Source organism: Bos indicus x Bos taurus, chromosome 17, assembly GCF_003369695.1.
Source record: "Bos indicus x Bos taurus breed Angus x Brahman F1 hybrid chromosome 17, Bos_hybrid_MaternalHap_v2.0, whole genome shotgun sequence".
In the NCBI taxonomy this organism is placed as follows: Eukaryota; Metazoa; Chordata; class Mammalia; order Artiodactyla; family Bovidae; genus Bos; species Bos indicus x Bos taurus.
This window is the reverse complement of record NC_040092.1, coordinates 29,072,435-29,198,250: the sequence shown is the minus strand read 5'-3', so window position 1 is coordinate 29,198,250 and position 125,816 is coordinate 29,072,435. Positions and strand designations below refer to the sequence as shown.

General features: G+C 41.2%; 1 protein-coding gene across 9 annotated transcripts; it reads right to left on the bottom strand.

Moving 5' to 3' along the window:
- Positions 1-17,747: 17,747 nt before the first annotated feature.
- GUCY1A1 (guanylate cyclase 1 soluble subunit alpha 1) lies at positions 17,748-89,975 on the bottom strand. 9 transcript variants are annotated; one of them, XM_027567198.1, is made up of 10 exons: positions 89,694-89,953; positions 62,540-62,683; positions 58,472-58,863; positions 51,762-51,823; positions 47,182-47,240; positions 45,142-45,851; positions 42,635-43,120; positions 38,809-38,952; positions 32,515-32,669; positions 23,775-25,658 (listed from the first exon to the last, which is right to left on the bottom strand). In XM_027567198.1, exons 3-10 carry the CDS (start codon positions 58,727-58,729, stop codon positions 25,457-25,459), a joined length of 2,076 nt encoding a protein of 691 aa, XP_027422999.1. In that variant the 5' UTR covers positions 58,730-58,863; positions 62,540-62,683; positions 89,694-89,953; the 3' UTR covers positions 23,775-25,456. The 9 variants fall into 9 exon arrangements, with proteins under 9 accessions (XP_027423006.1, XP_027422999.1, XP_027422998.1 ...); XM_027567197.1 differs by lacking the exon at positions 89,694-89,953 and adding an exon at positions 89,260-89,616; XM_027567206.1 differs by lacking the exon at positions 89,694-89,953 and adding an exon at positions 89,260-89,381 and having other exon boundaries at positions 58,472-58,822.
- Between the last annotated feature and the right edge of the window lie 35,841 nt (positions 89,976-125,816).

Genomic DNA, 125,816 nt, shown 5'->3' with positions numbered 1-125,816 from the left:
AGAAGCCCTGGAAGATATAAAATTCTCATGAAGCCAGAGCTAAATATACTTTCCTCTCTTACCCACCCAGAGATGGTTGAAATCTAGTGCTTAAGTTCAATGTGTCTGTTTCTAAATAGCATTTAGAAGCCTCTTGATTCTGTGCTGAAGTTTCTAGTCTGTTTGGTTAGATACTGAATATTAATGATACAAAAGGAAATAGGGGAGAATGAGAGTCGCAGATTCAATTGTTTGAATACCACACTTTTTATCTTTTCTTAATTGAAAAAGCAAAGAACAAAGTCAGCTATGGGAACAGTATAGTGTATTGTACCATTAGTTGTACCAATTCTTTAGTCAGATTCCCATTTCTCACCCTTTAGTAGAGGAGTGACATTGAACAGGCCACTTAATTTTTTGAGCTACAGTTTTCTCACTAATCAAATGGGGAAAATACAGATAAATACACTCCAGTGCTACAAAGACAAAAATATCACCTGCCTCGCAGGTTTATCGTGAACAGCAAATGGCTTAACCCAAGTCTGATGCTTCGGGCAGTGAAAGCCTCTAAAGTGACAAAACTTTTAGTGTCCACCTTACAGAAATGCAGTGTGTCCACTGGCAGCAAATGCGCAGTGAAAAGAATTGAAACCTGGCAGTCTGACGATTGAATCAACCTTGGCGGTTTTCTGCTTGGTAAGTAACCTGGGGTTTCCAATACCCCACTTTATAATCATGACAACAGTGCCTGGCCCACTTTCTTCAGCTAACGTGCCAGGGGAATCAAAGGAGACCTATTTGAAAGCATCTCACAAACTTTAAAGACCTGTCCACCTTTGCTCTTTACTGTTTGGGGTCAGTGAGTGAATAAGCTCGGGACACCATGTGGGAAGCTCTGAATGGCAAGTGACAATCTGATCATCATTTGCTGTGTCTACCTTTCACCTTTCAAATTCTATTATTTTCTCATTTGCTAAAAATAATATCCAAACCTAACTAAAAGATACAATAATATATGAATTTTCTAACAAATATGAGTTTAAAATAATGAAAATGAAGCAAATTATCCATTTATATGGAGCATATGCTTTTTTTCCTGAATGAGTGTTTTATTAGAAACAAAAAAAGTTGAAATTATCCTATGCTGATGTGATAAAATCTTTCTCATTCTCATTCAGTTCGGTCAGACCCTCAGTTGTGTCTGATGGTTGTCAAAAGACAGGGATATAGGGGAAGGATGGACTGAGAGTTTGGGGTTAGCAGATGCAAGCTGTTATATATAGAATGAATAAGCGAGATCCTACTGTAGAGCACAGTTAAGTTCAGTCAATCAATCATGTCTGACTCTTTGTGACTCCATGGCGTGCAGCACACCAGGCTTCCCTGTCCATCACCAACTTCCAGAGCTTGCTCAAATTCAAGTCCATCAAGTTGGTGATGCCATCCAACCATCTCATCCTCTGTTGTCCCCTTCTCTTCTTGCCTTCAATCTTTCCAAGCATCAGGTCTTTTCCAATAAGTCAGTTCTTTGCATCAGATGGCCAAAGTATTGGAGCTTCAGCTTTAGCATCAGTCCTTCCACTGAATATTCAGGACTGATTTCCTTTAGGATTGACTGGTTTCATCTCCTTGCTGTCCAAGGAACTCTCAACACCAACAGTTCAACACCACAGTTCAAAAGCATCAATTGTTCATTACTCAGCTTTCTTTATAGTCCAGCTCTCACATCCATACATGACTACTGGAAAAACCATAGCTTTGGCTTTTATTTAAACTTTTTGTTTTATATTAGAGTATAGGCAATGAACAATGTTGTGATAGTTTCAGGTGGACAGCAAAGGGACTCAGCCATACATATACGTGTATTCTTTCTCCCCTAAAACTTCCTTCCAATCCAGGCTGCCTTGTAACATTGAGCAGAGTTCCCTGGGCTATGTAGGTCCTTATTGGTTATCCATTTTAGATATAACAGTGTGTACATGTCCATCCCAAACCCTCTAATTATCCCTTCCTCCATCCTTCCCCCATAATTTTTATTAACTTTTGAAGCAAAATAATTGCATTGAATGTACTCTGTAGTATGTCCCTCAAACATATATATTTATTAAAATGACATTTAGAATGCATTTTGAAGGATCCTTCCTCCACATGATAAAAAATATCAAGCCAAAATGCAGAAACAAAAAGCCCTAAACTGGTTTAACCAGATTCAAAGGGCCCTTAATGGTGCTTCACTTGAGAAGCATCAATACCCTATTGAAAAGACTGGAGTGTGAAACAATATTTGTTCCACTGAAATGAGTCTAATGCTCTTTAGTTTAAAAAAAAAAAAGCTTTACTTTTAAATAGCCTTTGCAGTTGACCAAGTACTTTCATGCACATTACTTCCTGTTCTTGATCTCGTGATCTGTAAGGTTTTGGTTTGCTCATTTTGGATGTGAGAACCTGAGGCCTGAGGAGAGAGGGGCTCACAAGCTGATGAGGGGCAACCCTTGACCCCTTGACCACAGCCCATTCCTTATGATGTAGCTCTTTTCCATCATGTGTCTAAAGAACTAGCAGGTGGTGTTTGTTTGCTTATTATATTATCTGATAGAGTAGATAATATACTCCAAATATACTCTTTGATGTCACCTGTAGCATCTGCTGCACTGTGGGGAACAGACCACTGCCTGCCCCACCTCCCCCCACAATGTGATAGTGTGTGGTGGTGGTGGTGGTGGTGGTGGTTTAGTCGCTAAGTCGTGTCTGACTCTTGTAACCCCATGAACTGTAGCCCACCAGGCTCCTCTATCCATGGGATTCTCCAGGCAAAACACCAGACTGGGTTGGCATTCCCTTCTCCATGATAGCTGTGTACATTGAGGCAATTCACACCATTTTCCTTCTTTTTTCTTGTCTGTAAAATGAAGACCTTATAAATAGTAATTCTATATTAATACCTTCTGTAAGATTTTGATCCAGATGTTCAAGCTGGTTTTAGAAAAGGCAGAGGAACCAGAGATCAAACTGCCAACATCCGCTAGATCATCGAAAAAGCAAGAGAGTTCCAGAAAAACATCTATTTCTGCTTTATTGACTATGCCAAAGCCTTTGACTGTGTGGATCATAATAAACTGTGGAAAATTCTGAAAGAGATGGGACTACCAGACCACCTGACATGCCTCTTGAGAAACCTTTATGAAGGTCAGGAAGCAACAGTTAGAACTGGACATGGAACAACAGACTGGTTCCAAATAGGACAAGGAGTTTGTCAAGGCTGTATATTGTCACCCTGCTTATTTAACTTCTATGCAGAGTACATCATGAGAAATGCTGGGCTGGATGAAGCACAAGCTGGAATCAAGATTGCCAGGAGAAATATCAATAACTTCAGATAGGCAGATGACACCACCCTTATGTCAGAAAGTGAAGAACTAAAGAACCTCTTGATAAAAGTAAAAGAGGAGAGTGAAAAAGTTGGCTTAAAAATCAACATTCAGAAAACTAACATCATGACATCCAGTCCCATCACTTCATGGCAAATAGTTGGGGAAACAATGGAAACAGTGGCTGACTTTATTTTGGGGGGGCTCCAAAATCACTGCAGATGATGATTACAGCCATGAAATTAAAAGACGTTTACTCCTTGGAAGGAAAGTTATGACCAACCTAGACAGCATATTAAAAAGCAGAGACATTACTTTGCCAACAAAGGTCCATCTAGTCAAAGCTATGGTTTTTCCAGTAGTCATGTATGGATGTGAGAGTTGAACTATAAAGAAAGCTGAGTGCTGAAGAATTGATGCTTTTGAACTGTGGTGTTGAAGAAGACTCTTGAGAGTCCCTTGGACTGCAAGGAGATCCAACCAGTCCATCTTAAGGGAAGTCAGTCCTGAATATTCATTGGAAGGACTGATATTGTAGCTGGAACTCCAATACTCTGGCCACCTGATGTGAAGAACTGACTCATGTGAACTGACTCATTTGAAAAGACCCTGATGCTGGGAATGATTGAAGGCGGGAGAAGGGGACGACAGAGGATGAGATGGTTGGATGGCATCACTGACTCAGTGGACATGAGTTTGAGTGAACTCCGGGATTTGGTGATGGACAGGGAGGCCTGGTGTCCACTGGGTTGCAAAGAGTCAGACATGACTGAGTGACTGAACTGAACTGTACTGAACTGAAGATTTTGATAAAGATTGAATGAGTCAACATATATGCATGTATTTTAGATATCAGATCAGATCAGATCAGTTGCTCAGTCATGTCCAACTCTTTGCGACCCCATGAATCACAGCACGCCAGGCCTCCCTGTCCATCACCAACTCCCGGAGTTCACTCAGACTCACGTCCATCGAGTCAGTGATGCCTTCCAGCCATCTCATCCTCTGTCGTCCCCTTCTCCTCCTGCCCTCAATCCCTCCCAGCATCAGAGTCTTTTCCAATGAGTCAACTCTTCGCATGAGGTGGCCAAAGTACGGGAGTTTCAGCTTTAGCATCATTCCTTCCAAAGAAATCCCAGGGCTGATCTCCTTCAGAATGGACTGGTTGGATCTCCTTGCAGTCCAAGGGACTCTCAAGAGTCTTCTCCGACACCACAGTTCAAAAGCATCAATTCTTCAGCGCTCAGCCTTCTTCACAGTCCAACTCTCACATCCATACATGACCACAGGAAAAACCATAGCCTTGACTAGACGGACCTTTGTTGGCAAAGTAATGTCTCTGCTTTTGAATATGCTATCTAGGTTGGACATAACTTTCCTTCCAAGGAGTAAGCGTCTTTTAATTTCATGGCTGCAGTCACCATCTGCAGTGATTTTGGAGCCCAGAAAAATAAAGTCTGACACTGTTTCCACTGTTTCCCCATCTATTTCCCATGAAGTGGTGGGACTGGATGCCATGATCTTTGTTTTCTGAATGTTGAGCTTTAAGCCAACTTTTTCACTCTCCACTTTCACTTTCGTCAAGAGGCTTTTGAGTTCCTCTTCACTTTCTGCCATAAGGGTGGTGTCATCTACATATCTGAGGTGACTGATATTTGTCCCCGCAATCTTGATTCCAGCTTGTGTTTCTTCCAGTCCAGCGTTTCTCATGATGTACTCTTCATGTAAGTTAGATAAACAGGGTAACAATATACAGCCTTGAGAAACTCCTTTTCCTATTTTAGATATAGTACAATTTAATTACACATTGGAATTGCTGTCTTTATTACATGATTCTGTGACAGGCTGGGACCTGGGACCCGGGACCCTTCACTGCAGTGCTTGCACCTGGACAAATATCTCCTAGAAAAACAAAATACAAAGAAACATTAAGGGAGTAAAAATAACTGCCTGCATGCAGCAGTTGGGGCAAATTATGGACAAAAGATACATTAAGACCAAAACCAAACTTTCACTTCTGAAGAGCAAGGAGCAAATGCAGGGTGCTGTGCATGCCCTCTGCACTCAATATCACAAACGAGGTGGGGAAACCACTAAGCCACCCCGCCAGCCCCACCCATGAACACACTCCTACTCTCACCCCATATAAGGAACCAGCTCCAGGAGTAAGCAAAGGAACCTGTTACTTGTTCTCACTCCCTCCTGCTGCAACATGGGCCCCGTAAAGCCTTGCCTGAATTTCTTGTCTGACCCTTGATCAATTTCTAGTGATTAAAAAAGCCAGGTGGCGCTAATGGTAAAGAACACGCCTGCCAATGCAGGAGACATAAGAGACATAGGTTCAATCCCTAGGTCAGGAATATCCCCTGGAGGAGGGCATGGCAACCACTTCAGTATTCTTGCCTGGGAAATCCCATAGACAGAGGAGCCTGATGGGCTACCATGCATAGGGTCGAAGAGTCGAACACAACTGAAGCAACTTAGCACGCATGCAAGGAAGCTAAGAACTTTGGTCAGTACCAATTTTCTGTCCGAATTACATGAATTTTGAACATTCTTCTTGTAAGAAGATGCGATGAAGGGGACGAGAGAATGGGATTCATAGAGCTTCTGGCCTTTGGTCTTACTGTGGACAGCTTACTACACCTGTCAAAGTCAGTCAGTCATGGAGAGGAAATGTATAATATATGTAAAGACATATTTTGGTGCTTGACACATGTAAATACTCACCGAATGTGAACTTCATGATCAATTTAAGGAATGTGTTTCTACATATGTAATGTAAACACTCCATGTCCACATGTGCTGTATTCGAGATAAAGCTTACATCCCACGCTGGCATTGTAGAAAACTGGCATTATAGAAAAAACCATGGTTTCCGCATCCTTCCCCTTATTGTCAATCCAGCCCCGCAGATAGGAGCCAACATAAGCAGAATGAAGCAGCTCTAGCCTGATGCCAATCTATTATCCTAAGTGAATGAAATTCAAGCCACCCTGGGGTATGTTTTTATGTTCTATCCACCAAAATAATGGGCATTCACTTTATCAAGCTGCTTTGTTTCTTTCTTCTTGGACTTTGTTGCTTTCGTTTTCATCCCTGCCAAAAAACCAATAAAAAGACCACAAACAATTGGCCATACTCTCCAAGGCTGTTCAATCTACATTTTTGGCTTGCTACAGAAGTCTGTGGTTTTTCCAATCTAATCTAGCTAAAGATGATTTTAGAGAAACCAAGAGTTTTCTCACATGAAAAAAAAAAATGGCACAGTAGTGTGGCCTGTGAGGTGGGGAGTCCTGGGTTATGATGCGGACCTTCCTGCATCTGCAGCATCTGCTGTGCTGCAGAGGAAAGACCACTGCCTCCCCATCTCCCCCCACTCGAAGGCATCTGTGTCCTCATCCCCAGAGCCTGGGAATATGTCATCTTACCTGACCACAGGGGCTTCGCACACTAAGTCAAGAATACTGATACGAGGAGAGGACCCCAGATTTTCTGAGTGGGTCCAGTGTCTTCTAAGCAGAGGCAGGGAAGCTGGGAGAGCAGAAGCAGAGGTCAAAGGTGTTGATGGCAGTCCTGTCACCTGGTATATCTGTCTCTTTCCTCCTGTTGGCTGTGCTCTGTGTGATTCACACACACCCCACTGAGGTACCTGATATATGATATAGGACCCCCACTTCAGTGGACAACCACAGCCTTCTCTGAAGGAAGGGTGTTTCCCCAGGATTATAATGGATCTTGGTCTGTGCATCTCAAAAAGCTGCACTGCAAGCCCTTGCACTGCAAGTTATGCTGACTTAAAAGGAAAAGAAACATAGGAATATTGGATAACTCACAGAATCACGAGGAAGACCATGAAAATGGCGGAGGAGATGCAATTTATGTGTGAGTGAGTGAGTGAAAGTCACTCAGTCGTGTCCAACTATTTGTGACTCCATGGACTTTTGCCCAACAGGCTCTCCTCTGTTCATGAGATTCTCCAGGCAAGAATACTGGAGTGGATTACCATTCCCTTCTCCAGGGGAATTTATGTTTAATTCTACTCATTTCCTCCAAGAAAAGTGACCCAAAAGAGTTAGTTGTGTTGCATCAGTTACATAAGTATGTGAATTTGGTGGGGGGAGGGGGTGACTTCTTTCAAGACATAACCTTATTTAATATTGGGGTCTCTTTGTGTTGCTGAGTATATTACAGAATCTACAGTATTTTCCTGCCTGTCTTTCCACAGTTACAAACCCTCCTTCCACCACCATCAAAATCCTTGTCTGTTTCCCAACACTAATTTTTTTTCTTTTTTTCCCATCACATTTGAACATCAGGAATATGTAAAGGGAGGTGGTTCATCCCAGGAGTTGAGAATGTGGTCTGAGAATGAGCCAGCGGTGAAGCTCGGAGGCTGGGAAAAAAGAAAAGGAGACTCAGATGAAACTCTTCATCTTAGAGGCAGAGAAAAAACCCAAAGGAAATGAGTCACATTTCAGAGATGAGCCTGGGAATACAAATCAAAACTGTGATTTATCACGGATTGTGCTGAAGATACTGATTGTACAACTGAGCACAAATGCAGGAAAACCCCTGTGGGCCCATGGGCTGGCATTTCTAGACTCTGATTCTACTTTTTCATTTTTGGTCTGTGGCTTAGTGGCCTCTCTATGGCACAGATTCTTAGTGACTGTCATTTTCTCTTCCTGTTGGTGCATGGTCCGCTATGGACAATCTGTTTCATTTGCTCTAGACTCAGGGGGCTGGAGCAGGAATATCAACTCTCTAAGCTATCTAGCCTAGGAGATGGGCCCAGGAAGCTTGAGGTTCCTCTCACTTCTGTGGGTGTGGCTGTGGTCCAAGAAGTAAGGAGCTGTGGGTTGCAACACTTACCTAGCAATCCACATGTCTGTAGCAGTGTCTGCAGTTAGCAGACTCTGCCATCCAGTGGGTAAACATTAACAGAGTTACCCAGCCCTTTGAAGGGGACTAGAGTAGGCTCCTGGAATTGAAAACTCTGATGAAAACCTCTTGAGGCATTTGTTTACAGTGCAGCTTTCTGGGCCCTGAGCCTATCATTCGAATTGATGAGTCTGTGGTTGTTTGCAGGAATCTGCAACTTTAACAAGCACCCCCTTCCTCCACTGATTCTACAAAAGGTGGTCCACATTCAGACACCCCTGTCCAGTCCCCAGGGTAAGTCACATGCTCAGCACTCCTGGCTCCCCTTCCTTGATGTCCAGGTTGGAAAATGAACAACAGGAACTCCAGGTGGAAAACTTCAAGAGGTTCTCAAGCAGATTGCAGTAGCTACAAGGAAGTTCTGCACAGATGACGTCCAGCCCTGGCAGTAACGAGCTTCTGTTAGCAGTCCCTTGGCAGTGTTCTTAGTGCACTTAGTCCCTGCTCTTAGTGCAAAACCCATCTGGGAAGAAGCCGCTTTCAATGTGCAGCTGGCAGGTGGGAAGCCCCCAGCATGCAAGCCCTGGTTGTTCAGAGCATCTGGTTACAAGAGACCGCACCCCTCCGGGGTCCCTTTACAACCTGTACTGCAGCAGATGGACGTGACTGTACACAGCCTGTCCGTGAGAGATGTTTCCTGCCTTTGCAAGGTGATGACAAGCTCTTTGTTTAGTTATGTCCTCCCGGGGGTGCCCTACCCCCAAACTGGGAACCGCCAGGCTTATAATAGATGTGTTTCATCTCTCCCTAGAGAGTTCTGGGCTCTGGTCCAGTAGGTTCCAGAGATGATGGACACAGTCCAGAGAGCACCATCCGTGGTCGTCCTAACTTGGAAGAGGGAAAGGGACATCCGACTCCCTTTGGGGAGGATCTGGTGGGTTTTGCCACATCATGATTCTCCCCCACTGTCACCTGCTCTCCAGGTTACACTGCCTCTGGCAGCATGGATGATGAGCCTGATCTGGGCAAATCACTCGATTTCCTGTTTCTTTGGAACTTCCAGATACCATGTAGCGCAGGGTGTGGACAGGTACTGGCTGGTACCCTGTGAGGCCACAGTGAATGCTTGTGCCAGAGCTCGCGCTGATTACCCAAGGACCCCGTTTCTTCCTAATGTCTCTTGCAGTGAGGTTGGACACGTCCTGGAGTTCCAGCCCCAGAAGAGATGTGCTCACCTCCCAGCCTGGACATAATCCACCTCACAGACTTTCCCATTTTCTTTCCCATCTCACTGTTGGGAGGAAGGGACCCTCTCCTCAGGGCACATCATGGAGGATACAGCTTCATCTGTCAGCCTCTGAAGGACTGGTTATGTGAGAAATAAATTGCTCGTGTGGGCACCAAAACTCAGGGTCTGTTTGAGGATTAGCCTACGTTAACACGGACCGGCTGGCAGCCTTGCAGATGGCTCACCCTAGTGATGCCACTATTTTCTGTGCCATATACAGCCTTCCCAGGGCAGGAAACTGAAGAAACTATTTTCCCTATACCCTGTCCATCCAAACTGGGTGGACCTGGGCCTTGCCCTCCTGTTAGGAATCCAGATTACAAACAAGATGGCTTCTCCTTCTGTAAACAGAAAGCAAAGGTGTGAGTTGGAACTTTGGTCTTACAGTCATCAGGTAGTTTACTCACAATAATCGAGCTGTTGATACAAGTACCTGAGGACTGAACCCAGGGCTGTTAAAGCCTGTACTTCAGCTAGTTTCAGGATGCAAACTGACCACCACCGTGTCATCTCTGAGAGAGATACACACAGTTATCTCCGACCAGTATTATAGCAGAATTGTATCAAAGAAAACCTCACTTTATAGAACCTGTGAGTTGTCAAGACCATGAATCAAGTCACATTTAGGTGTAACAAGGGAAGAAATTTAATGCAAAAGTCCTATAGTTCATGGTAGGATTGCATGACATTTCATTGTCTTCAGAACTGAGTGTAGTTGTCAAGAACACAGGTTCTGTAAAGTGAGGTTTGCTTTGATACAATTCTGCCATAGTACTGGCCAGAGATAGTTGTGTGTGTCTCTCTTGCAGATGTAAGAGATGTGAGATCCCCTGGAGTAGGAAATGGCAACCCACTTCAGTATTCTTGCCTGGAAAATTCCATGGACAGAGGAGCCTGGTGGGCTATAGTCCATGGGGTCACAAAGAGTTGAACATGACTAAGTGACTGAGCACACACACACACACAATATGGGAGTCTCTAGAGGAAGACTCTTGACACAGCAAACAATCATTTTATCATAATTTTCATAGAGCAGTTTTGCTATACTAAAGAGGTATTCAAGAATCACAGCTCTAAAACCCACAGAGCTGCAAGGGATGTGAAGTGATGAGGCAGTTTGGGTAGGTTTGTTACCCAATCTAAGCTCATACTGTCGGCCACATGACAGGCCAATAAATCAAGAGACAAGTTGTTGGGGTGAGGAATAGTGACCTTATTTGGAAAGCCAGCAAACCCAAGGAGGTGGTGGACTCATGTCCCAAAGAAACATCTTAACCTAAGTTAGAATTCAGGCTTCTTTTATACTAAAACGTTAGGGGGTGTGGTTGCTTGTTGCAGACTTCTTGGTATGGGAATCCCTTGTTGTTGCAGCTGTTCCCTCTAGGTCAGATCACAGTGCTTCTGTAAACCTCCAACAATACAAATGCTATTCTTTGTTCTGCAACATTTAAAATAAAAGGGAGTGTTAGGAAATGCAGTGGACTGGTGAAGATTTATCAGCCCAAATGCTGCAGTTGTTACACAGGGACAGACATTCCTTGATGGGACAGTGATGCCAAATGTACTGAAATTCCCTAGTGATAGCTTTGATCTAGATTATTATGCAAAATAGAAATAAAATAGTCTGATTTTTAAAAGTTAGCATCCTATGCTAACCACATCCACCTTGCAAACCAACAAGTTAGCCTGCTGCCATCTCAAGAACACTGATGGAAGACATGAGACTCCTGGGATAGTGGTGAAGACCACGGGTTCCTCACATCAACAGCAGTAGCCAGAGTGGCCAGTTTCCCAACTCTCAGTTCTCACAGGGGGATACCAAGAGGGCCACAGATTAGTAGTAGGCTGACGTACGGGCAAGAGTCCTGGACTTAAGGAGCTGAATCCTTTCTGCTAGATGGTCGGCATGCCTCACTTTGCTTCAGAGGGAGGTGCTATCTCTATTTCTAAGGCAGCCAACCATGTTCACATCCCTGGAAAGACAGTGTGGACCAAAGGCAGTCAGAGCCTCTGGTCGTGAGATGGGCACAAATATGAGGGGACATAGAGAATTGTCTCCCAACAAAATCTACCCCTAGTTCTACACCATCCTGGCATTTGGTTTATTTTACAAATGTAGCACTTGGATTAATCTGATTGAAAACTGTGCCCTAATCTTTTCAATTTGGCTTAAGTCTCAAGTTCATCTCAGTCATGTCCAACTCTTTGTGCCCCCATGGACTGTAGCCCACCAGTATCCTCTGTCCATGGGATTTCTCAGGCAAGAATATTGAAGTGGGTTGCCCTTTCCTCCTCGAGGGGATCTTCCCAACCCAGGGATCAAACCACGGTCTCCTGCCTTGGTAGGCAGATTCTTTACCATCTGACTCCAAGTGGCAGTGAAACCGCTCTGCAGGATTAACCCTAACCACGCCTGACCCCCAGGACTGTGGACCCAGCCAGCATTACAAGTCCATCAACCACCAGGCCTGTCTTACAGAGCCAGCCCTCTCCAACTGGTCCTCTTAGTGATGGCTCAGCCTCCACCATGACCTCAAGGAGAAAATCCAGGCAATTTTATCATCATTCCTAAGGTCCCTGACAGTGAGCTGAGTCTGAGTGCAGTGTCTTCAGGACCTGGGTGGTGTCTCTGACTTCAGCAGCCAAAGGCATCCACTCTGCACAAAAAAAAGGCCAAGGAGCCATTACAGGAGAGAGTGGGAAGGCAGGCAGTTGTGCAGGAGTTGCAGGAGCTGGAGCCAGGCCCTGCGGTGCTGATGGAATCAGTCAGTTTAAGGGAAACAGTGATTAGATCACAGTCAGGGTTGTCTGGCAGGAAATGGCAGGCCTAGGAATCAATACAATTTAAGGCATTTAAAACAGTTTGGAGAGCTGCACACACAGGGCCTGTTTCTTCATGAGAAAGGCTCCGGGCAGCTCTGGAGGACAAAGACCAAGAATATTCTTCCTCTGCTGATCTGTGGTCAAGGTGGCCCCTCCCTAGGTACCAGGATCATGGCCCCCTTCTACCATCGTGAACCTATGACCTGTTTCAATAGCTATGACTTCAGCCTTTTCCCAGTTCTAATTTAGCCCATACCATTCATCTGGAAAACTCAGGTACAGGAAAGACAAGGGTATGTTTTTTAACAAAACTTAGAGACATGAGTTCTATTCCCCACTCAGGCCCGGGTGAGCCACTGAGCGGGGAATGGACCAGAAGATGCTCCACCAAAAGCTCTTCTTCCCTGTGATCTGGAACCTGTCACTCTGGCACGGGGACCCAGGCAGCTGAACCAAAGCTAAAACTGAACTTTCTAGGTCTTCTTGTTAATATCTGGGCTGCCAACAGATTGAAGTACAGTAGATTTACAATGCCGTGTTAGTTTCAGCATTGCTTGTGTACAGCACAGTGATTCAGATACACACACACACACATTCCTTTTTCAGATTGTTTTCCCTTGTAGTTTACTATGGAATACTGAGTATAGTTCCCTGTGCTATGCAGTAGGTCTTTGTTATTTATCTATTTACATACAGTAGTGTGTATCTGCTAATCCCAAACTCCTAATTTATCCTCCCCCAACCCCCTTTCCCCTTTGGTAACCACAGATCTGTTCTCTATGTCTGTGAGTCAGTTTCTGTTTCATAGGTAAGTTCATTTGAGTCATATTTTAGAATCCACATATAAGTAATATTCCATTGTATAAATGTGGCACCTATTCTTTATCCATTCATTTGTCTATGGACATTTAGGTGGCTTCCATGTCTTGGCTATTGTAAACCATGCTGCTGTGAACATTGGGATGCATGTATATTTTTGGAGTATGGTCTTCTCCAGATATATGCCCAGGACTGGGATTATATGGTCGCTCTACTTTTAGTTATTCTTTTTATCCTGTTCATTACCCAGGAAGCATCCCAGAGGAGGTGATTACTTTCGTCAACCAACTGAAGTCAGTAACATCTTTATTAAGGTGTGTAAATCAGGAGAGGTGATGGGAGTGGAGCCAATAGAAATTTTAGTCTATTTTTGAGAAGGCTGCTCTCATGGTCTGCAGTCCTAGGTGCTTGTGGGTGACAGGAAGCATGGAAAGTCAGCTGAATAACTTGACCATTAGCACAATTCTGCAATAAAACTACACCATTGTTAGGTTATAAATGTTCCCCAAACCTGAAAACAGTGTACAGCTTCTTTTCAAGGGCTATAATAACGTGACTTCAGTGAGCTGATCTGCTTCAGCATCATGACCTAAAAAGGTGTCAACACTGGTGGTGTCAAAGTCTGATGTGGCCTGTCTGCCAGGACTGGGGGAGGGGTGATGCTCCAAGCCAGTAGGCAGTCTCACCAGGAGACAGGTGGGTCTACCTTTGGCAGGAGTCCCAAGCCTAGCAGGTGGGGGGAATCTCTGAATCTGAGCTATGCTGGGGCCTGACCTACAATAGTGACTATGTCATGTTCGGTACAATGACACATCCAAGTGGTAATGGTGGGAATCTGAGTGATCCAGACTCATTCATCCCCAGGAGTCCTATCACTGTCCTTGGAGAGCAGATCCTTAGTGTAGGCATTTACACGAACATCAACACTTGTGATTCATTTCCACAGTCAGGACCCCAAATAAAGGAGCCTTTAGCCTGTGGGTGTATAGTTTTTGAAGGACGTAGGACATTAGTATAACCCAAGAATAAGCAAAAATAGAGTAGGACCCTGGGTTTCAGCTCAGCCAATCTGTCAGCAAACCAGGCCCAGACAAGTTAGAGGTCTCTGTGTACCAAGGGCTCCACTGAGCCAGTAGCTTTGGGGAGAATAATGATGCCCCCCAATTCTACAGCTGCTGCCTTTTCCTATGAAGCTGAGATGCTGCAGGGTTAGGCTACTGCATTCTTAAACAAACCATTTCCACTTACTGAGTGAGGCTGTGGGAGCTTCCCACCTTGTTAATCATTGAGACTGAGTCAAGCTGTCCCCAGATGGAAGAGCAGGCCGGAGAGACCAGCACAGTCCTTCTGGTCAGGCATTTGGTTTTGACCAAAGCCTCAGAGCAGCCAGTTAGGCTAGATGGTGGCGGGGTGGTGGGGGCAGAAGGAGGTTTTCATCGCTGTGAGGGAGGTGACAGGTCTAAACCCCCAGAGGGACCTCTGGTGAAGGCTGATTCCCTCTGCAAGGGGCTCTAGTCACCAAAATGATCAGACCAGAGTCCCGCAGGCTGATGACTTCAGCTCCTCGGGTCGTGGGCACTTGTTTGGTCAGGAGCATCTCCTCAGACACCAGGAATCAAGGAAGCAGGAAAACAGAAAGGTCACTTCCAAGTGGACACTCAGAGCTGTAACAACAGTAGTGGATTAGCCCAAAAGGTCCCAAACATGCTGCTTCCCTTGTCCAGTATGTACATGTGTGTGCTAAATCGCTGTCGTGTCCAACTCTTTTCGACCCTAAGGGCTGTAGCCCATCAGGCTCCTCTGGCCATGGGATTCTCCAGGCAAGAACAATGGAGTGGGTTGCCAGGCCCTCCTCCAGGGGATCTTCCCGACCCAGGGATCAAACCTATGTCTCCCATATCTCCTGCATTGGCAGGTGGATTCTTTACCACTAGCGCCACCTAGCCTAAATCCCATTAATGTAATTCACATGCCCCATGTCACCAGGGAATGAGCTAGGACGTGACTTGTAAACATAAGTCATAACATTTCAGTTCCCTCCTCCCTTCCCACTCCTCCTACCCAATATTCAGGTGAGTGCTCATGACCTGTGATCCCATCCCAGGGCAGAAAGACCTTGACCTCATCCCTGTCTTTCTCCTTAAAGCCGCTGAGGCCTGAGTAGGAGAGGTCAGGGAATGCAGGGTTGGGGGCAGGTGGGAGATGGCTCCCACCGGCTAAGTGAGGAGCCTTCACATTTAATTTGGAGGCAGCTCATGGTTCAGCAAAGTGAAGGTCCAGTGTTGGGGCCCAACACCCTGGAGCAGAAGTTGGGGTCCTTGGGCTCACACCATCCATCTCAGCCTGGGGACCGTGGGGTCGGCAGCCTTTGCAACACTGAATTCCAGCTGGGGGTGTGGAACTCACTCACTCCAGCTGATGAGAGCTCCACTTACAAGGCAGCAACTTCTTTTTAAGGAGATTACTTTAATCTGGGGCATGTGTTGCCCTGTTTTCAAGAAAATATCCTTAAATTCTTTCCCAGCTGACAAGTGAGGCCTAGGGTGTCTTCCAGGGTGTGGGTGTCCCTTCCATCACTTGTCGGTGTCAGTCTCTCCAGTCACATTAATCAGCACTTTAACCCAATTGAGGGCCCAAAAGGTTCAAATACACGACCAAGCCTACATGAGTTTTCTGGGGCTGCTGCTGAAACAAGTATCCAGGTGCTTAACAGCAGAAATTTACTGTCTCCCAGCCCAGGAGATGAGAAGGCCAAGACCAAGGTGTCAGCAGCTTGGTTCCTGCTGACAGCTGTGAGAACTACCTGTTCGGTGCCTCTCACATAGCCTCTGGTGATTCTGGCAATAATTTGTATTCTTTGACTTGTAAAAGCATCACTTCGATCTCTGCTTTCATACTCATATGGGTTCTCCTAGTGTCTCTCTGTCCAGATTTCTCCTTTCTCTAAGAACACCAGTCATGTTGGATTAGGGGTCTAGTCTATCTGCCCCATGTGACCTCATCACAACGAATTACACCTACTCTGACCCTATTCCCAAATAGGGACCAGGGACTTCAACATATGGATTTTGGGGGGACACAGTTCACCCCACAGCAATGCCTTCTCGGTGGTTTCCATGCGAGTTTGTGTGGTTTCCATGAGATTTCTCAGGGCAATCTCCCTCAAAGAACCAAGCTCACTTATGGCAGCCAGGACTACTGAAAATTTTCATCGATCCCTGACTGTCATTTCTGCAAAGATCTGAGGTTCGCATGAAAGTCTGTCAGGAGAGCTAAGCCTAAGAGTTCCCAGGAGTTGCATTCTTCCCTAACAGGCACGATGCTTCCAACGTAGCACACGCACCTCACAAGTGAACTAGCCAGTGTTTCAGTGATTCATCTGGTTTCAGCTCACAGGGCATGTGGATGGTCTTCCTTTGTATTAAGTGTGAACGTCCATTTCCGCGAATGTGGTCTGAAGAGTCTGGAACCTTGCTCCAGTCCAGGACTGTTCTTAGTACTGGTTATGGTGACAATGTGGATTTGAGCTGGCAGCCTGACTGGGGAGAAAGTTCTCACCCAGAGGAGTGTTGCAACAACCAAGTCACTCTTGAGACAACTGAACTGGAACCTCCTGCCTGGTACTTGACATGAAACTCCCCATGAGCCTTCCTCACTAGCTGACAAAACAGACAAACACTTACCACTCTGTGGGACATACAACTTGGTCACCATCATTGCTCCCACATCGCATGGACTCTCCCTTCAAGTCCCATTGATCAGCCCACAAGACCCTCACCTACCCTCTTCCAGGAAGCCACATTTTCCATCAGCTTCCCATCCTCACTGCCAAACTGTCAAGACTACAAAGAGTGAGATTTTACTCTACTTGTGAGTTAACAGGTTAAACTGTCATGGTTTCATGAATTCTGGAAGAAGACACACGCATTCTCTGGGTGAGGGACAGAAGACTTCGTGGCTCACAGTGATGCCAGCAGACAAAGAGAATCAGAGTGTCTTGTACTGGCTTCCTGCCCCCAACCCCATTTCCACAAGACAATGTGATCTCTGCATACAGTGGTTTCAGTTATAGGACAGAAACCCCCAGCTTAGGAACACAAACGTTTTATAATGGGTAGTAACTGTGCCTGCCTTTTGCTCTGCAGGAAGGCATTATTGCTATTTTCTAAGGGCGCTTGTGCAAACATCCTTGAAAAGATCATGTAGAACGAAGGCAGTCAGTCCTCCTATTTCTCTACAAAATGCAAAAGAGTGATGGAAAAACATGTAGCAGCATGCGACCAGGACAAACTGACCCAGAGCTGGTGCTACTACCCATTACATTGCACTCGGATAAGCTGAGCACAGTTCTAGTCTTAAATTTAAGGTTTTTCTCTTTTAAAAAAAGATTTTATTTGTGATTTGAAAAACTTGAATATGAGTTTTGTCAGAAATAGGAGTTTTACATACCTAAAGAAATATATTTCAGTCATACTAGTAGTATGGGGGTTTCCTCTGTCTGAAACGGCAAGACCCACAAGAAAACAAAATATTCAATGTTGTTTTTGCTTAAGTCAACAGTTCCTTTTCTTTTTAAACAGAACTCATTTAACATTTTAAGATTTTTATTTAACACTTGTATTACAATATTTATGTGGCAGCAATATTTAACAAGCTTCTGAGACACAGGATAAATTTCTGATAGATTTTGCAACTCTGCCAGAAGTAGAACTCAAAATAAATGTGTTATTTAAAACAACTGTTAAAGTAATAATAAAAGAAGTGTTGTTAGTATTAAGGAGGTTTTCAGTGCAAGGCTCAGTGGCTCTCCTATTTCACATAGAGGAACAATGAAAAGAAATACTTAAACCAGAAAAAAATTACTAGATACTTAGAGCAATGCACAGTTACCAAAAGCTTGAGAAAATACACTGAGAGATATGTTTAATATTTGCTAAAAAGAAAACTTTAGTTGCTCATATGTGAAGCCCCATGAATCATTCCACAGAACCAGGAGTGAAAGAACTTACTCCCTTTGTGCTTCAAAAATCAACTGGTCATATCTAAGCCAAAATTCACAGACTTCTTCTGGTTCTTCATTCTCCTTTCATTCCAAATAGGACTTGCTATTTTCTCCCTTCTAGATAACAAGTTCTTGGTTTGAGGGTCTCTGCTACCCCACTGGGGTGGCCCAGGAGTAGATTCCAAGGAATCCCCAAACCTCTGGAAATTCATATCAGTCTTGGGGTATAAGAGCATGCCCACATGCTTGGGAAGGTGATGGTCTTATCTGTTATCTTTTATCCAGTTCTCAAAGTGATTTGTGACTCAATCAAAGTGGAGGCCCACCAGCCTGTTGTAACAGTTTCCAGAGTAAAATATAAAGACAATTCACTAGGGTAAGTGAAGAAAATACTATAATTTCTATTTATTTTCATGCTCTCTTAAAGATAAGCTTCTTACTATATTGTAATATATCAGATTGAGAACAGCATATTATATTAATCATAAATATTACTAATACATATATGATAATATGTATTTTTATGGATTCATAATATATTGTCAGTTTACTAAAAATTTTATTAATACTAATGGTGTGCAGAATCCAAAAGGTTGGAGAACGCTGCTTGAAATTAGTGATTATCAAGCTGTGTCATAGGATTCTGCAGGGCATCTTTAACTTACATGTGGGAGGAGGTGAAGGAACAGAACATTCTCAAATACTAATATATTTTTATCCACTTCCATTTTCCAAGATACAATTTATTTGAGGAAGCAGGCAGCTCACTGTGATTGAACAACTTCACTGGCCACCAGTGCTTCCAAAGGCACAGAATTTCCTGAGCCTCGTCTCTGTGATTTCCCAAAAGCCCTCAGCTTTACCTTCTTCTTGGGTATGTAATGTGTTGGAGTGTCCAACTTCTACAACAGCATCTTTGTTTTGCTTTGCTTTGTTTTAGTTTCCCCCGAGACTACCTCATTGCTCTTTCTTCAGTACAGATGGGTTTGGCAACATTTCAGACTAAACAAACATCTTAGCTTACAGTTTAAGATCTGGGCATTATGCAAAGTCCTTTTCTGCCAAGTGATTTTCTTCTCAATCTATAAGGTTTAGTTGCAATTTAATGTTTTGACGTGAAATACTTGGAAAAACTGAAAGGCAGCAGACCTTTATTGCAAATCTTCTACCAAAATTTCTGAGATTAAGTCCTAGACCTGCAACTTATATGTCATCCCAATTTCTACCCCATCTTCCTGACACTAAATTTATTATGATGAAAAAGAATTTGCATTGATAATAAAAGAAGCCTGGCTTTTAGGATATCATTTTTTTTTATCTTTTGGTTAGGTTTTTTTTCTAATTTTGGAATCTATGCATTTATGAAACCTATTTTTTTTTGCAGGCACTGAATGCAGGAAGAATATTAATAGTTTTAGAGGTAAAAGTGTGTGGATTGTGTGAGCTGGTCAAAACAGATGCATGTGTGACAGGTCAAGGGCAAAGCTGCTTCAGGAGAAATATAGGTGGCACTAAAGTGTAGAATGTTCCAAGAGTGCACGTCACCAAGTCAGTGCACATCACCAACACCACAAAAGAAGCATTTAAAGGGAGCCACACTTCGCCTACAATCTGGAACCAAACACGCAAAGAGCAGAAGGAAACTGAAGGCAACCGGACTGCAAAGGGCTAATCACTTCCAGAAGCTCCCCACCTCTCACACTGGGAGGGATCCTCCCCCTCAGGAGAGAACAGTTTTCCCAGGATTGGAGCTGAATTCCAACAAAGACTGTACACTGCGACACTATAAAGTCTGCTGAATAAAGCAAGCTGTCCCTGCTTTTAGCCTGTGTTTAGACCCAGGGGATTGCACTTCCCTAGCATCTCTGCAGCAGTCTCTGCAGGTTCGGTTTTGCAGATGATAAGTCCTTCTTGACAGGCTTTGCAAGGCCTCTGGCCAGACTCCCCCCATCCACCGCCCTCCCCCTTCACGTGTGCCACATCTGTCATCCTTTACTCTGCGAACCCTCCTTTACCTAACTGTCCCCGAGGGAAACGCACCCAGGCCCACAATCAGGCACAGACAAGCTCCTTATTCCATGGTTCAGGGAAGGGCAGCGCCCTATGATGCCACCCTGACAAATACCCATGAGAGAGTCCTTTCCTCTGAGGAATAATGACTTCTCCAGGTAAAACCCATGCACTTATAGCCAGGATAATCCACTAACCCATTCTCTTTGGGACAACTACCTGTCACTTTAGCAGAGATGTGAGCGTGTCTTTCCAGCATTACACAGCCTAGACAGCATTCGGGCTTTGCTCTAGTGCTCTCAGGGTGGGATGGGGGCGTGCGTGCCCCCCAGTCACTCCTCCCTTCACTCCCCCTTACCTTGCCCAGCAGCCTGCTGTGTCCACAACTGCTCCTCACCTCACCATAGCTGCCCCGGAAGGTCTGGCCAAGTCACAGACGGGTAATTTGGAGAAAAGGTTAGTAGTAAAAACAAACAAACAAGCTACTGTAGCAACCATTCCTTCTTTCCCACCAAAGGGTGTGAAGGACAAGTGAGAGTGACCTGAAATTTCCAGGCCAGGCACCCCAGCTTTGTGTCCATACTTATGGTCCTGCATCATTTTCTTCTGAGATACAGATGGATGCTCATTTAGTCATCTGCGCAGGTAAATTCCATCCTCATCCATGCTGCTCATGGCATGCTTGCACAGACTCACATCTCAGCATCACATTCCTTCCTTTTGTGCTTGAAGTGGTTTGAAAACTGTTGGGGAGAGAGGCAGAAGCCAATGGTCTGCTTGTTTTGCTTCTTTCTTTCCTTTATAAGCCATTTTGAACAAAGGGCTCCATGGACATGAATAATAATAATAACAATGATTAACAATCATAAGTCACTCTGACAAATGGACTTTCTGTCCTTTTTCTCCTCCCCCAACCACTGCTCATTCCAGGCACCTGAGGATGCAGAGTGTACCCTGCACCCCAAGCCTGTGTGTCCGTGTGCACACGTGCACTTGCCTGGCAGTCCTTCCCCTTGGCCTGATGAGCTACTTCCTCGAAGACTAAGACCCTTCTGCAGGCACTGAGTCTCCTCCTTTGGGTTCCATGGCATTTTGTGATTATTTTTCTTATGTGCACCTTCCAATTTTCTTTCTTGATAAAAGAGGCCTTACTTGGAATTCCAAAAACAGCATTATATGTTTCTGGCACATAGTAGTCATTCAGTAAAAGATGAACAAATACATGAAATGAGTTTCTTCAGTGCTAGGTTCAAAAACTTTGTGTTTTCTTACGAAGTCCAGATGGAAGTAGAAAGAGAAGGGAAAATGGGAACAGATCTTTGAACTCTGTATTTCACTTTGCAGATATCTCTGGGAGACTTCAAGGGAACTCTATGCTCACTTGAGAACGATATGTGACAAGCAAATTTATTCTGTGTACTGGACACAAAATAATGGGACAAGAAGTCATGGAAACAACAGAACAGAAGAACAGCTCATGGAATTCTCAGGAGGAATAGGCATCTGGGGACTCAAATTGTATTATAGAACAGTTGACTTGGCGGTAAGATTCGGCCCTCAACCCTGTCAGAGACCCTCTGTGTCCACTCTTTATCCATTCTCAACTCCACGCCAATCTCAAGCCTCTGTCTTGGTCCTTCACTTTCCTTGTGAACTCACCCTCAGGCTCTGTCCCTAGGCACCTTCAGTGATCCGGACTTGAATGTGTCTCTGACAAGTACATCCTCTAGAATTGATAAGGCAGAGATGAGAAAGGGATTCCTCCAAGTTTTTAGCATCCAAGTTGCAGATTTTGAGTGCATTCCATCACAGAAATGTTGTGTGTCCATCTGGCTATGTAGCGTCCCACAGTTAAGGAGCCTTTGCACACTGGGCTAGGTAATCCATAACAGGTGACTGAATATTTTTAAGAAAACACATTTTAGTAACTTTTTCTTTGGATAAAATATCAAACTTATGGAAAGATTGCAGGAATAGTACAAGGAATTCCCATGTAGCTTTGACTCAGATTGCTTACATTTCCCTCAGATTGTTTTCAACAGAGTCTGGTCAACAGAACATGCTGGTCATAGCAAATACCATCGTCCAACAACACAAGAGACAACTCTACACTAGACATCACCAGATGGTCAATACTGAAATCAGATTGAGTATATTCTTTGCAGCCAAAGATGGAGAAGCTCTATAACAGTCAGCAAAGACAACAAAGACCTTGGGCTGACTGTGGCTCAGATCATGAGCTCCATATTGCAAAATTCAATCTTAAACTGAAGAAAGTAGGGAAAACCACTAAGACATTCAGGTATGACCTAAATCAAATCCTTTATGATGATACAGTGGAGGTGATGAATAGATTTAAGAGATTAGACCTGGTAGACAGAGTGCCAAAAGAACTGTGGATGGAAGTTCATAACGTTGTAGAGGAGGCAGTGACCAAAATCATCCCAAAGAAAAGGAAATGCAAGCAGACAAAGTGGTTGTCTGAGGATTCTTTACAAAAATAGCTGAGGAAACAAGAGAAGCAAATAGCAAGGGAGAAAGGGAAAGATATACCCAACTGAATGCAGAGTTTCAGAGAATAGCAAGGAGAGATAAGAAGGCCTATCTAAATGAACAATGCAAAGAAATAGAGGAAAACAATAGAGTAGGAAAGACTAGAGATCTCTTCAAGAAAATTAGAGATATCAAGGAAACATTTCATGCAAGGATGGGCACAATAAAAGACAGAAACAGTAAGGACCTAACAGAAGCATAAGAGATTAAGAAGATGAGGCAAAAATACACAGGAAAACTATTTAAAAAAAAAAAAAAAGATCATCTTAATGACTCAGATAACCATGATGGTGTGGTCACTCACCCAGTGTCAGACATCGTGGACTGTGAAGTCAAGTGGGACTTAGGAAGTAATAGTATGAACAAAGCTGGTAGAGGTGATGGAATTCCAGCTGAACGATTTCAAATCCTAAAAGATGATGCTGTGAAAATGCTGTGCTCAATATGTCAGTAAATTTGGAAAACTCAGCAGTAGCCACAGGACTGGAAAAGGTCAGTTCTCATTTCCAATCCCAAAGAAAGGCAATGCCAAAGAATGTTCAAAGCTATGATGCTGAAGCTGAAACTGAAGCTCCAATACTTTGGCCACCTGATACAATAAGCCAACTCATTGGAAAAGACCCTAATGCTGGGAAAGTCTGAAGGCGAAAGGAGAAGAGGGCAGCAGAGGATGAGATGATTGGAGAGCATCACTGACTCAATCAACATGAATTTGAGCAAATTCCAGGAGATAGTGGAGGACAGAGGAACGTGGCATGTTGCAGTCCATGGGGCTGTAAAGAGTTGGACATGACTTAGCGACTGAACAACAGATTGTTTATATTTTCCTTCACTGGTTCTGTGTGTGTACATGTGTTTATACACACAGAGAGAGAATATTTTTTGAATTCCAATTAACTTACAACTTTTGGAAAGTAAATTATTAGCAAATTTGTGTCTGCTTAAACAAGTGATAACACATTTTATGCTTTTTAATTTTCCTTAATTTCTAATATTTTCCTTGTAATAAGGGCTCAGTTCCAGAAAGAAAAATATATTTAAGTCTTGATTTTACTTTTAAATTCTTTTATTAACTTCATATGCTTGTAAGATTATAACTATATTTTTCCAAGTCCTGTGGTAGTCCCCAGTAATAGGATTGGCATTTAATGAGCCACATCAGTGCTTCAAGACACAGGATCATTATTGAGTAAATAATAATTATTGTAATATATATAATAATACACAGGGATGCTAAGAGACCTATCAGAAATTACTGGTATTCCTGAGGTCACCATGGACTAGCCTGGGGACCAATGGAGATAATTTTTAAATTTTTAAGCTGAATTACTTCTCAGATCCACAAATAAGAGTTTGCTGTATCTATAGCTCTGCTAATAGTGACCTAAACACTTTTATGTTCCTCTTTCTCTAGCTTTGAAGCTGTATTCATTTAAAAATCAGATCTTATCTCCAACCAAACTCTATGTTATTTAGTTCAGCAGAGATCTTAGACTAACATCACTAAAAATAAAAGTTTATGTTCCAGAAAAATGTTTTGAAAGTTCCAGAATAAAATCACAGCATCATTTTCTTCATCAACATTAACATTCCCTTTAAAAATATCATTGAGTTATTTCACTAGAATAAAATATTCACAGATGTGTACTTAAGACAAAAGCTTGATTCTGAGGACATATATACACACCAAAGTGCTCAACACAAATACTTAAAAGTAAGCTATCAGCAAAAAGAACAAGTCTTATTTCCGACTTCTGAACTTAGATTTTCCTCATGCAACTTTCTGTGGCTCAGCCTGGCAATGGAGGGTGTCTGCTGAAATAGGTCAAAATTACTTCGGTGTGTGTAAGTACTTTGCTTCTGACTTTATGGCTCGCTCCCTGAATGCTGCCTTTACTCCATGTTGCTTCAATTAAAGTAAATCATAATGATATTATTGCATTTTAATATAGGCCATAACCCTCTTTTACCCTGAAGATGACATAAAAATGAATTAATAGAAATGAAATTGCTATTATGAATTAAAATAGCCTTTACCATGTATAGACTTTTACAAATGTCAAAAAAGGAAATACTTATTTTTATGACATATTATGTTGTAGAGAATATTTTTATAAAATCATCTTGATATTTACAGGAGAACTACTTTAGATTCATATTGCATCTAACCCATAATGGCTTATTTTCTTTAAGAAAAGGAAAAAGAAAAAAGTGCAACAGGAAAAAAAAAACTCAGTCTATCTTATTATATATGCTAACTGTTAAATGAGGAAATGTAACAAAATGTACAGTTGAAAGGTTCAAAGAGCTTATGGTATCAAGACTATTGTTTCTATTCAACAAGCATCTTTAAGGCAACCAACACTACCACAAGCACTTTGATAACCAGGGCTTTCGGCCAGGGCAGGACACGCAGACAGCTCACCAGGTGGTACAGGTCACTACATTACCTGATGTATATACAAGGTGCTGAGTTTTGAGTACAGGTAATAAGTATATTACATCCCCTCAAAGTCACTTTTTGAGGTTTCTTTGTTTTTCACTGAAAAATTGAATATTGAAGTGAATACATTTTTGTCATGTTAAGTGGAAGGAAAAGTAGATGGTGACTTGGCTCCTGAAATGTTAATACTGCTCCTCAGCTCACCACCATGCCAGTGTGCTCTCAGAGGGTCCACTCACGTTCCAAGGAGTCAAACCCCAAAGGCTAACAATCAGGTGTGTGTTTGGTTAATCTATTCCTGATGCTTTGCCTAAAAAATTGGCATTGGCTTCCTCAACATCTTTTTTCTGGAACCATGGCTTTGAAGTTGTTCCTTGTTGATACGCTTCCAGAAAATGACAGATCCCAGGAATGTCACTAGGAAAGTTTGGTGGAAGTTCTTCCCTTGATCGAGGTGTAAACACAAAACCAGGACAGTCCTTGAGTAATCTGGAAAGATTAAAAGGCAGATATTGATCATAAAACAACATTGACATAACTGTCTAGTCAAGAAAAGGCAACACAACTAAGGGAACATTCCTGAGAATGTTGATAAACCCACCATCTTCAGTGTGATTGACAGAAAAATCCTACTGATGTTTACAAACACATTATTCACAATAACAGAAAGTTCCACCAGATAATGGATTTCACTCATATTAGGAAAAATAACTATAAAATATTTTTGTAAAGATATCATCCATAATCTATACAACAGTGAAATTCATAATAGTGGGAAAAACCCAAATGATACAAAGTCTAATAATATAAGAAAATAGTATTATAGAACTGAAGGAGTTGAAAGATATAAGACACTATATCCATTCATTTTGTAAATATTACTGAGAAATAATCATGGGCAAGAACTTTGGAAAGAAAAGTTCTACATAATATATACACACACACATATATGTGAAAGTCGCTCAGTCGTGTCCACCTCTTTGTGATACCATGAACTATACAGTCCATGGAATTTTCCAAGCCAGAATACTGGAGCAAGTAGCTGTTCCCTTCTCCAGGGGATCTTCTCAACCCACGAATCGAACCAGGATCTCCTGCATTGCAGGCAGATTCTTTACCAGCTTAGCTACCAGGGAAGCCATATATATATACATACACAGACAGACAGACAGACACATATAATGTGAGAATGGGGCTTTCTCAGTGACTCAGTGGTAAAGAATCTGCCTGCAATGCAGGAGATGCAGGTTCAGTCCTTGGACTGGGAAGATTCCTTGAAGGAGGGTATGGCAACCCACTCCAGTATTCCTGCCAGGAAAATTCCATGGGGAGAGGAGCCTGGTGGGCTACGGTCCACGGAGTCACAAAGAGTCAGGCACAACCAAAGCCACTGAGTGAACACACAAAATGGGGAAATAACTTTGGGATCTCTTTGGATAAAGTTTTTATGAATTCTAGGTTAGTGGGACTAAAGTGAGGTTTAGTTGTATATATGTATACTCTACTTACTATCTGATATTTGCAATATGTTTTCTTCTTAAATTCTTAAGAATTAAATTTCCTCTTAAATTCAGATGTTCTACCAGCTTTTATTATTTGCTTCATTGGTCCATGAGGATAAACTCATTTTAAATTCTAATCACACTGATTAAGTTACTGGCTCCTCTTCCCATTTGCTTCCCGAGGTCTCTGTCAAATGCAAACTTAATAAGCATCTCTCTGATCTATTATTCAGGCCATGGATGAGAACAAGCTCTAAACCAGCTTCTACAGAAAATTACTCATATTGTCCCTTCCACTCCCCTGCAATGGGCATCTAAATGATGTGATGATATTATGCTAAAGTTCAGAACTGTGATGTTCTATATGTACTGAGGAAACTGCTATATAGACATGAAGGTCTCAAGGATTACAGACCTCAGACAGAATACACAAGAGTGTTCAATTAACTAATTTTATAAGCGCATCAATAAATAGTCTGCAAAAGAATATAACAAGTGAAATGATGTTTTAGTCATGGATTTGTAAATATTTCAAGTACCTATTATTTATAAGGCATCAGATCAGATCAGATCAGTCACTCAGTCGTGTCCGACTCTTTGCGACCCCATGAATCGCAGCATGCCAGGCCTCCCTGTCCATCACCAACTCCCGGAGTTCACTCAGACTCACGTCCATCGAGTCAGTGATGCCTTCCAGCCATCTCATCCTCTGTCGTCCCCTTCTCCTCTTGCCCCCAATCCCTCCCAGCATCAGAGTCCTTTCCAATGAGTCAACTCTTCGCATGAGGTGGCCAAAGTACGGGAGTTTCAGCTTTAGCATCATTCCTTCCAAAGAAATCCCAGGGCTGATCTCCTTCAGAATGGACTGGTTGGATCTCCTTGCAGTCCAAGGGACTCTCAAGAGTCTTCTCCAACACCACAGTTCAAAAGCATCAATTCTTCGGCGCTCAGCCTTCTTCACAGTCCAACTCTCACATCCATACATGACCACAGGAAAAACCATAGCCAAGGCATAGTAGTTGGTAATATATAGTGAAAAATTACAGAATTCCACAGTATTAAAGTGTAAGCTTCAAAGTGTGGTAGATCTAAGTTTGAATAAGAGCAAAGATGTCAGATTTCTAGCCTTTAAAAGGAAACTATAATACACAGGGCTTCCCTCATGGCTCAAATAGTAAAGAATTTGCCTGCAATGCAGGAGACCTGGGTTCGATCCCTGGGTTGAGAAGATCCCCTGGAGATGGAACCCCATCTCTAGCTTCCTTTCTTCCATCCTTTGGAGAAGGGCATGGCAACCCACTCCAGTATTCTTGCCTGGATAATTCTATGGACAGAAGAGCCTGGCAGGCTACCATCCATGGGGTCGCAAAGAGTCAAACACGACTGAGCGACTAACACTTTCACTTTCATAATAATACAGGTCTCTTAGGACAGTTATGAAGATTAAATAAATTGTTTAAATAAGATTCATTAATCATCAATTGGATGTCACATAACACCTGCCATATTGGTAACAATAAGTTTGATAATATCAGGCATTGGGAAATAGAAACCTTCAGACACAATGGAACACAGATGGGTTTGGACAGCTGAGTGATGCTGAGTAAAACTGAAACTGAGTAATGAAGTTCACGATCTGGGAATGTCATTCATAGGTATGTTATCTAGAGACATGTATATAAGTATATTTATCAAATCAGTTTGCATAATAATGAAAAACTGGCTATCCTGAAATTAACCATGGACAGAAGACAGAGTGGCTTACTTATATCCTAGAATACATATTACATCATAGGCACATCTGGCGACATGTTAGATTTATCTCTGACCTGCCTGGGAGAACCAACTGTTAAATACTCAGGAATCTGCAAGCCAATTAAACCATGGATAGGCTGAAACCAGCCACAGTGTAGTGTTTACACTTTAGAAATGGTAAATGCTAGAAGTCAGGGAGTATCTACTTCACTCCCCAAGCTGGTTGACCAGCTTACCACTGCATTTGGAATACTTTAACTAAATGAACTAGATTTATATGAACTGGATTTACATTTTATCAAGAAAAAAATCTCAAAAACATAATATTGAATGGATTCAAGGCAAGCTGCAAAAGAATATGGACAGGTTGAGTGGGAGTCTATTTTTCTCTGGTTTTATTTTTGTATCTGGTGCATTTAGAAGTGGCTTTAAAGCAAATCATTAGAATGTATTAAGAGCTTTTCTTAAGATCACACAGCTGGTAAGCCCTGTACTGGGGACCCATAAGACATGTCTTCTGACTACAAATCCCATGCTTTTTAAAGAAACTTACAGATAAACACAGTGTCATGGAATTAGAAGTGTTCATTAAATCTTTTTTAAAATCCAAATTTATAAGAAAAACAGGTTGGAAATATAAAACCATTTAGATGAAAGCTTGAGGAAAGAAAGATCTGAGATTAGCAGCAACAGTCCCAGGGTGGATGTTCACACACGGAAGGCGGTTTTCTTACTCCCCCGGACTGGACACCATGTCCTCCAAGCGGCTGCATCAGCTCTCCTAATTCTGTCATCTGCCCTTTACGCTCCTTGTTCCCTCACAGAATCCAAGTCCTGCTTCTGTGTCACCTCAGGAGTTCCTAGGTCAACCTTCCCACCCACAGGGGTGGCTCCATTATGCTCCATTATGCCCCAGTTTTGTCTTTAATGATCTTGGGATCATCACACACCCTTCTCCTCAATCCACTGATCCAAAACTCAAACGATACCAAACCTAGTCTCTGTGAGTTCTCTGCAGTTCAGTAAAAACAAATAAAAATGCAGAAAATTGTCCCCGAGAATAAAACTCCTCATGACATTTAAAAGAAAGGAATGTATAACTGCTATTACATTGCTACTTTCTAAATTACTGATTAGAATTTGGAAACAGAAGTTTGAAGGTAGTGGATATTTTTGGGTGTGGGGATGTAGTCTGTGTCCTAAATGTACAGGTTTCATAAATATATCAAGGAAGGTAAGCTTCCTAATATTATTTTGTTGAGAAATACCATTCCAGGATTTAACGTTCTATCATTAAAGCTCTGCAAAGAAACAATCACCTTTTATATCTGCATGAATTCTCATAAAATCTACCCTTGTCCCGAACTTAACCATTTCAGGCACAGGGATGAGCTGAGATGACCACGTGAGGGTGTATCCAGTGCAGATGAGGAATGTGTCCCTGAAGAGATGACATCTGACTTAAGGTCAGATCACAAGAAGGAGGAAAACAGGAGATGACCCAGGAGAGAAAGGGAAAGCAGATTCAGGAATCAGTTTAGCAAGTCTGATGAATAAAAACGAGGCTGGGGTTGCAGGAGATCCATGAAATAAGGAGAAAGTGGAAGAAAATGAGGTGGTAAGAGCTGATGTGACTATGACCAGAGACACCACTTGAGTCTGTGGTTACAAGTCTGATTTTATTCTGGTTGCAGTGGAGGCCACCGGAGGGCTTGTAGGGCAGGGATGACAGATCTGTTTATGGTTTAGGAAGAGAACTTGGCTCTCGTGTGGAGGATGAGCCAAGGAGGAGGCACATGAGATACAAGAGTGAGGGTGATGCTGGGCTGGGGTGGTGGCATTGGAGGAGGTGAGAAGGCTATGTGCAGGACACACATGTGGAGGCAGGGGCGGGGCACGATGGGGAGAAGGGAGAGATCACTCTGAGGTCCCTGAGGTAGACACTGCTGCTCTTTAAAGAGACTGATGGAGTTTCGCTGGGTGGGAAGTAGATTTTATCCACGTGGGGGTGGGGAATTGGAAATCAGTTGTTCTAACATGATCACATTAGCCATCTAATAGGTCAGTTAGTCATCCAAGTAGAAATACAGGACAGAATTATATGAATCTACTGAATCTACATGATCAGTAGAGAATCATGGGTCAGGCTAGAGATAAAAGTGGTAAATCATAACATTTCAGAAACATGAGAACACAGACGTGGCTCTGGGCAGGACAATTTTCCAAAGTTTAGTGGTTTTGAGACAGCCTGGGACCTGGGGATCCTTTGCTGCAATGCTTGCACCTGGACAAACTTCCCCTCCAGCAACAAAATACAAAGAAACTGTGGGAGTCAAAATAACTATGTGCATATGCAGCTGCAGCAAATTTTGGACCAAAAAATACAAAAAGACCAAAAACCCAACTGCCACTTCTGAGGAGCAAAAGCAGGGGATTGGAAGCAAAAGTAGGGTACTTCACATGCCCCCTGCACTCAACACCACCAGAGGGATGGGGAATCCACCTAAGCCACCCCTTCAGCCAGACCCCGGGACACACCCTACCCTCACCCCATAAAAGCAACTAGCTTATCCTCCACTCCAGGAGCAAGCAAGGGAAACTTGTTACTTGTTCTCATTCCCTCCTGTTGCAGCAGCTGCTGCTGCTGCTAAGTCGCTTCAGTCGTGTCCGACTCTGTGCGACCCCAGAGGTGGCAGCCCACCAGGCTCCCCCGTCCCTGGGATTCTCCAGGCAAGAACACGAGTGGGTTGCCATTTCCTTCTCCAATGCACGAAAGTGAAAAGCGAAAGTGAAGTCGCTCAGTCGTGTCCGACTCTTCGCGACCCCATGGACTGCAGCCCACCAGGCTCCTCCGTCCATGGGATTTTCCAGGCAGCAGGGGCCCCAGTAAAGCCTTGCCTAAATTTTCTATCTGGCCTCTATTCAGTTTCTACTGATTAAGGATTGCAATAACCTGGTGGGGAACGGTTTTGTGGAGACAGCAGCAACCAAGACAAGGAGAAGGCGCAGCCACAAGGGAACCTGGTGAATCCGTTGTCACAAAAGCCTGAAGAATAAGATATTCAAAACATCCTGAGATGGTTAGGAAGATAAGGAGAGAGAACTGACCCTGAGTTTAGCAAGGGGAGCCATTGGAGTGGCCTGTGAGGGACAAACACTGACCAGAGTGAGCTGAAGAGCAAGGGGAGGCCCTGAGCACAGACGACCTGTGTGCAGAGTTTTTCTGGAAAAGGAGCAGGAACACAAGGAGACAGCAGAGACAGTCTTGGAAACAAAACAAAGATGTTACCTTTAAAGAGGTAAGTAAACAGATATGGCTGTATTTTGATGGGAAGAATCATTTCATTGGAGGAACTGATCATAGACAAGGCTGATATTTTCCAAAGAAAATGTTTGAAAGGACAGCAAATCCAGAGCAGGGCTGTTGGTCCCCAGGACAGGAACCACACACAGTCAAGAGTGCCAGGGAGCCAGGTGCACTGGATCTGAGCATGAAGCTGGAGCGGGTCTTAGCAGGTTTCAGCCTTTCTTGGGCAAAACAAAGCAAGGTTTTCAACTTAGAATCAGGGCTGAAAAGGAAAGTTGTTTGGAGTAGAAAGAAGATGCTATGAAACCATCATAGCAGTTCATTTGCTTAGATCTGGAAAATCTTTTTGTTCTTCGAGGATTTCCATTATAATTTGATTTTTCAAAGCAGATAAACTGTATATACACCTGGCACATGAATTAAGGACATTCTTTTCAGGGACCATGCCCATCAACTTGTGTGGTCTCTGTAACTCTGGTCAGTGTTAGAATACCTCCCAAGCCCGTGAGAAGGAATACATTATTACCCTTTGCTTAAAGGGTAATAATGGGGGAGATAGGATATACATTGAGGATGACAGCCAGGCTACAGGTATCTCAGGAGGGTCATTCCCATAGACTAACAAGTAGTTTAAAAACAGTTAAAATGAGGATGACTCAATTATGACTTTTCTCTAATATTATCTAAGCAAGAAAATGTTATGAAGAATGAGACAAATCAATGAACAAAAATGACAACTGCATATAAAAGAGTACATTGCAGGCGCTCAGTGGGGTCATACCTGTAAGTGGTTGGGCTGACGTTGATTTTCCGGGGAACACTGCACGATTCAAATTTGTTAGCCAGGGTGACATTGTTTCCAAAAAGGCAGTAACGAGGCATTTTAACTCCAACAACTCCAGCAAAAACTGACCCAGAATGCAGCCCAATGCGCATCTGAAAGCGAAAAGTCAGTCAGTGTTCTGGAAAAACACTCCTGCTTGTCAGTGCTGTTTGTGGACCTGTTGAAATTATTATACTCTTCACTCTTCCCACACCTCCTCCTTCCTCCAAACCTCCAGCCCATGTTCCTCTACTCCTCCCTTCCAAGGAAGAACCACTAGCGGGGCATCAGTCACCCCTCTTCACTTCTCATGGATGCACTTGGGTTTATCACACAACGTGTATTTCACTCGTCTTTCCTATCTGAATCAAAGCCCCCCACGAACCTACCACAGTCGCCATGGTGACCAGACGAAGTCTCTGCAGGCTATGTGAACATGCTCTGTCCATTGGGTGAGAGAGACAGGACTTCTGGAGCCCAGAAGCTGTTTCCCAAAACACGGTCACTTCTCAGGATATGAAGTGTGGGTGTTTAGGTATTTTGCTCGCAAGAACTTTATGCCAGACACTACCTCACTATTCAAATGACCAACCCGGGGAGAAAAAGAATTGCAATATTGAAGCAGAAAATGATGGAGGAAGCAGAAAGCTGGCATTGCTGAGCCTGGATCGCAGCGACTATAAACACTTCAGTCAACATCTGGATCCATGGAAAACAAGAGTTGTGCCATATCTGGGTATAGGAGGCAGTCAGAATACACTGAGGTGAATGTTTAGGAATTCTGAAAGCAATTGATAATTTGGAGAGCAGTTAAGGCAATGTTTTGGAGAAGGCAATGGCACCCCACTCCAGTACTCCTGCCTGGAAAATCCCATGGGATAGTGGAGCCTGGAAGGCTGCAGTCCATGGGGTTGCTGAGGGTCAGACACGACTGAGCAACTTCACTTTAAGGCAATGTTTTAAACTGGGATCTTTTAGACTGAAAACTGGCTGATCTTAGAGGAGGCACAGATTTTTAAATCACTGCTACAACGAAGCAAGTGAGAGTAAGGATGTTTAAGATGACAATCAGACACCACGTTTGCTATTTTCAAAGTCTATGTTCAGTTGACCATTTAAAACAAGTTCCATCAGATTCCTGTATTGTACACAGAGGCTAAGGACTTAGTCACCTAGATGTAATTTAGAATACAGGAGACCCCACACTTCCCAAGTTTTATGGCTAATTTCAGACCTCTTCTAGAAACTTCTGAGAATCATTTGTTAAACCATGAATTCTGCAACATTTTTAAACAAAAGCACTACATCATGAATCAAGGGATTTGTATTAGAAACCAAAATTCTGCTAATAGCTGGCAGTCTGACTTTTTTAATCGAAGTATACTTGACTTACGATATTATTTTCAGACATACAATTGTTCAATATTTTACAGATCATGCCCTACACAAAGTTATTATAGAATATTAGCTCTTTTTCTTGCACTGTACATTACATCCTATAACTTACTTATTTCATACCTAGTGGTCTGTATCTCTGACCCCCACTCCCTGCCCTCTCCCTCTACCTGCTTCTCACTGGTGACCACTGGCTTGTTCTCTGCGTCTGATTGTCTGACTTTCTCTAAATCTCCATATTTCCCTTGTACTCTTTCCTCACCTAAAAAATTCAGGATTGGATTACTTTTAAAGCCTCTTCTTCATCAGTTTTACTTTAAGCACAAAAACATAAGATTTCTATTGCATCCAGCTTTTTCTTCCTTAGGAGAATAGGGTTCTATACATAAACAATTAACAAAGAACAATTTAAACAAACCAAGAAAAGGTGACAAAAGGCTATCTTCTGCTTATAAATACCAGGCATACTTTCATAAGTTTTTATTTTCTTTGGGCATTCTTCTCATTAAACCAGTTTCTCCCTCGTACCTAGTTATTCTAGCTTTTAACAGGACAAGTTCATCATAGTGTTTTAATGTTTCTATTGCATAATTAATATAGAAATGCATCCTCCTTGTAAACATCCAAACAACACAGACAAGGTCAAGGTCCTTTGCTTTCTCCCCTCCCTCCCTCCCCCGGCCCTGAACTGCACTCTTGACTCCAAAGCTATATCAGAGATCTTTGTAAATTTACAAGCACAAAAATGGTCCAAAGTTTGAGGTGCCCATCATGCCCCAAGTGGAAATCTGTTGGGGAATCTCCCAATCAGGGCCACTTTAGACATAGCCCTTCCACACACTGGCTGCTGGGCTGGGAGGGAGGCTCCCAGAGCATGCACTCTGCACTTCCTGACTCCCGCTGAGCTTCTCAGCCTGGTCAAAGTTTCCATCCTAAGACAGAATTCACCTGCGGTCTTCCAAGCCTCAGTGGGTGGGTGTTGGTAAGGAAATTGGTAGAATAACCAGTAGACAGTTAGTACACATGACACATTGGAGAAAGACATAGAGTTTGAAAACAAAAATATTTCCTATTCTTTCACTGTGATTCCATTTCATGGGGAAGGAGGGTAAGAATGCGTAAAAGCCTGGGTTTTGCACCCAGAAACACACAGCTTCAAATCCAGTAGAGTCTTGATTGCCCTTGTCCATCACTGAATTGTGGATTCCTCTACAATGTGGCTCAATTATATTATACATTAAATATACTACATATATACTAAGTAAAATGATGTTTAAGTCACAACTGCTCCCGTGACACACATTAGTGTTTTTTTCTCACTACTAAAAATAGTCTGCACTTTTGGTAATTCATGAGTAACCCCTAAGGCCATAAGAAATTTCCTAGGTCAGTACAAATAAAAAGGCATGTTTAAACCTGAATTTATAGGTCAGTAAAACTTGCCTGGAGAATCCCAGGGACGTAGGAGCCTGATGGGCTACTGTCTATGGGGTCGCTCAGAGTCTGACATGACTGAAGTGACTTAGCAGCAGCAGCAAAGCTAAATTATCACCTGGGTAACCATCTTTGAAATTAGCTATAAATAATTCTTGCAATTGCAAAACTATAAAAGTACATTTCTACAAATGTCAAAAATCATGGCACTAACCCCCTTCCCCAAACACACACATCTTAATTATAGAATCCATTTAAGTGGAGATCACTGGGTTTATTATTATCCGTATATTTTATGTATTCACTTTGATGCTATGAGATTCCTCATCAAAAACCAAAACAAAATATAATTATCTTCTAAAAAATTATAGAAATTAACCATCTGGAAAAGTCAGACACTGTGATGCTTTTAAAACACAGTGGAGAATTGTTTCACACTCTTCCTATTGTGACCTGGCATCTATGTCTTCTCCCTTCTGGGCAGGCTTAAGGTTGCTTTGACCAATACAATGGACGTGTCACCATGTATCTCCTAAGGCCAAGGTGTAAAAGGCCATGCAGCAGATACCAACTTTGTTCAGTGGACACCCACCCCCAGGTAAGAAGTGTGACTATCCCAAGGCTGCCCAGCTGGAGCAGGACATGTAAGCACTGGGCTGACAGTCCCAACTGGGTCCACCCTCTGCCATGCCCAGCCACAACCAGGCAGGTGAGATAGGCGGCATCTTGAAATGGTCCTCTGGTTCAAGTGATGTAATCCCAGCTACTCTGCATGCCCTCAACCACTGAGAATTCCCAGTGGAGGTACCAGATACTGTGAGAAATGACAAGGTACTCGTGCCTCATCCAAATTCCACCGCCCAGAATCAATGCATCACAAAAGCTCTGTGTGTCAGAATGGCTGCTATCCAAAAGTCTACAAATAATAAATGCTGGAGAGGGTGTGGAGAAAAGGGAACCCTCTTACACTGTTGGTGGGAATGCAAACTAGTACAGCCACTATGGAGAACAGTGTGGAGATTCCTTAAAAAACTGGAAATAGAACTGCCTTATGATCCAGCAATCCCACTGCTGGGCATACACACTGAGGAAACCAGAATTGAAAGAGACATGTGTACCCCAATGTTCATCGCAGCACTGTTTATAAGAGCCAGGACATGGAAGCAACCTAGATGTCCATCAGCAGATGAATGGATAAGAAAGCTGTGGTACATATACACAATGGAGTATTACTCAGCCATTAAAAAGAATACATTTGAATCAGTTCTAATGAGGTGGATGAAACTGGAGCCTATTATACAGAGTGAAGTAAGCCAGAAGGAAAAACACCAATACAGTATACTAACACATATATATGGAATTTAGAAAGATGGTAACAATAACCCGGTGTACGAGACAGCAAAAGAGACACTGATGTGTAGAACAGTCTTATGGACTCTGTGGGAGAGGGAGAGGGTGGGAAGATTTGGGAGAATGGCATTGAAACATGTAAAATATCATGTAAGAAATGAGTTGCCAGTCCAGGTTCGATGCACGATACTGGATGCTTGGGGCTAGTGCACTGGGACGACCCAGAGGGATGGTATGGGGAGGGAGGAGGGAGGAGGGTTCAGGATGGGGAACACATGTATACCTGTGGTGGATTCATTTTGATATTTGGCAAAACTAATACAATTATGTAAAGTTTAAAAATAAAATAAAATTAGAAAAAAAATAAAACAAAATAAAAATGCTTAAAAAAAAAAAGCTCTGTGGTTTTACACCACTAACTTTAGGGAAGCATGTCACACATCAGCATATAACTGGGACGACCATTCTCTTAAGAAATAGTTGTGAAGGCTTACACATACAGCTTCTATTGATAGTAACATTGGAGAGAAAAAGAAAGTGAAAGTTAATGGCTCAGTCATGTCTGACTCTTTGTGACCCCATGGACTGTAGCCTGCCAGGCTCCTCTGTCCATAGCATTCTCCAGGCACGATGCTGGAGTGGGTAGCTGTTCCCTTCTCCAGAGGATCTTCCCAACCGAGGGACTGAACCTGGGTCTCCTGAATTGCAGGCAGGTTCTTTACGGTATAAGCCAGAGCTCTGGCTAAACTTCTTTTTCCTCCTTCTCTCTGTATTTTATATCATGCCAGATAGGATTCCATATTATTTCAAAGGCTCATTTCTGAAGGTCATCAATTGAGGACTGTTCTATAAAAGTTAAGTGGCAGACTCACTTCAAGTAGGACAAATAAAGATAACTGTTCATGTGTTATCTATTAAATCTATGCCAGGCACGTTAATTTTATCGTCTGCAATAAGACATTCTTATTCTGGGATCTGGCTTATTTAGAAATTTTGGAATTTTATGTGTCCTGGAAAATATTACTAGATTACCCAGTCCACATTCATTCTAGTTAAATTCCTCCCCTGCAGGGCTCAAAAAACCCAAAACTACATTTTTCAAACTCCCTCGAAGTTTCTAGATGTACTGAGGTTTTGGTGAATCAGACGCCCTTGCATAAGCTCTGGGAATCTGGATTTCTGCCTATAGCTTCCCTTGTGAGCACAGCAGAAGACTGCGTGCTCCGTCTCCCAGGCTTAGCAGGGAGCCCGGTTTCTAGTCATTCAATTTGTGAGTCATGATGCAGGATTTCCACGTTGCTGATGCAATTACAGTGGGTGCAACTCTGCTGTGCAGCCAGTAGTGGAGACAGCTACTTTCTGAGCACAATGGTTTGCTGCCTGGCTGTGGCTGTGTGGTTCTAGAACCAGCTTCCATATCACAGAGGAAGCCATGGTTCTGAAGCATGGCTTTAGGATCCACTCTCTGAGAGCTCAAGTCATGGATGGCTTCCTTGGTCCTAGTGATCTGTAAGCCACTTACAGATTTTCTGATGCTTCAATGAGCTGGAGATCTACTCTATGCAACTAAACCCTGATGGATGCACCATTCTACTGATAACTAACTGTAGGGAAAAGGCTAATTAGCCAAGCAGGTACTGGTCAGGCTCTCTCACCCCATGGCCTCTCACTCTGGCCCCACGTGTTGTAAATACATGGTTATGTAACAGCTGAGCTAACTTATAGCACTGTGCATGCATGTCACAATGTACCCACTTGGGCACGGGCCACTTCTGTTCTGTAAACATATAGAAGATCCACCTGAAAAGCCCTTGAGGCTGCGTTATGGCCACGGTTATGGCTGTGTCCGCTGGGTCAACCATGAGAAAATACAGCTTGTCTGCTGCTATGGCTGCTGTGCCAGTCAGGAAAGAATAAACATGTCTGCAGTTCCTACAGCTCCTTGACTTTTCTTCCAGCTTCCCCGCTGGCACCTTGCCTACCCACGGTTCAGAGAACAGTGAGATACAGCAAGACTAACTACCCAGCATTTACTCTCGTGACATCTCCTGAACAACACGTGAGCAGGCTCACCTTGATGGGTTCTCCGTGGGGAGACACGACTTCATGAGAGAGTTCCATCATCTTGAGGGCCATCAGCGCGATCTGAACAGCGTGGGTGTCACTCTCTTTATGTAAGCCCCCAGCCACACAGTACGCATCGCCAATCGTCTCCACCTATGCACAAGAGATTCTCCACATTACAAAAAAAAAAAACAACAAAAACCCAGGAAGCATCACAGTGTACATCATACAGCAGAAATTACATCATGAAGCAGAAATCTCAGCTTCATGGGCCAATGGAACATCAGAGTCAATCACAGACTCTTGGAAAAGGTTTTTCTTTCCAGGAAACTCACAAGGTTTCTAAGCTGAAAGGCAGCACCCTGCTGTGAATACAGTGTCAGGAGGGGTGTCTGCTCCCAAACTTGCCACTGATTCCCCCATATCCCTGCACCTCTTTCTTCCCACACCATGTAAAATGGACTTTGTAGAAGCAAATGACTTACTTTGAATCTATTATAATATGTTTGAGATATTGGGTGATAATATCCTCTCAGCATAAAATACAGTGCTTTGAACAAAGTCACTACTGAATCAAGGTCCTATGAATATAGTTAAGGTTAAAACTGACATTGCAACTTTTCAAAGAACTTTTGGTGCCGTCATAGCAATGATAAACTGTCTACATGAATATTAATCATAAAGTACAGAGACTAAGATGTCAAAGGGGAGGCAGAGACAATGGTGATTGGAAAGCTATCGGAAATCAATCTCTTCTGTGAATTTCATGTATTGATCAGTTATTATCATTGTCATTATTGCTGTTGTTACGAGTGATTTTCAGTTGTCATGCTGAATATAGAAAACTAACAGTTCATTTAAATTCACAAATTAGCTACCAAATTGTAATAGGTGCATTTTTCTCCTCCAAATTCTTATTGTAACCTAGATCATATCACTGTTCTGATCCAAAGCTGGCAATCTGGAGGGGTGAAGGTGAGAGAGAAGAGAAAGGGGGACAGCATCAGCAATTTCTTATTTCACTCAGAATAAATGCCAGAGCCCTTAAGCTGCCCCCAAAGTTCCTGTCCTGCCTTTCTACTGCCCCTGATCCTGATCCTTCTCCTTATTCTCTTTCTTGCTCACTTTGTCCCAAGCTGCTGGCCTCCTGTTTTCCCTCAAACATTGCAAATGTTTGTTATTCCTTTGTCTAGATCAGTATTCCTGCAGGTGACCACTAGGCACGTCCTTGGTTTCCTCAGGCTCTGCTAAAACTCACCTTGCAAGGAAGGTGATTCCGGCCACTTCCGTGAAATCCCTGGCTCCCCTGCACCTGCTCTATTTCCTTCCAGAGAGAGCACACCAACTGGCGTGCTGTGAATTCACGCCTTTGTTGTCTGTTTTCCTGGTGGAAAGCGAGCTCTCTGAGTCTGCTGTCTCATCAACTCCTCCACCACTGGGGCCCAGGATATTCACCAGTGAGCGAGCCTGGCATCTGACAGTATCACCTTGGCCACACACACGGAGATGCACTCAGCCTAGGCGCTAACCTGTCACAGGGCTCAAAGAGCTACTCAGTAGGGGGAGAGGCCCCCTCAGCCCTGCTGGAGCCCCTGCGCTGGCAAGCGTGGCATGACGTCCCCAGCGTCACAGGGAATCTATCCTGTCCTCTATCTGTGTGTCCCTCCCTGGCTCCCTCCCTGCTCTGGGGCTCTTATCACAGGGACTGGACTCCGCCCCCCACCACGCTGGCAAACTCTGGAGGACCAGTAAGGATATTCTAAACCACTAGATAAATAATCAAACAAGCAGGAAAATGACCAAAAGAATGAAAGAAAGAAAATGAAACTGAACGGAGTCCTGGTCCAATTCGGGGCTGGGATAAACAAGCCAGCCAGGCACAGGTGAGCCGGTGATGGGAACACACTCTGTATCCTAAGTGTATTCTGAGGGGAGGCCCCCTCCCCATTTATTCACAGCATCTCCAGTGTTTCCACACAGCGTTGACGTGAACAGCAGGTGAAGCGAGGACACAGACTCACCGGCTGGGACATCAGCTGGGTCCCCAGGGGACTCTGCGCCCCATCCTCACCATGAGGAGTAAGGCTCTGAACGCTAGAGAGGAGTGACAACAGTTTTAAACATTTCAGCAGGGAGCACCGTGCAGCAGTGGGCGGCTTCTGTGAGCAGCTGGACAGTTTGCAGAGGAGAGCGAGACCTCCTCACAGTTCTGAGAGGAGACCTTCTCAAGACATCAGCTGTCTACAAATAAATACAGTGAATTCCACAAGAGGCCATCCAGCTTAACCTAACTGAAGCCAATTATTTTATCTGTAATTATACATGGACCACTTTTTTCCCAAGGGAAACACAGCTCTGTCTGGAATTTCCTGTTAGAAATGTTTTAAAGAGAAAGTTTCACCGTGAGCATCTAGACTGGAACCAAGCAGGGCTTACATTGTCCCATAAATAATTTTTGTTTCCTCTTTAATCATTTATTTTTTTCATGTTAGGTTAAGCTCTGAAATGTCAATTTTTTATGTGGCATATTAAAACATGATTCAAGCCACATAAATGAGAAGCACGCTTTATTCTTCAAGCCAATGCTGAGAAATATGTAAGAAACATTAAATCAGTAAGAAAATGTTTTACTTCTAAAGAAACAGTCAGAATCTCTTCATTGGTTCTCTTATTAATAATGCGTGCTAAGTCATTTCAGTCGAGTCCAACTCTGTGCGACCCCATGGACTATAGCCTGCCAGGTTCCTCTGTCTATGGGATTCTCCAGGCAAGAATACTAGAGTGTGTTGCCATTTCCTCCTCCAGAGGATCTTCCCAATCCAGGGATCAAACCCACATCTCTTATGTCTCCTGCATTGGCAAGTAGGTTCTTTACCACTAGTGCCATCTGGGAAGCCCCTTATTAACAATAGTTACATTAAAAATAGTTTATTATGTTTCCGGGACAATCTCTTTACATCCCCAGAGCCTAGAATGATGCCTGGTACCCTGCAGGCACTCAGTCAACCCTGCTGGCTGATGAATAACAGATATTTTTTTTACCGTAATCTTTATCAGAGCTCCGTTCATGAAGATTACAGGACATAAAGCATGTTATTCGTGCATATTAACTCTGTGAATGGATATTATATCCTCTGTTTCAGAAATGGGAAAGGTTGTTTAACTTTCTCTGCTTACAAAGCAAACAAGGCAGAAAACGAGATTTGAAGACAGGCCGTCTCCTGCCCTTGGTCACCAGACAAGCAGGTGATTTGAGTTTCTGTTCCCTGGCTGTTAAAAGCATCCTGTTACTCTATACTGAATGAATGTGTTGGAAGACAATTGATGTAATCCTCCTGCTTCTTTACTTTTGCAGATGGAAAGGCTACATCCTCCCTCTTTGAAATATCTCAGGCTTAACAGTCCGTCTTGGTATTTCCCTGGTGGTCCAGTGGCTATAACTCCAAGCTCCCAATCCAGGGGGCCCAGGTTCAATCCCTGATCAGGGAACTAAATCCCACATTCTGCAAATAAGACCCAGAGCAGCCAAAAAAAAAAAAATCAATACTTAAAAAAAACCAGAAAACAAAACCAAACCAATTCATCTCAGTTTTCACAGTCCAAGTGTCAGGCTCACTGACTTTAAAACGTCACCTTTCTGAGGGTCTGGCAGCCCACTCTCTTGCTGTCACCCTGCATTCTGTGAAAAGACACAGTGGCTGTCCTTTCTGGAATAATCATCTCTGAGCAGATTCAGAGCCAGAAGACACCCATACAACGAAGGCAGGATGTCTGCTCCCAGGACAGGCTCCTGGCCCAATGCCCAACTCTCCCCGTCCAGGGCCTGGCCCCCTACCTTGTAGACATCCAGCTCTCCACACTGCCGGTCAAAGCGGGTGTAGAGTGCGTTGAGCATGGTGATGACCTGCAGCGGGGAGCACTGGGAACAGATGGCCGTGAACCCCACGATGTCCGAGAAGAGCATGGTGACATTGCCGAAGCGCTTGGCCTGCACAGCGTGGCCCTGCCACAGCTGCCGCGCCACCTCACTGGGGAAGATGGAACACAGCAGGTCCACCGTCTTCCGCTTCTCCTCCTCCAGGGCCTGGTGGGCCTGCTCCAGCGTGGCCTTCAGCTTGCCCAGCCTCTTCTTCAGGCCATCCTGGGCCCTGGCCTGCTCCCCAATCAGCACCACATCCCGCAGCGCGTTGTGGATGGGGATGTCGGAGAGGTACAGCCCTCGGCCTGTGAAGTCTTCCAGTCTGTCCACGCAGGGTGAGCCCAGGAACAGGATGGAGCTGGACTCCACCATGTAGATCATCTGGCCTTTGAGGTCCATCACCTGTGTAAAAGGAGGACCAAGCTTTGTGGCTTATTCACGTTCCCAACAGACAAAAAGTGAGGAAACAGGAACAGTGATAATCCCTTCTTTTTTTTTTTGAATAAGTCACACACCTTGCAGGATCTTAGTCCCCCCACCCCACCTTTGTTTTTAAACTTGAGCTTTTTCTACTTGTTGACAAAAACAATAGGCTCTCTTACGGTTTCAATTTACTATGAGCTCTAAAATGCATGCATACATCTGGAGAATATACTGGAGAATTGTTGCTGTTCAGTTGCTAAGTCATGTCCAACTCTTTGTGACCCCATGAACTGCAGCACACCAGGCTTCCTTGTCCTCTACTGTCTCCTAGAGTTTGCTCAAACTCATGTCTACTGAGTTGGTGATGCCTTCCAACCATCTCATCCTCTGTTGCCCCCTTTTCCTCCTGCCCTCAATCTTTCCCAGTATCACAGATTACACAGAAAATATGATTTTTCAATCAACAATACCCCAAATTCTTGCTTCAAGGCTTTCTCACTGCGTGCTACACTGATGCTTCTGCTCCAACATTCTCTCAGCAGCAGCCATCAGCAGAAGGGTGCACAGGACCCCTGGGGGAGGGGGCTTCACGTTTTCATTCTGGGTCACAAGCTCACATGTGTGAAGGAGACAGATGTGTACATACGTGTTAACGAAACAGAGCCACAAAAGCAGCCTGGACGTCCTTCAACAGTGAATGGTTAACCAAAGTTCAGGACGACCACACAATGGGATACGACATGGCCTATCCCATCGTGAAAGAGAGCGGTGTCTAATGACATGGAAGAATACACACAGATATCATTTACTGATTAAAAAAGAACTGTAAAAAGTGGCTTTTTTGTTTTAAACAAAAATGTACATAATGTTTTTGATTTTGCAATGGACATCTTAAAAGTAGTACCTATTTTTAAACATTTAGTTGTACTGTGTTTATGACAAAAAGTAATAAAGCTGTTTCCATCTGGGAGGACAGATGGTTTGTCTTCTGGGTTAACTTGTCCAGAAGAGAGGTGCGTTGTGAGCCTTTCTATGAGCTCAGTTATACTACTGACTGTGGTTTCCAAACTTCTTTTCTAAATCACGCATGGTTCTCTACTATGAGATGAGAGCAGAACACTTTCTCCCACATTTTCTAACAGTTAATCAAACAAGTTATTGATTTTTTCCATGTCTATTAAATATTGACTTAAGAATCCATTTAGTTGCCTCCTCTAAGAAACAAGTCATTTTTGTTTCTTTGTTGTAGAACTCCTCTTATTATCCAAATTAAGTCAGCTATTTTGTGATGATCGAAGCCATATTTTTACAGAAGTATTTTTGTAATTCAGCTATAAAATACTCCATAAATATTTTCCAGGTGATGCTAGTGGTAAAAAACCAACCTGCCAATACAGGAGATGTAAGAGACATGGGTTCCATCCCTGGGCCGGGAAGATCCCGTTGGAGGAGGGCACGGCAACCCACTCCAATACTCTCGCTTGGAGAATCCCATGGAGAGAGGAATCTGGCAGGCTACAGTCTATAGGGTTGCAAAGAGTCGGACACCACTGAAATGACTTAGCACAGCACAGCACACAAAGATTTTAAAAGGTAGACTGCGTTCAAAAAATATTTGTGAAGTAATGCCTTAAGTAAGCAAGCAAATGAATGCACAAAGAATCTTGTTTTAAGCCTTCAAAGTATTTTAGAATTATTTTAAACAGAAATATTTTATTAAAAATTCTGGCGACTTCCCTGGCAGTCCAGTGGTTAAGACTCTGCAAATTTGACCCCTGGTCAGGGAACTAAGATCCCACATTCCCTTCACCCAAAAAGCCAAAAAACAAAAAGTAGAAGCAACACTGTAACAAATTCAATAAAGACTTTAAAAATGGTCCACATTAAAAAATGTTTAAAATATTGTGAAGTGATATGGTATATTTTTACATTTTTCACACCCAGTCTTTAAAAGTGAAATCATTGAATCCATATCACAACAGGACAACTTTTCTTCTTACCCTGGAAGATTTCTTCATGGAGTTGTCCCACCTCCTCACTCGCACCAGGAACTGCATGTTCAGCATGGTCATAATGCCGCTGAACGTCTGGCTGATTTTGGGGGTCAGGATCTCAAAGTACTCATCAAAATGAGGCTTCCCTTGCACGTCTCTCCTGCTCATCAGCCGCCTGATGCCGTGGCCGAGCTGCAGGATGCTCATATCTCTGTCAAGCATGAAGTGGAAAGGGAAGGTCTTGCAGAAGAGCGAGGCGGGGATGACCAGCGAGGACACGGGTTTCCCAGGGGGCGGGTGCGGCCGGGCGCTCCTGATGTGGACGGAGTAGAGCTCGCAGGGCTGGTCCACGAACTCACGGCAGTCCTGGTGGAAGCGAGAAGGCGTCGAAGAAACCTCCACTTCCGTCTCATACAGTATGCGAGCAGCTGCCTTAATGATGCCGGGGAGAATCAGGGAAGTGATCCTCTTGGGGAAGAAATAGTAAACATATAAGACATCGGGATCTTTATCCAGGCATAGGATGGATGCGTCCTCAAACCTGCCCTTCTTTTCTGCTTCTTGACAGTGGCTGCTCTGTTTCAGGAGGGTGCTGAAGCTATTTAAAAAATCTTTCAGGGTTCCTCCAACCACACCTAGGATGTATTCATCTTCTTCATAACATATTTTAAAAAGCTCCTCACCAAGAGATTCTTTGATGATCTCCACTGGAACTCCTGAAAGCATAGAACACATTTTTCTGCCATATCATATGCATCATCTTGGCAGAGCTGTATTTTTACTACTATTTTTAATACCACCTTATCTGACAATTTAGCTTGCTTTATATCTGCTATAAGAGTTTCAACCAAAATTAATCATTTTTGTTAAAATTATCTGCATAAATTCATTTCTAAAATTCAAGTAACTCCAAATATACACCCGAATTGGTTAATTATGAAATAATGATCAATTGAGTATATGACTTTTTATCACCCTGAAACTTAACTATAAAAGAGCAATTGGAATCACAGGGTTAAGTCTCTTTCAAAAGAAGTTTTCCCACCTTGTTAACATCAGAAACAGTGGCACATGTTGTGAAGGGGTACTAGCTAGCCCCCTTGGAATATAAGCATCAGATATAGAATTAATTTATATCACTGGTGGTGAAATTCAATTTTGTCATTTTTCTTGAGATGATATAAAGTAATATATTATAATAGTAGTAAATATTATTATTATTATTTTTGAGCAAAATAGCATTCTTGTTGTTTAATGTTACCTGAATGAAAATGTGTTGGGAATATATCATTTACTTTCCACAACTTTTCCTTCACTAGTCTCCTTTATTCTTTAAACTCTTTGTACCACACTCTTCTCATCTATAACGTAGGGGAAACATGGATGCCCTGTTCACAGCACTGCTGTGGTGTTTGTGGGCCATGTTAGAATTGTGCCTGACCCAGAGAGAGGGTTCAGTGCAAGTCAGTCATCATCAGCAGCAGCAGAAGCAAATTCTTCAAATCTACTTCAAAAAAAACCTCACCAGTTGGTCCACATACTCGAACTTTGAAAAGGACAGTATGACAAAGTCACTCATCTGCTTGATTCTGCCAAACTAAGTATTAATATGTAAGCACTGCTCACATATTTCTCATAATTGCTTCCAACCTTTAAAAACTTACTTATATTACTATGCTGAGTAGAACTTTTCATGCATAAATGAAGGACACTTAGTTACCAAGTTCAAGACCAAAGCATATGAATGTCTATAAATCAGCCTGCCAGGCAGCTTTATCTACTTCTCAGCAAATAAACATTGTAAGAAGAGGAAACGTTTGAGGTCAAACAAAGGTATAAGTACGAAAAAGAGTAATTCTTTACATTAACACAAAACATGATATTTAACATTTCACATTGGATGTTACCAACAAATAAACATGAATATTTTAAAGAAAATATTAGTTCTCCAGGTAAATATTTTCTAGGAATAGAAAATTTTACTTTACAGGTGAAATAGTTCTATAAGCAAATTATTTTCTAATTTCATATATTTAATTCTATTACCTGCTGCAATTGCTTGGTCCACAACTATTTTTTCAAAGTCTTCTCTTTCCAAAGATTTCCTGAAATTATTTCAATATCTTAAATTATAAACTGACAAATGAATGCTAAAATTTCAGATTATAACATACAGAAATGCTGACAGAAAATAATTTAAATTACCTTCTTTGTAGAGGCAAATCTTGACTGTCGAGTTTAAAGGATAGGAGCAGTGACATGTACAAACCAAATCAACGTTGGAAAACCCCCAAATATACATGACCTAGACTATTTCATCACTTTTCATAAAGCATATCTACCCTTGAGACTAACTTCATATAAGCTAATAGTACAAAGGTTTGTGCTGGCAGAAAACCCAATGGTACAAATGGCCAAGGATGATAATAAATCAGGATGGGCTTTTCTGATAAAACAACCAAGAAGAAAAATCTACCTACTGATGGATTTCACTTCTAAGTAAGTCCTTATTTATTTTTTAAAGCAAATACACAGTACATGCTACTTTTAGGTTTTAGGTTCTATATATTTAACTATCAGGCATCATCACATTAAATGATCTAATTGATCTAATATAAAATTAGTAACTAAATAAATTTATTCCTTATTAAATTACTGAACTGCTTTAAGGAACACATGTTTATAATATACTTATATATTAATAATAATCAATATAATTTAATATATATGATTAATGATATATAATAGCATACATTTTGACTGATAGGATTTTGTAATTTCAACTGGACAACTTGTTGATTCATGTTTGCTTAATTGTTTTTTTGATGAGTTCTGATAGTGATAACTGATTAAAATCAAATTCACAAAACTACTAAAGCATATTAAAAGATACCCAAGTTATTTTGTGGTTCAGTTTGCTATTAGACAAGCCAAGATCACATATAGGCATAAGTTGAAAATACTATATCAAACAGATTTCAATAAAGCATGATACATGTAGAGAAACTTCAAAAGAAAAAATTCTTGACAAGGAAAATCATCCCACTGGCTACTTGATCACATAAAGGTATACTGCTTATAACATGGGACAATAGACTGTTCAAAATTGGGAAACAAGTATGTCAAGGCTGTATGTTGTCACCCTGCTTATTTAACTTATGTGTAGAGTACAACATGTGAAATGCTGGGCTGGATGAATCACAAGCTGGAATCAAGACTGCTGGGAGAAATATCAACAACCTCCAATATGCAAATGATACCACTCTATGGCAGAAAGTAAAGAGGAACTAAAGAGCCTCTTGATTAGGGTGAAAGAGGAGAGTGAAAAATCTGGCTTAAAACTCAACATTCAAAAAACTAAGATCATAGCATCACTTCATGGCAAATAGATGGGGGAAAAGTGAAAACAATGGCAAATTTTATTTTCTTGGGCTCCAAAATCACTGCAGACAGTGATTGCAGCCATGAAATTAAAGGATGCTTGCTCCTTGAAAGAAAAGTTATGACAAACCTAGACAACATGCTAAAAAGCAGAGACATCACTCTGCGGACAAAGATCCATCTGGTCAAAGCTATGGTTTTTCCAGTAGTCATGTTTGGATATGAGAGTTTCACCATAAAGAAGGCTGAGCACCAAAGAATTGATGCATTCAAATTGTGATGCTGGAGAAGATTCTTGAGAGTCCCTTGGACTACAAGGAGATCAAACCAGTCAATCCTAAAGGAAATCAACCTTGGACATTCATTGGAAGGACTGATGCTGAAGCTCCAATACTCTTTGCCACCTGATGCAAAGAGCCAACTCATTGGAATAAGACCCTGATGCCAGGAAAGACTGAGGGCAGGAGGAGAAGGTGGGCAACAAAGGATGAGATGGTTGCATGGCATCACCGACTCAATGGACATGAGTTTGAGCAAAGTCTGGGAGATAGGGAGAGAGAAGTGCTTCAGTCTGAAGCACTGGAGTGCTTCGGTCCATGGGGTCACAGAGAGTTGGACATGACTTAGCAACTGAACAACAACAGTCAGAAATATATTCTTATCTAAATAACTTGGGGATCAGGCTATGATATTACATCTAGTTTGAATTAGATACCCCCAACCCCTTGTTATATACTATATTAGTCAGTCTCCAGATTTGTTCCTTCTTCTCATTTAAGCAACTTCTTTTTTTTTTTTTTGAAGAATTAGCCTAAAGCTGCTCAGAGGACTCTTCTGCCAATTCCCAGCAAAGCTTAGCTAAGTCAAACATCACACTGCTGCTGCTGCTAAGTCACTTCAGTCGTGTCTGACTCTGTGCGACCCCATAGACGGCAACCCACCAGGCTCCTCCGTCCCTGGGATTCTCCAGGCAAGAATTCTGGAGTGGGTTGCCATTTCCTCCTCCAATGCATGAAAGTGAAAAGTGAAAGGGAAGTCGCTCAGTCATGTCCAACTCTTAGCGACCCCATGGACATCATACAGTGCCATTCAAAATAAGTTCCTTAACTTTACCTTCAAAAAATTTAAAAATAAGGTGTATGTCTGCATGTACACCAGCAAATGTAAGTATGTTATACACACAGGCACACATACACCAGCCATGAATTCACACATGATGTGATCAAAAGGTCCTAGGAAAAGATAAAAGCAAAAGCTCAAAACCAACCCAAAAGGGTATCATAATGACTGAATAAAACTCATTCACTTAAAAATGGTGGTGGGTGTGCTGTATGACTCAGGGAACTCAAATCAGGGCTCTGTAACAACTTAAAGGGGTGGGAGAGGGAGGAAGATGGGAGGGAGGTTCAAGACGGAGGGGACGTATATATACCTATGGCTGATACATAGTGATGTTTGGCAGAAACCAACACAATTCTGTAAAGCAGTTATCCTTCAATTTAAAGATAAATAAATTTAAAATTTTAAAAATGGTGGTGGGTGGGAAAGTGAAGTTCCCCTCAGCAGTCAGCACAGTGCCCTCAGTAGAAATGGCAGCCAACCTGTCAGAAAGATGGGGAAAAAGGCCCCACATAGCCAAGAACTAAAGAAACAAAGCAGAGAGAAGCCATTTGGCATTATCAGCAGGCAGTCTCATAAGAGAAAAAGTCCCTCTTCTTATTTCAACAGTGGTATAATCATTAGGACACTTTAACAGTATGATAATGCTTTAAGAAGTCAAAGAAGAGGTAAAAAGATTTTTCAAAATTTCAAATAAAATCATTTTTTTAAGTTTTGAGGTGTTTTGTTTTTTTTTTTAAAGAGCTCCATCTCTGGGAACACATCCTAATTGAATATCAGCATCGAGCTTAGGCACATTTCAGGACACCAAGCCCTGGGAATAAATTCTGAGTCAACTGGCTGCCAAGGCCTCAGGCAGACAGACAGAGTAGCACAGCTCCAGGACTTGCTGGCTATCTTATCAGCCGGACTGAGAATTAAGGTCAGAGGCTTCTGGAATGCTGTCCATATCACTCTGCAAACACAGCTTCTGTCAGACACATAGATTCACACTCTCTTTGGATCTGTCTCTGACCCCTTCTTGGCTTGCCTGCTGCCTGAAGCCTGGGACCAGTTAGTCAGCGAGTGAAATTAAGCCCAGAAAACGCACAGAGCAGATGATCCCCTCCTGAGCAGCAGATGGATAAATGTATAAAATATTCCTGATAAAGGTACTGGTTTGCAAAAGTTGCAAATTCAATTCTGAAATTTGAATGCAAGTGTTTATTGTAGTATTTACACAGCAAATAATCCTTCAATTTCTGGGAAACCAAAACAAAGCCAAATCAAGTTTTCCACCAACAGTAAATGTGCCAAGATGTATTTGTAAAATGAACTCTAAAAATCAGGGTTTGCTTGTTTGTTTTTAATTCACCTTATATATGAAACTGCTACAGAAAGCTTTCTTAAAGAAAGTTTCAAAGACAAAGTAGAAGAAAAAGTACAAATGGAATAGGTATTTGAATATCAGTATAATCAGTATAACCAAGCTAGTTAGGAAAATACCAAAACACCTCCCTAAGGACTGATCCAGCTGCTGCCCCACTCCTGAGTTGCCCACCTCTTACTCCCACATCCTTCCCTGCTGATGTGGGAGCTAAAAATTTAACCTGTGCAATATTGTAAAATAATCAGCCTCCAATTAAAATAAATTAATTATTTTTAAAAAATTGTGGCTTAGGCTGGGGCAAAGGGACAGGCAGGCTGCACTGGGACCTAGCCCCAGATTCTTAGCACTGTTCTTCAAGCAGGAGTCTGCTCTGATCTATGCCTTAACTTTGTTAAATATTTTAGAAATTACACCCTAGCAGAAAAGAATAGGCCTTTTGGGAGTTTACTAAGTGGAGAAGCACAGGGTAACATGGTTAAAATCACGGGCTCTGAAAAACCCAGGCTTGAAACTCCATTCTGCCATTTCCTAAACAGCTATAAAATTCTAGACATTTTATAGAAACCTGAGCTTAGTGACATATGAACTGTGAAAAATGAACACACTTCCTTTCAGATTAGTGGCAGCTCAAACGCTTAGCCCAGTTCCTACATACCAAAGTGATTCATATATGCGAGACACCACTAAGTGCTGGTTATTAGAAGCTGTGACAGTGATTGTAACAGGAGATTCATGCAACTGAAATGATTCAATTTACCTGTTTTCCTTTATTTTGTGTTTTGCCAATGTTCTCTGAAGGGCAAGGTTCAGACGCTCAAACTGAAAATTGAAAAGAAAAGTTTTAAACACTCCCTTAAATAATCATTTTCTTGAAGACACGTATTTCACAAAAATTTCTTCTGAGAGCTTGTCAGGAAGAAGCAGAAGCATTGCTACTTTAAAGACAAGTGTAGTTGAACTACCCCTGTGGAAAAGAGGACTGATTTTCAACAGCTCTCACATTTGGGAAGAAGCCAACCACTCAGACTGACTTGAATCTGGATGTGAGCTGTGTCCCTGGTGGGTGGCTCCAACAGCCACCGAGCTGGAATCACACAAGAGACTCAGTTTGGTGAAGTCAGGCACACCTTCCTCCAGGCCAGGAAATCCCTTGGACGTGCAGCCAGGACTTCAGTCTCAACGGGGCTCAAGCCAGGAGACCCTCTTTCCTTCCACAGACCCATAGCAGCCCCCTTCCCTATGCTGAGATCCTCCACCCTCCCACAATCTCACATTCTGCTCATGTATCATTCCTGTCTCTTCCTTCTCTAGAAACTCCAAGCATCTGTCTCTTCCCTTTCTTTTATCCCTTAAATCCAATCTGTCACCGAGTTCAGTTGATTACTGACTGAAACAAATCTTGGATTTCCCCAAACTTGTACTCATTTCTTTTCCTTGAACAAACAATCTTCACAAAATACTTAACAGTGTTCTTCTCTTTTACTGATTTCTGAGTATCTCATGAATCTTCCTAGATTGCAAAATACTTGTATGTAAGCCTGCATAGTTTTAAATACTGGTTGATAATTAATATCTCTTAGCAGCTTGCTCTCCCTAACCAGTTAATAAGTGGAAAGTAAATCATTGGTAACTTCTTTACATTCCATAAAAAAAAAAAAAGTTCTATGTATCTGCATGTGTATACAGCCACCTTCTGTAGTTTATCCAGAGGACAGTGGAGAATTCTCTGGCTCTGTGCCAAGTTGTGAAATTCCTTTTTCCTTAAGAACTATTTATATCCCTCTTGTAAGACAGTAAAGTCAAGCAAAATCGACCAAGATTCTGTTTTAATGAAATTATGAAAAGAACTTTTGGTTTCTAAAGAGCATATATTAGTAGAACTTAAATGTGAAATTTCTTGAAAGACAATATAAGTGCTGAAAAGAAATAAAATAGAACTTAAATTTACCCATATAACAATTTTTCTGATGGTTTAGATAAGGAGCGAGAGACAGAAGGGCTGGAGGGTGCTGGGCCAGCAGGCAGATTCTGAGCAAGGGCCCAGCACCCTGTGGCAAAGGGTGATTGCCTGGCAGGCAGAGAGCAGGTCTGGGAAAGGAAGGAAGAAGGAAACATTAGACTTGAGACCCTAAAGGAAGCAGAAGCAGACAGCCTAGGCTGCTTAAGACGGCTTTAATATTTCAAGGGCATTTTTTTTGCTGTTTTTTTCTTATTCTTATGTATTGCTTTTTATTTCTGTAGGTTATATTCTTTTAAGTGGAATCCTTAAAATCTATGGATTTCCAGTAGCTCTTTCCAGATCAATTTCATAAGAGTTTGTAGCCATTGTCACTCCATCAGTTATATATAAGACTGCCAGTGTCAGCTTCACCCCATCAAGGGTCTTTGACTTCATAGAGAGTGACTCTGGAATCACGAACACCAGCAAGTCTTTGTGGATGAAAGCCCATGAAACTCTGGGTTGCTGGGAGTTTTGCCCTTCTCTAAAACCTAATCAGACAGAAAGTGTGTGCGTGCGTGCATGCTCAGTCACATCTGACTCTTTGCGACCTGACAGACTGTAGCCTGGCAGATTCCTCTGTCCATGAGATTTCCCAAGAAAGAATACTGGAGTGGGTTGCCGTTTCCTCCTCCAGGGGATCTTCCCCACCCAGGGACAGAAGCTGCGTCTCCCACAACTCTCATGTTGGCAGGCAGATTTCTTTACAACTGAGCCATCTGGAAGAGGGGTCATCAGTGACATGATGGTCACTGCCTGCACAGAAGATCTTGGTTGTCCTTCAAGCATTTGCAACCTGACATTTTTTTTTTCTTATTTTCTGTCTTCTCCACTAGAATAGAGACTCCAAAAGGACAGGGAAGATCTGTTCAGCTCACCACCGCATGTTGGGCACCTAGAAAGTACCTGGTCACAGGAGATGCTACCTACATACTGATGGAATGAAGGAAGAAAGGAATGAATGCACATCATCTCCCCTGTCAGCCATTCCAAGTCCTGAAGGCTTAGTCTGTAACATGTGTATCAGTGAAGCAATATAACTCAGTACAGAGATGTTACCATTGCAGCTTGCTCAAAAACACAATTTATATTATTTCAAGTTAAAATAACTTTAATTACATTTACTTATACATGATTTATTGCTCTGACCAGGAACTTGGGATGGGCAACAAAGAAAGAAAATCCATCCATTTCTGCCCCTGAAGACTTTCTCCTTCCTCACCTCAAGTACTAGTGGAAATATCACCATCCTCTCTCCTCTTGACCTTTTGGTTAAACACTAGGACACGTTTTTACCATTCTCAGTCTGTATTCTTCCTGGTCTTTCATTTCCTTCCCACTGCCACCAGAAACTTCTTTTTCTTGTCCTTTCCTCCTAATATATATGCTGTCATTGTAAGAAAGGACAAATGGTCCCTCTCTCATTGCTGGACTTCCTAGAACAGGTGTCTTCCTGACTTTCTATGCTGAATCAGAACTTAGGACCCACTGTATAGCTTAGGGCCCTCTACTCAATATTCTGTAATAGCCTATAAGAGGAAAGAACCTGAAAAAAGAATGAATATAAGTATATGTATAATTGACTCACTTTTCTGTACACCTGAAACTAGCACAACATTGTAAGTCAACTCTACTCCAATAAAACTTTTTTTTAAAAAAGAATTTGCTTTTTTTAAGTAAAAAGTTCTGAAGTCCTAGCCAAGCTGTAGCCGCATACGTTAGTGATATTACAGCTTAACAGGCTTTGGTGTCTGCTTTCATCATACACCATTGCTCCTCTGGAAACTGTTATAAATTCAAGATAAGACAAAACAAAACCCACAAGTTTTTCAGACAAAACATTTATTGGTAAAGGCTGCTGGTGCCTAGAGCTTCCTACCTTGGTGCTAAGGCTTCTCGAACACATCCTGAGCCTACACCCTGAGATGATGTAGATCACAAGAATGTCAGGAGCAGGACTCAACTTCCCTGAGATCTCACGCCTTAGGATACAGAATCAACGACTGTAGGATGGCCCTGGAGGATACCAGTATATTAACACTTCAGGTACAACTGCCATTTCATCCAGTATTGCTGGGAACACTCTGAATGGAATTTCATAGGTCTGGTTTATGGATTAGTGGCTACTTCAGATGATTTTTAACTTTTCTGCATTTTTTCTTTTTGCCTAGAGACTACACTAAGAAAGCTTATTTTTATGTAAGAGCGAAGAAAAGCCATTGAAAGGTTTTGAGTATGGCAGGACCTGGGATGGAATGTTTTCTATAGTTCTTCATGTTCTTCTAGACCAAGGAAATTTTAGCTCATAAGCATAACGGAATACTACTTCTTTTTTTCTTCTTGCAACCCAATATTCCACAACACCTTCAGAGACTTCAGGAGTTCCTTCAAGCCCCCTTCATCTCACAAGGTGTGTGATTTGGGATAATATCCTTCACAGAAGCGTGTGCTGCTGTGTGCTGTGCTGTCGCTTCAGCCCCGTGTCTGACTCTTTGCGACCCTAGGAACTGTAGCCCATCAGGCTCCTCTGTCCATGGGATATTCCAGGCAAGAACACTGGAGTGGGTTAGCCATGTTCTCCTCCAGGGGATCTTCCCAACCCAGGGACCGAACCCGCATCTCTTATGTCTCCTGCACTGGCAGGTGGGTTCTGTATAACTAGTGCCACCTGAGAAGCCCTCATATAAGCATATGTGACTCGATTTAGTTCAGGGAATGGGTTCTGATTTGCTACAACTGTGGCTAAGATCATGATGCAGTTATTTTAAAAACACTCTGCTTGAGGAGCTTACAGGATTATCGGGGAGAATTTCCATGAAAAATCAGCTAATAATCAAATAGAAGAGCAACAGATTATGAATGAGGTGCAGAGACCTTTCCATCTCCCCTAGTTATCTTAAAGCAAGTGATCTAACTTTTATGTGTCTTAATTTCCTCAAACAAATGAAAAGTTTGCACTAGATGAGCTATAAGACCTTTGTAACCTACGATTCCATGACTCTGGAATGCCATCTCCCACTCTAAATCTTCTAAGGATAATGAACTATAATACTTGTCCCCCTAAAACATAACTAGAGTTTACATCTAATTATCGAAAACAAGAACGAGGATGCCATCAAATGCTATCTGGAGTCTCTTCTTTGGGGCTACGGATAGGACTGAAACTGAACAGTAAGCTAAGCATTAAATCTGTCCACTTAAAAAAGATCAGTTTTTTAAAAAGCCCTATTTAATCAAAGACACCTAGATGTTTGAATAGCTGATGAAGTAATCTAGTTTGGTTGCTATTCAGCATGAATATATCCAGCCCTGCAATGTTCACTAAAATGTGAATGAAAATGGCCTCCGTTGTGGGAAAGAGTCCTGGTTCTTCAGGTCAAGGGCAGACCTCTTGCTTCCTGGAAGTCCTCAGCCTGGCTTTCTCTACTACATGACAGCACACTCAAAGCTATGAGCCCGCAAACAAACGACACACATTATCCTAAATAAAGGAAAATAAGAATGCATATATTTGATATTCTGAATGTTTTTAAAAGAGATTCCAATATGTGCATGACTTCCATTGTAGGAATTCAGAATTTATCAAACAAAATAATAAAGCCAACAGGGTAATGACAGGACCTGGGGAAAGCATGGCCACTCTCCAGCTTCCCAACCTCACCATCTGCTCATCCCTGTTCTCTGCCCTTGGAAATGAGGGTGCCAACCGCTTCCCAGACTGACACCAACCAACTGCCTGGGAAGAGCTGCATCCCTCATCCTAGTCAATGCTGGCTGCTGGTGACTGGAGCGGGGAGACTGTAATTAAATATTTCCATCTCAAAGGCCACTAGCCAGTCTACTACTGTGCTTATCTTATATTTGAAATAAGTTCCCTCAACTTCCTGCCAATTCTAATTTATCCATTCTTCAAACTTCAAGTCTCTTCTTTGCCCGTTGAGCCCATATTGCCGACAGCAGTAATTGCTATATCTTTCAAAAGCTGTGTGACTTTAGTCAAGTCACTTAGCCTCTCAGGTCCTTCTTGGGAAGTAAACAAGGTTACCTCTGAAGTTCCTTCCAGTCCTAAAGTCAGCAGCCTGTGGTCCTTCAGTGTTTCTCACAAGGCAAAGGGTTGGTGTGGAGTCAATTAAAAACCATCAATAAATTATGAGAGCCAGAATCTGATTTTTTCAATGCCCAATCTCCTAGGCTAAGTGAATCTGCATAAAACTGTGAACACTGATAGAAGGAGGAAGACACACCATGAAGACTTTCAGTGGCTCTTCTCTTTAGGCCCATGGAGTGAGGAGCTCTCCACATGCCCTGTCTATTCCAAACATATTTTACCTAATTAGGTCTATGGCCTGTCCCCAGCATTCCCTGTTTTCTCTTTTTCCCCCAGTTTTATTGAGAAATAATTGACATACATTACTGTTTAAGTTTACGCATACAGCATGACACCTTGATTTACCTATCGTGTGAAATGATGGCCCCAATAGGCTTAGCTAACATGCATCTTCTCATACAGATGCAGAACAAAGAAAAGAAAGGAAAACAAAAAACTTTCTCTTTGTGATGAGAACCCAGATAACCTTCCTACACACCACACAGGATGGCAGGGTCACCATGAGTTACACCCATGGTACTCATTTATCTTATCTTCCAGCATCTCTGGACCACCTTCCTCTAATCCCCTTCCCCACCCTCTGCCTCTGGGGACCACATGTATCATCTCTTTTTCTATGAGTTATTGTTGTTTTTCAATATTCCACATATGAGACCATACAGTGTCTTTCCTGAATCCCTTTAATGGTGGTGCTCCAGATCTCAAAACAGCATTAGGCTGTGCCGCCCACAGACCTACACCAAGACATGTCCAAAGTGGTGACAGAGGTGTCATGAACAGGCCTGTGACCCTGTCCAACCCAGCAGGACAAGGGTGGGTCTTCCCACCTCAGCAAGTTGGCGGGAACAGATGATGCTCTTAGGAATTAGATGAGGGAAACCCAGCAGAGAATAAGTTATTCTCCAAGGAATTTAGCTCTTAAAAAATAGCTAATGAATCCATAAAAAAAATAGCTTGCCATCCGTAAGTAACTAATGGGTCCTGGTGGGTGGTGAAAGCTGTGGATTATTTCACCTAATGCTTGTGCAAACTCTAGGGACCCGGGATTGTGAGCATGTCTATTTTCAGATAAGGATGCTGAGGCCAAGAGGATGAAACAGCTGCTCAAAGTCATAAAGCTTGTCAGAGTGCAGGATGCTTTGGAAAAGAATGCAAGACTGTAAACATTTTAAGATTAAACACAATTTAAGAAAATGATTGCTTTTTAAAAATGTTTTTAAATGTTTTCAGAAAATTGTCAAATTGTCTACATCTACTATAGCCTTGAAAGTGAGAAAGCGAGTGTTCACATTTTCCTTAGGAAAACACCCTATTACCATTTTCAAAATGTCAGTAAGATCTTGAAAGGGCAGGCACTCACCTCTGGGAAAATCAGTTTGCAAATACTCTCTGCCAAAGTGTGAAGATAGACCCGGCTGCGGCTGGTCTTCCTCCGGGGAAGCCTTCCGGGAGGGTTCTTGTCGGGGACACCTGGACAGACGCCTGGCTGCCCTGGGGTCGATGCTGGCCCACTCCCTGTGGCTTCCCCCAAGGGCTCTCTGGGGACCTGCCCCGGGGCCAGCAGGGAGAAAGGGCAGTCCCCCGTGATCTGCAGGTCCTTCAGCTTCGCGCAGAACATGGTGATTGCTCCTGGGCTTGGTTCTTCTTACCAGGATGGACACACAGAAGCCACTAGCGGACCAGAGATGCTGATGACCAGGGAGTCCAGGGGCTGCAGAAGGTCAGAGGAGAAAGAGGAGTGACTCTGTATTCCTATGGAAAGAGAAAAATACAGGTATGAAAAAGTGAAGACCAAACAGTCCTATGTCATTTGCAAGTTAAAAAAAAAAAATCTGGTGCAAATGTCCATTATAAAATGGATGGAACATTTGGTAAAGATCTTATTTCCTATGTGTGCATTCCAGTATACTAGAAAAATACTTGCTTTTAGTATTTTAATATTTTTCAAATAGAATATAATTTTCTCCAAAATGTCTTTAGCACAAACTACTGATTCCCATTTTTGTAGCCCATTTGGTCTCATTTGATTCCACAAGGGTGAAATATTGTGGTTTTATGACAGAAGCGGGAGAAGGCAATGGCACCCCACTCCAGTGCTGTTGCCCGGAAAATCCCATGGATGGAGGAGCCTGGTGGGCTTCAGTCCATGGGGTCGCTAAGAGTCAGACACAACTGAGTGACTTCACTTTCACTTTCCACTTTCATGCATTGGAGAAGGAAATGGCAACCCACTCCAGTGTTCTTGCCTGGAGAATCCCATGGACAAAGAAGCCTGCTAGGCTGCAGTCCATGGGGTTGCACAGAGTCGGACACGACTGAAGCGACTTGGCAGCATGACAGAAGCTGGGTCTCAAACTATGTCATATCACTGCTCATACTACTAAATTCTCATTAGTCTGTATTTTCTAAAAAATCAGAATAGCATGCATAATGTCTCCTAAACATACCCAAAGAAAAAAATGTATATAATGATGCCCAAGTATATGTTGTTAGATCTGAAATATTGTCTTTTACATGAAAAAAATTAATTGAAATGATTACTGACAAAGAGACTTATCTCTATAAATAGTAAAATATTTTTAAAATATCACCAAAATGAAAAACAAATAATATTTTTTCAAAAGACTCCTGATTCCTAAGAATAGGCCATTGGATTTACAGGAGACCTTGAATCCAAATCCAGATGACACTGGAGTAATCCAAGAAGGCCTCTCTTTCTAGGAGTCCCCAAAGTCATGAGCATGACCCTTCTGGCCAATTTTCCCCTGTACTTTTGTTTTTGTTGATGTTGTAATGGAGTCTCCACACAATTCACAACCCATGTCTCATTAATTTTTCAGTGGAACCATCTGGTTGTAAATTCAGCTTGTCAACAATACAGTGATGTTGATTAACTGAGCCCACCAGCTATTTCGATACTTGGAAAATCAAAAAACTCAAAAAAGAGGGAAAAAGAATACATGGTCTGGTACAGTGCTAAGAACCCTGTCTTTACATTTAAGCTTCACAGTAACCACTTGAAATAGGTATTCTTATCACCAGTGGGTCAGAGGCTCAACGTTTGTGTCATCTTTGATTTGAAATGCTAGAAAGTGCAAGAGCTATGATTCAAACATAGGTCCATCTGATTCCACAGCCAACGGGTTTCCATTAACTCAAACTCATATATTAACAAGTTACACTTGTTTCTAAACAATCAGGCTTAGTTTATACACTGGAATTAATTTATCTTGAAGATATGGTTTATAAGTTTACATTAGAAAGCAAATAAGAACGTAATTATCCTGCTTGCTGGCTGGTGGTACTTGAATCATGAAAAGGATTATACTTCAGTCTTCGGAATTGGAGTTCAATTATTTTGTGTCTTTTCTATGCACCTCAGTGCTCTTAGTATGTTCCTAATGTATATAACATCAGCTTATAATTTTTCACAGATAAATTACTGACAGGCTTAGAACAATGTACAATTCATTTCCCAAACTGGGACAAACAAGGAAGCTGAATTCACATCTGACAGCCCCTGGGGTGTTGCTGGGTTATCAGGTTTGGGGAAGATGACGGATGCTGACAGGCCAGAAGAAACTGCTGGAACTCTCTGCTTCTTTTTATTTTTTAATTTTTATTTTATATTGGAGTGTAATTGATTTACAATGTTGTGTTAGTTTCAGGTGTACAGCAAAATAGTTCAGTTTTACATATACATGTATCTATTCTTTTTCAGATTCTTTTCCCTTAGTGTGTATCTTTTTTTTTTATTTTTTTAATTGAAGCATAGATGCTTTACAGAATTTTGTTGTTTTTTGTCAAATCTCAACATGATTATCAGCCATAGGTATACATTTAATCCAAACTCCTAGTTTATCCCTCCCCCTTTACCATTTGGTAACCATAAGTTTGCTTTCTATGTCTGTGAGTCTGTTTCTGTTTTGTAAATAAGTTCATTTGTATCATTTTCAAAGATTTCACCTACGTGACTCTGTTTCTTAAAGTCAAACCCCAAATCTGTGTTCACACATAATTTATGAATCTTCAGGAAGGTACAAAGGGAGATCCTTTCAGCATTAAGGAGCAGAAACCATATTCTGCCAGCAGAGAAGAGGGCATGGTCTATCTCAGAGGCTGCTGGGTGCCTAGAGGTGATCTGGTGATGGAGGACCGGTTACTGGATTCAGAAAGACCTGCAGATCTACAGCTCTCCACCAAGATCTGTTTAAGATTCAGTTCTACAAGTAGGTGTTTCTTAGTCTTTAATGTTTCTCAACAACACTATTGAGTAGTCATGCTAAGTCACTTCAGTCCTGTCCGAGTCTTTGTGACCCTATGGACTGTAGCCCGCCAGGCTTCTTTGTCTTTGGGATTCTCCAGCCAAGAATACTGGAGTCGATTGCCATTTCCTACTTGAGGGGATCTTCCCATCCAGGGATCAAACCCACGTCTCATATTACTACTTATCAACTCCTGTCCTCCAGCATGGTGTAGATCAGGGGTCCAACCTCCCCATAAAGGCAGAGTGGGTCACTTCAGCTTGTGGTCAATGCCTCAACTCTGCCACTGCAGCAGATACACAGAGGAGAGAGCATGGACATGGTCCCATGAAAACAGGCTGCACAGACCATAGTACTGACTCGTGTTTGCAAAAAGCTAAGCAACTTAGATGAAGCGTTTTAATACAAATATAATTTTAACCATGGGGTTAGAGTTACTTCCTCATCACCTCTTCCCAGTCCCAAAATAGAGAACCTCTCTGGATTCAGTTTTGCACAACTTGAAAGTAATTAAGAAGAGTCTAGTAGATAGTTCTAAATAAATATTTATTAATAAAAATCAAAATACCATTATTTTATGTGAATTTTTAGGAAGAAAAATTTTATTAATTGAATGTCATAGTTTCAGTTATATAAAAATATAATACAATAACTAGAAAAGAGGGCACTTAAAAAAAGGCCATAAAAATAGATTATATGTTGGAGCTGATGCGGGTCTGGAATTTCTTCCTAAAATCAGTTATTCTGGTACATATTATAATTTTAGTATTGGACAGAGGATTCCGACATAATGTAGTTTATGAAAATTCTTCCTTTATGCTTAATCTTCTATTTAAATTGGATTTCAACCCTTGTTCTCAAACCCAGTATTTTATCCTCTTCTCTTCAATCTCATTAGAGCAGGACACAACTGACCAGTCAGACTTCCTGGAAATTCTTTTTTCTCCAATATGACACAGTGCTCTAATTTCCAGCCAATGTGCCTAACATTTTTTTTTTTTAATTAAAGTAAAAACAGCAACAGGAAACAAATTGTGCTTACTTCAAGATCAGTTAAGTGTTTAGTCTCATTAAATCACATATGTATCAACAAACTAATTAGCGTCCCTCGTCTGTGCAGCTGATGAAATTACACTATGAACAGATGCAGCCAATGCCAATACCTTGGAGACTCGTGTTTGTCAGTCATTTGCCAGGTTGCCAGGAAGACAGACTATGCTCTTCAAGGGAACCAGTGATGATTCTTTTGTAAAACATCAGCAGCAACTTCAGAAATGGTTGGGTCAGTTCCTGAATGCAGTACAGAGCTGGGTGTAGATGTGGTAGTGACATGGGAGGGAAAAAAACAAGTGAATTGAAGTGATAAATTTGGTGACAAGGCCTTGGCAGGCAGTGGGAGAGATATTCTCAGAAATTCAAAGAGGTATTTGCCATCCCCCAGGCTGATGATTAAACAGCCTCCAAATTGACTGAATGCTTTCTCCCTTTACTGGTAAGTTATTAATTCCTCTAGAGTGACAATAAAGACCTATTGACCTCATATCAATAACCAGGATGCAAAAACAGTATATATATGTATATGTATAACTGTTCACTGGCTGTACACCTGAAACTAACACAGCATTATAAATCAACTATACTCCGATATAATTTTTTTTAAATAACCAGGATGCATTGCTGTGTAGGTAATGAGATACTCCATCATTAACCTCTAAGGAAAGAATTAAGCACAAACCCTTGTTTTCCACATGTGAAAAACCTGGGGGGTGGGGAGTGCGGGGGGGGGAAGCACCTCACACGTACTCTCTCACACAGAAAGCTTGTTTTACAATAGCAGGTCACATGCCAGGCTTAGCACCCAGCCATACCGAAATCTGTGATTCAAGAAATATGTGTTTTAAGATTAAATTCCAAAGTCCAGATATAGAACAGTAGCTGAAAGAGAGACCTTCAAAACAAACCCCCTCAGTAAGGATAAAGTGTGCATGCCCCACCCAAATTGTAACAACCATCTTCATAAACAAATGTCAAGAAGGCAGCTTAACATTCAGAACATCGAACGTTTTCATTCCTCCAAAGCTGAAAAATTGTTCAATAATATTTCAAAAATCAGGCCTTCAAAATGTGTTTCTTTTCACTTGGCAGGAAGCAATATTTACAGAACAGTCCCCTGTGACAGACCAGGGAAGCTGGACAAAGTAGTAGAAAAACTGTGCCTCCCTGACTGGAGGGAAAGGGCAGGGGAGAGCCGGCTTCCTTCATGCCGCCCCTGCTCCCAGCTCCAATGCCAGCTCTGCTGCTTTTTCCAGTCACAGCCCCGTGCGGCACTCAGCCCGTTTACACAAGATTTATTCTTCCACCGACCAGGCTCTGGCTTTGCTTTCACCGTGTCACCCAAACCTCCTTGCTAAATTCAGCCATGAGCTCCTGAAAGTTAAACCTCCAAACACACCTGACCTTCCCCTGGCATTTTGCTTTTCGTAAGCTCCATTCCCACAGATTGTCTGATGCACTGGCTTGCGTCTTGCTTCCTGCTTCATCCCTTCATTTGTTCACGTTCCAGTCTACTCAACAAGCATTTATGAGTGGCCTACTATATGTGGGACATTCTTCCAGGTGCAAGGGCAGAGCCATGGGCAAAAGGCATCATAGTCAGGGGCAGCTTACAATCTAGCAGGAAGACTAGACTATTTTTAATTTTTTACTCCTAATTTATCCCCCTCCCATCCTTTTTCCCCTGTGGCAGCGATAAGTCTGTTCTCTATGTCTGTGAGTCTGTTTCTGCTTTGCAAATAAGTTCATTTGTATCATATTGTAGGTTCCACATATAAGTGATATCATATGGTAGTTGTCTTTCTCTGACTTACTTCACTTAGTATCATCATATCTAGGTCCATCCACGTTGCTGCAAATGAAATTATCTCATTCCTTTTTACGGCCAAGTAATATGCCATTGTATAAAAGCACCATGTTTCCTTTATCCATTCTTTGGTTGATGGACATTTAGGTTGTTTCCATGTCTTGGCTATTGTAAATAGTGCTGCTGTGAACACTGGGATGCATGATCTTTTTGAATTATGGTTTTCCCCAGATATATGCCCAGAAGTGGGGTTGCTAGATCATATGGTACTTCTATTTTTAGTTTTTAAAGGAAGCATCTCTACATTGTTCATAGTGGCTGTCCATGGTGGTGTCCCAGTTGAAATTCCTAGCAACAGTGTAAGAGGACTCCTTTAGGAAAATACTTCTGACACGCAGCTCCAAGTGTGACGTGTGCTATCAAAGGGGGTGCACACCGCACTCCGGGAGTGACACCAGGGATCCCAATCCAGTCCCAGGAGGAAGAGACAACCAAGCTGAATGGTGACTGTGAGCCGAGAGAAGCGAGCCCCAGAGAAAACAGCGAGCATGCTTGGAGGCGAGGACAGACCAGGGCACATCCCAGGAAATGAACGGGCCCAGCCCAGCCGAAGCGTGCGGCCAGGGAGAACCTGGGGAAGGTGATGCAGATGAGCCAGTGGCGGTCAGGACATACAGATGGAGGGGGCGTGTAAACCATGCTACCTAAGCCACCAGTCTGTTCTAAAAGCTAGGTGACTAAGAAGTGAAAATATCATTGTATTTTCAAGAGATTATCTGAAATGCAGGATGAGGGACAGGTCAGAGTTGGACAGGCGGCTGATCTAGGTTGGATCAGAGTGGCCCCAGTGCGGATAAAAAGCAGATCAATCCTGAAGCATCTCCGAGAGAGAACCCACAGGCTTCATCTCCTGGTGGGACGTGGGGCTGAAGGCAAGGGAGCCCATAGGCTCCCAACTCACCTTATCAATAAGCCATAGCCCAGGGGAGACCAGGATCCAGAAAAGCTCCCTTTAAAGTTGTCCACAGCTCACTTCCCAAGACCAGGTTATTCAGTCATAACCAAGCCCAGATGTGGGGTTTGCAATATTACATGACCATTCATGGGGACTGGGCTGCTCCAATTCTCCTCTGAAGCCTTCTTTAGGGAAGCAGCTCCTCCTTATTCCAAAGCCCAGACATGGGCAAGCCAACAGCAGTTCAGATTCCAGGCCGGCTACTGACCTCCACAGTGCAAGGCAGTTCCAGCTCTCTGCACAAGCGGAAGATGCTTAGTTTAAATTTTTGTTACTAAGAGCCCATGCTGGTCACCCCCCGCAGAACAAGGAAGTTACCTCTAAAGGTCATGGCAACGTCAGTCCTGGGGACCCAAAACACAAGAACTCTCCTTTTCCTGAAAATAACTGCTTTGCTAAAGCTATAGCACCGGACACAAATGCTTAGCACACTACATTAATTCTTTCTTAAAAATAAGGTGGGTGTGATCCATACCTTTCTTAGATTCAGCAGTGACAACTTTGAAATAAGAGCAATGTTGATACTCTAGAGCTGGGAGATTTTAACTTTAAGAATTATCACTTTTTGATTCTCAATTTTTATAGCAAACTGTTACAGGATGCTTTATGGCTAATTAAAGAGCAAAACTTTGGGGACTATAAATTCTAAATATCCGCTTTTAAACCTCTCTACCAGGATTATCACTGAAATCTGAGTGCATACAGTTAGTATCTCTTCAAATTAAATATCATACCCTCTTAATGGCAGATCACAAGGAAATCAGATAAATGTTTCAATATTTTGTTCCAGAAATATGTGGAATATTTTCCAGCTCTTCCTAGAATCCACATCATACTTATACTGCTCAAATAGTTCCTTACGATGACTTCATCTTTTTATGAATATATTTATGGAAAATATGGTGATTCTTCTGCAGAGTTACAAGAGATAAGTGATTCCTTTATACCCTATATAAAGCCATTTTGTTTTCATCTACTTGCAGATAAATACTGTGTATTTCTGTGATGTGGTTTGGCTCATATTCACTAATGGGGGATAATGTCAGTGTAAAATAGGGGTCAACTAGACCCCCATTCACACCTGCAAATCCCCGCAGCTCAGCTTGAATATACACCCTGTCTTGATACAGTTTCCTTGTTTAGTTCCCTTTCTCAATAACTCATCAGGCTCTTCACTTTCCTATAATTCCTTCCCATCAAGCTACCTCTTCCCCTTAAACCAGTCCTATAATTACTGTAGTGAGGTATTCATCAGAATTCAGCTTGTCTTTTTAACTAAGCTTGTATGTTTGTTAGGACTGTTATAGCTTTAGCTAGTGCCGTAAGTGTTGATTGGTTTCACTTCAACACATTTTCTTCCCATAAGTCCATTTATTTTTAGTGCATAATTTTGCAGCATACAGAGATTTTTAGGAATACTTGTATCATGTTGTATGAGAAATGCCTGTATTTCAACAGTGTTTGATTGAAATTTACAAGTAAGGTGAAATCCTACTTAATTACTTAGGGAAAAAAACAATAAAGTCACATTCGCTAAGACTATAGATTTCATTACTATTCAGGTAGTAAACACTGATGAAACTTTCAAAACGGACCAGGTGCGTGGACCCAAGTCAGATTCCAGGACCAAAGGCTGAGTTAGGTTCTGACACCAAAGGCTGTGTGTTTACTTCTTGACTCTACCCTTTATCAACTCTGATTTTAGTCAAATTCCTAAGCTGCTGCTGCTGCTGCTGAATCTCTTCAGTCATGTCTGACTCTGTGAGGCCCCATAGACGACAGCCCACCAGGATGCTCCGTCTCTGGGATTCTCCAGGCAAGAACACTGGAGTGGGTTGCCATTTCCTTCTCCAATGCATGAAAGTGAAAGTGAAGTTGCTCAGTCATGTCTGACCCTCAGTGACCCCATGGACCGCAGCCTTCCAGGCTCCTCCATCCATGGGATTTTCCAAGCAAGACTACTGGAGTGGGGTGCCATTGCCTTCTCCGAAATTCCTAGGCTAATCCACCCCAACTCTCTCCATATGGAAATAGGTATTCTAATAACTATTTCCTACATGTGCTGTGAAGTCAAGCATCCCAATTACTTCTCAGCAATAGGGTGATACTGAATCATTTTCTTAACTTCACTGAGCTTCTATTACCTTGCCCAAAAAATGATGAGGAAACAGGGGTATATGAATGATTAGGGAAAAGTTATGCAAAAGCATTCCACAGGATAGTCAGGCTCACAGAAGTAACTAAATAAATGATTGACAAATGTATTCTATCTTCTCAGAAAGACAGGTAATATGTTAAACCTATGCCACTTTTAATCATCACTTTTCAAAGCCAAGTAACCTCATTTATAACAGATGCTTGCTGCTGCTGCTGCTGCTGCTGCTAAGTCGCTTCAGTCGTGTCCGACTCTTAGCGACCCCATGGACCGCAGCCTACCAGGCTCCTCCAACCATGGGATTTTCCAGGCAAGAGTAGTGGAGTGGGGTGCCATTGCCTTCTCCATAGCAGGTGCTTAGTGTACCACAAATACAGAAAACATTCTCCACTTGAAGAACATTACAGCATACCAAGAAAGTCGTATCTATGTCAATAGTTAGGGTTCTGTTTATTGAATTACAAAATAATGGAGTATACAGCATAACCCAGAACATTAAGATTCTATTTTGGTTTCATCTTATGTAATTCTATTAACTAATAAGTTGCATGCCAAATTTCTTTAATAAAATATTAGAATAAACATTGAAGAACTATGCTAGATTTTAAATCTCTTTTTCCACTCATTAAACCAAACGTTATATCAGTCAAGCAAATCTTATGTCATTGCAGTGCATACTGCTTTCAATAAATCCAAATTATTTCCAATGTGGAACATTTTAAAATTAAAACCAAGCTAAAACAGGAATCCCATGGTATCTGATTTTCTTTTCCTAGAATGCTAGATTGACAAATGGTTCGTGTTTATTATACAAAGAATCTTATCTCCAGCTTTTGCTTTTATAAGTTACCTGTTCTTCTCAAAATTGATTCAGTGGTAACCCTTTTTTCTATTTACCTCTCAAAGTTGGTTTATTTTGTAGAAAGGTTTAGGTGATGAGGAGGGAGAGGTGAGACACTTAGGCAAATGTTTAAGATACTTGTGAAATCAAGATAAGTCACCCAACATCCGACTAAAATAGGTTTGTGAGAAGAGTAAAGTCAATTCTGGTATTGACTGTCACATCTGTGGAGCATCTGATTTAATATTTTGAATGAGGAGGCATCCAAGTGACTTCTCCTTGATGGGAAAGAAGGGTGACCTCATGAGCATGGACTCACTCTACAGTGGAAGAAAGTCAAATTATCTGAGGTCTAACCTATCAGATTTGGAAGGAAGATTCTGGAAGAAGATACAATAGTGAGTCTTGATTCTTCTAGTCCAGCCCTTGGAACTTTTACCAAGATCCTTGAGAAAAAAGGACCACAAACTAATAGAGTCATAAAAACCTAAGACTTGTAAGCTCTGCTGGAGATGGAACCTTCTTCAGCCTAACCAAGAGCAAATTAATCAAGACATATAGGCCTGGCCACATGGAAACCAGCAAAGAGCAAAACAAGGAGACCAGGAAGAAATGCATCATGACGGAGGCGTGGGTGGTGGAAGAGATGCTGGTCCTGGAATAGTGGGAGGGTCAGAGGAAGGTAAATCAGCCCCGAGGAAGACCCAGAAACTCAGGGGGCTGGCAGACCATGACCTGTGGGTCAAATCCAGCCTGCTGCCTGTTTTTGCCCAGCCCTTGTCCTGAGAATGGTCTTCATATGATAAAGTGAAGGAAAACCAAAAGAAAATTTCATGATAAATGAGCACAACATGAAATTCAAATTTCCATGTCCATAAATACAGTCTCACTGGAACACGGCCATGTTGTGCCATAATAAGAAATATATATCTGGTCTCTGCCCACTCTTGCTCTTTTCAGTTTCCTGGCACACAGCTCCCGAAACCCTTGGAATCTCCAGAGTGATGGTCTTTTTTTAATGCTAATGAGGTAGCTGGTGGCCAGGGTCTCTGGGTCGCCTAGGACACAGCAAGCAACCTGGGGTTAGAGGGTTATAACTTTGCATCCCACCCAGATCTCTGGTGGGTAGGGGAAGGAGAGGCTGAAGTTTGAGTTAATCACTAATAGCCAATGATTTTTCTTTTTTTGCGCTTTTATTTTTTTGATTAATTTTTATTGGGGTGTAGTTGCTTTACAATGTTGTGTTAGTTTCTGCTGTACAGCAAAGTGAATCAGCCATATGTGTACATACATCCCCCCTTTTTGGATTTGCTTCCCATTTAGGTCACCACAGAGCACTGAGTAGAGTTCCCCCGCTATACAGTAGGTTCCCATTTGTTATCTATTCTATACATAGTAGTGTGTATATGTCAATCTCAATCTCCCAATTCATCCCACCCACCCCTACCCCCTTGGTATCCACACGTGTCTCTCTTTCTGCTTTGCAAAAAGGTTCATTTGCACCATTGTTCTAGATCCCATGTGTAAGTGATATTACATCATATTTGTTTTACTCTGACTTATTTCACTCTGTGTGAGTCTCTAAGTCCATCCACATCTCCGCAAATGATGACCAATGATTTAACCATCATGCCTACATAATGAAGCCTCCATAGAAAAACCCAACTGTGGTGGCAAGCTCCTGGGCTGGGGAACATGTGGAGGTGCTAGGAAGGTGGGGCGTCCAGAGCCCATGAAGTTCCAGGTCCTTCCCCACACCTTCCCTGTGTGTCTCTTCCATCTGACTATTCTTGAATTGTATTCTTTTATAATAAATGCGTATACAGTAAGCAAGCTATTTTCCTGAATTCTGTAAGCTCATCTGGCTATTATGGAACACAGAGAGGGGAGATGTGCGGACCTTTCATTCACGGTTAGTTGGTCAGAAGCACCAGAGGCATGAATGTGAGATTAGGATCTGAAGCCGGGGCAGTCTTGTGGGACTGTGCCCTCAACCTAAGGGATCCCGACACTAACTCTAGGGATATGGTCTCAGAACTGAATTAAACTGTAGGACACCCAGCTGGTGTCGCAATTTCTGGGGAGAGGAAACACACACATTTGGTGTTGGAAGTGAAGTACCGATAATACAGGGAAAACAGGGGTTTTCATGTTTACAAGTTCATTCATTTATACGTGGCCTAAAGCTGCAGCTTTGGAACAGTGGCAGAACCAAGTAATTGCGAGAGACCCCCAAGGCCACCAAAGCCTATACTATTTACTGTCTGATCCTTTATAGAATCAGTTTGCTGATCTTATAAAACATCATATACATTATGTCCTTGAATCATCACTACCAGCCTATGAGGGGTGTGTATTTATATCTTTTACATAAAAAGAATCTAAAACATAGATTATTTGTCCTTGATCATTGCTAGTGAGTGGCAGAAACAGGAAGTGAACCCAGGCCCATCTGATTATAAACCCAACGTGCTAGGGTGCCTTTGATAAATGGGGGACCTTTTCTATATCACAGGGATTATTCCTCAAACTCCTCCACCAGTACATACAGTCTCCACCAGTATATACCTGCCCTTAGGCCTGTGGACTGAAGGAATGAAGCCAGGACATCCCAGAAATGCAGGTGTGAGATGCCCTCTCAGGACCCCGTGAACTCTCATGAGACCCCCCTGTGCAAAATTTTACTTTTATCTCTATGGTTTGGGGAAGCAAGTATGGTCAGAAGACAACTAGAAAGTCTGTGAGTGTCTCTAACACACTCAAGGGGTCTTTATAGTAAAGCAGAGGAATAAATTATGGGAAAGTATATTTTTCTGAGAAATTTTCCTTTAAAATCCCAAGGAAAAGACTAACAAAGGTGAAAAAATAGAGGTGCATTGGAATAACGCTGACACAGAAGAGAGATTTTGAGTAAGACTCCCTCCCCTCCCCTACCATTCAACCAGGGCTCCGTCCTGGCAACACCGGAGGAGAGTCTCTCTGGTAGGTCCACGGGGCACAGGCCACTGACCGTTTAGAGGCCACTGGGCAGGAAGGGGACTTCTCAAGTGTTCTGTTCAGCTCTTTCTTATTCTTGAGACAGAAAATAGTCTTTTGTCATTGACACTGACACACAATGCTTGAAGCTTATGCTGGAACCAGGTCAGCCAAAGAAATGCAGCAAATTCCAACTGAAATTCAATTCTTTCTGAATTTTTACATTATGATTGAAGGTGTTAGACAGCTCAGCTGTGTCTGACTCTTTGAGACCCCATGGACTATAGTCCACCAGGCTCATCCGTCCATGGGATTCTCCAGGCAAGAATACTGGAGTGGCTTGCCATGCCCTCCTCCAGGAGATCTTCCTGACCCAGGGATCGAACCCGGGTCTCCTGCATTGCAGGCAGATTCTTTACCGTCTCAGCCACATTGGTTCAAAAGAAATCATTACCAGAAATGACACTTGGCTTCTGAGCATGGGTTTGCAGGTATATATCTGGATACCGCAAAGGACATGTTGAGAGAGTGAGTCCTTTCCCATTAAATCTAAAACCACAACAACATTGTTTTAAGGCCTTCTCATCTCTAACTGCCTGGAAACAGGGAAAGTTCCAAGAAACCTTCCTGTTCACAGTGAACCCAAACAATGCTTCGCCTTCGTTTCAGTATTGTTTACACAAAGACACAGCATTTACATAACACGAGCTCAGAGCCTGAAGAGACATTAGAGATTATTTACTGCAATCCTTCCCACTCACAGATGGCAGAACAGAAATCCAGATTCTTGTGACTTGGCCCAAATCCAAAGCTGCTGAGGGTCAGAGGTTACTCTGAAAGGGAGGCCATTTGACCTGGAGTCCAGAGTTCACTCCCATGCACTCTGATCGCCTCCTCAACTGAGAGGCTGGGAAGCCCCCACTTTCTGTGGGCCCCCCACCGAAGCTGCAATGGCTTCAAGAACTTCACACTTGGTACTCTGAGCTCAAGTTTCACACCTGAAAGTTACTGTACATGCTACACTTCATCTTCATACCACACCAATATGAACGCACACTATAAAACTGTTTTGGCATCTACAGCTTCTAAAACATTTCCCCAGGCTCTTTTTCATGATTTTCTCATCACCTTTTGCACTTTCTCAAGAAGCTATCTTTAGTCTTTCTTTAATTCTCCAAACATATTTTCTAAATAGCCTGACTTATTCATTACCCTGTCTCTGCCCCTTAATTGAAAATTAAGTATGTTTCCAGCCTTAATCTAACAAGCCAGTGCAGGTCACAATTTATCCAGCTGTAGGCTTCTAGTAAGTTATTTTATGCTGAAATTAAAAGACAAGACTATCAGCTTGGAGTCATCTGGTATAAACACGGAAAGGATATAGAGGTATTAAGTCCTTATTATATGGGTCACTCCATCTTTTCCCTTTATTTTCCCTAGGTCCTTCTGTACATGCAACACAAACACAAATATGTAACAACTAGAGAAGAAATTATTTTGAAAATATTTTTCTATATATTTTCCTGTTCTATTTTATTGTTTTGTATGAGCTGTCCTATTCATTTTTATTATATTTATCAATTATCTTCCTTTTCCATTTTATTATTTAATGTTTACCTTTTGGGGAAGAGAAAAAAATCTCATCGCACATAGAAATGCATGAAGTTCACTAAGGTCATTTGAAAATGACGAGAGATTGGACGTGAAGTCATGAGCAGAAGGGCATGCTGTGAAAGAAGGACAGTGTGGGTGAACGGAGGGGATACAGGAAGTTGTGGGGAGTGCAGGAAAGGATGGTGCCAGAGATAGTCCAAAATTAAAGTTGGCATCAGTGGCAACTGACTAGGTCCGAGGAGCAGGATGACTCAAGTTCTGCCTGGGAGGATGATGTGCCATGAATAGAAACTGGCAGCAGAAGCCAGGTTGAGAGAAGGATGGTCCACTGTGTTTTGTACACATGGATCGTGAACTGTTAAGAGGGACATATGGATAGAGATACATCTAAAAATTCAAGTCTTTAATTAAATAGCATAAAACAGATTAGAGATATGAATCTGTGGTTCTCCACATACAGGAAGTCATTCAAATCGGGACTTTTACTCAAACTGTTCAATGTTAAAGGGCAACAAAAGAAATAGAAAAGAGCCAAATGGAAGATTCTGGGGAATATTCATACTTAAGGATGTTATGGTTCAGATGGAGAAGCAGAAATAAGAAAAGTGTGCTGAGAAGGAAAAAGAAGAGGGCACTATTCAAAAAGAGGTGTTTGTTGGGAATCTGAAGACAGTCACGGTATTGTGTTCAGACAGGCTGCCATAACACAGCACCATATTGGGTAACCGGGTGGCCTGAGCAATATTAATGCATTTTCTTAGGTTCTACAGGTGGGAGACCAATGTCATGGCGTGAGCATGGATGAGTTTTGGTGAAGGCTGTCTTTTTGGTTTGCAGATGCCTACCTTCTCACAGTGCCTTCACAAGAAGGGGAGAGAAAGAGAGACAGAGAGAATGATAATTCTCGGGTGTCTCTTGTTAAAAGGGCACCAACCCCATCACAAGTTACTGTAACAGGGAAGAACACATCTGACTCCATATTGGAACTGTTTCTTTTTCTCTACCCTTTGTGTTCTATTGCTTTTGCTACAAATGAATTACTAAAGGGATGGAAGTGTACAATAGCTGGAATATCTATTCCAATAGCTGGAAGTGTACAAAATGGACTGTCTCTGGGAACAATGCTTCCCATGCCTGAATACCTTTGTTCAGCTCACAAGAAACATTCTGAGGAGGCCCACCTGTGAATGGCTGCAAGAAAGAAAAGTTAACCCATCTTCTCCAGGGTCTGGCTTGAACCACAAAATATTTGCAATAATTTATTAAGAGCCTCTTGATGAAGGTGAAAGAGGAGAGTAAAAAAGCTAGCTTAAAACTCAACATTCAAAAAACTAAGATCATGGCATCTGGTCGCATCACTTCATGGCAAATAGATGGAGAAACAATGGAAACAGTGACAGACTTTATTTTCTTGGGCTCCAAAATCACTGTGGATGGTGACTGCAGCCATGAAATTAAAAGACACTTGTTTCTTGGAAGAAAAGCTATGACAAATTCAGACAGTGTATTAAAAAGCAGAGACATTACTTTGCCAACAAAGGTCCATATATTCAGATCTATGGTTTTTCTAGTAATCATGTATGGATGTGAGAGTTAGACCACAAAGAAGGCTGAGCACCAAAGAATTGATGCTTTCAAACTGTGGTGTTGGAGAAGACTCTTGAGAGTCCTTTGGATAGCAAGGAGATCAAACCAAACACTCCTAAAGGAAACCAACCCTGAATATTCATTGGAAGCACTGATGCTGAAGCTGAAGCTCCAATACTTTGGCCACAGACTTATTCTATTCTATTCTGTTCTATTAGAATAGACCTTGGATGCTTGGAAAGATTGAAGGCAGGAAAAGAAGGGGACGACAGAGGATGAGATGGTTGGATGGCATCACGAACTCAATGGACACGTTGGAGCAAACTCCAGGAGATGGTGAAGGATACGGAAACCTGGCATGCTGCAATCCATGAGGTCACAAAGAGTAGGACATGACTGAGCAACTGAACAACAACAACAAAAAATCACCTTTTATACTTTACTGCCTCACCTCCCCTTCTTTGCTTTATAAAAGAAACTAGAATCCAAACCCAGGGAAGATGGTTCTTTGGAACACGAATCCACCATCTTCTTGATCTGGTTGCTTTCTGAATAAAGCCAATATTCCTTGTCCCAACAACTCATCGCTGGATTTATTGACCTGTCATGCGGCAAGCTGTATGAGCTTGTACTTGGTAACACTCCCACCCTATGATCTCACCTAAACCTAATACTAACCAATAAACATCTCTTTATGTCAATAATATTAGTCATGAGACAAAAACCCATTAGAATGTCTAAAATTTAAAAGCAACAATGTCAAGACTTTATGATGATAAGAAATAACTGGAATTTTTCATAAACTGCTGGTGGGAATGAAAAAATGAACAATCACTTTGGAAAGCAGTTTGGTTGTTTCTGGAAATGCTGACACAACCTGTCATACCACCCAGCTATTCCATTTCTAGGTAATTACTCATGAGGAAGGTAAATATATATACAAACAAAGGCTTGAACACAGATATTCATGAAGCAGCTTTACTCATAATAGTCAAAAACTGGAAACAATTGAGATGTCTTCAATCACGGGAATGAATGAAAAAGATGCTGAATAGCCATATAGTGAAAATGACTACTATCCAGCAGACACATGTAACAAAGATAAATCTCAAAACCATTATGTGAGTGAATGGGACTGCACACATGAGTCCACACTGAAATATTACTTTGTATAAAATCTAAGTACTGCAAGCAAACCTATACCTACAGACAACTATTTTCTGCAAATAGAGGACAGGGTGCTGATTGGAAAAGGACACAGGATAAATGACAGAAGTGATTTTTATCTGGATTGTGGTGGTGGTTTCATGCGTGTGTACAGCTATCAAATCTTATCTAATTATTGTCTGTTTTTTGTATTTGAGGTTGTTTGTATTAATATATGTTGTACCTTAGCCAAGTTTAAGGGAAAAAAACTCAGTGGAGGACTACAAGAAATCTAAATGAACTAAATTCCAAAGTAAATAGACAAGAAGCCCCAGGAGAGGTGAGACCTGTGCTATTTTCATTCCAGAAGAAGTGGTGGAAGATGCAAAATCTCCCACAGGTCAGAGTCTTTTTATCAGACTTTTAGCAGCTGCAGGAGAGACCAGAACACCAAGAACCCCTCAGCTAAGATGCATATGTGGTATATGACACACACAACCGATACATGACATCAGGAGAGGAAGAAAAAAGTGACCCACAATCAAGAGAAAACAGTCAACAGAAAGAGACCAAGAATTGGCCCAGATGCTGTCATCAAACAGAACTTTAAAACAACCCAGAGGGATGGTATGGGGAGGGAGGAGGGAGGAGGGTTCAGGATGGGGAACACATGTATACCTGTGGTGGATTCATTTTGATATATGGCAAAACCAATACAATATTGTAAAGTTAAAAAATAAAATAAAATTTTTAAATAAATAAATAAAACAACCATGAGAAATATACATTAGAATCCAGTGGTATAGTTGAATAGCAGCCATAAGAGGGGGTTTCCATTAAGAAACAGAATGCAAAGAAAAAGAAACAATTGGAAATGCTAAAAATCACAGCAACAGAAATAAAGAATTCCATTTAACATCAGAGGAAAGGATCAGTGAACATGAAGTCAAATTAATAGAAATAACTCCAACAAAGCCACAAAGAGAACAAAGAGTGATCAAATAGATCTGAAATCTGTAGGACAACACCTAAAGGCCTAACATATATGCATTTAAGAGTCCAGAAAATAAAAGAGAGGAAATGGAAGTAGAAAAATATTTGAACAAATAATGGCTGGAAACATTCTCTATTTGATGATAGTATCAAACACAGATCCAAGAAGTTCATTAAAACTCATACATGATAAACACAAAGAAAACTACAGCTAGGCATAATGTTATCAGACTTCTGAAATTCAAAGATAAAAAGGAAACTTTTAAAAACATATCCAGAGGTTAAAGAAAAAGAAACAGAGAGGAAGTGATATGATCTGTACTTACTTTTCACCAAAGCAATAAAGACTAGCAGATAGTGCAACAAAGATGTATGGGCTGAAAGAAGAAAAAAACTCTCTTTACCTTAAGTTGTAAATCCAACAAAATATTCTTTAAGAATTAATATGAAAACAATTTCCTAAATATCATAGTCATAACTTTAGACTGGTGGAAAATTTAATGATACTTTTATTTTAGTTAAACTATATTTCTATCATTTGTACTAAATGTATTAATTTTTCTTGTCTTATGTGTTTTATTTGGAAGTTCATAGACCATCAAAACCTAACTCTAAAGCTCATTATGCTACAGAGTCTAATCTGACTATTTTAAAAACACTATTGATTATATGCAAACCATCAGAAACACCTATATGTAAGTGGTTAAGGTGGTAAACATAGTTTTTAGAAGATGCTTGGCTAAAAAGACTGGTTCCACCACTAATTTGATGTATGATATTTAGGCAAATTACTTTTCTGCTCTTGACTTTGCTTCCGCATCTTAAATTAAATGATGAGGGTAGAACAATTCCCAGGGGGTTCAAGAAGGGTAATTTGGTTTTCCCAGTGCTTGGAATATAGTATGTACTTAATGAACGTTGACTATTATTGCCTGAAATTAGGTTTATATCTTTCTAGCCCCTTGATGTTTCTTTGTTCAAGGCTTGGTTACCAAAGCAGTAGTTGTCAGTGTGTGCAAAGTTCTGCACACCCTGGGGGATGTCTCAAGAGTCACTCACAGGACGTGCAAGGTCAGAGCTGCCTTCATGCCAGCGCTCAGACACCCTGTGTCCTTCCCATTCTCATTCTCTCCCAAGGGCACTGTGCAGCTTCCTGGAAGTCACATGACAGCTGCAATGTCATCATTCTACAACTAATGAAATGCTGCCTGTGTAGACTTTTCTAGGGTAGGAGCTTTAGGGTATGAATGTTATAAATGTATGTATTTGGGGGAGGTAAACTCGGTTTGTTCTCAGAACTTCTACTGTGCTCCTTCTCCCTATTGTTGGTTGTACTTGCTCTGATCTCTGTTAACTTCATTATTGTCCAATAAATCATTATTCTGAAATTCCCAAGTTGTTCTTACACCTACCTGTAAACACAAGAAGTAACCACTCTTTGTGGGTTTTGTTTTGCAGTGACATTAAATTATAGTAACTTTTCTTAATTTGAAATTTTCAGCTTAACAGTTATTATTTTAAAATTTAATAATATTTACTCTAATTTAAAGAATAATTTATTTATAGTTTTCTTCTATTTAAGGACAGATTTTTGGCTTGAAAAGAGGGAACTGGAAAACTTCCTCAACCCACAGCTGTCCCGTGTACATCTACCATGGCAGTTGGACAGCTTCCCAATACTTCAAGTTTTCTTGATGAGATCATGGTGATGTTAATTAATGTGATTATTCTCCTATTCTATAATAAAGTGTAGTTTGTCAACATCTGGAAGATCTGCAAAACAAGGAGACCAGAATTCTCCAGTGACCATGATGTTCCAAACTCATGCAGGAACAAAGGTTTCATTCACAGAAAGATGAATTTTAATGGCTTCAGATCCTATATGGCAAGCAACCTTTATGAAATGATCACTCCTCAAATTTCAAAATTTTTATACCAAAAGAATATCTATAGCTGTATTAAGACACATGAAACCACTCCTCTCTTTTCAATTGTGCTTCAGGGTAAAGCTGGATTTTTTCATACACTTCAACTGGAACAACTTGAATGTGTTAAATATTGAAAATATATTCCTTTTTATTTCAAACAATTATATACTGATTGTGAGTTATTTTACCAAATGCATAGTTACTGCTCACAGATGAAAAACTGTAAGTCTCACTAACTGTGTGGCTATACCACCGCTTTACTCTCATCTTAACACTCACTCTCCATCAACCAAGGATGCATGCTTCTCTCCAATCCTGGACAAGACTATAACTTTCCTCTTAAAGCTCATATTCTGTCCTGGAATTCATCATAAGTGCTTTCTTTGTGTTCAGTCATTCAGTTGTGTCCAACTCTTTGCTGCCCTATGGACTGTAGCCCACCAGGCTCCTCTGTCGATAGGATTTTCCAGGCAAGAATACTGGAGTGGGTTGCCTTTTCCTACTTTAGGGGATCTTCCAGACCCAGGGAACAAACCTGCGTCTCTTGCATCTCCTGCTTTGGCAGGCAGATTCTTTACTACTGAGCCCCCTGGGGAGCCCATGTTTTCTTTAAGACCTTTCTTTATAATTATTCTACCTACGTAAAATCTTTAATCTTTCTGTCTCTCTGAACTCCTGGATTTACCCATCCATCCAACCATTCATTTATTCATACATCCTGCAAGTTATTTATTAAGCACCTATTACTGCATTTTAAAGGACGAGGTTTCAGGAATTAAAAACAAAATCAAACGAAAACAAGCCAACACTAGACGATAAAGGAGAGTCTCGTGTAGGAGTCAGTGTATGGACAGAATAAAAACACACAAATTTAGTGAAGTGTGCTCTATTATGAGGTGTTCTGTGTCATGGGGACACAGAAAAGCCTGTTTTAACCCTGACACAGTACTTTGGTAAGTGCTTCCTCAAATAAATGACTTAAGATGAGCCTTGTTGAGTAAGTAAGAACAACAAAGCATAGGAAACAAGAAAAAGGATTCCAAGGAGCAGAAAAATTTGTGCAGAGGAAAAAGGCAAAACAAGAGAGTCTGGTGACAAACTGTAACCAAGACAATATAGCTGTAACACAGTATTCAAGTAGGAGCATGACTGAAACATGGGACCAGAGTTAGACATAAAGTATGCTGTCAGATTATCCACTTGATGCTGTGAGCACCACGGGGTTTCTACACCACTTAAAAGGCTGTGTGACACCGAGCATGCAGCAAAAATTCTTGGTACTCACGCAATGACCAATGCTTTTTTATCAAGGACAGTTACTGCAAAAAAAAAAAAAAAAAAGCCAAATGCCATTTACTGTGTGTAAAACAGATTGACACACCCCAGCTCCCAACATCCACCATGCACTGAAACAGAGCCAATATTAAGACAAGAAGAACTAAACAGATTTTACTTGGTTTGATTTAGATAGATAATCAAGGCAGGTGAGCAAAAATGTTCTAGCCACCTCCGGTTAAGACATTCCTTCGTCAGCAAAGAAGAAAACTAATAGGGAAGAAAGATATAGAACAGTTACCCCGTGTCCACTCCAAAGGAATGGATCAATCCAAAAGAGTTGACTGTGGGGCAAGACCAATGGAAGAGAAACTTTTGTAGAGAGTAACCTTATGACACCTGTGACACCCGGTCTTCTTGTTCCTGGACAAGCCGTCAAGTGAGGTGTAGGGATAATCCAGCCTAAGTAAGATAAACTAGGACAGAGGTGGTGAGAGATAGTGACTTCAGCTAGGATGACCTGCTACCCTCAGACTCTATCCAAAACTATCACATCTTGCTCCACTGGGAAAATTCTTTAGCATAAGATGACACAGTAAGAGCTTAAGAACATTATTATAAACAGTCCCCACAAAAAAGACCCAGAAATAGAGGCTGTGGAATATGAAACTGTTATTTGCTGCGGAGATGAACAAAGAAGAATGTTAATTATCATTAGTGACTGCAAATATTTTAAGACATTGAAAAAAATGAATTTTTAACCCAGAATTTTCATGGGGAGGACTGCCTTTTGCTGATCACACTTGGAAACATACAGTGCTAATCCAGCATAAAAATCTGTTGCTTCAAATCTTGACACATCAAGTCTCAATAATGTTAGTATGTTTATCCAAGTGTCTTCCACATTATATTTGTAATCCTCTAAATTCTTCATCCATGGTGAAGAATTAACCTATGTTAAGCTTTATATTCACAAATACACAACTTAAAAGTTCATATTATACTAATGAAACAGTGAAATTGTGTCCCATATTTACTTAACTTAATCATATGAGCCACATATCATTTAACTAGTTATAATTGAGCATATCTGAAGTTGCAAAATGGTTGAAAATTGAAAACAAGGAGCTGACAATTCCAGTGCATACATATAAAATTAGACTAGTAATGCAACATATCTAATAAAAATACACAGCATTGGAACTCTGCTGGTGGTCCAGGGGTTAAGAATCCGCCTTGCAGTCCCCGCCTTGCAGGGGACACAGGTTTGATCCCTTGTTGGGAAATGAGGAGCCCCTATGCTGTGAAGCAACTAAGCCCATGCGCCACAGTTAGAGAGTCTGTGTGCTGCAACAAAAGATCCGATGCAGCCAAGTAAGTAAACAAATCTTTTTAAAAGACAGAGTATTAAAGTTCTAAGCTTTGTCAACCTCATGGATGGAAACACCTGATGCAAGGTGAGGAGCCACACAATTTCCTTGTTACGTCTAGAGGTGCACCCCAAACTCTGAAGTGTTCAAACTGATGTATGAAAGTCTAATTAAAAGTGGTGCCTAAGCCACACAGCCCTTCCCCAAAACTCAAAAAAACAAAATGGTTTCACATAACCTAATGAAGAAAGGTTCAGTGGCCATCCCGATCTTGTAACCTAACCCCATTTTACTGTAAATCTTTTTACCAATATTCTCCAACACTCACTGCTCCCAGCTACCCATTTCACATCATACAATTTCAATCAAATGCTCATGATTTCTGGAGCACTTCTATTACATGTCTGTGAACAGAATGGGAACTAACCTGAGATGGTACCTCCTCTCATTGCAGACAATTCAGGAAGCGATTACAGCAGAGGATAAGACAGAGAAACACAAATACCATATGATATTGTTTATACATGAAATCTAAAACTGGTACAAATGAACTTGTTTACAAAACAAAAACAGACCCACACACATAGAAAACAAACTTATGGCTACCAAAGGGCAAAGGGAGGGAGAGAGAAATCAGGAGTTTGGGATGAACATATACACACTATTATATATAAAATAGATAAACAAGGACCTACTGTATAGTATAGGGAACTATACTCAATATTTTGTAATAATGTATAAGGGTGAAGAATCTGAAAAGAATAGATATATATGTATGTATATGTGTAACCAATTCAAATTGCTATATACCTGAAACTAACACAACATGTAAATCAACTATAGTCCAATAAATAAATTACAGCAGACAATAATAATAGGATGAGGGATGAACAGGGAGGTGCAAAGAAACATAACAAGCTCTTGCAGATGTGGAAGAGTAACTAAGGTTCTGGGAAGCAGAGCCCAGATTGAGATGTGAAGGCTGAGGAGGTACCAGCTCCCCTGAAACCCAGAGAGGAGCAGGGAATCTAGAAAGGGATGGGATGTCATCCCGTTTCCTGCAAAGGGGCACTACAGAGCTGCGGGGTGTGAAGAACTGCCCATGCAGTTCTCCGTCCATAAATGGTTTCACACATTCACATTCACAGCCTCACACACCCTCTCTCACTCACACACTCTCACCCTAACATTCTCTCACACCCTCACAGACTTTCACCCTCATATATCCTCACATACACACATACCTTCACACACTCTCGCCCACACATACCCTCACACACTCACACACACTTGCACACCTCTCACACCTACACACCCAGCTGCCTCCTGCACGGCCCCTTCCTTTTGTCTGCCTCTGACACTCTCCACCCTCCCATATATTTATACCCCACAGGTCCTGCAACATCCAGCAACCTCATCCTGCTGTAAAACCTCCCCTAAGCACCAGACCTTCCCCAGAAAGCCTTCTTCAGCACCTCCCTCCTGTGGGATTACAGCTTCTGAGGTTCTTGAGAACTTATACAACTGCAGCACAAATATCAGTCTCTCAGTTGAGTGCTGCTGTGTAATTCTGAGACTGTTCTGGTGCTGGTATCTTTCACACACGGACTTTAACTTCAGGCAGGCAGGACTGTCATAATCTTTGCATCTTCCTCAGAGACATACATAATCCATAATACACTTCATCATGAGGTACGAAAGAGGGACTAACCTCTGAAAAGTGTGTCCTAAAACATAAAGTAAGCTGAAGCTTTCGAAAAATCATGTGTTTTGAAAAATCACAAATTCAAAAAATGTTCTTTCAATTCTCATTCTTATTGCCAGATACAGAAGTGCTAACCGTGTTCTTTAGCTGTAGGAAGAGCACACTGATTGCTGGCGGCAAAGATATTCAAACGATGCTACCTGACTGACAGGCAGAATTACCGGATGCTGGTATGGTTTCATCTCAGCTCTTCAAGAAAATATCATCATCCTGGCAAAAGCAAGGCAAAAATCAAAGTAACAAATTTAAGGTCCAAGCAAGAGTATGAAGTTAAATATTCCAAAAGAGTTTAAATCCATTAATTTGGAAAAATCTCACCACAAAGTACTGAAAGCGTGTGTGGATGTGATAAGGGAACAGTTAAAATCATCTTTTAAAACATTATGATGAAGGAAGGGTTGATAGAGAGCAAGGAATCTTGCTATGGTCTCAATTCTCAAAATACAGAAGTTAGATTCCACCAACTTTATAGCCAAGAGCACTTGACACTGATTCCAGGCTAGATTCTCAACATTATGGTCTGTACACACCCAAAATGTGAAGCATTGTTACCTACCAGCTAGGGAGACACAAGGAACCCATCATTACAGAGGAGCCTAGGGGTTATTTCCTTCTGTTTTTACAGGTTTACTTGACAGCTAGTCTGCAGAAAGTGGAAATGCACACCAACAAGGAATCTGATCAAGTCTGTCACAGAATATACCCACTCGGGCCACACAAAAGAATGTAAACTCTGATGAATGAGTTATTTGACCATAACACAACATGAACAGCCTTCTAAAGATGGCTGATTAATTCAGGGACTCGTGAGGGGAGGCATCTGGGGCTAAATGTTCTGCCCGTTCTCCATTCTGTACAGGTATTGGAAGAAGGTATTAATTGTATCCTGATTAAATCTGCTCATGCCTCTAAATGAAGAAGAATAGCTAGCCTGTCTCATTGAATTAAAATCCGAAAATATCCTGACCCTCTGGAACAATAGGCTAACTAAAGGTAAAGATTGTATTTAGTTGCAGTAACTATTTTTTAAAGTCCCACATTTAGTGGCCAAATGTGCAAACTGAGGAAAAGAAGTATACGTGCAGAGGAGAATGCAAAAAGTTGCCTAATTAAACAGTGTAGTATGGATGCAAAAAATACAGTGGAAGAGACACCAGATTTGATTTTAGGATGATTTACCATATGGTATTTAGAAGAGATTAATTATGTTAGTCCTCTCGTCTTGCTTCAGCTCTCAGGACCAAATTTTCAGAAAAACAAGAATGCACCCAAAGGAGAAATTCCCTGATGATAATAAGATATTCAAACTATGCCAATTAAGGGTGAGTTGAAGAAAATGAACATTACCATAGAGATCTCATGTCCGACTCTTTGTGACCCCATGGACTATACAATCCATGGAATGCTCCAGGCCAGAATACTGTTCCCTTCTCCAGGGGATCTTCCCAACCCAGGGATCAAACCCAGGCCTCCCACATTTCAGGTGGATTCTTTTGCCATCTGAGCCATCAGGGAAGCCCAAAAATACTGGAGTGGGTAGCCTATCCCTTCTCCAGCAGATCTTCCTGGCCCATGAATAGAACCAGGGTCTTCTGCATTGCAGGTGGATTTTCTACCAACTGAGTTACCAGGGAAGCCATACATGTCTCAAATATTATATATAAAAGCTTTCTGTATAAGTACTCTAAAAGGTAAAAATTTGGATATGAATATTATAAAGGCAAATAGTATAGCTCAATATAAGAAAAGAATTATTATGCTCAGAACAGGTCAAATAAAGGAATGCCTTCCACATTCAAGATAAATCTTGGTAAGGAGCTTGCTAAATCAATCTTAATATTCACCTTGAATTTGGAAATAAGGTCACCTGCTAAGAATGAAAAAACTAAAGATAATTTGGACTGGAAAACTCTGCCACATGTCTCATGGAGAAATTGATAGGAATTATCCAAGAAAGAATAAAATAACTGCCTAGAGCTATTAACCACCCCTGAAGCTGAAGTTGGTGGGAATCAAGAGCTAAGAGGTCTAGCAGCAAGAAAGCAGAGGAATGGAGCACAGCTGACATTTCTTGCCAAAATCATTGCACTGAGTAAAGACAGAAAAACCTGAGAAAATTGGAAATGGCTAAGGAGTAGTCACCGGAGAGGAGGGTGTAAGTGGTTTTGAGTAAAAGGGCTTATCAGAAGGACAAGGGGTTGAGGTCAGAAAAAGAATATGAAATGCTCAGCATCTTCAGCTGGGCAGAAAGGCCCAGGGAGGTGAACTGCAGTCCTGTGGATCCAATGCTTAGAAGTTTAATTAAGTTATAGGCGATTACAGTTGGTCAAAGTGTAGAAAACAAATCCTCTGTTAGTGTAGATTCCCAAGGAAAGTGGAATGTTCAGGAAGTCAATAAGCACAGGTCATGGGGAGAGGGTAAATGGTGTAAACTTAGAAAGACAAAAGGTAGTTGGGCAGTGGTGAATGAGCAGTTACAAGCAGCTCTGAACCAGCTGCAAGCCCCATGGGAAAAAAGCACAGCAGTGTTCTTTCCTGCAGGCTCCTCACAAGACAGATGCTAATCCAGAGACAGTATTCCCAAACCAAATACCCACAGCACCAACGCATCAAAAAACTTGAATCGATAACTATGAAGAAGAAAAAAATAATTATGAAGATAACACAATTAAGCTTATTAGGCACCCACCATGTGCCAGGCATCTTGAATCCAAGGATGAACAGCCTGAGAGTGATTTGAGTTTGGTAGTGATACAGATATATAAACAGGTATTTTTTTAAATTGGAGTATAGTTTATTTGCAAAGCTGTCTCAGTTTCACGTGTACAGCACAGTGATCAGTTATACACAGACACACACACACACACATATGTAGGTATATTCTTTTTCAGACTCTTTTCCCATTATAATTTATTACAAAACATTGAGTATAATTCCCTGTGCTATACAGTAGGTCTCCATTGTTAACCTGCTTTATATATATATATATATAAAGTAGTAGTAGTTTTGTATTTGTTTATATAAAGTAGTTTTTATATCAAGTAGTAGTTTTGTATTTTAATCCTAAACTCCTAATTTATCCTTTCCCTTCTCTGCTTTGGTAACCATAGGTTTGTTTTCTGTGTCTGTGGGCCTATTTCTGGTTTGTAAATCAGTTCCTCTGTATCAGCTTTTTAGATTCCACACATAAGTGATATCATATGATGTCTTTCTCTGTCTGGTTACCTGTCTGAATGGGTATTTTTGATGTAAGGCAACACAGCGAAAGGCAAATAGAATTATGTCAGACCTGGAAAAACTTCAGAATGAAGAAGCTTTCCTTGGTCTGCCCAGACCCCTTTCCCAGAGTGCTCGCTCCCAAAGCCATTGTCTTCTTTGGGCTTCTTACTAATTCCTACTGTGGTGAGGAGGAGGAGGTGGTGAGTGAATTAACTTGAGTTGCCTTTGATTTTCTGCAAGGGAGGGTTTATTTTAATAATAATAATAACAAAAGATTATTAACAGAAAGAATTCCAGGAAAGCAACTACAAGCAGTTGATAATCACAATTTTGTGGGGGGGTGCCAGGTGAGGGGGTGTGCCCACGGGGGTACATGGCCCAGAGTCCCTCCAGTTTTATAAACTACTGCTGCTGGTGGTGACTGGCCTAAAACCCCTCACTCCTAGCAAATACTTCCGTTCATACTCTATAAGCCTCAAGGCTATGGGAAGTGCAAGCCTATTGGCCTACACTCAGGGGACAGAGAAACAAACTAGGTCAGACACTTCCAAACCATTTGAGAAAAACAGAAGAAGCATATGTAAGTCAGGAAAGCCAAAAAATTACTCTAGTGTCAAATGAGTCAACTAGTCTATGAGTGGCTAAATTTATTCATCTAAAGACCTAAAAATGGCAAAAAACTCTTCTTGTATCAAGAGGGAGAGACCTAACCAAAACTACTGCCCAGCCACCTAACAAATGCTTACTGAAAACATCTAGAAGGCTAGAGATGAAAAACCAGTGAAATCACTGATATTTTAGAAAGAAAAATATGTTTCCACAAATACGCAAAAAAGTAATAAATAGGAACATTTAACAAAAGTTGCTTGGGTAAATATTTATAATTAAGTGTTATAAAAATCAATGACATAAAAGTTTTATTTCCTAGCAAATAAAAGGAAGCTAAGCAACTTCCTGGCAAATCTGACATTCATAACGGAAATAACAATTTGAATTCACTTACTTCTTTACTTATTAATCCAATATTGGATTAAATCCAATTTTAATTAATCCAATTCATTCCAATTAATTAATCCAATTTTAATCCGATATTTTTAATCCAATCTTGATTGATTTAAAGTTTTTCAAAATAATGTCTTAACATAAGATCACTTAATAAACCATAGTTATAAGAGATATGAGGACCAAGCCTTGTGAAGCTGCATCTCCTTCTATGTTCTCAAGAATGACAAAAAAGTACCTTGAACATGTTATTTTATACCCAAGTACCTTGTAGCAGACCTTTAAGGTGCTTCTTATATTCATACATTATAAAACACTGTACCATGCATAACTTTCCATTATATTTGTGTTGGGTTTCAATGAGAGAAAAATAAAATTCCTTTTTTCTCTGTCATGCACTGAAAAAAAGATCTTACAGCACAAGAAGCAGCAGAAGGTAGCCATCTATTAATTACAAATTTCTATTAAATAAACTTAAGCTACTTCAGTTTCCTAACAGATACATTTTAAAATATACAAGTGTGTCTGTTTTATGTGAGATGCTTAATTACTGTAACAATATTTAATTATTCTAGAATTTTCCTACACAGGTTTTATGCAAAAAGCCTGCTGTTTTAACATGAAAAGAATAGCTTATTTAACTCTGTGGTTTTTATTTTTCTATTGGGTCGAAAATCACTTTAAATTACCTGAGAACCCTGGGTTATCTCCCTCAAAATGCAGCGACTCAAATGTTTTATGTAAAATTTCTAGACCCCGGGAAGCAATCCACAAACCAAGCTGTGTAATAACTGAACAGAGTGCAGACTACACCCGCAACCTCCCCAAATGCCTAATAAAGTTTGCATGGCTTTTTGACAAGTTAAGATTTGCTTTGAAATTTTAGACATTCATATTTTTGTTATATTGTTGCCATTATTGACTTTTACCACTCTTCATAATATAGTACCGGAAATGACAACTCCTGAAGAAACAAAACAAAAACAGCCGTTTTAGGAAAAGCAACAGATTAGTATTACACTATGAACCAAGATAAAAATCTATATCCATCACTTGAAGACTCCAACGCTTACCCATGTGTCATCAGAGGATCAAAGATGTTCCTCCTAAGAGCAGTTCTAGTGAAGAGGTAAACATTTAATAAAATCACCATCACACAACAGACTCTGATAAGTTATAAATGAAGCTCTAATTTAGAACTATGTTTTATGACCTGTTCTTCTTAAAATTCCGAAGGGGTTCAATATGTTGGAAACCAAGATGCACTGCCACAAGTAAGCGACACGTTCAACCTTCTGGTTTACTTCGGAAGATACACACTGTTCACCAAGTGTAAAAGGAAAGCACAACCCTGTGAAGTGAGGGAGCAAAAGAAGACGCAGGGAATCCATAGCCTGAAACCACGTGACCACAGTGCAAAGCAGCCTCCGCACAAGTGCCCCCGCGAGGCTGCTCAGCCCATCCAAGACGGGCTCCGGGCACGGAGACGCAGACCCCTGCTCACTGCTCCCCAAATCACAGTGGGAATCACACACCCCAAGCAGCAATTAACACACGCGCCAGCGGGCACCCCAACACAGACACGCGCGCTCACAAACACACGCGAACACACACCCCGACAAACATGCACAGACACACACACGCGCACGCACATTCACTCCTCGGTGGAGCCCCGGCAGCCCCCGTGGAAGTTTGAGGGCGGCCCCGCTAAGCTATACCGGATCGCAGCCTCCCGCCCCGTAGAAGCGCGAACCGCGCACCCGCGCAGCGCGGCCTCACTCTGCGGGCTCCGATCCCCCGGCGCCCGGGCCGTGGGAGAGCAGCTCCCGGCTCCCGGCGTTCTCACGCCAGAGCCCCTGGAGCGCAGCCGCCAGTTCGGCGCGGCCCGGCGCCCACCCACAGCTGGCCTTCCGCCCTCGGCCGCCGCGGGTCCCCCGGGCCCTGAGCTGCCCCGGGCGCCGTCTTCTTTGCGCCCTCGCTCCTCCTTGGCGTGGGAACCCGGCCGGCCCCAGGGCTAGACAGCTGGGAGCTCAGGAAGTCTTCCCAAAGGGGTGGGGGATAGGCCTGGGCCGGGGGCCGCGGAGAGGGCCGCTCCCCTGGCAGCCCTGACCCGCGCGGGCACACGGCGACCACTTACTCGGCTGCGTCCCAGACCTCGGGGCTGCGTTCTGGGATCGCCGGTAGCTCCCGGGCGCACCTAGCAGATCCTCGCTGCCAACGCAGGAGAGTGGGCGGCGGGGGTTGGGGGTGAGGGGGCGGTGGGCGGGAGAGGAGACCCGGCGGCGGCACCTGCGGCTCCCTGCACCGGTTTCCCCACAGCCAGCGCTTACTCGGCTCCTGCTCAACAGGCGGGGCAGGCGCAAAGCGCTGCAGACCCGGTTCCCGCGCTGCGCCCACGCTCAGCCAGCTCCAGCCTGGGTCTCTCCCAGCGTCTCCATCTCTTTCTCTCTCTCTCTCCCCCCGCCCCAAGGATCCCTTACAGCCTCTCCCTGCTGCCTTTGACTTCTTTTTGGAACCCCTCCCCTTCCCTGCAACGAAAGACTGAAAAAGAAAGTAGAGGCTGAAACGCACCATGGTGAGGTCACTCGAGGCCTCTGTCCGCTCGCGGCGCGCCCTCCTCGCAGGAGTCAGTCGGTCGCCTTGAGGGGTGGGGTGGGAGGGTTCCCCAAGGCGACTCCCTGCTTTTTGCCCGGAGTCTAGCAGCCAGACTGGAGAAAAACTGCAGTGAAACCAGATCGTGGAAAATCAGCTCGGTACTGAGTCCCACCCACCACGACGACCCGACTAGGGCCGGGGAACTGAGTCCTCCAGCCGCCCAATAGCTTTCCCAGCAGTTCCTGTGTAGTGACAGACACTAGGGGATGGGGACAAACGAGGAGAAAGGAAAAAGAGGGAGGGAACTCAAGGAAAATTTGGCCCACTTAAAAATATATATATTTTATGCTGTGCACTGGGCCGGAAAAACTGTAGTTCTCCGTAGTTAGAAACTCCAGCATTTCTGCTGGAAATTGATGTCTGCGTGGATGGTTTTCGTGCCCTGGTTCTCAGGTTAAAGCCAATCTACTCCTTTGCAAATGCAGTTCTACTGTTGCAGAGTATTTACATCTTTCCAGTAAGGTCCTGATTCTGCTTGGTTTGGTACATTTAGTTCTGTTTGGTGGGTGTGCAGGGTGTGTGTGTGTGTGTGTGTGTGTATTCCAACACAGAAAAATAGGTTCTTACATAAATGTTTTTAGTCACCTTTCTGACTAAAAGAAAAACTCATTATGCTGTTTCATTTTGAATTCATTAATTAATCATGATTATTATGCGGTCTTTCTTCAAACCCAGGAACTCTGAGATAGATTGTTTATGGTTATCTCCAGTTCTTATATTAATATTTCTCCCCAAACTTACCCACCTAGTCCGTTCATTTTAGACTCATCTCCCAACCCTGACAACTACGCTGTTCTCATGGCAAACATCAGTCAAACTAAGAAGACATTTAAATTAGAAAAAATGCATTTAACTAAAATTTGTCTTAGTCTTGGGGAAAAGTCCAGACCTGTAAGTTTGTGTTTTTTGGTTCTGCTGTCTCTGGAACCTTCTATTTCTCTACTTGCAACACTTGATAATCTCTTGGGTCAAAATTTTGGTCTTTTGTCCAAGAGTACTTAGAATTTAAGACCTAGGAGGAAACATAAGAAGAAATACCCAGTAACACATAGTTGAAAGGGGAGCTCATGCTATTTTAGGAAATATAAAGTTAATGATTTGAAAACTCAGAGGAAGAAGAGAGATCTTCTGACAGGAGAAATACTTTGCAACAGAACACTATTAGAGATAGGCCCTACAGGGTAGGTCATATTTAAGAAAAGATAAAATAAAGAAAGTTTTGTCTTTTGTGTTTTTCAGGCAGAGGCAAACTTGTGAGTGAAGGCCTGGAGGTGGGAAGATAGGACCCTGATGTTCAAAAAGAGAACAATGAACACACTGGCCAGAACGGCCATCATTTAAGAAGTCTATAAATAATAAATGCTGGAGAGGGTGTAGAGAAAAGGGAATCCTCCTACACTGTTGGTGGGAATATAAATTGGTAGAGCCATTTTGAAGAACAAACTCCATATGGAGTTTCCCTAAAAAACTAAAAATAGAACTACTATATGATCCAGCTATTCCACTCCTGGGCATATATCCAAACAAAACTATAATTCAAAAAGATACGTGCACCCCAGTGTTCATTGCAGCACTGTTTACAATAATAGCCAAGACAGGGAAACAACCTAGATGTTGTAGATGAGTGGATAAGGAAGGTGTGGTACATATATACAATAGGATATTACTCAGCCATAAAAAAGAATGAAATAATGCCATTTGCAGCAACATGGATGCAACTAGAGATTATCATACTAAGTGAAGTAAGTCAAACAGAGAAAGATAAATACCACATGATACCACGTATATGTGGAATCTAAAATATGACACAAATGAACTTATCTGTGAAACACAAACAGACTCAAGGACATAGAGAACAGACTTGTGATTGCCAAAGGTGGGGGAGAGGGAAAGGATGGACTGGGAGTTGGGGATTAGCAAGCATATACCAACTATTACATGTCAAATGGATAAACAACAAGGTCCAACTCTTTAGCACAGGGAACTATATTCAGTATCCTGTGATAAACCGTCATGGAAAAGAATATGAAAAAACATAATATTATATATATGTGGAAAAAGTCAAAGTGTTAGTTCCTCAGTTGTGTCCAACATTTTGTGACTCTATGGACTGTAGCCAGCTAGGATCCTCTGTCCGTGGAATTCTCTAGGCAACACCAGAGTGGGTTGCCATTCCCTTCTCCAGGGGGGTCTTCTCCAGGTCTCCTACATTGCAGGCAGATTCTTTACCATCTGAGCCACTATGTACATATAAAACTGAATCACTTTGCTGTATAGCGGAAATTAACACAACATTGTAAAGCAACTTCAATTAAAAATTTTTTTTAAATGAAAAGGAAGTGGTGCCATTTCCAGAGTACATTAAAAAAAAAAAAAAAAAGAAAAAGAAAAAGAGAGAAAGTATAGGCAAATGAGGTAGAAGAATAAGTTGAGTCCAGATGGTCTCATTTGTCCACCTCTAGTTGTCATACATTGTAGGGTTGTATAAAACCTGTTTTTTGTTGTTGTTGTTTGTTTTCTTCTACTGGCATTACTCTTCTCAACATGCCTTCATCTTGGATTCAGTTCAGTTCAGTTGCTCAGTCGTATCGGACTCTTTGCGATCCCATGGACTGCAGCACGCCAGGCTTCCCTGTCCATCACCAACTCCCGAGCTTGCTCAAACTCCATCGAGTCGGTGATGCCATCCAACCATCTCATCCTCTGTCATATCCTTCTCCTCCTGCCTTCAATCTTTCCCAGCATCAGGGTCTTTTCCAATGAGTCAGTTCTTTGCATCAGGTGGCCAAAGATTGGAGTTTTAGCTTTAGTATCATTCCTTCCAAAGAAATCCCAGGGCTGATCTCCTTCAGAATGGACTGGTTGGATCTCCTTGCAGTCCAAGGGACTCTCAAGAGTCTTCTCCAACACCACAGTTCAAAAGCATCAATTCTTCAGCACTCAGCTTTCTTTATAGTCCAACTCTCACATCCATACATGAATACTGGAAAAATCATAGCTTTAACTAGACAGACCTTTATTTGCAAAGTAATGCCTCTGCATCTTGGATTATGACTTGCTTAACTCATTCACTTGTGCCTTTACCATCCTCAGACACAAACTCTTTAGGAAGGATTACATTTACCTCAGTCCTTTCTACCAGGACCTGCTCAGTTTCACCAAAGTTAGCTCTCAGCTAGAGAGTGTCCTGTGCAGGCAGTTCTTCAGACATTCTAGATTCAGTTCCAGGCCACCAAAATAAAGCAAATATCACAATAAGGCGAGTCACATGAATTTTTTTCCTAGTGCATATAAAATATGATGCTGTTAAAGTGCTGCACTCAATATGCCAGCAAATTTGAAAAACTCAGCAGTGGCCACAGGACTGGAAAATATCAGTGTTCATTCCAATCCCAAAGAAAATTAATGCCAAAGAATGTTCAAATTACTGTACAGTTGCACTCATTGCACATGCTAGCAAGATTATGCTCAAAATCCTTCAAGCTAGGCTTCAGCAGTACATGAACCAAGAACTTCTAAATAAATATACAAACTGGATTTAGAAAAGGCAGAGGAACCAGAGATCAAATTACCAATATCTGCTGCATCATAGAAAAAGCAAAATAATTTTTTTTAATCTACTTCTGCTTCATTGACTATGCGAAAGCCTTTGACTATGTAGATCACAATAAACTGGAATATTCTTAAAGAGATGGGACTACCAGACCACCTTCCCTAAATAGCTCAGTTGGTAAAGAATCTGCCTGCAATGCAGGAGACTCTGGCTCGATTCCTAGGTTGGGAAGATCAGCTGGAGAAGGGATAGGCTACCCACTCCAGTATTCTGGCGGGGAGAATAGGATCACAGAGTCAGACACGACTGAGTGACTTTCACTTTCACTTTACCTGCCTCCTGATAAATCTGTATGGGGATTAAGAAGCAACAGTTAGAACCAGACACGGAACAACTGGCTGGTTCCAAATTGGGGAAGGAGTATGTCAAGGCTGTATATTGTCACCCTGCTTATTTAACTTATATGCAGAGTACATCATGTGAAATACTGGGTTGGATGAAGCACAAGCTGGAATCAAGTTTGCCCAGAGAAATATCAGCAACCTCAGATATGCAGATGATACCATTTTAACAGCAGAAAGTGAAGAGGAACTAAAGAGCCTCTTGATGAAATTGAAAGAGGAGAGTGAAAAAGCTGGCCTAAAACTCAACATTCAAAAAACGAAAATCATGAATCCAGTTCCATCACTTTATGGCAAATAGATAGGGAAACAATGGAAACGATGGCAGACTTTAGTTTCTTGGTCTCCAAAATCACTGCAAATTGTGACCACAACCATGAAAATTAAAAGACACTTGCTTCTTGGAAGAAAAGCTATGACAAATTTAGACAGTGTATTAAAAAGCAGAGACATCCCTTTGCCAACAAAGTTTCTTATAGTCAAAGCTATGGTTTTTCCAGTAGTCACGTAGGGATGTGAGAGTTGGACCATAAAGAAGGTTGAGCACTGAAGAATTGATGCTTTTGAATTGTGGTGCTGGAGAAGACTCTTGAGAGTCCCTTGGGCTGCAAGGAGATCAAACCAGCCAATCCTAAAGGAAGTGAATCCTGAATGTTCATAGGAAGGACTGAGGCTGAAGCTGAAGCTCCAATACTTTGGCCACCTGATGCAAAGAGCCGACTTACCGGAAAAGATCCTGATGCTGGACAAGACTGAGGGCAAGAGGAGAAGGGGGCATCAAAGGATGAGATGGTTGGATGGTATCACTGACTCAGTGGACATGAGTTTGAGCAAACTCAGGGAGATAGCGAAGAACAGGGAAGCCTGGCATGCTGCAGTTCACAGGGTTACAGAGAGTTGGACACGACTGAGTGACTGAACAACAGTGCATATAAAAGCTAGGTGTACACTACACAGTAGTCTATGAAGTGTGCAATAGCAATATGTCTAAACACAATGTATCTGCCTTGACTAAAAAAAATGCTTTGTTGCTAAAAAATGCCAACCATCTGTCAGTCTTCTGCAAGTCTTAGTAGTAAAATCAGAGATCACTGAAGGACTTCCCTGGCAGCCCAGCAGTTAAGACTTCTTCCATTGCAGGGGGTAGGGGTTCCATCCTTAGCCAGGGAGCTCTGGGGCCACAATGCCACATGCTTTAGGGCCAAAAAATCAAAGTATAAATCAGAAGCAATATTGTAACAAATTCAATTAAGATTTTCAAAATGGTTCACAGAAAAAATATCTTTTAAAAAATCACATATCAAATAAAATAATCAGGAAAATCTTTGAAATTACCAAAATGTGACACAGACATGAAACGAGTAAAAACTGTTGGGGAAATGGCTCCGATGGACTTGCTTGATGCAGAGTTGTCACGAAACTTCAAGCTGTAGAAAAAAATGCAATAAAGGGAAGTGTAATAAAAGGAAGTCTGCTTGTGGTCCCTATTCTCTTTGTGGCCCTAGTCTCTGTGGGGTGTGTGAAAAAGCAAAAGGTACAGGAACCACTGAAGGCTGATGAAAGACATTCTCTAATCTGAATGACTGATGTGCCCTGAAAACTTACCAAGAATTCCTTGATGTTAGGGAAGACATCTTTCCAGCCTAAGTGCCCAGAAATGAACATGATTTGCAGTAGGGATTTAGTAAAATTATCCTTAAGTGGATAAATTAACACCTGAATATTTCATCATCTTTGAGATCAGTTCTTTCTTATAGATGATGTGTAGTTTAAAACCTACTTGTTTTCACTTTATTGAGCACAGGAAAGTCATCATGACAACTTCATCAAAATATTAACAAGGACAAGTATTCGATTTAAAACAACTTGCGGGTAACTTTGTCTCTCAGGCAGAAAAGATCAAAATTTTCTTCTCAAGATGCCTTGTTTCCCCTGTTAGCACAATTGGCAATAGCACACAAGCATTCAACTGTGTATTCTTTTCACACTTGCAAATGACAATGACAGTCAGAGATGCCGTCTAACTCCTTGCTACTCAGAGTGTGGTCTGTGAATCAGCAGCCACACCATGACCTGTGATCTTGTCAGAAATACAGGCTTCAGGGACTTCCCTGGTGATCCAGAGGCTGAGTCCACTCTGTCAATGAAGGGGCCTAGGTTCAATACCTGGCCAGGGAACTAGATCCCATATGCCACAACTAAGAGTGCAACCAAATAAATAAATGACTAAATAAATATTCAAAAATAGATAAAATAAAACTTGACTAAAAGAAACAAAAAAAAAGAAATATAGTTCTCAGGTCTCACCCCAAACCTGAATCAGAACTTTTATTGAACAAATCCTAGTTAACTCATATGCATATTACAGTTTTGGAAGCACTGATCTGCAGTCAGCTCATTAAGTGTGCTTGACCTGGAAATGGGTTTTATGAATCTGTTTAAACCTGGGGATTTTTATAACCACTGTTTTTCCTTTTTATCTGGGACATTATTACCATTCAGTTCAAATTAACAGTATTGCGACTGAAGAATTCATCTCTTTGGCTTCTTGGTCTAGTTCATAAACCAGAACCACAAGTTCACAAGCCAAGAGGGATTTAGAGAAAAGCAGGTGGGGGTAGGAGGGAGAAATATGAGGTACTAGTGCACATGTACTTTTTAAAAATATTTCAGGAGCAGAACTTCTCTTTATTTTTTAGCAAGCAAAGCACTGGCTGTACCGTTTATCAAGGTAAATTGTCAAACTTCATTATATTTTTTCCTCTCTATTATTCTTTTTTCCTCCTTAAGGTCCTTTACCCTCAATGTGTTTGAAATGCACCTGGTTAGATACCAGGTAACTTGTGATGGTTGGGACCATGTTAGCATCCACGTCACTTTTGCAATGTGAGGTTTTAATTAAAGAAAGTGGAACAGCATGAGGTCAGATTCCCTAAATTTCTGGCCCTGTTATAGACATTCATGAAGCAACATGGGTTTGGGGATACCAAAAGTTAAAAAATGAAAGTGTTAGTCTCTCAGGCGGAGAAGGCAATGGCACCCCACTCCAGTACTCTTGCCTGGAAAATCCCATGGACAGAGGAGACTGGTAGGCTGCAGTCCATAGGGTAGCTGAGGGTCGGGCATGACTGAGCGACTTCACTTTCACTTTTCACTTTCATGCACTGGAGAAGGAAATGGCAACCCACTCCAGTGTTCTTGCCTGGAGAATCCCAGGGATGGGGGAGCCTGGTGGGCTGCTGTCTATGGGGTCGCGCAGAGACAAACACAACTGAAGTGACAGCAGCAGCAGCAGCAGTCTCTCAGTTGCCTCTGACTCTTTGTGACCCCATGGTCTGTAGAATTCTGTCCATGGAATTCTCCAGTCTAGGATACTGAAGTGGGTTGCCATCTCCTACTCCAGGGGATCTTCGAGGGTGACAGAAATATAGTTCATTCTACTTTCTCAAAACAATGGTGTTTGTTAACATTAGAGTGGTCTGGTCAGCAGAATAATACACCCCATACCTGTCACTCTGGTCTTGGCCCCAAAATGCCACCTCCTGATCCCTGAACCCTGTGAATAGATTATGGCATGTGGCAAGGGGGAGTTTTGTTGCTGTTGTTCAGTTGCTAAGTCATGTCCAGCTCTTGTGAACCCATAGACTGCAGCCTGCCAGGCTCCCCTGTCCTTCACTAGCTCCCCAGTTTGCTCAGATTCATGTCCATTATGGAGGAGATGCTATCTAACCATCTCATCCTCTGCCGCCCCCTTCCCCCCAAGGTTGCACATAGAATTAGGATTGTAACCAACTGACCTTGAGATGGGAAATCATCCCAGATGACCTGTGTGAGCCTAGTATAATCACAAGGGTCCTTACAAATGAAAGATAGAGGCAAATGTGTCAGTGTCCTCATCAGAAAGAGTCAGAGGGAAGCAGTGTGAGAAACTCTTGACCAGAATGACTGGCTTTGTAGATGGAGAGGAGTGAGTAGCCAAGAGATGTGTCCAGCCTCTGAACAAGGATGAGGCTGGAAAACCCTTTCTCCCCAAGAGCATCCAGAGAAGCAGCAGCCACATACGCACTTTGATTCTAGCCCAGTGAGACCCATTTCAGACTTCTGACTTCCAGAAATATTAGGTAATGCATGCCCATTCTTTTAAATAACTAGATTTGTGGCTTTTCATTATAGTAGCAATGGGAAACTAATACGATTTTGGTCCCAGCAGGATTGGGATCCTGCTGTAACAAATCCCCAAAATGTAAAGTAGCTTTGGAGTGGGGCAAGACTGGAAGAATTTTGTGGAGCATGATTTTTTTAAAAGCCTAGGTTGCTTGGAATGTCTTGAGAAGTGGAATATTTCCTGGAATGTCAGTAAACAAAGGATGTCACAGTCCTCAGTGATTGCAGCCACCATAGCTGGTGAGCCCAGAGGAAAGCACAGGACGCAGGCCCCAGACAGCTGAGGTGCCCCAGACGGTTCACTGAATGATTTCAGTGAACCCAGGCTCTTGCATCTTCCCGTACATAGAAAAGCACTAAACCCCCTAACTTAGGATATCTGGTTTTCTTTAATTAGGAATAATCTTTTGATGTTCAGACTATCTGCGCTTTGTTGCCAAACCTCTATATAACCTGGTTCCTCCCCTTGCCTCCTCAGGGAAGTTCTCTCAGGGTTTCTTGAGATGCTGCCTCCCAGGCTCAAGTCCTGAAAATTTCTGTTGAATACAGTATAATTCTGTCTTAGGCTGTGAATATTTTTAAGCTTACAGTACTGTTAGTAAACATATGACTGTTAACTCTGCTAGTGAGGAGTCAGAAGCAGGGCAGAGAAAGCCTCCATAATCTGAGAGAATTCCTAGCACATCATGAATAATCTGCTGGCAAAAGTACTGCCAGGGAAGGCACAGATGGAAATGAACCCATTATCAGAAAATGGAGGAAAGGAAATCCTTATACAGTGGCAGACGTCAGCAGCATTGGCGGCTGCAGGTTATGTGGCACCAATGAATTTGGATATTCACCAAAGGCAATTTCTAAGCAATGTGTTGAAGGAACAGGCTGGTTTCTCTTGCTGCTTATTGGAAAATGTGAAAGGAAAGAGACAACTTAAAGGAAGAACCATTAAGCAGAAAGGAACCAGGACTTGGTGATTTGGGAAATCCTAAGCTTATCTGGATACCATGCCATCCTCTTCTAGGTAAACAGTGATGTCCTCGTGCTTTGGCAATCCTGAGAGGTTTTGTTAATTCTCATATTTGAAAAATCTGCTAAATGTATTAACACAACAGATCCCTGTATTTTAATTTTATGTCCCAGAGTATTAATTATATTGACTCTTTTAGCTCTGATATCATTACATAACACTGCTATTCATAAATTGTTTGTGCTCCAAAAGGAGGCCAAAATGTTCTTTTATGAATCTCAACATATTTAATGCTGCTTTTAAAATGCTTCCCTCACAGGAATAACTTACCACTGCACTGACTTCAGGAAACTGAGAGGAAAACATAAGATAGAAACAGTGACAGAAAAAGGTCCTAAGATAAATGGGCTAATGGATACTGCAAAATAAACTTTGGCAAACTAGTTCAAAGGTATTTATTGAGTGTAACTATGTTGGATTGCAAAGAGTCAGACATGACTAAGCAACTAAGCACAGCACATGTTATGTAAAGATATTTGTAAAAAATAAGTAAAAGATATTTCATATGAGCAAAACTTGACAGGTTTAAAAAGAATAGTTCAGTCACACGAAGATATGTTGTCCATAAAGAAAAAAGGAGTCCACAGCTAAGGTAAAGCTTTTATTCTAACTTAGTTAAAAAATACACTTAGGGAAATTCAAGTGGTTAGGACTCTACCCTTTCACGGCCAAGAGACTGGGTTTGATCCCTGGTTGGAGAACTAAGATCCCACATGCTGCATGATGTGGCCACATAAATTTAAAAAAAAAAAAAAATTTTTAACACTTAGTTTTCCATATTGCTCTTTCTTTCCCAGCTTAGTCCCTCACACCACACCCTGCTCTTACAAGTCTTCAAGGTTTTCCAAAATTGATCATGTGAAGACAGACTATTTTCTGAGTCCTTGACCTTAGTCATTTTTAAATAGAAAAAATGAAACTAGCTGCCAACAAAAAGGTTACTTGAGTTACTTATAGTAACCCCAAATAGGAAACAACTCAAATGCCCAGTAACAAATGGGTGGATGAGCAACTTACAGTACATCCATAAAATAAAACACAGCTCAGTAGCAGAAAAGAAACTACTAATCTAGACAGCAACACAGATGAATCACAGAAACAATGCTGAGGAAAAAAGAAGAAAAACAGGCAAAAAAGAGTACATGTGTCATGTTTCCATTTATATGAAATTCTAGGAAAGGTAAAACCAATCTATAGAGACAGAGGGCAGACCCTGGTTGCCTAGACCCAGGGTTGGGAATTGCCAATAAAGGGGCAGAAGGTACTTTCTGGCTGATGGAAATGTTCCACATCATGATTGTGGTGGAGATGATGAGGGTGTATGTATTTATCAAAATTCATCGAATTTTGCACTAAAAATGGGTGTTTTATTGTATGTACAGGTGGTGCTAGTAGTAAAGAAACTACCTGCCAAGGCAGGAGATGTAAGAGATGTGGGTTCAGTCGCTGAGTCTGGAAGATTCCCCTGGAGGAGCACACAGCAACCCACTCCAGCATTCTTGCCTGGAGAATCCCATGGACAGAGGAGCATGGGTGGCTACAGTCCATAGGGTCACAAAGAATTGCACGTGACTGAAGTGACTTAGCACGAACACACACTTATTTCAATAAAGCTGGCTTTAAAATGAGAGCTGAAAACAACATCAACAACTTTCAAAGTTATTTAAAGAAGGATGATTGAATTGTTTTCTGGGGTTGTAAATGTTAATCGTCAGGAAAGAATCATAGTAGATTGCACTGTAGGATGTAATTATATATTAGACACTGTTCCAAGCACTCTATGTGTTAGGTCATTCTTTTCCTCCAGGAATCCTTTGAGGTGAGTACTGTTATTATATCTGCTTTACATACGAGAAAATTGAAGTATAGGGAAATTAACCAATTTCCCCCAAATCCACAAGTAGCAAGTGGTGAAAGCAGGGCTCAGACTCAGGTGGCTTAGTTCTAAAACCAGAGTGTGAATCCCTCTGGCCATCTTGCAAAGAGCTTGCTAATTGTGCAAGACAAAGAAGCCCAGCTCAGGCTGATGAAATCTGATTCTCTGGGTACTTGCAGGTCCCAGGAACCTACATTTTAACAAGCACCTATAGATCATTCTGCTGTTGAGGGTCACAATCAGAAACACGGAATATTTCATGGTAGTAAAGATGTCTTAGTGAAGAAGTCCCTGGGTGGGTACACATTCCCAACACTGTTATGCAATAGGATTTTCAACATTGACACTTCAAACTGTTTATTATACTCCCTTAATTTCCTTGTTTGAAGCTAGTTTAAGCTGCATGTGAGCAGTGGAGACATCTTTAACAAGCTTTATGTCCTAATGGAACAGTTAACCAAATTGATGTAATAATGAGTTTCCAGTTATTTATACACTTATAGAATGAAAGAGAGGAGAAACTGATTCAGACATAAAGGGAAGAAAGAAAAGAAGGATGGGAAGGAGGAGGAAGGAGAGAAAGGAAGATTCCTGAAACAAGTAGACAAAGCATTAGAAGTATATTAATAAAACTGCTTACAAAAGAAAATATTAAGGCAATCACACTCAGGTAATCTTATCCCAGTTATTCAAATGTTACCAAAACTTGACTTGTCCCAGCTTCCTTTCATGGCAAGGCATATTAGAAAATAAGCCTTTGACAAAAAGCTGAAAATTCCTTAGCATCTGCCATGTCTGGTCAGTGGTCTTTGAAAAAAAAAAACCCAGAACTCTTACAGGTGAAGCATCTTCCTTACGAGGCTGAGCATCTCCCAATTTCAGGGGGTCCTGCAAAGCTAAATTGAAATAGAGTTTTAAAAAATCACAGCCTTAAAAGAATGACATTTTTAGAGGAATGCATTTAATCCAAATGAGAAGAGGTTTTTATGTAAATATGAATACAGGAGAATCTTTGAACCCTTCAGTTTTTTAAAATTTATTTATTTTTAATTGAAGAATAATTGCTTTAGAATATTGTATTGGTTTCTGCCAAACATCAACATGAATCAGCCATAGATATACATATGTCCCCTCCCTCTTACATCTCCCTCCTGCTTCCCTCTCCATCCCACCCCTCTAGGTTGTCACAGAGCCCTGGTTTGAGATCCCTGGATCATACAGCAAATTCCCATTGGCTGTCTATTTCACATATGGTAATGTATATGTTTCCATGCTACTCTCTCCATTCATCACACCCTCTCCTCCCCACCTCACCTCACATCCGTAAGTCTGTTCTCTAAGTCTGTATCTCCATTTGAGCCCTTAAGTTTTAAGGGGAACGTTCCAAACCAATATGACATACTTACCTACAGGAAAGAGAGCCATCTATGTAGAAAAACACATTTTCAACGTTGCTTTTTTTGGTAAAAGGAATGAAAAGAATATTCTAGTCAGTAACATTCCCTGTCTCCTTTCAAATATTGTAACAGATAAAACTTTCTCTGCTTTCAAAGTATGGAGATTCCTTTAAAAACTAGGACTAAAACTACCATACGACCCAGCAATCCCACTCCTAGGCATATACCCTGAGGAAAACAAAATTGAAAAAAACACATGTACTCTACCATTTATTACAACCCACTCCAGTGTTCTTGCCTGGAGAATCCCAGGGACGGGGGAGCCTGGTGGGCTGCTGTCTATGGGGTTGCACAGAGTTGGACATGACTGAAGCGACTTAGCAGCAGCAGCAGCAGCAGCAACAGCAGCAGCAGCAGCAGGACATGGAAGCAACCTAGAAGTCCATCAACAGATGAGTGGATAAAGAAGCTGTGGTACACATACACAGGGGAGTATTACTCAGCCATAAAAAGGACCACATTTGAGTCAGTTCTAATGAGGTGAATGAACCTAGAGCCTATTATACAGAGTGAAGTAAGTCAGAAAGAGAAAAATAGCATACACTAACACATACATATGGCATCTAGAAAGATGGTGTGATGAACCTATTTGCAGAGCAGCAATGGAGAAACAGACATAGAGAACAGACTTATGGATACAGGTTAGGGGAAGAAAGGAGAAGGGAGGGCAAATGGAGAGAATAACATGAAAACATATACACTACCATATGTAAAATAGATAGCCAGTGGGAATTTACGGTATGACTCAGGGAACTCTAACCGGGACTCTCTGACAACCTAGAGGGGTGGGATGGGGAGGAAGGTGGGAGAGAGGTTAAAGAAGGAGTGGACATATGTATACCTATGGCTGATTCAAGTTGATGTTTGGCAGAAACCAACACAACACTGTAAAGCAATTATCCTTTAATTAAAAATAAATTTAATTTAAAAATTTAAAAAACTTTTTCTGCTTCCTATATTTTATTTTATAATTTAAAACCACAAAATATGGCATGACAAAAATAATATGCCTCTCCCTGAGCAGTCTCATGGGAGTATACCTTGATCATTATTCCAACACAGGATCCTCACCCTGAGGATGTATTGAATCCGTGAGCTGATGAGTTTATGCCAGAAGTATCTAAGGAATGGATAGCACTGTTGCTTCTGGTTTTCACTTTACTTGCAAAGACAAGACGTTTCCTTTGAGTCTCGCTCATAAATGTTTGCTTCTTCTTCTGGGAAACACGAAAGACATAGATCTGAAAGCTACAAAAGGCATCCAAGGAGAAATAAGATGCTCTTAAGGGATCATCTCGCTGGATGGGGCCCAAAGGCATATCTTGAGCCCTGGTTCAAAACAAGAAAATGATCTGAATTTCAGAGTAAAGAGAACTCTGTTTTGACATAAAGAAAAGGCGGATTATGCAGAGGCAGACTTGTTGAAATCTCACTTTATGAAAATGACAGTTATGGCTGCTGCTCCTATATTTATAAAATACAGTGTTTAAACAGTTGACAATATTACCTACAAGAAGTAGTGTCTTACCAGATTCTTCTTCCTTTTCAGAGGATCTATTTTGGTCTGATTATAGAAATAATGCAAGCAATTAAAAGGGCCTCCCCTTTCCAACACGGGGGCAGACATGCAGAGAAGCCCTCCCTGGTAGAGAACCGCTGATGACTCTGGGTAAAATTAAAAATGGGATTTTAGGGTTTAAGCAGGCTGGATGTTTAGAAAGGGTAACAAACTGAAGCAAGGAACAGAGAGGGGAAAAAAGGGCCTCACTGGTAGCAAGCACAGTAGTAGCAGGAGTTCCTGGGAGTTCATCACCTGACGCTGTGGGCGAGGGCCTCGGAGCTCGGACATGGGGACAAGAGAGAATAAGCGCAGATAGGAAGTGATACCACAATAGAGGTCTTGCACGGTGGGGGTGCATTTTCTCCTCAGTGTTGGCTTAGAACCTAGAGAAGACAGTCTCTCCTGAGTTTTCCTGATCTGAAGCCTGCATGTCCATGGTTTCAGCTCAGAAATTCATACATATTCAGTGGCTTGAAACTCCGCAGGTGGAACCTTGAATTTAAAAGTGATCCTGTGTTGGGAAGACTGCAGGAGCCTGGCAGAAGCAAATACAAATTCTCTCTGGAATAAAAAGTGTTCCCTCAGAATCACCCATTCATTAAAATATTTTGGTAGAAAAACAATCACACAGCAGGCACTCTTCTAGAAACTGGACACTTAACAATCTGTAAAACAAAGACCTTTGTTGTCATGGTGTTTCCACTATGAAGGACAATTAAAAATATGAACAAAAAATGTAGGTCATCAGATGGTGGTGTGTGGTGTGAGAAAAACAAAGCAGAGAAAGACGATGGACACAGAGTGGAGAGGTGGGAGGGAAGAGAAGTCACTGTCTGACCAATGCCATCGTTTTAATATCTCAGGTATAAAATATATGTTTTATTATGAACACTATGTCAGATTGTTTCTTTTCAGGAAAACGGAAATCACCTGATGCATTTTAGACAGAGCTGTATGAAGACCTTGGCGAGGAGTGTGGGGATCAGAGGAAGGTGTTGGTGATGCCAGCTGCCTGCACGTGGGGGACATAAGTCCCTCTGTGTCTGCTGCTGCCCAGGGGACCAGAGACGCTCCTTCTCTCTGCTGGCTAAACCTCCAGTGAACTCAGAATCCAATCTCAAGGCTGTTGGAAAGGATTCTGAGATGCGTAGTTTCCAAGTTCCCTGCTTGTGGTGCTAAAGAGACGGTAGCAAAGGGCAGGACTGATGACAAAACATCTGGCCTAACAACATAGCTTGAAAACATTATTGCAAACACCACACCAGTATGCTTTTGGCCTTTTCCCACATACAATCTATTTTATAGGATATTGACTTTGCTCATCTAAGTTGTAAATAAATCCACCAGTTCTGAGTTTGGCCATAGAGAGATGGTATTAGAAAAAGAGCAGGTTGCAGAAGAACACTGTGGGAAGGTGAGTGAGAGGAAAGGTAGCTCTGGGGAGTCCCCTTTTGGGCTGATTGGTAGACTGAGAAAGCTCAAGACGTTGAGAGTGATAGACACATTAGTTCATCAACTACATGAGTTCAATCAATTACATTTCATATTTATTAATTAAGTTCACACATTTAAACATATAGTCTACCATTTCATGAGACAACAATTGCCATTTAAAGGTAATGCTTCAATCAATTAGTTAATTATTTCACTTGATTCAATAATATTTTAGTTGCCTAGTAACCTAACCGCTGTGAATTTTAAGAGGTGTTATCTAATTATAGTCCCTCCTGGAGTTCACAGTCTATGGGCTGAAAGGACATTGAAAAATAATTGCAAAATAGATATACAGAATATAATAGAAATACCTGGACGGTGTGTAGGAACCCACAGAGGGTCATGAGTCATTTCAGAGAGTTGATGAGCTTAATTTGGGATTTCCAGGTTGTCTAGTAATTTTCTGTGGAAGTTAAATTACAATTCCAATTTTATGGACTAGGAAATTGCAGCTCAGAGAGGTTGGGTAACCGAGTAGATTCGTGCGGCACCCAGCACAGTGCCTGACACAGAACAGGGCTCCCAGATGTTTGCTGAGCAGATGGATGGGTGAGAGGTGGCTTGGTGTCGAGAGAAATGAAGATGAAGATATCACTGCATTCCCTGGTGTTTTCTAAGGTATATGTTCTCAAATTTCAGAAAATAAAGAGCTTAGTGCTTGATTCAGATTCCTTTTTTGACTTATGGTGTACTTTAAAAGAAAAAGAAGTAAATTTCTTATTGTAACAACAACCTACCAAACAATACTGACAGTGAACACACACACACACTCACACACACAGACACACACACACACACACAGAAACTGCTTAAGGGTCACACATAATTGTTAGATAATTATAACAAAGGGAATCAAGAAGGCAAGAAAAAAAGCTTATAAGAAAGTTCACAACTATATTCATACTCTTTAATAATGGTTTTATATTATCTTTACTAATTCAACAAACGCTATAAAGCATACCCAAGTACTTTGCATCTGCTCTTGTTGTGCGTTTGTAATCTAAATTAAGATCAAAAGATATAAGAATCTTCTGAGACTGATGACTTTTGCATAACAATAATTTTAGCCTAGAAGCCATGTCCAGGCACTTTTAATAAGTTAGTTATCAAGTCAAGTTAATTATTTTCATCATAGTGGAGCAGCAGGAACCTTGTTATATTTACTTATGTGCTTTCTCTCCTTCTTTCTCTCTTTCTTTCTGCACATTATGATTGTAATCTTTGGGGAGTTAAAATGAGTAAATTAAAGTAACTAGAAATGTGGTATACTAGAACATTGTTGCTAGATGGGAAAACAGAATCATAATGGTAAAGTTGCTATGTCTCAATTTTCCTTTCTTCATGCAAGGTGAGACTGGTGCATAGATTGGGATAATTTTAAGGATGTTAGGAATTGTCAGCTAAGATATGGAAATAATTTACAATGAAAAATAATTTAACATATTTGATATAAACTTAAGTATGGGAAAGTAGTAAAATAAGGCAGGCATCATTAGTAGATGAAAAATCTCAGCTGCATTAAGTTACTCAAAAACTGAGACTTGGTGACTGATCTTAGGCTGACAGAATGATTTATTGTCTAAACTGCATCATTTATGAGAATGGAGAGTGTGCTAATAATAATGATGTTGGGAGAGCAAGCATGGAACAAGAATTCCTCCTGGCAAATTGTCTCTGACTGTTTCCTTCTCCATCAGGACCGCTCCTCCTGCACCCTCCACCCTCCTGCACACACACACGTGTTCTCAGTAAAAAGAACTTTACTGAACACTGAGCCTCCGCTCACCTCACCCATTGGCTCTTCAGCACTGTCGGTTGCTGCACATCTTTTCTCAATATGTTTTCCCTCAAGTTTTATCATGAGGGGCCTCTATTCCTCTTTACAAGATCAGAGTCATGATGTACGGTAGGAACAGTATATAGTCTCTGGAGAATGGACTTTTGTGTGTTTGGAGCCATAATTGTGGGTCAGTGAAAGGAGAGAGAGACATTGAGAGGATACTAGACTTTTCCCTAATATTAAGGAAGGGAAGTTATCAATACCAGTCATTTCTATAGATACCAGGGAAGCGATAACAAAGAACGTGAGCAACTAACACGGCCATGTGGTTGAGTAAGTGGAACAGCAGACGCAGTCCTGGTGAATCACATGCAGCAGATTACCTGTTACCATATGATCCGAGTTTCTAGTTTACATATTTTACTTGATTGTAATTTTTCCTTTTGTCGCATCAGTAGTATTTGTTGTTGTTTGGTCTCTAAGTTGTATCCAACTCTTTTGTGGCCCCATGGACTGTAGCCTGACAGGCTTCTCTGTCCATAGGATTTCCCAAGCAAGAGTACTGGAATACTGGAGTGGGTTACCATTTCCTCCTCCAGGGGATCTTCCTGACTCTGGGATCGAGCCCATGTCTCATGTATTGGCAGGCGGGATTCTTTACCTCTGAGCCACCAGGGACGCTTCAGTAGAAAGACTGCTCTAATTTGGAATGCTGCAGGCTATTACCTTTCTCAGAAGCTCATTAGCTTCCAGTAAATAATGTGTGCTTGAAGTGACTTTTCAAAAAACTCTTAATTTTCCTTGTGAGCCCTTATTTACACCTATTTTATGGTTATCAGCTTGACATGCAGCAGTCACACATGCAGCAGTTATAATCTGTTTGCAGATTATAAGCTTTCTAATATCTTCTGTCTAAGCTTCCCTTCCATATGGCGTGCGAGTGAGCCTAGCTCATCTCTTTCACTCTTGCAGTTATAACCTGAGATCATATTAACATCGTAGAGAGGATAAAATTCAGAAAAGAATCTTCTTTTTCACTTCTTCCATATGTGCTAGAAATATGCTTCCATAAACTTAAGGATGGGGTCATCTATTAAGTAGAAATTAAAATTCTAAATTCAAATACTTAATTTTGTATAACTTAACCCTGATTAAAGTTAGGTTGAGAAAAGAGGGTCAAACCCCAGAAACAGACACTTTCAGCACTTGTGCTAGTTCTCTGAGCACAAGTAAAGAAAGCACTGGGTAAAGATCGCCTTTTGTGTAGGCTAGAAAATATTTCTATATCTGTGTGCACAAAACAAGTTTAATTTATACTTATTCCATATTTTATGTCAATAACCTATTTTATTTTAATCCTGTTTCCTAAAAGAGGCAAAGAACATTCCTATAATGTGAATTTTTTTTCAGTATTTTCAAGGGCTTTGAGCTACACCACTTAAGTCCTTTATGCTATCTTCACTCTCTCATTTTTTTTTTTTCTGCCATTCTGATTGAATGAGCTCCATTGCCCTGTCTTCCAGTTCACTGGCCCTTCCTTCTGTTTTATCTGGTTTGCTGTTGAGCCCTCTACTGTGTTTTCCAGTTCAGATATTGTATTCTCCAGCTCTGGGACTTCAAGTTGGTATTTTCCTTTATTTTCTACCTCTTTGTTGAAGTTCTCACTTTGTTCACCCATTGTTCTCCTGAACTTGATGAGAATCTTTGTAACATTTATATTGTACTCCTTTATTTTTCATTTGAGACATAATTGACATGTAGCAGTGTATTCATTTCAGGTGTACAACATAATGCTTTTGTTTTTTTTTTCAAACTTTAAATTTTTTATTTTGTATTGGGGTATATTCAATTAACAATGTTATGGTAGTTTCAGATGAACAGTGAAGAAACTCAGTCATACATTTTCATGTATCCATTTTCCCACAAGTCCCCCTCCCATCCAAGCTGGCACATAACATTGAGTAGAGTTCCATGTGCTATACAATAGGTCCTTCTTGATTTTCCATTTTGAATATACCAGTGTGTACATGACTTCCCCAAACTCCCTACCTATCCATTCCCCTCAGGCAACCATAAGTTCGCTTTCTAAGTCTGTGAGTCTCTTTCTGTTTTGTAAGTAAGATCATTTGTATCATTTCTTTTTAGATTCCACGTATAAGAGACGTCATACAATATGTCTCCTTCTCTAGCTGACTTATTTCACTCAGTACGACACTCTCTAGGTCCATCCGTGTGGCTGCAAATTGTATTATTTCATTCTTTTTAATGACTGAGTAATATTCTATTGTATATATGTACAACATCTTTATCCAGTCCTCTGTCCATGGATACTTAGGTTACTTCCATGTTTTGGCTGCTGTAAACAGTGCTGCAATGAATACTGCGATGCATGTAAGCTTTCAGATCATGTTTTTCTCTGGATATATGCCCAGGAGTGAAATTGCAGGGTCATATGGTGGCTCTATTCTTAGTTCTTTAAGGAACCTCCATATTGTTCTCCATAGTGGCTGTATCAATTTATACAACATAATATTTGTATAATAACAAGTAAAAGATGTCCACATTTTTCTTGTGATGAGAACTTTTAAATCTTACTCTCCTGGCACCTTTCAAATACAAAAGGCAGAATTACTAACTATAGTAACTCTGCAACGCATTGTGACATTTATTTTGCAAATACTAGACGTTTGTACCCTTTCAACAATTTATCAGGTAAATCACTTACCTCCACTTCAGTAGTGTCTTTTTCTGAGGTTTTATCTGTTCTTTCATTTGAAATATATTCCTCTGTTTCTTCATTTTCCTTCACTCTCTGTGTTGAATGTAATTTTTTTTTAAAAGTTTACTTCTTCACTTATAGTTATAAACCATGTTTGTCATAAGAAGTAAATATACTCACCTGTTTATTCTCTTAATACTCTTTTATAGAGTGAAACTTTATTTTTAAATACTTTTATTTTTAAAAACAGTCTTATATTTATAGAAAAATTCAAATTAGAACACAGAGTTTCTATATACCCCACATTCAGTTTCTCCTATGATTTTACATCTTACATTAATATCATACATTTGATATAATTAATAAGCCAATTATGGAATCAGTGACAGGCTTTATTTTCTTAGGCTCTAAAATCACTGTGGACAGTGATTGCAGCCATGAAATTTAAAAAGATGCTCCTTGGAAGAAAAACTATGACAAACCTAGACAGCATATTGAAAAGCAGAGACATCACTTTGCCGACAAAGATTCATCCAGTCAAAGCTATGGTTTTTCCAGTAGTCATGTATGGATGTGAGAGTTGGACCATAAAAAAGGCTGAACGCTGAAAAATTGACGCTTTCAAACTGTGGTGCTAGAAAAGATTCTTGAGAGTCCTTTGGACAGCAAAGAGATCAAAGAAGTCAAAAACCCCAAAGGAAGTCAAGCCTGAATATTCATTGGAAGGACTGATGTTGAAGCTCCAATACTTTGGCCACCTGATGCAAAGAGCCAATTCACCGGAAAAGACCCTGATGCTGGGAAAGATTGAAGGCAGGAGGATAAAAGGATGACAGAAGATGAGATGGTTGGATGGCATCACCAACTCAATGAACATGAGTTTGAGCAAACTTTGGGAGATAGTGAAGGACAGGGAAGGCTGGCATGTCCACAGGGTCGCAAAGAGTGGGACATGACTGAACAACAACAATGCTAAGTGAATATTGATAAATTATTATGTAATCCATAGTGTATTCATATTCCCTTAGTTTTTATAAGATATCTTATTTTTTCCCCCAAATCCTATCATTCAGCCTCTTCCTTTCCATGCTACACACTTTAGTCTGTAGTTTTCCTTTTTTGTAATGTCTACTTGGTTTTAATATTAGGTTAATATTGGCTTCATAGGATGAATTAGGAGATGTTCCTTCTGCTCCTATTTTCTGAGAAAGTTATATAGAATATTATCATTTATTCCTTAAATGTTTGGTACAAATCACCAGTGAAACCATCAGGGTCTGGTGATTTATTTTCTGGAAAGTTATTCATTTTTTAATTTGATTTCTTTGATACCTATATGTCTATTCAGCTCATCTATTTTTCCTTGTGTGAATTTTGGTAATTCATGTCTTTCAAGGAATTTCATCTAAGTTATCAAATTTATGGGCATAGAGCTGTCCATAACATTCTTTTATCACTCTTTAATGTCCATGAAAGCAATAATGACAGCCCTTCTCTCATTTCTGAAATGTGTAATGTCTGTCTTCTCTATTTTTTATTTATTAGACTGACTGAGAGATTTATCAATTATATTTTCAAATGACCAGCTTTTGATCTGATTTTCTCTACTTTCCCTCCTTTCAAGGTCATCGCAATATACATTACTTTTTGATGTTCATTTTCTTATTCTTGTCAAAATCCACCCTAGATGCTTGATAGTGTTCCTTGTGCTGAAGTCAGCTTGCTCTTAGATTAACTCAGCTGCTACAGTTTTCTTTTGATTGGTGTTACCATGGTATTTCTTTCCTCATTGCTTTGTTTTTAGCATCAGTTTTTCATATTTAAAGTGGGTTTCTCATAGATGATGTATAATTGAGTCTTTTTTAACCCACTATACAATCTGTGTGTCTTATTATATCTATACAATTTATACTTAAGGTGTTTATTGATATAGTCGGATTAATACCCACCAAATTTGTAACTATTTTCCATTCATTGCATGCATTCATTGTTTCTTTCCTTCTCCTGTTTTCTGTCTTCTCTGGCTTAATGAACATTTTTACATGACTTCATTTTATCTCTTATCTTAGTGTATCAGTTATACTTGTCTTTATAAAACTGAGTGCTGTCCTAAAGGGTTTTTGTTTGTTTGTTTCACTACTTTTTAACTAATCTGTTATCCTTCAAATAATACTACATTGATTCATATGTGGTGTAGGTAACCTATAACAAAATATTTCCAGTTCTCCTTCCCATCCCTATGACATTATGTCATTCATGACACTTACATTAAACATAATTTATAAACACTCAATATATCCTACTATTGTTCCTTTACAAAGCAGTGGTATTTTAAATAAATTAAAATAAGAAAAAGAAAAATACCTTAATTCTTTCTCTAGCACTTCCTTTATTTAAGTAGATCTAAGTTTCTGACCTTAGAATTTTCTTTCTTTCTGAAAAATTTCTTTTCACATTTTTTACTGGGCAGGTCTGTTTGCAGTGGGTATCTTCAGTTTTTGTTTGTCCTTTTTCCTTCACTTACAAAAGTTAATTTTGCTGGATTCTAGCTTAGAGGATTTTTTTTTTTCTTTTAACATGTTATCTTACTCCTGTTTCTTCTTGCAGTTTCTCATGAGAAGTGCAATGTGATTCTTACCCTTATTCTTTTTCAGACAGCATTCCCTCCCTTCCTCCAATGTCTTTAAAGAGTTTTTTCTTTTTCTTTGTATTTTTGCGGCTTGAGTAGTATGTATCTGCTGCTGCTGCTGCTGCTAAGTCACTTCAGTCGTGTCCGATTCTGTGCAACCCCATAGACGGCAGCCCACCAGGCTCCCCCGTCTCTGGGATTCTCCAGGCAAGAACACTGGAGTGGGTTGCCATGTCCTTCTCCAATGCATGAAAGTGAAAAGTCGAAGTGAAGCCGCTCAGTCGTGTCTGACTCTTAGCGACCCCATGGACTGCAGCCTACCAGGCTCCTCCGTCCATGGGATTTTCCAGGCAAGAGTACTGGAGTGGGGTGCCATTGCCCTAAGTGGAGCTTTTTTGGAATTTCTTCTGCTTGATGTTCTCCAAACTTTCTGTATCAGTGCTTTAGTGTCTGTCATTAATTTTAGGAAGTTCTCCACCATTATTACGTATATATTTCTTCTGCTTTGCTCCCTTTTTTTCTCCTTATGGTATTTCAATTATACATATATTTTACATTCTTAAATTTCCCCATAGTTCTTAAGTGTTCTATTCTATTTTGTTGTTGTTGTTCTTTCTTTGTCTTTGCATTTTGGCTTTAAAGATCCCCCTGATGTATCTTCATATTTCCTGATTCTTTCCTTGACTGAGTCATATTCTACTGAAAAAAAAAAAAAATCAGTCAAAAGCATTCATTTCTGTTGTACTTTTTTTGACTTCTACAATTTCTTTTTTAAAAAATCTTTATTGGAGCATGGTTGATTTGCAATGGTGTGCTATATACAGTATACTAGTATGTGCTAGTATACTTTTAGGTGTATAGCAAAGTGAATCAATTATAGGTATACATATATCAACTCTTTTTCTAATTCTTTTCCCATATAGGTCATTACAGAGCATTGAGTTGAGTTCCCTGCACTATACGGCAGGTCCTTATTAGTTACCTATTTTATATATAGTAGCGTGTATATGTCAGGGGTTCCCAGGTGGCTCATTGGTAAGGAATTCACCTGCCTATGTGGGAAACACAGGAGACATGGTTTAGATCCCTGGGTCAGGAAGATCCCTAGGAGGAGGAGATGGCAACCCATTCCAGTATTCTTGCTTGAAAAATCCCGTGGACAAAGGAGCCTGGAGGGCTACAGCCCATGGGGTCGCCAGAGCCAGACATGACAGAGCATGCATACATGTGTATACGTCAACCCCAGTCTCCCAATTTATCCCTCCCCCTGCTTACCACTGCTTACCCTTGGTAACCACAGATGTTTTCTACATCCTTGACTCTATTTCTGTTTTGTAGATAAGTTAATTTGTATCCCCTTTTGACTGTGTCTTAGAGTTCCCATCTCTCTGCTTACATTACCCATCTGTTCTTACACATTGTCCTCTCTTCATTAGAGACCTAAACTTACTCATTTTACTTACTTTAAATTCCTTGCCTGATGATTCCAACATCTGTGTCATATCTGAATCTGCTTCTGATGCTTCATTTTTTTTCTTCAGATCATGTCTTTTCATGCCTTTGGCATGCCTTGTAATTTTCTGGAGAAAGATGGACATTTTGTATTGACTAGTAGAAATGGAAGGAAATAGGCCTTTAATCTGAGAAGTTTTGTTATGAGAAGCACTGGGATTTTCTTGATGTTTACTTGAGCTGTAGGTGCAAGAGGCTTCAAATTCCTTCAGTGTTCTTGTTTTTATCTCTTGATTCTGGGCTTCAGTGAGCGTCTGCATTTTGCAGCAAATTTCAGCTATACAAGAGCCCTGTTGGTTTCGTGGTAACATGGAGAGCAGGAGTGCTCTATGATCTCAGGTCCAGGAAGATCCCACATGCTGTGGAACAACCAAGCCCATGTGCTATGACTACTGAGGCTGCGCAACACAACTACTGAAGCCTGTGCGTCCTATAGCCCATGCCCTGCAGCAAGAGAAGCCACTGCAATGAGAAGCCCATGCCCTGCAGCTAGAGAGTAGTTTCTGCTTGCCACAACTAGAGAAAGCTCATGTGCAGCAACAAAGACCCAGCACAGCCAAAATTAATTAATTAGTTACTTTAAAAAGAAAATAGACATATTTTTTAAAAATGCATTTCTCCATAATATACTGCTGCTGCTAAGTCGCTTCAGTCGTGTCCGACTCTGTGCGACCCCATAGATGGCAGCCCACCAGGCTCCCCCGTCCCTGGGATTCTCCAGGCAAGAACACTGGAGTGGGTTGCCATTTCCTTCTCCAATGCATGAAAGTGAAAAGCGAAAGGGAAGTCGCTCAGTCATGTCCAACTCTTCCAGACCCCATGGACTGCAGCCTACCAGGCTCCCCCGTCCCTGGGATTTTCCAGGCAAGAGTACTGGAGTGGGGTGCCATTGCCTTCTCCGATAATATACTACTGCTGTCTTATTTGAAAAAATAAACATGTCAAAAGTTGCATAATTTCAGTTACTTGTAGCATCCTCTGTACTCTCAGAAATTCTGGTTTAGACAAGTTACATGGGAAGACTCAGGCAGCTACAGTTTGACTTGGACAAGTGTTTGAACTCAAGGCTGCCATTTCACCTGTAGAGACTATTATCATTAGAAGATTCAAATATTTGATAAACATAAAATCATGTTCTTACATTACCAGCAAATGGTATTTCTTATCAATAATTAAATTATGCTTCTCTGTCTTGTGTACAAACTGCAAATATTCCCATCAAGCTGATGAGAATGTGGTTTGACCTCTGTTTCTCTAGATGAAGCAAATCTATTTCTGTGATGAGGAATTTTCTTGGATTTATATTACATTCCTTTTATTCCTAGGTGGGAATAGATGTTAACAATAATAATTTTCTTAGAAGTTGTGGAAAAGGAAACATCTGACTTCCTCTGTTTATAACAGAAATTTCCTATGCCCCACATTAAAAGGGCCAGCAGTTCAGAGCACTTTTCTTTCTCAGAAGAAACTTTTTATAACTGTCAAGTTAGATATATCAAAAGAATAGCAAAGATGAAAAGTGGACACTAAGGGTTTTTCCCTTAAGTCTTACTCTTAAAAAAGCTAAGATTATTTTTCTTTGGATGCTTGAGATTATAGAAGAGAAGGTGCAATGGAAAATGAATAAAACATCTGGTTGAGAATTTCATGCTGAGGTTCAGATACCGGGGATATCACAGAAGTAAACACAAGAGGGTAGGGGAGTGTTCTCAAAGACGACCTTTTCAGATGGATTTAATAATACTTTTTATTTATTAAATAGAGTCTAGCTACATATTAACAAAATACCGTGGTGAGCAAAACAGTTTAAGATTTTGCCCACAGCCCTATAGTTAGAAACAAGCCAAGTGCTATAAAAGGAAAGTACAAAGAAATATGAGAACCTGATCTTTGCAGGTGCAGATGAGAGATGGAGATGTGGTCAGAGGGAGTGAAGCTCGAGTTGAGATATGGAGGGTGCATGGGAACTGGATGGAGTGTCAGGGAAGGAAGGGGGTTTCCTACAGAAGGAACAATATATGCGAGATCCCTGAGGACAGGAAACAGCAAGTCTGAAGGACTGAAAGCAGATGAGTGTAGCTGATGTGGAGACTGAAAGGAGTAAAGAAAAGATTAGAATGAAGTAAAGAATAGATTAAAAAGACCAAGTAGAGAAATGGTGGCCTTGGCAATGCACAAGAACAAATTCCTCTGTCTCTGACCTGTGGTCCAGGGAGAGACCAGAGGCCACATTCTGTTGTCTGTGTATCCGTTCGGGACCCCTGCTACACTGGACTCTCCTGTACATCCATTCTCCCCAAGAGGCATCTCCAGCTCTGGGATGCAGGTAAAGTTGGCTCTGTTGTGAGCAAGCTCCAGCCTCAGCGCCTTGCAGACCCTTCCATGGAGATTTTTTCTTACCCTTGAGATTAGAGAAGCCAAGAGTGGTGTTGGCACTGTCCTGGATCCTACCCCCTCCCCTTGCCTGCTTTCACTTCCTCTCACGTGTGAGGTCTTCTCTTCCCATGTGCAAACGCTGAATACAATTTGAGTTTTGTCTGTTTTGTTCATATGAATTTTTAGGACTTAGATACTTTATTGTAGTATTTTGTGTACACCTGTCTACTCCTTAGGCTTCCCTGGTGGCTCAGAAGGTAAAAGAATCTGCCTGCAATGCAGGAGACCCAGGTTCAATCCCCAGGTTGGGGAGATTCCCTGGAGAAGGGAATGGCTACCCACTTCAGTATTCTTGCCTGGACAATCCCATGGACAGAAGAGCCTGGGGGGCTACAGTTCATGGGATCAGAAAGAGTAGGACACAACTGAGTGGCTTAGCATGCACGTACTCCTTGACTACAAGTTCTTTGAGGTCTGAGCTCCCTTGACTGGTATGCAATTGAGGGTCCAATTCATTCTTCAGAGTAAAGATGGTTTTCTTTGTCTGCCCCACACAGAGAATGATGTGCCCCAAGCCACTCATTGTCATGAGTCTAGTAGGAAGGAGGTTCAGACCAGAGAGGGTGCCAGCTCACAGGGCCTTAAGATGCTCACTCTGATGTCATTCCTCACCTTCTACTCAAGAAACACTGCAATGCTATAGGGAGAAAGTTGACTCTAGGATCTACTATCATTTATTTTTCAAGCAAATCACACATTCTTGATTGCTCTGCTGAAAACTAAAATTTTGAAAACACTTTAAAACTGATCTTGACTTGCAAACTATTATGTATAGAATGTATAAACAACAAGGAACTATTGTATACCACAGGGAACTCTATTCAATACCCTGTAATAAACCATAATGGAAAAGAATGTGAGAAAGAAGGTATACATATATGTATAACTGAATCACCTTGCTATACAGTAGAAATCAGCACAGCATTGTAAATCAACTATACATCAATAAAATAATTTATTTTCAAGATTTTTTAAAAACTTGATCCTGACAAATCATGGCTTAGAAGTTCTCTGAATAAAACTGAGTAAATCTTAACAAACTGAGAGACAATCTTGACATAAAGTCAAGAGTCATATCATGGTTATACTGTCTCATTTTCTGTCATCAAAACTACTGATCAAAGCACTGATATCAAGCCTTTTTTTACAGGTGCTCAGAACCGCTAAATGTTGTCAAGTTGCAAGACCCCCAGACTCTCAGTCACATGTGCCCTTCAAATGTACATTTTACCTCAAAGTCACAGAGTCTCTGTGACCTCGTGGGAGTACTATGTGACATGTCAATACCAAGTTACTGATCACTGCTTTGCCAATATTGGATTCCCGATGGTTCTAAGTTCATTCAGTAGATTCGTTTTCTATTATTTTTGATAACAATATTCTTTTTTGAAATTTTATTTATTTATTTCTGGCTGTACTACACAGGCTTTTCTCTAGTTGTGGTGAGCAGGGGTTACTCCCTAGTTTCAGTGCAGGCTTCCCCTTGCAGGGCCTTCTCTTGGGTTCTAGGGCACATGGACTCAGTAGTTGCAGCTTCTGGGCTCTAGAGCACAGGCTCAGTAGTTTTGGTGCATAGGCTTATCTGATCTGTGGCATGAGGGATCTTTCCAGATCAGGGACTGAACCTGTGTCTCCTGCAGTGGCAGACAGATTCTTTACCACTGAGCCACCAGGGAAGCCCCTGATGAAAATATTCTTGAGAGGAACTCAAATTGTCAACTGTGGTCTACTCATCTATATCTGTGAATATATTAAAACTTTTACATTTTAAATAGCTCTTTGTTTAAATGGACTGACATTTCACTAGTTCTAATATTATCTAATAAAATCTTAACAACATGTCATATAATTAACTTAGAAAACCTCAAATCATTGATTTCTGGTTCAAAGAGCAGGAACATTCATTCCCGCCCCCATCAATATGCTTCAGTCATGGAAATTAGACCCCTTAGGCTCTCTGGTAATTATCAAGGCCACACAATAACAGCATAAGTCATTTTAATTCTCATTTGAGACATGTGGTTATTCAGGAGAGACTGACAATGCTGTGATGTAACCCATGAATTATGAGCCTTTCTGAAGCAATAGAGTACTTTCTATGGTACTATAAGATTATCCAATGTAAGTAGTATGACTAGTGATTTGTGCAGTCTAAGTATATTTTAATAAGTATACAGTCACAATTACACCCCAGCAAAAATACACAATAAAAATATATAATAAAAACCAGCAAATACACAATAAAAATCAACAAATAGCCATTTATGTTAGGTTTTTTTAATTTAAAGAACCTTTTATAATTAGCCATCAAAGACTTATTAAGTTGATTCAAAGTGAGTTTTAAGTGTGGGCTGTCTACAAAGAGACATACTATGTGCTGATACCAGACACACTTCTGAAGCCACTATTTTTGGATATGTTTTTACCCAAACTGTATTTTTAAGATCTCTTTGTTGTGCTATAGACAATGATATACTATGGCATTTCCCTTAGCACTTGGAAATTGATTTCATGCCGTCAGGTAAGAACTGTGCACTACAGTCAAGTTGCCAAAGGCTCCCCACCAGGGGTACAGGGTAAAACTCACCAACTAGTTTGTTACAAGTCTCATAACTGTACCAAACCAGACATTTACTATTAGATGAATGACTAAGATGAATCTGTTGAAGATTTGACTTGAAAAGAGGACAGATAGAAAATGTGGTCCAACAGATGGAATGTATAAAACAGGAACAGCTGCTTACCGTCAACTTGTTTTCTTGAGCAAATCTCCTTTCCTAGTCATTAAAACACTTTTTTTAAGGCCACGCACAAAGTTTGAAGTAGCTATTTTGTCAACACACATCTGCATGATATCAAGAGCTACATGGTGCAATTTTACAATGCGGTTAGGGGACTTTCATTTGGAAGAGTCCAGTGGAATGTGAAAAAGGAAAATGCCTCTCAATAAGAGGCATAGGATGTGCTCTGGAAGAATAATGATAACTTTCCACGTTAGTGCACAATAAATGTCCATTTTATTACTGCTTTACAAACAGTAATGAAGAGATTAGCTGAGATTTGAGAAAATAGACTGTAGTCATGGAAGTGATAAAACAAAGGTTTGCATAAGACTTAAAATCAACTTTTTCCTTCCTAAATTCACAATTTATTTGAAATGAGTGTAGGAATGATTGCTAAATAGTCATTAGTGATTAACAGTTAGCAAATACTTCATTATTTGGGATGGTAGCAAAGAGTGACAGAGACAGTAGTAGTAGGAGAGTCATAATTTATTATTCCATAAGTAGTGTTAATACCTGTAAAAAAAAATAGGTAGTTGCCTATAGCTTAAGTGCTTATAGCATAGGTTAAGTTCTATGGAAGATTTTTTATATTCAAAGATAAAATTTACATACAAGATACATCTACTGTAGATAAAGTAGGATGAAATACATTTGACTATTGGTATTTATCACCTGTGAAGACTGCTGGCCTCAGGGTGGCAAACAGGTAAGTAACTGGACGTGGCTTCCCAGAGCATTGTGTTGAGAAAAATTCTAAGGACTGACTGAGAACATATAAAATGATAGTGATGTTTGGGGTGAGTGTGGTGATTAATGGTCTACATACCTAACATTTATTACCCCTCCAGCTTGTATATTATAGCTTACAAATTAACTCAAGGACCAAACAAATTCTATTGTGTATAAGCACCAAGCATGTTTTTAACATTTAAAGCTTAAAGAAACTTAATTAAATGTGTAGTGAAGTTCTTTTCCTCTCTAAACTGTGATAGTTCTTGTGGTATATGATGAATTTTATCATATTTTCACATTTGGAACACTTTTTGGTTGTGAAAATAAAAAAACTATAGTAAGCTGAAGCACAAGTTCCCACTCTTGACAGTCTTTAAAATAACACTTGACCTACAACCAAAAGTCCAAAATTTCCCATAACCTGCTTGGATAGATTTAAATGGGAGTTTACAAGAACAAAACACAAGCAATGACAATGAAGGTTACTCTAATCTAAATAAATAAAAAGCGTTGGAAAGAGGATCATAATTACTGTTTGAAAATGTCAGTTATAGAAAACACATTCACTGGACCGTTGGCAGTGGAAACACTCTAATTCACATCTCTAGAGAAATCTTCTAGAATTAATCTTCGTTTAAGTATGTGGATATTCAAAGGTTTTGGTTAATACTGAGAGCTCCATAAAAAAAGATCACTAAAAATTTGGTGACATAATTGGAAAACTTAAATGTTTTGCTACCATTTAAATGTATCTTCCTGAAGGGGAAAATACAAATATTAGGGTTGGGGTCAAGGGTACAGGCTAAATCATGTGTAAATAATGACAGACACCTCAAAAATGAGCAATGTGAAACAATAGCAATCTCAGTCCAACAAGATTTCTTAAAAGTGCTATTTTCCATAAATTTCTATTTGAAAGGAGCCTTATCTGATAGTTGGTTTTCAAGAGAAGAATGAGTCATGTCAAAAATGTTGTCAGTTTTGCTTTTATGAGATTTGGCAAAGGACTTTCTATTTCCTTCATATTTTATGAGATCTCAAAATAGATCTTGGAATTTCCCCTCCTCGGGTGAATGGTATAACGCCAACTTGTGTTTAAAAGGCACTTCAAGTTTCAAGGAACTTTCACCTGTACTATATAGCTTTTCCAGCCCTGACAAGCTCCTTCAGGAGGGAGCTGAGGTGTTAACACCCTTGTTTCAGGATGAGAAAGTTCAGACACTGCTGATTAAGGTATTTCCCAAGTCCGTCCTCAAGAACATCAACCCTGAATGCACATTGGAAGGACTGATGCTGAAGCTGAAGCTCCAATACTTTGGCCACCTGATGCAAAGAGCCGACTCATTGGAAAATATCCTGATGTTGGAAAAGATTGAGGTCAAGAGGACAAGGGGGCTACAGAGGATGAGATAGTTGGATGGCATCACTAACTCAATCGACATGAGTTTGAGCAAACTCTGGGACTTAGTGAAGGACAGGGAAGCCTGATGTGCTGCAGTTCATGGGGTCTCAAAGAGTCAGACACAACTTATCAACTGAACAACACAGACACATGGTTGCTATGAGCAAAGCTGAAAATTGGAACCCAAGTTGCCTCATTTGTGGTTTAATTGTCCTTCTGATCATGCTATGTTGAGAACAGTGGGAAAACCTGTCCCAAACTTTTCTTTGGGAATGAGAGCACTTCCTCTAAGACAGAGAAATAGAAGTCTGAAAAGTGTGTGTTTAATAAAGGGCTAGAAAATCTCAGCTGGAAAGGTGTTTTTGTTATGCTGCCTTCTTCCATCCTTTCCCCTCTTCTTTCACACAGCATCTGGGTGACGCCAGCCATTCAGCTCGGTTCATGCCTATATCCTGATGAACTCTGTACACCTCTAGCTCAGATTTCCCCTCTTCCATAACCTTAGACCTAAATATGTCCTGACTCACTGATACCTTTGCTGGAATGGCTTCCAAGAGCCAGAATCAAAAGTCCCCAAATGCGATTTACCATCTTGTTCCCTAGCCTGACCCTGCTCTGTGTTTCTATGTTGGGCTTGAGACCCCTCTTCTGGGAATTGAACAAAACTTGGCTGTCTCCTTGCATGTTCTGGTGTTAATCCCTCATATACAAGAGTTCTCCAACCACTGCTGATTCCATTTTCCAAACACCCCTTAAATTCTATTATCTTTTTCCTACTGCCTTTATTCAGGTTTTGTAAATTTTCACCTGGCTTAATGTCCACACTTCCATCAATCTGACTTCTCTCCAATCCAGTTTCCATAGTCCAAGCAGCCAGCAAAGGCTCCCAGAGCATTTGTGATGAAATCCTCTCTCTAAGGCAGCCTATGGAGCTTGTCTGTCCCAGCTCTTGCCTTGTCACTTTCCATTTCACCATCTAAGATCAAGGAGCATGACAACCATTGAACTCTGAGACTGCACCACTTCAATGACCGGTCTGTCCCTTTGTTTACAACATTGATGGATGGTCTCAGTCTTCTGCTACAAGGCCAGTTCATAGTGCAGCTTCCTGCCGTGCCCTTTGGGAATTATACACCCTGACCTTGTGGACTTGGCCACATGATTTGCTTTGCCCAGTGAAATGTAAGCAGAAGTGGCACATCTCACTTGGGGATAATAGCTCTGTGCTTCAACAGGATGTCTGCCTTCTGCCATAAGACAAGTGATGGCCCAGATGAAGGACCTGTCAACTCATGTCTTAGAGAAAGAAGGTAGAGAGCAGAGCAGAGCTGATACCAAATGGGATACTTGCCCTTCCCAAATCAGTAGAAATTGACTAGAGGCCAGACAAGAAATTTAGGCAAGGATTTATTGGGGGCCCTGCTGCATTTGGGAGAGCAAGAACAAGTAAAAGGTCCCCTTGCTCATTCCCCAAGAGGGGGCAAACTGGTCCTTACATTGGGTGAGGGGAGGGGTGTGTCCAGGGTTCAGGTGGGAGGGATGGCTTAGAGCAGACAGCTTGTATAGTATCCTGCTTTTGCTCCCAATCTCCTCCTTTTGCTCCAGGCTCTTCAGAAGCAGCTGTTGGATTTTTTTGGTCTTTTTTGTATCTTGCTGTCCATAATTTGCCCCAACTGCCCATGACAGTTATTTTTAGTCCCTTATAGTTTCTTTGTATTTTGTTGCTTGAGGAGCTGTTTGTCCAGGTGCAAGCACTGCAGCAAAGGGTCCCAGGTCCCAGCCTGTCTCAGAGTTGCAGCCAACCCATGAGGGAGACATAAACCACTGAGACCTGCAGATCTCTTTTGTTCTGTCAGCATGATTTAGCCTGCTTTCACTGATGCATGTTTCTGCAGGAGTCTTCTTCTCGCTTCAGCTAACTCATTGTCTCATCTGAAGTGTCATTCTCTTCAAAACTGATTTCTCACTCCTCGACTAGTGCACCTTTTGTGTTTCTATAGCACTTCCCGTAATAGTAACATTCACTGCATTGCGATGATTTGGTCATTGTCTGTATCCCCTCCTGGATGGGAGGCTCTGTGAGCCCAGGGCCCCTTTCTTTTTTTTAACCACTTTATTTCTATTTCTTAGGACCTAGAGCATAAATTTTATACAATAGCTGCTGCTGCTGCTAAGTCGCTTCAGTCATGTCCGACTCTGTGCGACCCCATAAACGGTAGCCCACCAGGCTCCCCTGTCCCTGGGATTCTCCAGGCACGAACACTGGAGTGGGTTGCCATTTCCTTCTCCAATAGCTAGGTTGTATGAATGAATGAGAAATAAATAAATGGAGGAAAGTAGTCAAGAGTAAACTTGATCTGTGGATCTATTTCTGTTTTGTACATAAGTTCATTTGTATCATTATGATTGCCAAAGGGTAAAAGGGAGAGGGAAAAATTGGGACCTTGGCATTAACATATACAAACTACTAAATATAAAACAGAGAAGCAACAAAGACCTACTGTGTAACACAGGGAACTCTACTCAATAGTATGTAATAACCAACAAGGGAAAAGAATCTGGAAAAAATAGATACATATGTATGTATAGCCGAGTCACTTTGCTGTATACCTAAAACTAACACTACAGTGTAAACCAACTATAGTTCAATTTAAAATTAAAAAAAAAAAAAACCAACAGAAAAGAGTAAACCTGTTCTCACATGCAAATCTTTTTTTAATTTAAATTTATTTATTTTAATTGGAGGCTAATTACTTTACAATATTGTATTGGTTCTGCCACACATCAATATGAATCTGTGGAAGGTTTTCAGCTTCAGAGTTGCCTGAGCACAGTGGTACTTGGGGATTTTTGCTGCAGTGACAGATGGAAAGCTAAGAGGAAAACCTATCTCCTTTGACCTCCAACCTATACTAGCCTCACTTTCTGTCCTCACACATTTACAAAGAACAGAGCTGGGAGGAGCGTTTTATTGGTAGATTACAGCCTCAACTACATCTTTGTCCCGTGAATTCCCTGAATGTGTTCGTTGTCATTGTGGTCATACCCAGTGACCACTCCACAGCCTGAAAGGGCAAGTTCATCCTCCTCCACCAACGTGAGGTGGGAGTGGGGGTGTCACCAAGTTTCAGGCAAACCTGCAGGAGCTTCACAGAGGCTTAGCAAGTCACAGTCTTTCTTAACTTGTCTGATGTGTATGCTTTCTTCTTTAGTCTGTGTGGTTTTTAGCAAAGATGCTAAGCAGGATAATTTAAGTCTGGCATTGTGGTAATTTTAGTTTTACATTAAAATCATGGCACAGTTTGAGGTCCAGGTTTGTTTAATATGTTGCTGACTCTTTAGAAGCAACATATAGACATAATAGATTCTCAATAAATATTTATTTTCAATCTATACCCTCTTCTAACTGTTACTTATATTTTTCCTGCATTATCAAATGTCTTGAAAACATGAACAGAATAATTTACATATACTCACATTCATTATATAATATCTCATTCGTATTTTAGCCCATTGCTTTTTTATCTTTAACCTTTCATCCTCCTTTCAAGCTAGCATTCACACACAGACACAAAGGGACAGGGAAATACATGCACACACACACACATATACACACACACACAGACAGAGCCAGGTCAAAGTTTTAGCCAGAGGACATGATCAGCCTTTGACAAAATTCTCATGAGAGAAAATTTCTAGAATTTTTCTCTGCTTCATATATTGGGCTGACCAAGAAGTTCATTTGGGTTTCCCCACAACATCTTACAGAAAAACCGGAATGAATTTTTTGACCAACCCAATATGTTTTTCTCCTGTCTGCCTAAGTCCTTTGTTTTTTAAATTACAGTATAGTTGATTTACTATGTTGTGTCCATTTCTGCTGTACAGTACAGTGATTCAGCTATATAAATAAACTTCTTAATATTCTTTTCCATTATGATCTATCATAGGATATGAGTATAGTTCCTTATGCTATGCACTAGGACCTTGTTGTTTATCCACTGTCTGTGCGATATGAAATAGTTTACCACTGCCAGCCCCGAACTCCCACTCCACTCCTCACTGACCCCTCCCCCTTGGCAACCACAAGTCTGTTCTCTGTGTCTGCAAGTCTGTTTCTGCTTCACAGATAAGTTCACTTGTGTCATATTTCAGACTCCACATATAAGTGATATCATATGGCATTTACCTTTCTCTGTCTGACTTACTTCACTTAGTATGATAATCTCCAGTTGCGTCCATGTTGCTGCAAGTGGCCTTATTTTCTTCTTTTTCATGGCTGAGTAATATCCCATTGTACACATGCAGCACATCTTCATTCATTTATCTGCCAATGGGCACTTAGGTTGTTTCCATGTCTTGGATGGATGCCCCAGCCCTTTAGATGGTTTAGATTTGTTTGGTGGTCTGGTTGGCTTTGACTCAGACTTCCTAAGATGCTGTCCTGGGTTACCCTTCTCCCTCCACCACACCTAGTAGCCATGGACAAGAGATGCCCTATCTTATCCTTGAC

What these genes read in the sequence shown, in the direction of transcription:
- GUCY1A1 (XM_027567203.1), bottom strand. Translation starts at nt 58,729, where the DNA reads ATGTTCTGCGCGAAGCTGAAGGACCTGCAGATCACGGGGGACTGCCCT. An exon ending in GCAAACTGATTTTCCCAGAG is followed by an intron (nt 51,824 to 58,471) that starts GTGAGTGCCTGC and finishes TTCAATTTTCAG; the next exon opens with TTTGAGCGTCTGAACCTTGC. An exon ending in CCATGAAGAAATCTTCCAGG is followed by an intron (nt 43,121 to 45,141) that starts GTAAGAAGAAAA and finishes CCTTTTACACAG; the next exon opens with GTGATGGACCTCAAAGGCCA.